The sequence below is a fragment of the Aptenodytes patagonicus genome, chromosome 1, assembly GCF_965638725.1.
Source record: "Aptenodytes patagonicus chromosome 1, bAptPat1.pri.cur, whole genome shotgun sequence".
Classification (NCBI taxonomy): domain Eukaryota; kingdom Metazoa; phylum Chordata; class Aves; order Sphenisciformes; family Spheniscidae; genus Aptenodytes; species Aptenodytes patagonicus.
In genome coordinates, this window is record NC_134949.1 from 43,053,005 (window position 1) to 43,197,183 (window position 144,179).

Here is a 144,179-nt window from a genome sequence, read left to right on the forward strand (position 1 = left end):
GACGGACTCGGGTGAGGTGACCTTGTTTTGTGGTGGTTGTAACTTCTCTCGTTCTCTTCCCTTCTTTTCTGCGAAGGGGTGAGATAGAGATTGCAGATGAGGTAGGAAGCCCTGCACACGCCTGGCGGGCGATCGCCAGGAGATGGCAAATTCTAATGCAGAAAGTGATGCTTCCTTTCTCTCAGTATTGCAAGTTGCACACTCAAAAAAACCTAGTATGCTGGGTTTAAAACGGTGGCCTTGGCTTAACTCTTCTTAATCAGTGTTTATCTCCTCCTGGAAATCTCTGTAAGAACAGTATCTAGGGTCCTAGAGAACCAGATAAGCCTGGAGTAAGTAGCTGGTTTCTTAAACAAACTTGGACCCAGGAAGCAATGTGGGGAATGAGAGCAAGGGACGGGGGATTTTCACTGCTGTCCCCCAAGAAATGAAAAAAGTGACCAGCGATAAAATGGCTTGCTGAACTTGTTTAGATCTCACCCTATGGGAACTGCAGGGCAGGTGGGATGAACTGTCAAGCTTAGTTTTGCCAATAACGTGCAGAATGTTATTGCTCCTTCCAGAGTTGATATAATATCAACTGGAGAACTTTCTTGGGTGGATAAAAACCAAGAAATGCTCACTGTGGCTGAGAATGCCGGCAGGCTGGGAGAGCCCTCTCCAGCTAGCTGCCGAGCTCCGTGTTTGACTGCAGGTGAGATAATAAAGGAAGGAAAAGGCAAGAGTGATGGGGAATTAGGGAAGAGATGCTCAAGAGACTGATGCCAGCAAGAGTTTGACAGTGCTGTACACATCAGGAGAACAGCTCTGCAAGCCCAGTCCGGCTGCTTGGAACAGAGACATGCCGTCAAAGGTATCTCTGCAAGTGAAATAGGTGGGAAAGCTGGGAGAAGTAAAATAGCCCTCTCCAATTCACAAACACTGTTTTCCTTTCTTAAAATATGAATTGGATATTTTTTAAGCCACTTGCTATTTTGTCCTCCCTCTGGTCCCCAGCCTCATTAGCTTCTTTGCTGTGTTCCCTCCTGCCGTCTGTCCTGACTCAGCAGGCAGAAAAGCAGCTCTTATGGAGTGACTGACACAAGGCTGTTAGCGGTGCCATTTGGAAAAGTCTAGCAGGGTGGTGGTGGGATGCAATAATAAAACAGTGCAGAGTAGCAGAAGGAAAGAATCAAGGCTACTAGACTCTTGTCTAGATTGGTTTTGATACCCACACCAGCGAGCGAGCCTTCATTCCTGAGCCAGGTGGTGTGGACTGGCTTGTGCCCATACACTGCAAGGCTGGGGTTTGTGATCTGGATGGGACAGGCTGCTCGTTCCTGCTAGGCGCAAGTCCCCACCACCACCACGGTGCAATAGTTTGCCGTAGCCCTTTGCTCTGTCTTGCCCTTGACCTCTTCAGCAGATGCTGTGCTTGTGTCTTGCCTGACTCGTGCACGTCATGCAATCAGACCAGCACGCACTGTGTAGGGAACAAGCCGAATGCCCAGGTCAGTGACTGCTCAACTCTCAGCTGCCACTGCAGTTCATGCTGTTGCTCAATAGTGATGATACTGAGGCCTGACACTGGCCATTTTCATCCCCTGAGGTGGAGCCAGGTAGATCTGTGCGGGTACAAACCATCCTGTGGGATGGATGGAGTTGCTTAATATACAGGGAAAGCATGAGATGTTTGCACCACTCCCATTCTCTGGATTTAAGCCATAACCCAGGCTATCTTGTCAAGAGAAGGGCTTGGAATTGGGAAACTGGTATCAGCTGGTTAGACTACATCCTTCAGCAGCTTGGGATAACTGGTGGAGAGTAGAGAGAACCATGTTTAAGTCCTTGTGCCAGGAACTGAATTACTCTCCAGAATCAGTGAGTTTTCTTGTCAGCACCCAGGCCCAAGAGGAGAAGGGCTGCTTTGTGAAGCCATGCAAATATCGGCTCTTATCAGCTGTTGAAAAGCAATTTTGGAGCCAACAGGTTTGCTGTAGGCACAGAAGAGTAAAGTCTCCGGAAGCCCTGCTACAGGTCCTCTGCCCCTGCATGATCAGTGTCTGCCATGTTCCCGGTGAAATGTATACCAGAACAGAAAGGATTCCTCAGCTGTAAAGGGCCATGATAACTGTTGAGATAGAAACATGATGCCTACATAGAAATGAGTGCCCAGAAGCTCACGTCCTTAGCAGAAACGATTGGTTAGGAGTTTGGTTCATTTTATTAAGGTTTTCCTTGTCTATATGTACTAAGGCAAAAGAGCCAAGCTGAAAGTCTTGAGAATGAAAAGCACCATATAAATATTAAACACTGTATTTATATATTTATATTTTGTATATTGTATTTGTATTTATGTATTTATAAGCCCTGTGTTTATCTTTTAATATTAAGGCACTGCATAAATGTAAATATTAAGCTATTTCCAAAGCTCATACAGATACTTTTTCATGCTACAAAGAAAGTTGCAAAGTGATGTTTTCTTAAAGCTTTCTTTTTTTTTTTTTTCAATCTCTGTTAAAAATATCTGGCTTCATTTTTGTATTCTTAATTTTGTTAGCAAAAACATCAGTGTGGGAACAATGACGGTTTTGCACTGCATCTGCATCTGCTTTCCTCAGGAGTAGTCTCTGCTGCTAACCTGAACTCTAGCAGCTACCCAGGGCCTCAAAGTGCTACATCAGCAGTTGGAGCACTGCTGAGACAGGTTGTCCTGGTTTTGGCAGGGATAGAGTTGATTTTCTTCCTAGTAGCTGGTACAGTGCTGTGTTTTGGATTTAGGATGAGAACAAAGTTGATAACACACCAATGTTTCAGTTGTTGCTAAGCAGTGCTTACACTAGTCAAGGACTTTTCAGCTTCCCATGCCCTGCCAGCGAGAAGCTGGGAGGGGGCACAGCCGGGACAGCTGACCCAAACTGGCCAAAGGGATATTCCATACCATGTGACGTCATATAAAGCTGGGGGAAGAAGAAGGAAGGGGGACACATTCAGAGTGATGGCGTTTGTCTTCCCAAGTAACCATTACGCGTGATGGAGCCCTGCTTTCCTGGAGATGGCTGAACACCTGCCTGCCCATGGGAAGTAGTGAATGAATTCCTTGTTTTGCTTTGCTTGCGCATGTGGCTTTTGCTTTACCTATTAAACTGTCTTTACCTCAACCCACGAGTTTTCTCACTTTTACCCTTCTGATTCTCTCCCCCATCCCTCTGCAGGGGAGTGAGCGAGCGGCTGGGTGGTGCTCAGTTGCCGGCTGAGGTTAAACCACGACACAGGTGATGCAGGATCAAGACAGCTCCACTCACTGCATCACTGGGGACTTCTCTGGTTTTGTAAAGACCACGGGGCCTAAGATGACATTGAAAGTTCTTCACACTAGCACAGTAACATAGAAAGGCTACAGTCACCCAGAGGCTTTGAAAAGCTTGACTCTGAGGCTGGGGGTGAGGGTAGTCAGGCACTGCAACAGGCTGTCCTCAGAGGTTATGGACTCTCCATCCTTGGAGATGTTCAAAGCTTGATGGGACTCCAAGCAATCTGCTCTAGCCATACCTTCTTTGAGCAGGCAACTGGACTAGGTGACCTCCAGCGGTCCCTTCCAGCTTGAATTATTCTATGATTTTATGATATTGGCAGAAAGTCCCTCTCTACTGGGTCATCTTGAACATATATAGAGATTTAGATTATTTGTAGATAGCTAATAAAAGATGCTTTTACTGCCTTATTTGTTGGAAATACAGTTGGTTTCTTGTAACTGTAACTCTCAACAACCCATCTATTTTGTCTGGCCCCACTGAGGAGCTTATAGAGGTGTCTGAGAAACAGTATCTGTATGTATTGTTTAATTTAAACCCTGTGTTGCAGATCCTCTGCAGGATGGTGCTAGCTTTTCCAATTTTCTCTTTACCAGGGCATGCAAGTGTTTATGTCCTAGTCTATCTAACACAAGCAAAACAGCAAATGAGTTTCTGAAGAAATTCTTGGCATTTCAACAACAGTAGTCACACTGGAAATGCTTCAGAGCATACAGAGCAAAATCATTTGGAGTCCAAGACCATTATGAGAATCAATGACACAGCTTTGAAAGCATGTCACTTTTTTGGACTTGCATATTCTTTATATCAGTTTCAGTAAACTATTTCCAATTCCCTTAAATACATGAAAGAGTAAGATATTTGTGGTGCATTACTTCAGTGGGGTTACATCTAGGATAATGGTGTCCACCTTTCACTGTCAGCTGGGGAATATCTCAAATCAAGACCCCAATTAAGTATACAGTATTCATGAGCTATGTCTGTGTTATTTACAGGATTGCACTTCATTAATAAACACAATTCCGTTTGCATGGTTAATGACAATCAACATAATTACCATAACCTGGGTAGACAATTGCTTCTGAGTTATAATGAAACGTTTTACGAAAAAAAAATTTGCTCCAAGACTTGAGATAATAGCTTTAATGGAACATTACTCTTCCCTGCCCCCCCCCCCCCCCCCCAGCCTCCAGCAAGTACTTTTAAGGCAATTCACCTCAAATGTGCAATTTAGAAGATCATCATTAGCAAAGTGGAGGACTGGAAGGCTAGGATTGATTCAGATGCTACCTTTAATACACCCAGGTGTCTCTGGCTCATCCTTACGACAGTAGCCAAAGCATTATCAAAATACAGAGAAGTGTATGTGTGTTTTTGTGTGTGTATTAAATGTGTGTGTACAAACTTATATATGTGTGTATGGATGTACACCTACACACACCAGGCTTATGTGTGCAACAGCATGACCAAATCCCTGTGTTCTATCTCATTTAAAAAAGAAAAAAGTAAATTATTTGGTAAAGTTATTACTAAAGGTCCTTCAGTATCACTGTAAGGGACATCTGATAGCTGCAGCCTGGTTTTTGACAGCAAAACCAAAGGGAAATTACTGGCTATTTCATGCAGATACACGGTCATGATAAGATTTAGATAGCATAAAATGGTGTAGCCCCATCGATATGAAAGGCACTTCCTTTCTTTGGTCATGGTTTTGTACTGCCGAAGGAAGGCAGCAGCAACATAATCCCCTCACCCAGCAATTCCCCCGCGTACGGGGACTTCACCACCGGGCAGCTTGACCCCGGGGCTGCCCTGTGTTCACCCAGGTTCTTCTCTCTCTCTCTGCTTATAGAATCATAGAATCATAGAATCATTAAGGTTGGAAAAGACCTCTAAGATCATTGAGTCCAACCGTCGACCCAACACCACCACCCACTAAACTATGTCCCTAAGTGCCTCATCCACATGTCTTTTAAATACCTCCAGGGATGGGGACTCCACCACTTCCCTGGGCAGCCTGTTCCAATGTTTCACCACTCTTTCAGTAAAGAGATTTTTCCTCACGTCCAATCTAAACCTCCCCTGGCGCAACTTGAGGCCATTTCCTCTCGTCCTGTCGCTTGTTACTTGGGAGAAGAGACCGACACCCACCTCGCTACAACCTCCTTTCAGGTAGTTGTAGAGAGCGATGAGGTCTCCCCTCAGCCTCCTTTTCTCCAGACTAAACAACCCCAGTCCCCTCAGCCGCTCCTCATAAGACTTGTTCTCCAGACCCCTCACCAGCCTCATTGCCCTTCTCTGGACACGCTCCAGAGAAGTGCTTATGCGTCTCACGGATCTGTTTCACTCATCCAATTTTGCCAAAACTATTCATGGGATTTAACTTTAATTGCTAAGTTATTTCCCAAACTGTGTACAAACAGACACATTTAATTTTAGATACTGACATCCAAAGTTTACTCAACCTTTTCATTGCTTGTTTCACTTTACAAAACAAATAATCTTTCCTGAAACCCATTTCCCTTCCTTCCCCCGCAAAAATTAATCTTCATGCTCCCCTAATTGTTCCTTGTTGCAAGGAAGTAACCCTTAACCTCCAAGACCTCCAGGACTAGTATTAAGCAGTAAACCAATGCCAAACATAAAAGTTCTAGGCACCTTTTTTTAATTATTTTATGGAAATTGAGGCTAGATTCCCCCTTTTGCTTTAGTCAGCGTAGGGCTTTTTTGAGCATGATTCATGGTATGTTTTCAGAATATATCATGAATGACAAGCTCAAATCTTTCATCTCTTGTTTGTACACAGTTACTACAGCTTGTCAATAAGCAATTTGGATTTTGCCCAATTCTGGCAATGAAATGCTGAAACTTCTTGTTTAAGAAAGAAATATTTACCCTGTATGAATAACAGTATATTAATTACATATGGATTCTGAGCATGCTCGTTTTGATTACATTAATTTTCTTCCACAGATCAAGGACTTTTTTTCTCATCTAGATATCATACATCTATTATAATTTCTTTTTTATTGAGTCACTACCGAACAAAGCTATCTTTTGAGTTTATTGTTCAGTAATACTTTGTAAGTGTTTTCATTTCCCCTTTGCTTGAACATATGCAGTGGGAACAAAGTTAATGATCTTTCTTAATTTTCTTCTCAGATCGCTCAGGATGTTCATCGTGAGGTCATGCAAGAGAGGAAGAGTATATTCTACTTTGGGCAAGTTTTTACTGTGGCCAGTCCATGAAGAGATACAGAGAAAAAAAACCCAACCAACCCAAAACAAGAAAAAAGCAGGATTTCAGTTTGGAGAAAGAGAGGTCTAATGTAGAGAGACAGGTTTGGGAATAATTAGCATAGAGACAATATTCAAAACATGCTTTCATACACCATTGCTCAAACTGGATGTGCAAGCAGAAAAAGGGTAGGAGCCTAAGGAAAAAAAAATGCACAATGCACAGTTTAGGTGTCGGAAACAAGGTAGCGGCATCAACTGTGCCATTTGCCTGGGATTTAATGTCTCTGGTTTCTCAGCAGAGCTAATTAGCGGAGCACGCACCGTCAGGAAGGGAGCTGTGCTCCGTTCAGCTGATTCCAAGTCAGCACCGATACATCGCGTTCCACTGTGCTTTATAGACACAAGGGAGACGTCTGAAGAAATATCTGAGGGATTCCCTTAGGGAGTCTCTGGCTGAAAGCAAATGATAAAAAAGATGATGCTCTACCAAAGGAGAAAATGAAGGAACAATCTGGAAGGAAGGCAGAGCACCTACATGGAACAAAATCACAGAATCCCTCCACAGGATTTTGAAAACAAGATTATGTTTAGCAGCTCTGATGGGTGGTACTTGTTGATTAGTGCCAGATACAAATATCTAACGTCTGTGTATTCCAGTTCAGCGGAGAACAGGAAGAGAAACAGGCTGAAAAGTGTTAGCTCTGAGGGTAAAACATGCAGCTGTCTCATTTGCTTAGTAGCTAGTCGATGCTGAAAAAGCTTGAGTGACCAAGATGAATATCCATGGAGGAACAAGGGTCTGTCAGGAAGGTTGGTGACATGGAGGTTTGTGACCTGAATAGAATCGAGTGACACTAAACCCGAGGAAGAAAAAAGAGATTGATAGGGTGGTATTGGCAGTCTCAACCCCCTGTATTGGAGGGAACAAGGCAAACAAAAGCCACCAAAATTAGGAGTATGGAAGTCAAACTGGATGGTTCTCCCAACTGATGAGGAAGAAGCACTTCAAGCAAGATACAGCTTTTCCAGTCTGATTAAGCACCCTTTGGGAGGAAAACTAAAGGAACGATGACACCAGTCCTGTAAATAAATAGGAGTAGAGACTTGGATACTGCTTTCTTAACTGCTGCTTTTGCACCAGGAGGTGCTGGTTCGTTATGGTCATGGTACAAAAGGCACTCAGACTCTGACAAGTACTGTTTAAAATGCTATTTATCAGCGTCAACATTATAGAGAAAAAGAGGGTAGTACATATAATCTTATGTCCTTTCAGATGCTGGTAACGCTGAACTGTACAGCTTCAGACAGGCCTCCAGCTCCCATCCACGGAGGAGTTACACCACTTTTTTTTTTGTTAATTTGAGCTCTTACAGGATTTTCTTAAAAGAAAACAACTCTATTCATCATTTCTACTGCTAGATAGAAAGGATGTTCACACGAGAACTTGTGGCTGCAGTTTTAGATAAAGGCAAGGGCATGCAGGTGGTGTAATCGCAGGTGCCGAGTGGGAGCTGCCTGCAGGCTCCTCCGTTATGATCAACCACCTAAGTTTACCCTGCGGCCAAGGGATCTGCGCAACACAGCACGGGCCAGAAGACCATGCTGTAGTGCAGCACGCCTGCTCGGGTTAACTGCTGTGTGGGTCACTCACACCTCGATGTATAATGGTCTTCTGGTCGCGAACACAGTGTCTGCTTGCCGCATCTGATTTATCTAACTCCATAGCTAGGTTTAGCATTTCTGTTGCCATGTCTTTATATAATTCGGCAACTTTTACGAGCAAATCAGATAAAATGTAACCACAAATAAAAAGTAATGCCGTTGCATGTTAAATAGAGCGGGTATTTGCCTAAGTCAAGCTTACAGTTCACTCGGCAGAATGATGTGTTCGGCACTTGTGGAGGAAGAACTTTAACTGAACCATAAAGGTTAGAGAGGTTAAACCTCTGAAACATGGTTGCTGGCAGGTTTGGATGCTTCTCTCTGGAGACCCTTTAATAAAAAACCTCATTTATTGGTCTAGTCGTGCAGCGACAGCCATAAATATGCCAAGTGAAATGCAAGCTAATTAGAAAGCACTTATTCTAGTCCTCCAGAGTGTATTAAGATGGAGAGTTTCACTTTCAGGCTACAACTTACTCCTTTCATATTCAGTCCCATTCTTTTCCTGTTGCATCACCAAGGTTTTCTTCTTCATTCAGTGACAAGTAAGTACATCTAGCAAGTTTTTCAATGTAGATTTCTTTCTGTGGTTCTTCTGAGTAGAAAAAGTCATTGTCTAGGGGGGAGTCAGTCACAAAAGCCCTTGAGGAAGTGTGGCGTCAGCTTCTTTGTCCATCCCATCAATTATCCCTTGCTCCCCTTCCCCTAAGCAAACATACACGGCTCTTTAAAACTCAGAACTGGTGGAACTGGGCTACCTCCAACTGGGGCTATGGGATTTATTAGATCCAGAACCAGTATTAAGTATCTGCTGGTGCTATACACTGCTCCCCAGTGGGATAACATAGCACTGACTCCCCTATTGCTATGTTAAGTCTACTCAGTAAATTTGCTTGGTGAATTTGCTGAAGCAAATAATCTAAAGAGACCAAGTAGTACATTTATTTAATGACAAGCAAGTTACCTGAAGATAGGATGGTGAAATTGTTCAAAACTGAACAAACAGAGAAAGTTAAATGAAATTACAATATATCTTGACATTCTTTGACATTTTTGAGGTAAAAAATGAACTTCTCAAGTCCTTATAATAAAACCAACCTCTTCTACAGCATTATCCTTGCCTGTGGTTCAATTACTGGAGTGATACTTCACCTTTGGTTGTGACTGCAACTTAAGTCTAAGATAGACTTGCTTGAGCTATTCCTTACAAGTGAAAATATTGGCTCCATTGAAGAGGGCTGGCATTTCACTGCAGGTGCAGGTGGAAGATGGATTGTTTGTGCACTGATCCTATTTCTCTTTATCTATACTTACAACTGTCGTGGTTTAACCTCAGTCGGCAACTGAGCACCACACAGCCGCTCGCTCACTCCCCCCCGCCCCCGGTGGGATGGGGGAGAGAATTGGAAGAGCACAAGTAAGAAAAACTCGTGGGTTGAGATAAAAACAGTTTAATAATTGAAATAAAATGATAATAATAATATGATAATAATAATAATACACAAAACAAGTGATGCACAGTACAATTGCTCACCACCTGCCGACCGATGCCCAGCCAGTCCCCGAGCAGCGGCCCTCCCGGCCAGCTTTCCCCAGTTTATGTACTGAGCATGACGTCACATGGTATGGAATGTCCCTTTGGGCAGTTTGGGTCAGCTGTCCTGGCTGTGCCCCCTCCCAGCTTCTTGTGCACCTCCAGCCTTCTCGGTCAGTAGAGCATGGGAAGCTGAAAAGTCCTTGGCTAGTGTAAGCATTACCTAGCAACAACTAAAACATCGGTGAGTTATCAACTTTGTTCTCATCCTAAATCCAAACATTGTACCAGCTACTAGGAAGGAAATTAACTCTATCCCTGCCGAAACCAGGACAACAACCAATGACCTCATCTCTCTTGGCCTTATTTGAACACCACCAGTTAGGGAAGCAGAAAGTAGCCTAGAATCAGGCTGGACTGTTTGAGTCTTAAACGTTCATATTTTCAAATTTGGGGAACTGGAGAGGGACTCCGACCTTTTAGCTACTGTCAATGGTTATCTGGCTAGAATTTGGATGGAGTTGGAGCTAGAGCTGTTGGAGAGAGGGTGTTGCCAGCAAGAGAGGAGAGTAGCCTTTGAGCTGGACGGTCTTTGGACTGGGTTTTGGGTGAACACCGGGATGGGCTACTTGGATGGATTTAAGTGCCAGACTGGCAGGGTATGATGGCCTAAGGTATGATGGTGGAGGTTAAGTTTATTATTTCATTTTTACACATGGAAGGCCAAAGGCTGTGGCTGTACATGGAAGGAGAGGGCAAACTAGGCCTGGGCTGGCTTCATTTCACTGGGTTTATGTACAGCACTGCCTCGGTTGGCTGGGGCTGGTATGCAAGGTTTTGATACCTGACGTTAGAAAACTCCTGGGTAGAGTTGGTATACTTTACTGTTAAAAATAGGTTGCAGAGGGCTCTGGTAGGAAGTTTCCCTGCCCCAAAATGACCAGTAATGTGATGGGAGAAGGGATACAGGCCCTGGGTCAGGCATAGGGATGGTGCAGTAGTCTCTGCGTTGATCATGAGACCAGGCCAGGATTTTGGGACCAATGCCCAAACTTCCCACTCTCTTGCCAGGCTTCTGGGAGTGCTGCAGCTCTGGGGTCTGGCCTTGAGCAGGAAAGCAGGGGACAAATGAGGGAAAGCAATATCTTGTATATGTCACTAAATTTTTGCTCCTTATTCCTGATATCCTCTATTATAGGGGATATTTGGCAATTGCACAGCCAGGGATGGGCAGAGAGAAAGGTCTGTGGATCCGCTTTCTCTGACACATAGTAGATTGGCCACAATTAGAGCTAGGTCAGGACCACAGTCTGACAGACTTCTCAGGTTGCTGGCTGCCATATCTTGCTCACATTCGCAGGGCTAAACTAATTGCCAGATTTGGGGTTTATTTGAGGATTAAGTTTTTCCTTCGTGTCAAATTGGCAGAGGCTGAGCAGCTTTTGCTTTCCTGCAGGGCATGGTGCAGGGTCCATCTGCCAGAAATTCTCCAGGGATGTTTCAGCTAATGGCAGTGCTGCGCTTCTCTTCTGTTCTCGTTAAAGTGATGCCATGATGTAATTTTTGAGGCTTTTTGCCTTTTGTACTAATGGTCTTGCAATTGTTGCATGGTCTCAGAGACTGCTTTATGGTACGAGGTACAGGTGGGGGTGCAGGTACTCTGAGGATCCATCTGAGCCTCATGTCGATGCCATCACAGTGTGATCTCAGGGAGTTGAATTCAATGACCCAGAGGCTCCTTTCCAGTCCCACCTTCTGCCTCACCCCCTGTGAGCTCAGACAACTCATGTGTCCCCCTTTCTGTCTCATTTTCCTGTTTCTCTGCTGCTCTTCAATTTTCTTTTCTTTAGATATATGTTTCTCTATCTGCTTATGAGACTACTTTACAGTCTAAACAGAATATTTTGAAAATAAGTGAATATGGTCAATGATACCATCCTTTGAAACTATACCATTCTGAGAATTCTCACTCATATCTTTCAGTTCCTGCATTAGCTTTGGAGCCAGTATTTCCACAAACTAGTGGAATTGGAGATGAATGCTTCATATAGCTTGGAAGTTGCGTTTATATGTTTTCAGATGAAACACGGCATTGTTTCAAACATAAATCACTTGAAGGCAGCAGCCATTTAAATTGGGTCAGAACCAGTGAATCAATGCAAGCAGAGAGGATGTTAGTGAAAACAATGAGATTTTTATCTTCAAAGTCTCATGAACCACTGAGCCTAGAAGACAAAGTGCTGTACATCTTTGCAAGGCGGGACTGGGTGATTAGCTTTCTAGTGGCACGTAACATTGATTTCTGTTCTTGCTGATCCTGAGTCATCAATAGTCAATGGCTTTTCCAATCAGGCCAACACGCAGGCCTTTTTCTGGACAGGACAGGATGTTTTCTGCATCTCAAGTGTCTTGAACCACTTACTGGATATCATCCAGCCCTGGTGAAATAAGGACTAGCCAGAAGGAGTAAACAGAACTTTAAATAAAAAGGTTTTGTTCTCCTAGTGTGGGAGAGTAAGAAATGCAGACATAGCTATATAAGAGGAATTGTCTACATGAGGCTTTCTTTTCAAAGGCTTACATGGGGAGTGTAAAGCTCCTCTTAAACATGCACTTCTCAGGCAATGGCACTAATGGCACACTGTGCACACAGTCTTCAGTTTTAATAGCAGCTGCTTGGGTGAAAAAGAGGTTCTGTTGCCTGATTTTCTAATCCCGTCTGCATTGTTTTTGGAAACATCCTTTCTGTGCAAAGCCCTAGGGAAGAAAGTAAATTCTTTTCCATTTTTGAGTGCCTGGGATTTGTGAGCACTAGAAACGGGCCAAAGCCTTGATGCTATTCTTGATATTTCAAAGTCAGCTAAGCTAAAAGTCAAATACTGCTTAATCACGGAGAAAGAAAAGATTATGGCTAGTATTCCACTCCAGGCACATGAGACCCCATTGCTTCCTTGTTCCCTTGCCCCAGCCCATAGGCTGTATACATTCTGTGGGAGAAGATTTAGTACAACTCAAAAATTAAAGAGCAGCGCCTTTATGATTAACAAACACTTGATGAAAAAGAAAAATTTCTTTCAAGAGATGAGTAAGAAATGCCCCTATTCTTTTCCCAGCCACTCTTCTTTCGCTCCTTTAGTACCCTCCTTTCTCTATCTTTTACTGCCTGTTTTAACGGTTTCTTTGTCTGTCATTTTCTCTCTTTTCTCCAAAGCTTTACTGACTCATACTCTTTCCTTGCTATTCAAGGGTCTTTTTCTGGTTTCTCATACGCCCCCCACCCCCTGTAGTCCACCCCTTCATTTTGCACCTTGTCTTAGTCTGTTCCTCTTTTTGTTTCTCAGCCTATTTATTGAGACTGCTGCCAACTTAAGACAGGGCTACTGGCAGAGGACAGGACCTGGCTTGGCTCCATAGATGAGCTCTTCAAGGACCGAACAATTTGGGAAGTCAGTAGGCTTCAGTAATCTGCACTACGCCCTTGGAGACAGTGTTGAGGTTCATTAGTGTCTAATGCAATAAGCACAAACACAGAGTGATAACGTGTCACTGGAGCAAAAGGGAAGACCAGATTCAGATCTCAGAGCATTGACTGATGGAAGTCTTAAGTAATTCCATTGATATTCATGGAATCATACTGGCTACATCAGTGCTTGCAAAGATAGATACCCACTGCTCCTTTCTCGCAGGAGATGGCCCCTGCAAATACAGGACCTGATTCACAGCTATTCTTGCTGAAGTTTTGCATCAGCAGAACTTCACTGATCTCAGTGGAGATAGGCCAAGTTTAGGGATATAAAGGAGACCAGAGATATAGGGATATAAAGGAGTAGTGAACCTAGGCCATATATTTTCTCCGAGTGCTTTCGGAAGTCTTTAGTTGTGTTTTGAGAGTCTCTGCATTTCCATTCAAATTCAATTATTCATGTTCAACAGAACCTGCTCTGGCACTATTGTGCTTTAAAAACTGGAAACTCCTCCAAGGTATAGTACACAAAAAATAAAACCCGCTATTGTCCTTGAAGGGAACACTACAAGGCTGCTGGTTCTGTTCTTTCAAGCAGACTGGTAGGTTTTTGTCCTATTGTGTCAGTTCATGGTTGCTGAATGTATTCTAAAACATCTCAATTACTTTCTATTTTACGGACATTTTATTACCTCTATAATCTCATGCCTCGTATCCTCAGAGTGTCCTCAGTGCTCTGCCATTGCTAAACAATTATCAGAAGGATGTATTTTCTCCCTGATGGATTCTAAGCTTTTCTTCCAGAGGCTAGATTTTATTGCAGATTTTATGTCAGGACAGTAAAGGCTCATTGTTTCTTCTTAATTTTTCCCACTAGAAGTCAAAAACATAAATACAGAAAGAAGAGCTGGAGTGATAACCCAGGCGAGAGAGAGCGAGCAGTTTTTGAAGTCCAACATTCTCATAAAAATTCATGTTCCTGCTGACCTCCTTCTTGTTGATTCATGGCAGATGATAAACAGAACACCTATCTCTTTTTTCCTCTGCTATGATGCATCAGACAGGCCAGGCTCATCTCTTACACAGCCTCTTCACTGCAGAAGAACAGGCTACAGGACGGCAGATAGTTTTGCAAGCTTTCATATTTTGGCTGTTCTTTCTGCCCATGCCTATTACCTTGTCCTCTTCATATACTGAAAAGCGTCACCCACCTTAGGTGGTCTTAACCCCACAAAATATCACAAATGAAAAAGCATGTTAATGCTGTCCCCAGAACAAGATACTTCAGACCTGTCCATTGTGCTCTGCATTTTCCACAGCAAAAACCCACAAGAACATATTCCCAGCTTTCAAATAAAGGTGTCAAATTCATTAATTAGCTTTCTAATTAATATTGAGTCTAACCTTCCATTCCAGCCTTCACTTTCTGTTCTTAAGACTGTATTTGAAAATGGGGATCCTGAAAATATGGCAGGAAAAAGTTTTCCTTCCTCCAGTCATCGCAGTAGCAGTGTCACAGGTACATGAGACTTCTTAGGAGCATTGCACATGATATATTTCATTCATATAGTGGGTATTTTCAAATAGATATTTTAAGGAATACATGTATTAATGAATTAAATGGACAGCATGTGAAGGAATCGGGCTAGACTTCTCAATTTCAGTATTTGGGAGATGTCCTACCAGCTGGCGGCTATGAAGTAGCCAACTTGCCAAGACTGCAGACTGCTGACGTACTTTGGGATCAAAGGAGAAGATGGAGAACCTGGAAGACAACAACAGTTTGAGAAATTAAATGGCAAGACCATCACAATAGACTTTCTTAACATAATTCCAGTGGGTCCTTACTCAAGCATGTAAGAGGGTAGCATTAAGTTTTTCATTAAAAGGCTAATCACGACAATGATTTTTCTGATTTTGGTGAAAAAATGTTGGTTTTATGTCTGCAAAAGTCCCACAATTTGAAGCTATTGCTACCAAGTTTATTTTATTGATTGATTCTGTCATTCTGAACGCCTTCTTCCCTGTGCATTTGACAAGCACGTGAAATACCACTACTAAACAAATGCACGTGAATTCAAGCCAGCATCCTTTTGCACAAATGTATTATCTTCAGAAGCACCTACGTTCTTTTGGAGCCAGGGCAATTTTTAAAAATGGCACTCAGAGGAGTGAGAGGGTGGAGTGATATCCCTCCCCAGGGGAGCGCCACGGGCAGTAGCCTCTGTTGGGGTGACTCACACACTCTCCCATCCTAACACAGTGCCCATTGAGCTGATGTCTGCATGGTGCAACACCTTTCACAGGCAGGATGTAGGGTCCTTCCCACCAGCCAGAGAAACTGGCTTTTATCTACTTGGGGTGCATGGGAGAAGATGGGCCAGCTCCTCCATTAACCATCTATCTCCCCAGTAAAACGCTGAGAGGCTTCATTCTTGCCAGGTAACAAATTTGAGAAGGAGATAAATTTTCATGGTCAATAGTAAAATATTTCATGTTTCCAATTCACTGGGGTTTTTTTCCACCCAGTTTCTTGCAAGGGTTGGCAACTGCCTACTTCCCAACTCTGGTAGCTGCCTGCATGTAGGAAAACCCGTGTCTTGGTAAGAAAGAAGCTCACAACCATATGTTTGAAGTGCTCAGGTCTGATGAGAGCTAGCCTTCAGCTCTAGATGACCACAGGTATGTTGTGGGTCTTCCAGTATCGCTTCTTTTAAAGAGTAACACAGTTGCAGCTAGCTCCATTCGCTGTATTTTGCATGTCTCCTCTGCCTTCTGTCTGGATCTACCCAGGGTTTAAGATAAGAACCGAACATTTGCAAAGGGCAAACTATGGGCACTGAGTGAGTTTCCAACCAAACAGCACAGTGCTTATACAACGTGGCTTGCTATGAGTTGTGCTTCTGTGTGGCGACTCTGCATTTAAGTGTCTGAAGTCCCTTCATTTTCTCCTTTATACTGAAGACCTGTTTTGATTTGTTGTCTCTCTCCTGTAAAACCAATACTGTAAAAGTCCTTGGAGCTTGGTTCTGACGTGCATCTCTGACCACGTGCGCAGCTGGCTCTGCGTGGTCCCGTCCCTGAGCTGGTTTTGCATGAACCGGCTCTGCTAATCCCGGAGCTGGGAGCCTCAGGGTATTATCCAGCTTGCATCTGCAGAAGTGCCGCTCGGTTGCTCCTTCTGCCACTCAAACAACACAGCGGCTCCGTGCCGCACCAGAGGGATGCTCGAGCTCAGGTCAGCTCATGCCGGGGCTCTCTGCGCTCTGCTCCATCCCGCAGAGCACCACCTGTGCCTTCTTGCCACAGTAACGGATGGAGAAGCTTTTAGGCATTTTTGTTGGGTTTGGTTCTCTTTTTTTTTCCTTTATCATTGTGTGAGAGTGTGAGAGGCAGAACCCAACTTTGTGATGACTGATAATTGTCTGCAGAAGGTGCAGATTATCATTTAGACTGTGTGTATCTATTTTTTGGTCTGCTTCAGTAGACTACCTTGGGCAGGAATGGTAGGACAATATTTGCCATACAATGTGAGGGAAAAGGAATCATGAAGTGAGAAGAGAGGATTTTATAGTTCTATTCAGTAAATCAGGGCCCTGAGGGCACCACCAGCCCTGACTGTCCCTGACCACTCCTCTGCGCTTCCCCCACCTTGCCCACAGCCCAGGACCCCATGTCAGCCCCCCCAGGCCGTCAGCCCCTGCCCCAGCGATGCCACAGCAGGGTCGGTCTCGAGCTCCCCACAGCTCTGCCCTTCCTGTCCCGTTGCCATCCCCAGGGAGGTCCCCGATGCCAGGGCTGGGCTGCCCAGTTGTCCCCCGGTGCCCCCCGGCTGTCCTGCTCCCCTGGCCCACCAGGTGCCCAGGCGGCAGCAGCTCTGCTCCTTTGCCTGGAGCTGTGGGGCACGGTGCTAGGAAGAATTACTGGGTTAAAAACTGAGAACGCCAGAGGTGGGCTGTCAGGAAAAATTAAGACATTCATAAGAAACTAAGCATATGGCTACTAGGTCTGTATCACGTTTCATTTCACCTTCACGGAATTACCCCCTCTCCCTCTGAGACTGGCAGGGACTGGGTTAGTGTTACACAGGGGAGCTCACATCTACGCAACAGCCAGAATATTCTCAGTTGCAATATGCTGACCTGCAACTTCGCAGATGAAATTGATTCTTTTTGCTGTCAGCCCCCTCCTTCTCTATTAAAATTCAATTTTATGGTGCAGCATTCCCTATGGACATGTTTTGTCATTTGTTTCCAAGACATGCTGGAAGCACGTATGTGCTTCTAGTAAATGCTGAAACCTAAGAGAAATAGCTTATAAATTAGCAGCAGCAGGCTACAGTATAATAAACTGCTTCCTTTTTTGTTACCATATAACATGTGACCATTTGTACCAGTTTTAAAGCCCAGCTATATTCTCATCTATTCTGTGTGCCGAATCTTTTAGTTCCACTGTACTAAAGTGTGAGCGAGCCTTTTTTTCTTTTTTTTCTAGGACCGCTAAAAGCGTCAGCAGTAAATGAAGCCCAAGGTGACCAAAGTCCTGATCCTGCAATTTCCCAAGTGTTGCCACTTCCCATTACCATCAAGATGTGCGGTTAGAGCACTGTGAAATCTCTCAAGTTGTGGCACTTTTGAGAACAGGGGCTGAAAGAGTCTTGAACTTTGCAGCAATTCAAGGGAAGTCTGTCTCATCAAGCTGTAGGAATCATTGATGCTAATTTGACTGTGCTACCTCAGCATATGAAGGGAGGTAACACAGTCATTGCATTGAAAATATCTTAGGATCGAGAGACTTTTTTTTTTTCAGAAAAGAATCATGAAAGAGGGTTAAATCATCTGCCTGTTTCTGGAATTATCTACATTCCCCACGTTTTGTAATGTTTCTGATCAGGCATGGTTTTTGATTTTCATCTGCAAGCTCAGAAAGGCAGACTTGGAATCATGCATCTATAGATTTCCACCCTCTCCTAACCCAGATCTTTGCACAGCAGATTAGAGCTGTGTAACAGGGCTGTCAGCTTTAATGTGACAGCTCAGTTCTCCTGCGTTTATTCTAAAAATGATGCCACTGGTTCATTTCCTACAGCTCCTAGACTTGATTATACTGGCTATACACCTCCTGTACATTTTGAAGTCTTTAGTGATTCCCAAGCACACCATCTAAATGTACAACTTTCTGAACCCCAGTTTTCTTTTTTTAAAAGAATTAAAATTTAATCATGCAGCATGATGTTTAACATTTTGTACTGAATATTAACGATGCATGTTTGCAGTTCAGATTGGCCATTTTCATCTAAGCCTCCTGAATGTTTGCTGTATTTTGCTTACTTTTTAATTATTATTTTAAAGCCTAATTGTGAGGATTATTTCTTCATTTAGTAGCTTCAGTATTCTGGCAGTCATTATATGAATCTCATGAAGGAAATCCAACCCTAAAACCTTGTTCATTTTTTCCCCAACTGTACCAATGAGTCAGTAAAAGAGATTGCTGCTTCCTACGTATCCTTGCTTAGTCAAGGACAGATAACTGTTGGTGCTACCACCCTTTCCCCTTCAAGCACAGCCTAGTTTATATCAGCACCTATGCAAAGAGTACTTGCCTGTGTGTAATGATTATTAATTCATCATAAATTCAGCAAAAACCCAAATAAGATGGTAATTTGTGCAACATTTTCCATCACAATTTCAAAAGCTTATCATGAGTGGCGTTGGCTTAAATTGTCTGTCCTTAATTCCAATAATAAATCTAAAATACCTGCATAGCATGATTAAATACTTCAAACAGCCAATTGTTTTCTACAAAAAAACCCATAGAGAAATAAAACATCTCCCACGAAAAGCAAATGGTCAGCCCTGAAGTGGTTAGGCAGTTGGACTAGATGATAGTTGTAGGTCCCTTCCAGCTGAACTATTCTATTCTATTCTATTCTATTCTATTCTATTCTATTCTATTCTATTCTATTCCATTCCATTCCATTCCATTCCATTCCATTCTAAATATCAGAAGCTTTCTGGTTTTAACCTTTCATTTTCTTTCTTACTGCTTTTGATAAAAGTTTCCTTGTATATTTTGTTCCTGTGCTATTCCTTTTTTCTCCTCTTGCACAAACGCAAACAACCTCTCATGCTCAATGGACGGGCAGGTCCACCTCTGGCAATATGCTGTCCCTGACAATGGTCTCTAGATACCCACTATCGTGACGGTAATGACTACAGCTCCTGAAGAGGATTATAACACAAAGTATTCTATGATCATCCTATTTATAAGAGTGCCTTATTATTGTATGTTTGGGTATCACTTTAATCACTGAAAATTATTTGAGTCCAGCTAACAAATTTTTGTTTATAAAGGTGAAGAGTGTTAATCTATCATGCTCCTCTGAGCTTGATTCAGAACTGAGCAGGGAAAATATTTACTTCATTTAATATAAAGTACCAAAAAATAATTCGTTTACTGGCTTTCATCCAAAGCTGGTAACTTAAACTCCTAACTGCGATTTTTTCCTTATTTTATCATTCAGCCCACTTCAACCTCAATTCCTGAGGAGGCAATATTTCCATAAAAAGACACCACAGTTGAATATTTATTGCTTCATTCTCATTAAAACCTTTTTAAAGTAGTGGAATAGCTATTAATTTTATTTTATTGGTTTGTTATTGGTTTTCCGTTTGGCAGTGAGCTCCTACCTCAGCAGCTGCCTGTGCTTCAAAAATCCATTCTTTGGACATGTTCTGCACCTTCTCCAGAGGCAGCTGGAATAATCAGCCCAACGGATGCAAAGAGAGGTCTGGGAGAACAAATGGACAATGAAAAACAAAAATAGGAAGAAAAAAGTTCATAAAGTGTAATCCAGTCCTCAGTTTCGAGTCTGTTCATCTTCCCTTACGAGTATCGAGCATGATCCAGCATCAGCTGTTGCGCAGGGCTGCATCACAGCAGTCCCAGGTTTGCCCCAAAGAATGAGCTCAGGCAGACGTGTTAGCAGAACAAAAAGTGGTGTGTGTGGCACGTTCCTGGATATGGCAATGAAAGAGCTCTAGGGGAAAACTCGAAAGAGACTAACAGACTCAGCTAAGCTAAAAAATATTTTAGTAGACCTAGTAGATATATTCAGTGTAAGTAGAGAGAACATTAAGTAATAGCAACTTTGACTGCGATGAACAAAGAAAGGAGAGATGGTGCTTTGGCATTAAAGATAGCAGCAAAGCCATCCATGAGTATGATATGGTATCAAGATCAGATATTCAAAACACGATGAGTGGGAAATAGAAGCGCACCATCTTAAAGGAAAAAAAGTGGGCATAAAAAGTCAAGTTAGATAAAACCACTCGTTTTCTGTACTTTTAATTCTATGAAGCAGTGCAGAATTTGTCAGCACGTGGAATTGCATCAGCAAAGGTAATCACCTAGGGAAATAATATGATTGCTTTATGTCATTGAAGGGCTATACGTATTTGCTGCTAGTAAGATTACTTAGGCAGAAAAGAAATACTCAATAAAATGATGGAACCACCAAAAACCTAAAAGCAAGGGTGCTATGCTTAATAGCAGCCTACATTTAGTGCTCACCTCTCTGACTGTGTTCAAATACTAAATTTGAATTAAAATTAAATAAAATAAATAAATAAATAAATAAATTAAATTAAATTCCATTAAAAAACTATATGAAAGAACAGAAAGTGACTGAAAGAAGCTATCCAGAAAGAGATGTTGTATTCACTGGCTGAATTTCTTACTGTTGTGAAATCCCAACATTAATTAAGCCATTTAGGATTCCACAAGCACAACTTTTTTTTTAAAATACATGTTTAGCATCTTGCAGTTTGTCACTGTTTTCTATATATGCTTATTTCATCAGCATTATATTTTAATAACTTTATGGGAAAAGCTCCCTGCATGTAATTTAATGTAAAGGTTTGGGGTCCAATTACACTTTGGAAAAATACCTGTAGAAAAGGCTCCCTTTAAATGAAATAGGTGACATCTTTCACCACTGCAAGGGCATCTCCAGCTTCCAATAGCCAAATGGAGAGTTTGTTCACCCTAGGAAAGTGAGTGTGAAATAGCATGAATATTTTATTTTTCTGATGCTTCTTATCAGACATCATCCGTGGGCCTCTTTTAAGACTAGCAGCCTCCTGGAGTGTTTCCAAGGGAGCAAGAGGCTGTGTAGAGAAAGAGCAGACTTCCTTGGACAGATTCGTCCTGTTCCATACTAATAGTCCTGCAAAATACCTGTCATCTGCAGACCAGTAGACAGTATTATGGCTTGCTACCCCATCAGAAGAAGCTTGCACCCCCCACCCCCCCACCCCCGATTTACTCAGGAGGACTGGGGAAGAAGGCGGCTTTCCCTTTTAGTACCCCTGTCCATGCTGTGTACACTCCAAATTACAGTGGTTGAGGGAGCACCCAGACATCGGACAATAGTTCAGCTGGGATTTCTCCACCATTTTTTCCCCGGTTCTAGGAGGATCGCTGGTACTGTACGGTATCTAAAACTGCCTGGCATGATATACAGCAGTATTTGAGAAATAGTGAAGGATGGTACAAATATACACCGTGTCTGACATTTCACAACAATGTAAGTCAAGATGACCACCACCGAAATTCAGAAACGCATCACTATAAGACTGGTGTAAAAGAGCACCGTCAGGCGCTCTGACGTGACCCACAGAAACAAACTGCCTAATGCAGCCACCGTGGCTATTCCTCTTCACCGGCTGTGCAGAGAAGAGGACACAGCCTGACTGTGCTCAGTAGTGAGGCAAATCACATCACCCACTGCTCTCTTGCACTAACAGCGCTGACTGACGTGCGGTGGCACGTTACAGTCACACAGTCAAGTTGCTGCTGTCCCCAGCCATCCTGGCTGACAGATGCTGCCACCTCCGAGTAAGGACACCCGATCCCCTCATGAATCCTCTCCTGAACCGCCATGGCTTTCAGCCCAGGATGCTGAAGACTCGCGTTGCCTTAGAAGAGAGGGCTGAAGCCTGCAGCCGTTCGGGATCTGACCCACAGCGAGATCTGACGGCTCTGCCTTCCAGGATAGCGACCCCTCTCAAGAGGGTGAGGCAAACGGTTGGGAGCAAAACCAGGTTTAGTCACTCAGGTTTTATTCATGTCCACACAACTGTCAGAGCCCTGAAATATTATCACAGAAGCAGCGACTGCAGCTGCAGGAGGCACTGTATTGACCAAATTCACTATCTTTGATTTCTGGTATCAATGCTGCATATTTAATATTCTCCTAATGTGCTTGCTTTGAGAGCATTTTCAGCTGGATTATATTTTTAAAGACAAATTCCATGGAGCTGTTTGGGCAGAATGACGCAAAATAAACTGTCCCCATTTTCCCACCACCTGTGGCTTTCACTGAGGAGAAACGACTTGGATTGTCCTCATAAAAACTGGTTCTAATCTGACTTTAGGTATCACCCCCTGCCCAGCATAGGGGAAGAGCCTTTTGTCATCAGTTTAAATATGTTTCTCTAAGTTGTTAAACTGTGCATTTTGGGGCATCCCAGCCTATCTTAACCATAAGAAGGTATGAAAGGAAACCCAGTAATGGTGCCATGATCCCGTCTCAGCTACAGTCATATACAATAAAGACACCTCTCTTCAAATAGAAAAATGGTCATACCAACGTAGTTTTTTCTCCACAGTTTTGTTCACATTGGATGGAAAAAGGTCATTTGTGAACCTCTCCCCATTACTGAAGGCGGCTCACTAGTTTCACCTGAATTTTCCCTCTGGTTGTTTCCTGATATGCTGAGAGAAGATCTAGTGAGTAAGTTTCTAAAAATGCTGAGGGCCTACGGCATGGGATTAAAATTAAATTACTGAAGCAAGTTTCGCTGTTGCTGCTAGGCTTGCCTTCCAATAGCCAAACCAGAAATGGGAGACGTTGATGGAAGTGCAGTATACGAGGTGTGCTGTCATAGCTTAGGGAGTGAGCTTCAACCAGGCAGATGTTAGGACAATGAAAAGATGCTGGCCCCCACAAAGAAGAAAAACCTACACAGCTGGTAAAGGAGGGTATGTTTCTGAGCCCAGTGCATACTTAAACACTCAGGAATATGGTAATGCTGCAGTAGTCTGCCCCATGCAGAAACATGTTGTGGAAATGCTTCCAAGAACCCGTGGCAGGAACAGACTGGAAGGGAGGCCTCCTGGGGGGTTTCAGTCGCCCAAACTCACAGGCTTTCCGTCACCCAAACTGGTCCAAACTGTGTGAGAACCGGGCGCTCTCCATCTAGGAGTGAATGCAGAGAGAAAGCATAGGCTTGGATAAACCCAAGCAGAATGACACAGTTTATATGCTCATTTTGGTATACGTATTTAGATGGGATGGGTGTCATTTCCCATACAGAAAACACAAGGCTCAAACAGTAACGTGACTAGAAAATGCAGTGTAGATAGCAAATAATAAAGGTAATTACTCATAGCCCCTCTGCAAACATACTCAGAGAACAGGAACATGATATGGCTTCCCCAGATATTTTAGCCCCTGACAGTGAAGCTAGTTTTTTGGGTGACTGTGCAAGGGAAAATTTCAGAGACGCCTCAGTATGGTGCCAAATCCAACTCACGATGTATTAATTAGAATAGGATTAATGAAAACTATGTATGAAAAGTGAAGGACAAACACAGCTCTTCTGAAGATATTCATTCTTGTAGGGTTAGGTAGGGTATTTTTGACTCAGCACCTATTTTTGTACTAAGACATTCCAATATTTTCACTTTAAGTTTTGGCCTGCCATGAGAGCAAATACTTAGCTTTAATTACAATGTTTAGTTGCCGAGGTAAACATTGTTTACTCGCACTTTTCGTTGTTTTAAGTAGTAACACCAGAATACAAAACTACTACTAAGACATGTATGTTAAATGTTTTTTATTTCACTGTCACATTTCACAGTTTAGTGGAAGACAGGAGCTAAAATAGCTGCACAGTCATCCCTAGTACTGAACCATGTGTATGGATGTGTATTCTATAAATACGACTTGTCTCTGCCAAAGGGTTTTTTTTTCCCAATAGTTTGTTAGAAAAGGTAAAATTCATGCTGCAGAATAGAGAATCGTAAGACTTTGTGCTACTTACTTCCCAGTTAAGCTGTGTTTTGGTTTACCTGAAAATTAAAAGGTGTCCAGACCTTGTGACCTTTTTCACGGTGGTTAACATAAAGCAAAACAAAGGCAAGAAAATCTGTGTGTCTGTGGTATTGGTGAATTGTGTTTTCCTTTTGTCAGACTAGAATCTAAAATAATTTTCTAGTGCATGCGGTATTTAGCCAGTATTATAGACCTGTCCCTATTGCATGCCTAGTAAGTAGCACTGGATAAAACCTCTTTGGTCAATATGGAAAAAGCTTCACGGATCAGCTACTGACCATTCAATGCAACCATGCAGAAGAGCATTTTGTGCCATTGATCAACAATAATTCCTGGCATTTACAAGGCATCTTTAATCTGAAAGCCTTAAATTGCTCGGCAACGATAATAAATTCTCAGAGTACCCCTCCGAATTAGATGACATAGTATTTGATTTACAAATGAGCAAAGCAAAACACAGAGGAGTAAGAGAATTGTTCAAGGTCAGATAGTGAATTTTTGCCAGAGCCCAGAAAAACATCTAACCTTACAGCCTTTTAGATTTGTGGAAAATAGGTGTAAACTTTGTTACCGAAGCAGACTGTGAGGTTTGTATCTGCTGCTCGCTTACTCTGCACAGATGTTAACCTGTCTGTAATGACAACGTAAGACAGTGAAGAACCATGTTTCCAAGCAATCGTGTTACAGATTAGGAGAGGACAGGGAACGCTTCAAGCGTGGAAAACTTGTTTAACTTCTGAATCAGTGCTAGCTTGTGAATGAAGAGCTCTAATGCAGACACCTTAGCACGCTCCCGTGTTCTAGTTCTGCTGTTACCTGGTGGCAAAAGGGACGCTCAGTTCTGAAGGAGGATATAATAGGCTGCACACGAACTATATACACAGATGAGACCTCAAGTTTAATGGCAAAAATTCTCTGTACAGATGTCTCCGAGAACAGAACTGGTTTCAAAATGTGTAGACCTGTGAAGAACAGGATATAAATACCTAGACAGATGTCAGGGTATGCATTTACAATCCAGTTCAGAGCCATGGGATGGAGACTTTAGACTTGCAAGGAAGAATAATCTGCATAGTAAAAATACTATAAAGATTTTTGGTTATCACCCTTACTTTTATTATAAATACGAGTGAAGAACTGTTGTGATTGATAGGATTTCTATTTCTGAGGTTTGTGGGGGATTGAAAACCCTCTTCTTCAGGCAAATCAGATTGCAAATTATATCTAAGCCCTGGCACATTTAATAATATACACAGTTAAAAAAAGATCCTCTCCTGTATACTCTGTGTCTTGTTCTGCTCTTTTAGCACTTCAGTACCTTATGGTTTCAAGTCTGTGCTTCTAGACCTGTTTCACACCCCCAGTTTCTAAATCCTATGTCATTCTTCCTCTTGACCATTTTAAATTTAAATATATTTATAGAGCAAAAAGATATTTATGGTTTAACATTTTAATAATGCTGTAGTCAGATTTTATTAAAGCTTCTCTGTTACATTTCGTATGAGATAGATAGGAAAGAGTAATGAAGAGAATACCATTGTGGGGTTTTAGGCTTATGAGCTTAATGTATTACAACAAAATGTATTACCTAAAGGTCCCTTTCTCACAAAGGCAAATGAGAGCATCATAGATACGACAATATAAAGCAGCAGTCAAACCAGCGATAACATTCTGTAATCGCAAAAACATTTTTTTATAAAAATGTAATTCATAAAAAAAAGTTTGAAATAAAGAGCTTTAGGATTCCTACTCTTGGCTGCATGCGTATGACACAGCTTGTAAGAACAGAAATGACAAACTAAACAGACCAAACCTATTTTCCCGCGCAATGTAATTTGCCCCCCGAATCCGCAGCAGATAGCTTGGCCATCTGGACGGTGTGTGTGACAGGATGCGAGAAATCACCGGTTCAGCGGGGTACAAATGGTTGGAAGGAATCCCTTCCAGACGTCCTCGGAACTGTTAGGGGGCTTCAAACATTCCTGCAGCTGAGAGCGAAAACCTTACAAAAACTCTCTTGATTTCTCCCCATGCTCTCTTTGCTACCTAGTAGGCACGAAGAGAACTTCCACAGAAAACTGGACAGACATTGCTTAGTCTGGAACCAAACCAACATTAAATGTACTGCGCAGCTCTCCTTTTGCTCTCATTCCAAATTGTAACAAACTTAATTAAGCTGAAGTATCTCCCAAAACCTAAATTATACTAAATATTCATTTCAGGAGCGCTGATACCGATATCTCCAAAAAGTAAGATGCTCCTCCAGACAACAAAGTTGCTAGCAAAAAATTTGCTTTCTCTTCGGTTGGCGGCTGCCTGCCTCAGAGCAGCCGCCCTCGGGCCCCGAGAAGCCTGCAGGTCCCGGGCCCCGGCCGGCTGTGGGGAGGCAGGTGGGCAAGCGGGCAGAGAATCAGAGAGCCCTCCCCTGCAGATCTGGCAAAACGGCCCTGAGCCTGCCGGGGAGAGGAGGGCGGCCGCCCTGCCGAGCCAGCTATCCGCCAGCTGCGGCCCTCTGCTTTGAAATCCGCCCGCAGACTCACCCCCAGGCGGCTGCCGGGGCTCCGAGGCCCGTTAGCGCCCGCTGCGCCGCCGGCCGGCGCTCCCAGCGGAGGCGGCTCCCCGGCGCCGCCCTCGCCGAAGCCGCCGGGGAGCGACCGGCCTCCAGCAGCGGGCGGCGGAGGCGCTGACGGGGCGGCCGGGAGCGGAGGAGGCGGGCTCCTCCCCGGGTGCCCTCAGCGGGGCCCGAGCCGCCCCAGGGCTGCGCGCCCTCCCTTCGCCGGGGGCGCCGGGGGGCGGTGCGCGAGCGCGGGGCGGTGGGGGGGAGGCGCGGCGGGAGCGCGCGCATTACCCGGCATGCAGCGGGCGGCGGGCTCGCACCAAGATGGCGGCGCCTCTGGAGGAGTATGAGAAAGAAGCGGGTTGCGTCCCCATCCTGCACCCGGAGGTGAGGGCACCCCACCGGGCGGCGGCGGCGCGCGGGCTCGGGGCGCGTCCGGGCGGCGCCCCGCCGCGGAAGGGGGGGCGGGCGGGCGGGCGAGGTGAGGTGGGCGAGCGAGCGGGCGGGCGGGCGGGGTGCGCGGAGGGCGGGAGGCGCGCCGGCGCTGCCGGCCTGGGTGTGCGCGGCGGCGGCGGCAGCAGCAGCAGCGGGCTGGGGTGGGCAGGGCTGGGCCGAGCCGAGCCGAGGCGCGGCAGGGAGGCGGCCAGGCGGGAGGAGGATGCGGGTGCCGGTGGCGCGGAGGAGGGCAGGGTCCGCCGCGGGCAGTCCCCGGCGGCGGCGGTCCCGCCCGGCACCGGGCCGGGGGGTGAGGCGGGCGGCAGGGGCCCGCCTGCCCCCTCGGCCCGCCGCGACCCAGCCGCTCCTCCGCAGGCAGAGCCGCTCCAGAGCGGTGCCGCGGCACCAGCGTCCCTGAGCAGCGGCGCTCGGTGCCCGGCCGGGCTCGGCGTCCGCCCCCGCCGTCCCGGGCGTCTGCGGCCCGGCAGCCCGGGGGGAAGCGGTTCGGGGGAGGAGGAATAAATGTTTGTTTCCTCTTGCGTTTTGGTGGCACTGGCCTGCGGGTCGCCTGCAGGTCGGGCCTGGTCCGATCTAGCCCGGCGCTCCCTGGGTGGCGTGGGGTTTATTTTGAAAGCAAGCGGTCTGTCTTTTCCAATGTGTTGGCCGGGCGGTGGGAGGAATGTGTACAGGTAACATGTAGAGGTCGTTTCGTGTCATATTTTTACCCTTCTTTTGTGCCACCCACCTTTGTCAACAGCATGAGTGCATTCTTGAGGACTAGTATGATTGTTTTGAAATGTATTTCAAACAGTTTAGAGAACCTTTTACGTGTGGACTTGTCGCCTGATACATTAAGGATTGTAAGAATTGATTTTTCAGCCTACGAGAAAGATTAGTGCATATGCCAGGCTCCAGTTTTTGCTAAACAGATGGTACTCTTTTTCTTTAAACGACATCTTAAAGACACTTTTAGTTTTCTTGATGACTGAAGAGGCCACATATAGGCCCCTATATGTGATTGTGTATCCTACCTGCTCTTCTCTACCTCTCCAAACTGTGCTCGCTTACGACTTTAAAATAGACCTGTCTGTTCTGAAGGTTAAGTAGCAAAGCGATGCACCCCGAATAAGTGTCTTGATTTTTTTTTTTTTGTTATTTTTTTTTGGTTTTTTAAGTGATGTGCGAAGACTGATGCTACATGTTTCTTCAGACTAGCTGGAGAAGTACCCTCATTTGCAGTGTCTGATGTTTTTAAGAAGTGACAGAAGTTTTCAGTAACTATCCAGACTGTTGGATGTTGATGTTCTTTGAAAGAAAATGTTCTTAACTTGTGGAAACTTTTAGATGGGCAGTCTAAAACTGTAAAATGGAATAAAAAGCATCTACAGGCTGTTAGAAAACCATTGCGTGTTAAAGATTGAAGATTACTATTTGTTAAATTAACTTTGAGTAACTAAATTGAGACATTTTTGTTCATTATATAGTAAATTGGTGATTTTCACTAGTTAAGCAATCTGGTAGAATTTTATACTGTTCCTTTGGTGTGTAAAGTTGAGTATGTGTACAAAAGATGAGGAAAGAAGTTAATATATATTGTGTGCTGTAACACCAACCTGAATCTTTTGATATGCAATAAATACCACTTGTCTAACTAGTCCTGAGGGTTTTTTATTTGATTTTTCTGGAAATGCTGAGTATCTGACTATACCTTATTTACAGGGTAGTATTTACATGGGTTTCAGTGTGTATTCCCTTAGTCCTTAAAATCCCTTTGTGCAGATAAGCTTTAAAAGAGAAGGATGTTTTTAATGTTGGTGGTGAAGACTGGCTGTTAAAAGAGCATTTCTGGAGTGTCTGTTAAAAGCTTGAGGATTCTGTACTGGAGCAGAGCTGTATTGTGACAATACAATCTGTGACAGACCTGCCCACTGAACAATGTAGTGCATCTGTGTTCAGTCATTTTTGAAGGTCAGGGGCCTTAATACTCAATGATTTCCCCTCTTTAAGAAAATAGCACCATATTCTTATGTAAGTAGTAATGTTGGAGCATATAATCAGTTCTTACATTTGTATACATACATGAAACTGATGGGTTTTTTTATACGACTGTCAAATTCTTTCCTGGTTTCTTATGTTTCATGCTACTGTTATCTGTTACGCATCTCTTTCAGATATTTTTTTCCGTGCTTTTTTTTTTAATCAGACTTTTGCTTCTTACTGTCTTTTTGTTTTGACTAATTTGAATTACTTTCAAAGTTTTTTGAGGGGCATTTTTGGAAGTGTTTGTTTTTATATGGGCTCTATGGCTTTGCATTTTGCCATGAGATACTGTGAACACAGTATGAATGTTGTAGGAAAGATGGTCTTGGGAATAGTGAAAAATTACTTAAATGCTGGAGTGCTGGAAGAGCTATTTATTTATTTATTTGTGAAAGGCTCAGCTTACAGTGATTCAAGTAATTTTGGTAAGAAGAGGTAGAAACTGCTGAAAATGTGAATGCTCTAAGAAATTGATGATGGGACTGCTTTTGGTGGCTTTTGTGTGGTATCCTGCTGACTGAGTTCATGGGCCTCCCTCCCTCCCACAGGAAAGCAAGCTGAACTTGTGTAATAGACTCTTGTTTCGAAGGATATTTATTCTTTCTTCTTATCACAAGTTCAGTTTAGTATGACAGTGTACATACCGCTGTTTTCTATTAGCTTTGTTGTAAGATGGAACAGCAAAGCATATAAATACCATTTGGTGGTGAAGTACAACAAATAACATCAATTGCTCACGTAGTACTCACAGAATGATCTTACAGTATATGATAAATGGATGGAGAACTGCTGGCTAACTGATACACCTTGGAAAGAGTTGCTAGAGAGAATTATTCCTGAACGTTATTGTTCCTGAAAGTCTTAGAGGAGTTAATCTACTAGACTCGAGACTTTTTTTCATGAAAGGTTTGGAAGTAATTAATAATACTTGCAGGAGAACAAGATGGATAGGTACTAAGCAGGGAGGGCAGAACAACTGTACAAAAACATCCAGAATTCATGTGAAGTTATGCTAGTAAAACAAAGTGCACCATAGTGCAGCCATATTCAAAGTGATGCATTGAAGATAAGCAACATAGGTATGGGGTTGTATCCTGAAATTTATTGACTGGTGGGATATGTAAATATGAACAAGCAGTTCAGCAGAAGCTCCCAGTATAATGCTTTGATTAAAAAAATGCGTACTATATTCCTTGATTTATTTTTTTTAAAGGTGGTTTACTGGTTAAGAACAAGGAGATGATTTTTGGCTGAGCATGTGGTAATACTAATGATGAAGTTTTGTCTTTAAAAGTCATTGTTAAACAATGAAGAGTGTGGAAAAGAGTTAAGAATTATTTTAGTAATGCCTTATGGTGAAAGGCTTGAAAAAACCCTGTTCACATTATCAGAAATAGTGAGAAGCACCTTTTTTGCTCCTTGTAAACACTTTCTTACTGAGATGCAGTGCTTTATTCAGTTTATACTTAACAAGATCCAGTGCCTGGAAAGTGAAGCTGAATGGGATCAAATTGAAAGGCACAAGTGGTAAACGGTGAGGGTGAGTAATCATTGTGATGAAGAAAAGAGGTCAATGGTGGATTATCCAGCTCTTGATGTTTTCAGCTTGAGTTTGGATGTCTTTCTAGAGACCAAATGCAAGCTTTTGAATTCCACACATGGATAACTGGGTGGTGTTTCAAATCCATGAATATAGAGGAGTGTAGATTCTGTTGGGGTGACTCCGATTCTGTGAGCGATGTACCACCTCTTTCATATACATGAATTCTTCAGCCGGATTGTGAAGTGCATGGATGACCAGAGAGAGGGAGTCCTGTGGGTGTAGATCTCAGGGTGGACATGGTGTTGGCTGCCCTGCAGTGTGATATGGTAGCTCCATTATGAGAGATGCAGAGCAGCCTAGGATGGCACAGTAACACTGGACTGTGTAGTCCCTGCTGGTTTATTTCCTTCTCCCAGTGTTCTGGTGACAGTTACAATAGCAAGCTCTGCTTCTATTTATACAGTGTAGCCCTAGTATGAGAATGTTATTCGTACTGTTTGTACTTGTTATCCTTTGACCAAATGATTTTAATAAGCCTTCTGACTTTAAATTCCTTGGATCTTCTAAACGAGAACAACTTCCTGACTGTTCTGTGGTAGGTGATGATGGGCTTGGATGTTTTATTTTGAAATCCAAGACTGGGGGGGGAATCTTTAGGAAATGCATTTTGTTTGTATTGCTCCTTTTTGTTTGGAAAATATTCTTGGTGTGTGGCCTAATATGGCCTGAACTGCCAAAGGTATTCCAGCTGTTCAGGGCTGCATCTCTTCCTAAATGGTAAGAACCATTACTGGGGGGGAAGATCTGTTTTGTTACTGCTATGTAGTGCATTCACTAGTGTCATTAAGTTGTGTGGGATATGTTTGAGAGATGGAAGTTATTGGTTATTACAGATCTCTCTTGGTGAAAAGTGTTGGCTGTGGAAGTTGGTTGTTTGGGTTTTGGGTGGTTTTTTTTTTTGCTTGGGGTGTGTGTTTGTTTGTTTGTTTTTTTCCTTACTCTAAAGTCAGCGAAAAATCTTCCAGCAAAGTTTGAAGAAAATTCTAAGAGTCATGGGCTCTGGCAGCAATTACCCCAGCTGGAAACCTTCATTTCTATCTTTGTTTCTCTCCTTGTGGTTCAATTTGTAACTACCTAGAAAGTTAGAAGCACGATATCTCCTTGTATTCCTTGATGGTGGTGTGAAGAAAATGGGTAAACTTATTGTAGATAGCTTTAGCTCCAATTTCTTCTGTTTAAAATATCGGTGAAAAGCCCGATTTTACAGTCTGACTCTATTCCCTGTGGAATTCTGTTGATATTGTCGGGGATTTATTGGGCTGCAGATTGTTCTCAATTGTCCTGTAAAGGTACAGGACTTAGTCTGTAGTTTAGTCACGATCACTGTAGGGACTAAGCTTACATTTGTGAGCTCATTCAAAGATCAGTTATTGTTTATTGTATTACTTAAAAAGGAAGATGGAACCATGAAGTCTTAGACAAATTAGCATGCTTAATATTGAGGGTTGAGTCTTGCTTCGTGGATCGTAGTTAGCTTTATAGTTTGAGGCCAGAGGGGACTGCAGATCTAATCCAGCCTTCTAATGCAGGCATTGAGGGTTTTTTAATGAACTAATTCTTTTTATAGCCAGGATACTACTTATAAAGTAAAAAAGAAAATAAACAAAATCCTACAGTAACAGATGATACTGTATAGCTGGGAAAGTTGCCCCCAAATTTAATTAGTCTGTTTAAGACTTAAACCTGTTTCTAGTCTAAATTTAATTTGTTTCTGTTCATTACATCTTGAGAGATATCTATCCAAATATAGGTCTGCCTGTATTTATTTAATATGCTGAATGATTATCAGATCCCTACACTGGTGTTATGGTCTGCAGTCCTACTGACTCTCTTGAGTCTCTCATTAAGATGTGTTCCTTCATTCTTTCAGTGTTTTCATGGCATTGCTCTGAGTGCAATAGCTGTTGTAGTAGAGAACTTTAGAACAGAGCACTATTCTAGCAGTCACACCAGGGCCAGTTGCAGTAGTAAAGCAACTTCCACATTCTTACTCGGCATTCCCCAGTTGTATAGACTGTTGTACTGGTCTTGTTGGGAACTGCATCACGCTGGAAGCTTGTGTCCAGATGATTACCCACTTCCAGGTCTTCTCAGTGCTTTCTGGATAGTTTCCAGGATGGGTCTTCATTTTAGATATGATTTGGCTTTTGTTGGTATTTAAAAAACCTTATTCTGGCCTGTCCCAATCTTCCCCAAGTAATATAAGCTACGTTGTATCAGGAACAGAGAATATTGTTTATCCCCCTTTCTCCCCCTGTTATAAAACTTACCTCTAACTGTTGTTTACTCCTAGGTTGCAGACAACCATGAAATAGGGTGGGGTCAAAATACAAGCTCTGTAGGATGCTTAGTGTCCTCTCAATAGTATTTTCATATTGACAGTCCCCTGAGGTTTTAAAAATGTGAGCTCCTGAAAAGAGCAAGAGGGTTTCTTTTGGCCAGCATAGTCCTTAACTAGGACAGTATGTGTAATAGTCACAAAATGAATCATACAAATAAAGATTGTTCATCTCTAGTTTTTGATACATGCAAGATAGACCACATTAACTTTCTTTATATTCTAATTTCTTAATCAAAATATCAGACAATACTAAATCAAACACTTTGGACATTAACTGGTGTCCTGGTTTTGGCTGGGATAGAGTTCATTCTCTTCCTAGTAGCTGGTACAGTGCTGTGTTTCGGATTTAGGGTGAGAACAAAGTTGATAACGCACTGATGTTTTTGCTAGGTAATGCTTACACTAGCCAAGGACTTTTCAGCTTCCCATGCTCTACCGACCGAGAAGGCTGGAGGTGCACAAGAAGCTGGGAGGGGGCACAGCCAGGACAGCTGACCCAAACTGCCCAAAGGGACATTCCATACCATGTGATGTCATGCTCAGTACATAAACTGGGGAAAGCTGGCTGGGGGAGGGGTGACCGCTGCTCGGGGACTGGCTGGGCATCAGTCGGCAGGTGGTGAGCAATTGCACTGTGCAGCACTTGCTTTGTATATTCTTATTATTATTACTATTAGTAGTATTTTACTTCAATTATTAAACTGTTCAACTGTTTTTTATCTCAACCCATGAGTTTTCTCACTTTTACTCTTCCAATTCTCTCCCCCCTCCCACCGGGGGGGCGGGGAGTGAGTGAGCGGCTGTGTGGTGCTCAGTTGCTGACTGAGGTTAAACCACGACAACTGTGTTTGACCATTACTACTTCTTTATCAACTGAAAGTGCTGGGTTTATTTTTCTGTGAAGCCATGGTACTTAGCATTACTAGTCTTTGCTTTTTTGTTAATTCTATATCAAACCTAGAAAAGCCAGCAATAGCTTAATGGTAACCATTTATAACCCATGTTATCTTTTATGCAGATCACTGGAGTTTCTTCAGGCTTAATGAAAAACAGTATTTACATATTTTGAACTATATGGTTGACCTAAACAACCATACTTTAAAGTACTTTAAAGAAGTTTAATAATAATTGTTGTTATATTAGAAAGCATTTATCATGGCAACAGGACATGATTTAAATTTTTTTGCTTTTTCCTCAGCTGTTTTTGTTCTGCACTTACAGGACACTTTCAAATTTTGTGGTTTTATTGACAGTTCTATCATTCTTATGTTGTAATCTTGACAACTTTTGTCCATTTCTTTTGTTGTTAGGATCCTGCTTGCCCTTCTAGGGATAGGGAAGTCTTGTATCCTTTTGCTTGCCTTTCAGTTTACCGTATTTTTCTAATTTGTCACACTCATTGTCAGTGCTTCTCTTGCCATTTTTACAAGATTTTTTTTGTTTTACAGTTGTTCTCACTTCCCTTGTAAGCTATGCAGTTTTTCACCACTCTGAGCTTTTTCTCAGTGGTAACATTGTGGCTTCTCGGGCATCTAGTAAAACACTTAAATTAGATTTCAACTATTTACAGTTTTTCTTCTACATATTTTCTTCTGATTTGGGCAGTAATTGATTTTTAACTTTCTGAAACAGGCCCTCTTAAAGCATCAGTGATAAATGTCTGGTTTGACCTGAATTTGTGTTGACTCAGTTTGCCTTTACTTGTTAAGCACAGACTTTATTTCTCTCAGGTTTCACAGAATTTTAGTTTTTCAACAGCATTTGTTTCACTGAGTTTACCTGTTTGCTCAGGAAAGCAATGAGACATTATAAATGTGGAAGAGGGTTACATTTTAACTTTGTAGAATCCAGTTAATGGAATTAAGGAGGAAAATGTTTGTTTGCTGTTTGTTTGAAAACTGGATGATATTGCCATTGATACTGACATGTTTAGATGTGAGCAGCCTTAGTAATTGATATTTCAGCATGCACGCTGTCCTGTGCTGCTTTTTAAAGACAGTATGAGATAAAGATTTGACTTTCATAGCATCCTTGTAGTTGAGAGAAACACTGGGGTCTGTTACAGATGAGACTGTAGGACAAAGGCAAAAGCTTTTTCTGAAGTCAGAGGGAGTCTGGCTGAATTGAACCCTCAGGCCTGTCATGCCCAGTATGTGGTGTAACATTAGACTACAATTTGTCTTGTGCAATTTTGAAATCTAGTAATTTCTTCCTATACTTGTAGGATGCCCTGAGGTCTTTAGAAGTGTTTCCTTGATTGTCTCTGTAAGGGGGAAGGTGCCAAAAATGCAGGGTAGTGGGAATGCTGCGGTCAGAGCTGGGAATGCTGCGGTCAGAGCTGGGAACGCTGCTCAAGACCAGGGGAAGATGAAGATGACTCAAGAAGGAGGGAGCGCAGTAGCTCTCCCTAGTAGAGAAGGAGGACATCAGTGTGCTTTGAAAACACTTGTGTTGTTGGCTTTGAAGGATGTGGTTTCGCGATTGAGTTTAAGCTGGTCTAAAGCCATGGTGGAACCCAGACACAGTCCCTTACCCTTCCTGGGATTAGCTCTTGCAATTGTGTGGCCAGTAGGTGAATTGGGATACTTCTTGCTTTGTGAGTCTGCGACCTGATCTAACTGAAACCATTACTGTGCTGTTGTGAGAACTGGTAAGAGATAATGGAGAATGTGCAGCCAGGACTGAGTGTGACCATGCCTTCTGATGGCAGGTCAGTTTTAGCTTGACTTAAGCTGATTGTGAAACCTACCTTTAAACACTTCTAGCTGCATGCATCTGCCAGTGGTGCTTGTCTGGTCCCAGGATGAGCCAGTACAGGGAAGTAAATCAGTAGAAAATGCATTCAATTAAAAAAAATTTGTGAATAACTTTCTGCCAGTTCACTAAACATACTCATTGTAGGATCAAGTGCACTGTAGTACTGACAGAAGGTAGAGGGTGAGCTGGTGTGACCAGTTTGGAAGGTTAAGAGTCAGATAGAATGGGACTGTTCTTAACTGTCAGACCACAGATTTACTAAGCTGTCTCTCATATGCTGCAGAAAATTGACTATCAGCATGACTAGAAGCACCTTTCATGCACTTCCTAGTTGTGGTAGATGAACCAGCCTGTGTTTATCATAAGTGGAAATGAGAGTTTGCTTAGTTGACTATTGATTTGAAGCTCCATTTGCCGGTTCAGAGCTGTGATGGGAATGGTGAATTGAAGTTTTCTGTGAGGACTGAGTGCAACTTGTACTGACTTTCTTTTTTTCTGTATCTGCTAAGGAGAAAAGAGGGTCCATAGCTAAACTGGCTGCTCATTCTGTCATGTGCATTTGCCAGTGCTCTAATTCTTGATTTAACTTTTGCACTGTTCCTCAGAGACAAGTTAGCTATAAACTCACTAAGCAGCATAATTTACATTTGAGTGTAGCTTTGGCAAATACTTGCTGGATAAAGCAGAACCTCTAGTTTACTTTTTTTTTGAATATGTGATGTTACCAGGTTTGAAAACTGAATGAAGAATCTTGATCTCTGAAAAAGAGTTTTCAGAATATTCTTTTCTGGGAATTATAAAAAGAGGAGTGTTTTTCCTCAAAGTAGCTGAGGATCAGGATTGAGCTGGATACATACTTAGGTGCATTTTTCAAGTTTAGCATTTTAAAAGAGTGAAATGCATAATTGGTTGTAAGTTACACTCATGATGACTGACTGCTAATGCTAGGTCTCTCAGGGATTTTTTTTTTTAAGTTGAGAGGTCTGCAAGGTTATGTACTCTGAGACCTAGACCTGTTTAAATCACTTGGAAAAAAAAAAACAGTTTTATTTCTGTTGAAATCCTGAGGTTTTTGGCTGAGAACACAATGCAACACTCCTTGAAAAGAAAGCCAAAAAAGATGTATGCACATGTTAATGTAAGTTGCTGACTAAAACAAAACTTTAAAGTAAGCTTTAAACGATAGTATTTTAAGCTTTTAATTTTTTTAACCTTTACAAACACTATAAACACAGCTGTTTTACATAACACTTGCTGGTGACACTACGCATGCAAATACAAGGCCTCTGAACAGCCTACTTGTGAAGCTTTTACTTCCTGAAGTATAACACTGTTCAAATTAGGAGCATCTGTAAGTAAATGACTAGAAAGCAATCCATTGGTTGTGGATGCTTGCTTTGAAGAAACAAAACTTACTCGTTACCAGCTGTGTCTTAAATCACATGATCTCTGACCTCTGCATAGAGTGGTTGGATGAAGGGCTCTAGTTGAGCATCTCTAACTCGTTGTTATATAAAAAATTAGATCTACGTTGAAGAGTATGTGGATTATTCTGTGTGATGGCTGACTGTTGCTTGTGGGTGGAACTGTATCAGCAAAAGGACTACTTTATCGTCTTTGAGATGAGGCTTTTCTCAATCTATTTTGCCGCTTTTTAAAGAAAGCATTGTCAGCTTAAACTGTAACTTGCTTTCAAAAAAAATAATTATAGTATTAGGTACAGATTTTTTTTCTATTCTGTATGTATTCTAAAACCAGCTTCTCCAGGGATTTTCTTAAATGCATCTTTTCTATTGGTGTGTCAAGAAACCGTGCAAATAGGCTAAAAATTTAGGAGGGAAACCAAACAGACTTCACAGGATGCTGTCAGATGTGAAAAGTAATAGAAAACAGTGACAGAATTGGCATTGAATGGAAAGGGTTTTTTGTCACGTCATACTCATTTTGTGTAGTTTAATACTATAAAAGGGGCAGGGAGAATCCCAGTGTAAATTGTAAGGGTCAAAGTAAGGCGAGTCTGATAGTATATATTTGCAAGCCAAACACTGAACTGTTTTTTGATATATAATATGACCAGTTAAGATTAAAAAAGAAAAGTGATATTGCACACTTTCTTCATGGAGAATGTAGTCTGGTTTAGATGGAAGTTTTCTACCATGTATTAGCTAAACTGAAGGTGTATATGCATCATCCGAGTTCAGACAGCCTAACAGCTCATAGCTGCTGAACGCTCTGCCTCCTCAGACTGATGAACCTATACAGCCCTGCAGAATTCTTCTTTTTTTTTTTTTTTTTTTTTTTTTTCCCCTGGCTAGGACTTCATGAGAATATGAAAAGGATCAAACTGCTTCTGCTTGATGACAGTCAACAGTTAGAGTAGCTGTTACTGGTTTCACCCTACATCTTACTGCTGTTTCTAGGCAAAGAAAAAGCTACTCTTCTTGTGCCTGTAAAGAATTAAATGCGATTCTCTCTAAAATTAAGACACAGAGGCTAAAGTGATCGTTTCTGTGACTTTGTGTTGCAGAATTAGGTGAAGGGGTACAGGCAGGGAAGTTATCATGGACTTTAGAAGAGGAACTTCCATTAAAAATTTTAAAATAAATACCAGTAGTATCTCTTTTTTTTAGGAATGCAATGAATTGATTTGCTTGTACTTACATTGTGAGCATTTTTCTATTAATATTAGTGCATGAGTGGCTAGTATTTGTGTATATAAACTGATGTGGTTGTTTGTAATATGCAAATTACTATAAATAAATTTGTATAGACTCTTGCACTTTTTTAAAAGTAGGAGGAAAACTGGGGAAGATTACTACAAAGCACTATGTTCTAACAAATGAACAGAGAAATTGAACACACAAACACAGGTGAAGGAATTCTTTACTATTAACCTCCAATAGTCCCTGTTAAATATAACACACATACATGAGGATTATTTTATTATTTAGCTTTCCTGAAATAGTATGCCTAGTTGCAGTCACTCCCAATTTTATCATGATTCTTTCAACTGCAGCCAGATATGGAAGTAGTTTAGTCATCAATAAAAAAATAATATTATGATTTCTTCTGTTTTCATTAAGAAACAAAGGCAACAGTATGCAATATTTTATGGAAGGTAATACTTTTTATTTCCACATTTTTATTTTAGAACTTGTTAGTATTTTCTCTTTAAGTGTGAATTATCTTGGTCACCATTCAGAATTTGACTGTCTGACTTTGATCATGGTATCGCTTCCTTGCAGCAATGTTGCATAATGTTAAAGGAAAAGCAGTCCTAGCCATCTGTTAATGCCTACCAGAGCCACGCGTAGCAGCTGTAAGCAGCAGTATTTTCCTCCCTTCCTTATGTCCAAGCAGGCATATTGACCTGTTCATATGCTCCTGCTATATATAATTGCGAATTATGAAATTGCTATCTCGGAATAATTCAGTCTTGGTCATCTTATTCTTTCATGCGTAACTACTTAATTTTTTTTCTGTGAATACTGTTCTCAGAATTCTCCTTAAGCTTATTTCATTTTGGCTTTTTTATTGGAAAAGATTAAAAGATTTGAATACTGAGGGGAAATGAGCATGACTTTACTTGCGCATTTGGTTATGAGGAGAACTGATTGTGAATGCCGGTATTGTTAGTGCTCATTTTTGGGAGCTGTGCTTACTTTTTTCCCCCTCTCTGCCGCACTTCTTCCTCTTTTTCCTTTGGCGTTATTTTTCATATTTTGCTTTATCTTCTGTTTCCCCATCTTACTGGTTCTGTTTTCCAGATGAGGTTCCCTTTTCTCCTCTAGCGTGTTGTGTTCTTTTTTTTTCTCAAAACACTTTTTTTTTTTAGCCTTATTCTCACTCTTCCAAGTTTTTTCCTACCCTGCATTACTTATGCATCTGTGCAAGCAATCTGCACATTTTGTGACTAATGAGTAATGACAAACTAGTCACAGATGCATATGAGTGATTAGGGCACTGTCAAAGGATAGTCACTGAAGTAGAAAGTTCATCTAGAAAGAGTGACCCTTAGGCAGTAATTGGGGAACCAAATTTTATTTTTCTAAATAAGTAAAAACTGTCCCTCTCGCAGCCTTCTAAGCCAACCAATTCTACCAGTTTCTAGAAGTAGCATCATTTTCTTCATCCTGTCAGCCTGACTTTCTTGAATATTTAAAAGCTGGAGTGTGTTGTTACATGATTATTTAGCCAAATTAACAATTGGCAGTTGCCAAAATGTTTCTGCTACCTTCTTTTTACTTGCTTTCCCTCTACCAGTGGCTCTAGAGCCTGTCTTTTCACAGGAGAAACAGACTGAACTTGCTGTCCCAGTGAAAGAATCAGGTTTTTCTGCTTCTTGTTTAATTTTTTTCCCCCCCTCTAATGAATTGAGTGGGCTCACTGCTACCACAGCTCCGAGTACCAAAGCTAGCTTGAGTTAGGCAGCAGGAACACGGAGCCAAGAGCAGTGGGGGAGAGTGGGCAGAGAAATGACCTTTCTCTTTTAGCAATGGTAAACTGCTAATTTGGCTCAAGTCATGCTTGGAAATGGCTCCTTGAAGCAGGATGAAGTAAGTAGAGATTTAGTGTTTGCAACCTGCTTATTGTAAATCAGTGAAATCAGGCTTCTGCTCTGTTACCTTCTGCTTAGTATTCCTGACTTTCAGCTGGGGAAGAGCCATTGTCGGTAGAGATCAAAATATCAAAAAATAAATGCGTTTGGATTTCAGTTAGTTTTTCATCTTTGAATTAGCTGTTAGTGGTTTTTAACAGTGGATCATCACTGTAAAATTAAATTTTCCTGGAATAAATATTTTCATCATAAAAGGAAAAATATTTTAACACTTAAGAATATTGTTGAAGCCACTTGTGAATGTGGTATATGTTCTAGGCTCAAGGTGTTATGTTGTTACTTTATTATCAATCTGTCATATGTTTTAAAAAAATCATAGTAGTTTCAAGAATTTTAACTATTTTCCTAAAATTTGTGTGAGGGCGTATGAATTTAGAGTAGATTCATTCTTTCGTATTTTAGGTGAGAACTTAAAAGCCAAATGGTGACAGTGAAACTGACAACACAAAAAGTTCTGTGAAAGGCATGATGTAAACATGATATAAATCATTATTTTTCACTTTTTTATGCTTATTCCTGTTCCTTTAATAATGATGGGCAAGTAATCTAGATCAATATAGGATTTTCTCTTCTGTCCAACAGGTTGGAGGAAGTAATCTGTATTTTGTGCGTTTTAATCTTCTGTTAAACTCCAAAAATAGATGCTGTCTGAATGTCGTACTTACGATTTCTTTCTAGCTTAGCTGCTGATGCAGAATGACTAACATTGGGCAAACTGACCCCTGATGTAACATCACTGTAGTTGGTCCTGCCGGGGCTGAACAGGATGTGCGATGCCTGGGCACAGGCAGCTTTGTTCAGGTAGCCTTCTGCTGACTTAAAGCCATGCCTGCACGTTTTATGGCAGCATTTGACGGTTGTGGCTGCGTTGAAGCCATTATATTTGGTAGCAATGCATATAGAGAGATTGTGTTTAATATCCCCATTTTTTTAAATAGCAGTCTTTTAAATTACTATGCTAAATATTTAAAAATATAAAACTTGCCCAAGAAGGTCGTGGAAAGGTTAAGTGTTTGCTAGTTCTTAAGCTTTGGCATGATTTTGGTCTAAGCCATGTCTTTTACATAGCTTATAACGGGTGAATATGTGCAAGCATGTATGGGCTTATGAAGAGTTTTGGTGTCCATACAAGTTTTAAGTGACTTGAGTTGAAATCCTTGCATATTTAGGCTTAGCTTTCTCACTTTTGATGTTGGGTTGTCTTACTTCTGAGTCCTTGTTGCAAACTCTGTAATAGTTTAAATATACTGTTGCAGTCCTTGAGATGGAGGAATTATTTACCATAATGGCATTTGAAGATCTTGTCTACTTTCAGATTATGTTTGCAGCAATGTAGTGTAGTCAAATGAAACAATCACCATACCTGGTTTTTCTGACTCTTACTTTCCAAATTACTACAGAGACACATGGCAGAACTTTACCACTGGCTGGATAGATACAAAGAAGAATTTGTTTACTCTTTTTTTCATTTGAGCATGTCCTGGTTTCGGCTGGGTTAGAGTTAATTTTCTTCCTAGTAGCTGGTACAGTGCTGTGTTTTGGATTTAGGATGAGAACAAAGTTGATAATGCACCCATGTTTTAGTTGTTGCTAAGTAGTGCTTACACTAGTCAAGGACTCTTCAGCTTCCCGTGCTCTACTGACCGAGAAGGCTGGAGGTGCACAAGAAGCTGGGAGGGGGCACAGCCAGGACAGCTGACCCAAACTGGCCAGAGGGATATTCCATACCATGTGACATCATGCTCAGTACATAAACTGGGGAAAGTTGGCCGGGGGGGCTGCTGCTCGGGGACTGGCTGGGCACTGGTCGGCGGGTGTTGAGCAATTGCACTGTGCATCACTTGCTTTGTTTATTATTATTATTATTATTATTATTATTATTATTATTATTATTATTATTATTATTTATTTCAATTATTAAACTGTTTTTATCTCAACCCACGAGTTTTCTCACTTTTACCCTTCCAATCCTCTCCCCCATCCTACCAGGGGGGAGTGAGCGAGTGGCTGTGTGGTGCTCAGTTGCCGACGGAGGTTAAACCATGACAGAGCAACAGATGCTTCAGAAAACATTTATTTGTCTGTATTGTAGTATTAGAAATTATGGTTTTCAATTACAGAACTTTTTTCTTTAAAAAGGACATAATTTGAAGTTCCTTGTGAGTTTTAAGAATGTGCTTTTGGGTTTCGGTGCTGTGCATTGAATAACTAAGGAGAGCTTTGCACTTCAGTTCGAAGTGACTGTATTGATAGGACCAAATACATGTCAGGCACAATGTTGTACTAGTTTGGCTGAAGTTGTTTGAAAACTGATTCTTTCTGTGTTTTTTTTTTCCATTGGTGTATATATGGCCTTTGTGAAAGCAGAGGTAGCTAGCAGTTGAGTTCTGTTGACTAGATACTGGTGTATCACAAGCCATGACATCTGGGAAGGTTAACTGTGTTGAATACAACAATTTTAGTTTTCTGCTAAGTCAATGTTTAATCAAACTAGTAGGCTTCATAAGCAGAGACATAAATAACCAAATTGTTCTCTGAAATGCCTGAGGCTGGTAGGGACTGCAAAATCAAAAGCTGAAGGTTCAAGGAAAGTGTTTGTTAGCTGTGTTTGGTAGACTCTGAGATAACACCTTGAGCAGATATCTGGTTTGGATTCACTTGTTGTAGGTCTTACAATGGTCTCCTACTTCAGGCTATCAGTTGTTTTCCTGTTGACTGGTAACTTGCCCAGCTAAAACAGTGTAGACCCGTATTAGATCCTCTTAATGTTAGTCTTTCATTATTTATAAATCATTCCTTCTAGAATAACTAGGAGAAATTACTTTTCTGCATTTTATAGTACTGTGCCCTAGCCCTGCACAGGACTCTTCAGAACCCTGAAAAAAATTCTTTAGGAATTAAGAGACTCTCTTCTGTTCCTAGCTGCTGCCTTGCCTCTCTTATATTTTGCCTTGTCAGCCAAGTAAAGTGTATCACAGCGTTGTTTGCAGTGACTTGGTCCAAATTGCCTATCACCGGGTGAAGAGGTATTACTGTGATTCACAAAGTCCAGGTTCTCTTTTTATCTTGATTCCTGGCAGCTTGTTGACTTAGGAATCCAAAAGTTACTCTGCAGATCACAGTCATAAACTAGGCAATTAGAATGCCAAATAAGAGTTATATCCTGTAGAAAGGCACTGATAGTAGCCAGCATGCTACTAGGAGCCAATATGCAACTGTCAAGTTGCATAGATAATACTGAGAGATCAATTTTGACTCCAAGCTTGGGAATCTGTGTCCAGGCTGCAGAGAACTGACTGTATTGGGTGAGGATTCAGATTTGATACGCTTTCCTGGAATTTGTCTTCAATGACTTACTTCCAAAATGAGCAGTATTTGCATCTTCTTTTCAGGCACATTAAAGTCATCCTTTTTCCTACAGCTCACACTGTGGTTATAAGACACTATTGTATGATGTTGGAGGCTGTGATGTTCATATACCTTTCAGGATTTTAGGGGTTGTTTCAACTGTTCTCAAATGTAAAATACAAACTCAGCTCTTAGTAAATTGGGAAACATAGGGTTCACTGTAAGTCTATATTTGTTGTGAGTCTTTATATTAAACAAATGGATTGTAACTGCTAATATGTGTACTGGGAGCAAAGAGGAAGAGAATTGTTTCTTGCTTACTCATTTTGTGTCAGGCAGTCATATTTGCCATCACCTGAAATCTAACTTTTTAATCACTTCGGCTATTTTGCATTACTATAACAAAATTTGAAAGTTTCAGCATAAAAAAAGTAGTTCAGAGATGCTATCAGTACAAGAGGAGATTAAAAATTATTTTTTCTTAAAAGTTAAGGATACTGTTATTACCTTCAAGTCCTTAGTAAAAGTAGTAGCTAAGCTATAGGAGGGGCTAAGGAATATCACTTTTTTTAATTTACATGGTTAATAATTAATACTTAAGATTTTGCTGTATTCCCATAAACCCTTTTTGTGAAAGCATTAGTATCGTAAGGCTGTGGTTTCATGGTCGCTTTAGGCTGATACATATTTACACTGCTTGTAAATGGGCAGCTCTCTTGACTGGCTAGTGCAGGCTCAAGGGAACAGAAGCCTGGTTTGTGTGCTTGAAGTGGTCAGGAGAATGCAGCTTAAGAGAAATAGTGTTCCCTGGTAAATCAACATCTGCCTGAAAAATAACCCAAGCTTCTCAGTTTGCTTTTAATAATTGTTAGGCAACAAGAAGAGAGAATTTTTCTCCTTCCAGCAGCTGTGGAAGGCTAAGAAATACATTGAACTACTATCTCCTCATCAGGGTGCTCCAGGACAGTGAATTTCTTTTGGTCTGGCCTCTGCTACTTGACTTAGCCTTTAGCTTTTCAGGGTCTGAGCATTCCAATTTGATATGTAAAATCCTACTGCAATTGTGTGGTGTAATAATTGGTGAACAGAGATGGTATAAATCCTGCTTTTTTTCTAATATGATGGAAAAGAGAAAATCATGTGGCACAAAATAATGAATTTAGCCTTCTCTTATATTCTACTTTTTTTTTAATTATAATGTCCTCTGGTTATGTTTTTCAGCATCTTTACTCCAGATAACACTGTGGCTTATCTAGTAGCTGGGAAAAAAAAGGTTTGGTTAAGCTGTTGCCTTCTTCAAATACAAAGTGAAGCTATGTTTCTGGATAGTAAGAGAATTAGTTGTCACGTGTGATTTGGATGACAGCAGATGCCCTGTTACACTTTTAGGTTGTGTCTCCTCTAGAGGTGGCCACAGAGCAGCCTTCCTGCTGGGCTGGCAATGCTTAACTGGTTAATCTAGTTAATTTTTCAGGCTTAGGAAAAAAAAAAAATGAATGCCACAAAATAACATTGTGGTTATTTTAGATGTACTCTGCTGATCATTTAGGTACTGCGTGAAATTGAAAAATTTATTTTTCTGAAGAAAAGTCTAAGCATAAGAATAAATCTACTTTGAAATGAAGACTTTTGCTGTGCTAGTTCTTAGTGTCACTATGTTCTGGTTTTAAAGCTCTAAACACTTGAATTTCTTGAAAAGTTTTTTGATGTATAAAATGTCATAAATGTTCTAACTATATAAATTACTATATTAATTTAGTATAATTTAGTACTACAAAATGTACTTAATGCATTAGAGTTTCTCTTAATTTGTGGTTTTTTTCCCTGTCTGAAATAGGTACATTGTATGTAAGAAATACAAACATGCTCTACTGAAGTTACTCGGTTTTGAAATTAATACTGAGAGTTTTTGGATTTGCAACTAGACTACCTTCTCAGTAGTTTACTCTGAGGTTATAAGTGGTATAAGTTTTTAGACTTCTGCTTAAGTGTCACTTCAGTGTTGAAATCTGGAAATAGATATTTAAAACGTGGTTTTCAGATTTAAGTCTTCTTTTTATCTCTCTGAGAGATACATAATGCATGTAATAATTTTAGGATAGAAGTACCTTTAAAATAACTTTAATGAGAAAAACTTGTAATGACGGATTTGATTACCCAGCATCCAGTCATCGGGAAGGCATTGTGTTTATACTGCCAAGATGAGTAAGTTCCAGATTGAAGAGAGTCAGAGGGCAGAGTTGACTTGTCTGCATGCAAGCTCGGTATTTAAACTCCCATTGCAGTCAGTAGAGAGCTGGTTAATGTTGTCGCAGGAAGCTAGAAAACACTTTGGCTGACTAGCCACGACTAGACACAGTAAGAAGTTACTAATGCTTCTCATTGTGACCAACAGCTCCTTTTGCAGAAATTATTGCACAGCTGAGAGAATGTGATACATGGGAGACGTGCTCATCTTGGCAATAGGAAGACTTCCTAGTCCTAATATGTCTCTTAGTCACTGAAGCTAGCAGGGCGACGTTTGCCTCTTGGGAGAGAAGGTGGTAGGGATTTGTGACTCCAAATCCTTGTTAAAGTTAGGTGTATTACCCTGAGTCAAGAAAACCATGATGTATCTTTATTTCAAAAAAATAAAAATCTATCTAGTATAATAATGAAAAAGATCACTCATTCTAATAACTAAGTGGAAGTTGGAACCTTAATTAAACATCTTTCATAAGGTGTTTAAAAGTATTTCCAGGTATAGATTAAAGAAACAAAATTTCTGCTCATGGAACTATATGTTAGGGAAAACTAAGTAAAATTAAATAACGCATTTTAATAAAATCAATTGAAATGCATTTTCAGAGCTTTCAGGGAGCTTGCTTGTCTTTTTGCTTCACTGTTCCAGTTCTCACACTTTTCTATGTAGCTATGCTGAATTGCACAGTTGATACACAGAGGCAATCAGCTATAGTATTTGTAATAAATGGAAAATTGTCTAGAAGCTGTATAAAACTAATCAATTTCAACTTGCTGAGCTGACTTTCACATGCATGCGGTTTGTAAAGAAAAATGGTATGTTGCTGCCCTTGTGATCTGTCAACACAATGTTCCACCAAGAGAAGCATTAAGGGTTGAAGTGTTGCCCTTCATCCAAAGAATTAAGTTTGTAGGGAGCTGTATCTGGTGAAGAACATGTCATGATCATGCCATTTATTTCTGAGACCCATGGGTTAAACATACGTTGATCACCTCTGAAGCTGGGATTGGAGTTGAAGAATCAATAAAGTATTAATAGGTTCTAGTCATTGGTACTAGTCGTTCCCAATTATTTATTTTCCAGAAAGTATTTGACTATGCTATTTGAAATATAACATTTATTTGTAGTAGCAGAGTGAGACACTGTCAGTTTATGGCCAGTAGCTTTCTTTAGCTATGCTATGTTGCATTTATAAAAACAAACAAATAATTGTGGTTACTTTTTGTTAGTGTTCTAAAAAAATACCCCAGCATGGGATTTGGCAGACCTCTGCTATTACAGGTGGTGTCTTCTGGAAGGCGTTTGAAATCTATACTAGAGAAATACAGTGGCCTGCTTTGCAAAATGCAGAAATGTGGCCAGTCGGCTTACCACCCTCAGATTTAGGTAGCTTTATAGTTTATTGAACTGGGTACGGTTTTTAGTTTTGCTTATAGGAATTTTTTTGTTTCCTGAGAAGCTTTAGTAATGCTGATTTTGGTGTTCTAACAGCAAGTTTGTCTTTTTTTTAGGAAATAAAGCCTCAAAGCCATTACAACCATGGATACAGTGAATCTCTTGGACGGAAAAGCCACATTGATGATTACAGCACTTGGGACATTGTCAAAGCCACACAGTAAGTTTATTTCTGAGTGTTAGATTTGTCTGTGTCTGTATTAGTTAAAAAACAGTAAAATGGATTTTTTTATTTGCATAAAGTAGAAGGTGAACTGCATTTGTAGATACAGTAGTGGAAGATTTCAGAAGTGAACTCTACAAAATTACTGTTGAGACAAATTTACGAGCATTGTATGAAAATACATGGGAGGAATTATGGTAAGTTGTAAATATAGGTGGTTGCTGGACAGATTGTTAGAAGAGAAAGTATGGTTTTCTTCCTGTTGGTACTATTTATTTTCTGTAGGTGATGATTAAGAGGTAAGTGGGCAACACTGATACACAAACATGAGGGTTTCCTTGATTTGTTGGCATCATTTATAGGTTAGAAGGAATGTGTCTCTGTGTAACTTCCTTCACTGTCTCTCATTCTGCAGTTTCAGCGCTCCTATGAAACTGTGTTTATTGCTGAGAAAGGGTTGTAGAAGTAAACTGTGTGCAAATTTAATAATTGCATTCTTAATGCAGATGAATTATACAAGTTTGTCTTCTACACAGTTCTGTAGTACATACTAACAAGACTTCCTGAAGAATTGTCATGACACTACTTTTTAGCTTGCTATTGTTTACCATTCAGAAACCACCACCACTGTCACCTTTCATCAGTGAGCTGAGATGGTAGTTTTGTAAGATTTTTATTTTTCTTGTATCGTTAATTTGAATGCTTAAACTATTATGTATCTTGCTGAGCTATTTGTCTTTTTCTTTTTGAAAGAAAGTTTTTCTTTCCTCTTTTTCCTAAAAGGCATCTCCTCCAACTGAGAGCGGCTTTGCCGCTCTGCATGTGACACAGGCCCCATTTAGGTTTAGGAACTATGTACTTCCCTTCACTTCTTGTTTTGAGTTCTGAGGAGTTTAACTTTCTGAAATAGATGTTGACTGACCCTGCAATTGTTGCTCTAAATACTTTAATAGTAATACTACAACCTATAATCCTCGTATTAGGGGATTTTTGGAAATGAAAATATTGGCATAGTGTCAAACTAGCTGCTTCTTAAAAGCATGGAAATATGACAGCAGAAGTGGTTTTGCAAGTTACTTGTTTCCATTCTTGTATGCTCATTGCATGTTTGAAACCCGAAAACACATTTGTTCCCGTTAGCCCTCAAATTTAGGCTGATCTATGCTTTCAGCTGAGTTATAATTATTTCCCGGTCTCCTCAAACAAGAATCAAAAGGGATGTGAGTTACCTGTTACGTGCCCTCACAGTCATGGTGAGACGTGATTTACAGAGAGGATGACAACTCACCAAAGAGGACTATAGTTTCGTATCATAGCCCTAATTGTTAGTATCACAGGGAAGGGGGGCTGTCAGCATGGGTGTATGATCAAGTTGTGGTATCCAGACAGCACTTCCCTGACTTGGGGGAGAACTCACCTCTTATTTTAAAGAATTTACTAGGATTTGAAGGCCATGATATATAAAACAGCTGTCTTAAAGGGAAAAATCTCTGAAGTTTCAGGCAGAAAATAAACCCACCAAATATCATAAGGCTTGTAATAAAATAAATAATGCTGCTGATATATTAATTCATTGTTATTAAAAAGATGAACAGTTCCTATTAAAATGATGCAGTTATTTACTTTTGTAGAAATATAACCTCTCTCATACGTATGAAAAATAGGTGATCTTATCTTCTACCACTTGTCCTCAAAAATCAATATTCACTTAGATTAAAATATTTGCTGATTTTGATTACTTTTTAGTTCAATGCTAATATAAGAAAGATGCCACAAAAGGCTTTGTAAAAAAGGGCCACTCATCTATCCCCGAGAACTCCCCTCCCGAAGCAGTTCAGTAAGTTCAAGCAAAACGTAGCCAAATAGAATAAGAATTATTTTCAGTCTCTTAGTTTGGGTGGGTTTTTTTTTCCCCAGGTCCAGACATGTAGCATTCAGCATGGGATTGGCAGCGCAGTTACTCTTTTTTTTTTTTCAGAACACTTCAAAACTTCCCCAAATGAATATAACAGGTTTTTTAGTGTGATACAGTCAAATGGTAGCCGGGGTGCTTAGCATTAGTTAAATGAAATTCTGTTGGTCTTGAGAATGGTCTAATAGCTAATTATAATAATGAAGTTGTGTATCTTCCTCTTTTTAACAAAAAAAAAAGTCAAACCGATCTGTCAGCCAAAATGATTTGGCATTTCATGTAAGGCCACTTAAATTGTAGGCCTCTTGACAGGTGCATTTCACCATAGCATAAATTGTTTGCTATTAAATTTGTAATAATCCAAGTAGGAAGCAGGTAGTCATGTCATATAAGTTGCTAGTCAGTCATTTAATTTTTTTCATAATCCTTGTTGTTCTTACAGTATTCGATGTGCTACATTATTAAAAGTTTCTCCTGTGAAAGTAACTAGTTATATTATTGTTGCAACATACATGAAAATGGGGGACATAGTTCCTTAAACCTTAAAGATGATGATGAAAAATGGGATGAAAAGATTTAAAACTCATCTATATTCATATATGCTGTTTGACTGTAGAATTCTATTTTGAGATGTTGAGTTTATTGGCACTTGATTACAGAGAAATAAAACAATGTTAGTAAAATAATGCATTTGCTTTTATGTTTTTCAACAAGGGAAAATAAGAGCTCGCAAGCTCCACACGCTTTTCCAGAAGTATTTGTTGTTTCATATCTTGTTGAACTGTTCATGTGCTTTACCTTCTTGGTCTGTAGATTGGATACTCATTAAATTAACATGCTCATACACTATGAGCTACAAATCTAATGACCTCTTACAATCAAATTAAGACTTTGTATAGAAAAGAGCGGTTCAGCTTATGTTCTCGTTGCAAAGAGTTTATCAGTATTTGTATTTTTCCCCCATTATGTTCCTGATAAATTCTCCCACAGATGTGGGGGCCAAGGCATACTTTATACCAAAAATAGTGTTTCTCTCTGTTTATTTTGCAGAAACTCGTGCCGGAGTAAAAATCACGGTGTTTGGCTTTAATATCTATTGATATAAAGGGCACTTTTCACTGGCTTTGTTATAAACATATCCAAGGGCATCTAGGTAGCATTAAAAGTAGTAGTGTCTTAGCCCTTCGTCTTGCAGATGTTACAATATGTGTGTAATCTCCTGGCATCTTGTATTCGGTTATAGCAAAATTCAGTTTGGTTCATATAAATTTTCCACTTTCTGAAAGCAGAAGCAGGCCACTCATACCTATTTGAAAATCTGTTTTCAAAGCAGTAGTAAAAAAATCATCCATTCCTGCATTTGCTATTGCATTGGAGGAACATTACATGCTAATACTTAATAAGTACTTCACTTATAACTGCATAGAAAGTCTTCGAATTTCTTTTGCCTCTACAAAATCGGAGGGTGGGTTGTGTACTCTTTTCGTTCCTCTGTGATATCATTCAGTGCTCTTGCTGGAGCTGCAAGGGAATGGAGTCTTGTAAAAAAAAAAAAAAAAAAAAAAAAAAGAAAAAGAAAAAAGTCATAAGTGATTTAAAAGTTAAATTTAATGGAGATACGTTGGGTATGTTTATTTCTCTCTCTTCTGGCACCAGTAGCCCTGCGTCATCCAAGGCTGGAGTCATAACTTTGAATATAATGTCTTGGGAAGGGCGCTGTGTTAATATAATAACTTGAAGTTGCTGCCTTTGTTTTGTTTTAAATCTTTTAAGCCATGAAACTAAGGAAAAGTAGCTAATGCTCACAGGTAGAGAAGTATATGATGGGTTATGACTAGGAGAACAAAATCTGAGACACATTAATCCTTGTGTCGTGATTTTCAGTTCTGTTGAGAGTGAATAGGCACCTTCTGCTTGTAGTGAACTTGAGCAAATTCCAGCTATGCTGAAAGTATGTTAAATAACCATTATGAACAGGGGTATTAAACATTAATGATATTAACAAGTGCTTTTGTGACTTCTGGAAGATTGATTCCTTGTCCTCAAGTGTTATGATTTCATTAGTGCAAGATTAACTTTTCTGGTAGTTTTTATTCACTGAGATCATTCAAAATGAAGTTGTGTGTGTTGTGAAATAGTGAGGCACAAAATATGAAATATGCTGAATCTTGCTCAGGGGAAAAAAAATGTTGGATACACTTGAGAACATGCATTTTCCCCCACTATTTCTCATCATTCATAGGGTAACTGATAAGAAAAAAAATAGGATACATATGGAATAATTCAAATCGGTGAGGGTTGGCCAAAGTGACAATTACTCCTGGCTTTTTTTCAGCTATTCACAGGAGAGGATGGGCAGACCGTGACACAGGTACACATACCTTATGCCTGGTCATTTGTGCCCATGGAGTTTGATTATATTGCTGAAAGTGAAATGTATCTGAAGTTCATATAAAATCGTGGGATTTCTTTAACCACACTACTAATATAGCCACAACTGTCTGGACAAATTTGAGGCTTTGGAACATAGGCAAGAACTGAATTTCTCCTGTCTCTCAACATCACTGTTAACAGCTCATTAAGCAGCTCTTGAGTTATCCCTTTGGTGTTGGAAACAAAACTGTCTTACTGTTTTAACACAAAAAACATGAGAAGGTATGAAAGGCTTTGTTAGTATTTAACCACCATCATTCATGGGAATGAGACTTCAAAAGATAAGAAAGATCATTTTTCTACTAATTGCATTTCCAGTTAAAACAGCTTTGATTGGAGTTACAATGATAGCAAGATGAGGGAGTGAGCTCCTGGCTTACCTACTGTTTGTTGGCATGGTGATGTGCTCACTTGAAGAGAGATTCCTTCCTAGTATTGTGGCCAAATTTTATGTTAATCATGCAGCAAAGCTGGCAGTGTCGATTTCCAAGAGTCGATGTGCTTGCAGACAAAAGATTAAAAAATGGATTACATATTTAAAATGCAAAAGGCTTCTAGAATACTATTTTTGAAAGTATTAAATTCAGAATATCTTTAACCTACCGTGACAAATAAAATGTTACAGGTTAGTTACCGAAATGGCTTAGAGACAGTGATAGTGAAATGAGCTTGCGCAGTGGTATTTTTGCCCTGGAAGAACTAGTTCCATTTCTTTCAGAACAAGGCAAGTTCAATAGTATGCTTTAATTATACTCCATATTGATGTTTTACAGCGTCACCCTCTAGAATTCACCCAGACGCTGAAAATGTGTTAGGTTTAACACATCAGTCTCTTGTGACGATTTGAGTCTTTTCCTCCAGTCCTCTTTCTTGAAGAGTGTAGAACCCTTTATAACAACATTATGAGCACGATTATGCTGTCTGAAATAGGTGACTTTCTCATTTTGAAATCTAACAGTGCGTCATCAACCTTTGGAGAAGGCAAGGTGAAGTCAGCTGCAGCAAATTGATGGAAGAAGACTGTAGGTTGTATGTGAGAGAAGAACGCTGCGTTTCTAGGACAGAGCTCAGAAAACCATGACTGCCTCAGATTCAGTGTTTTGTTTAATTGTAGAGAGCCTGCTGTTTCCAGGAAGGGGAACAAATTGTTGTAAATTCCTAACCTTTTTGTGCCAGGCAGATTTTGTCTGTCTAGATCCTTAAGTCCTCTTGTGACAATTTAATAAATTGGAGAGTTATTAAATTATACCTTGTGTGTTACATCTTTTGTAATCAGTTATGATTGAGTTCAAGATACCAAAATAAATTGCTAGGAACAGACAAACTGATGGTGACTTAAAAAAATTGCTGTATACCTCATTCTCAGTTTAACTTTTGGAAAGCATTTTGTTTTCCTGGGAAGGCTCTTCTGATGTATTGCAGAACTTCATGATTTGTTTTGTGGCCAAGTGGTAGGAAGTACCTGTGACTTGCAGTTTGCCTTCCAGTGGGGAGGAGGAGAAGTCTGCGATGCTAAGCCCGGAGAAGGAATCCATTCCTACAACTCCTTGTTGTGCCTGAACCTATGCGGTAGTCTTTGCCCAGGGCCTCACAGCAGTGTATGGGTGAATTCTAGAGGGTGGTATTTGTAAACATCAGTGGAACATAATTAAAGCATCTGATCAGGGCTTCTGCAGGGGCATTGGCGACAGCGTTCTGCCTCAACAGGCTGCAGAGTTGATTCGCATGCTTGCCACAGCTGTCCTTCATTTTCATATCTCTTGAGCAAAGTTCTTCAGAAAGCACCGTCACATTTTCTGTAAGACTGGAGATTTGCTTTAAATAAGATAAACCCCAAAGAACAAACACCCCCCTGCCCCCCCCCCCCCTCCAAGACTGTGACAGTGCTGCTTGGTCTAACAAAAACTTGACTAGGTATCAGAGGTTACTTTCAAGGAGGTTCACTTTGTATTGTGTAGTTAACTTGATAGGACACTCATCTAAATCATTTGTACAGTTTACCATAGCTGACCAACAGTAATGTCGTGGTTTAACCCCGATTGGCAACTGAGCCCCACGCAGCTGCTCGCTCGCTCCCCCTCCAGTGGGATGGGGAAATGAATCGGAAGGATGAAAGTGAGAAAATTCATGGGTTGAGATAAAGACAGTTTAATAGGGAAAACAAAAGCTGTACACACAAGCAAAACAAGGAATTCATTCACTACTTCCCATCGGCAGGCAGGTGTTCAGCCATCTCCAGGAAAGCAGGGCTCCATCATGTGTAATGGTTACTTCGGAAGACAAATAGTATCACTCCAAATGTTCCCCTTCCTCCTCCTTCCCCCAGCTTTTATTGCTGAGCACAGTGTCAAGTGAAATGGGACATTGCTTTGGTCAGTTGGGGTCAGCTCTCCCAGCTGTGTCCCCTCCCAACTTCTCATGCACCCCCAGCCTGCTCGCTGGCGGGGCAGCATGAGAAACAGAAAAGGCCTTGGTGCTGTGTAAGCACTGCTCAGCAATAGCTAAAATATTGGTGTGTTACCAATGCTGTTTTGGTCACAAATCTAAAACATAGCCTCATAGGAGCTACTGTGGAGAAAATTAACTCGATCCCAGCCAAAACCAGTACGTGTAAGGAAAATCTTAATCCGTTGCATGAAAGGTTTACATGATTGCCTCTTACACTTTATAGAAGTTAGCATTCTTGTGGTCATGTTCTTTGTATCTTTCCAATAACTTAGAATATTTTATTAATATAATTCCTGCTTGTTGTGTAATACTACTTATTTAAGCAGGATGAGAGTCAGCAAAACTTAGCCTTAGGTAGTACAGTTTTTTTTAGCTGGTGACTGTTAAACCTGATAGCAGGGCTGTAGGTCAATAACTTCTTATATTATGGTTTCAGTTAGTTGTTTAAGTGAAGGCAGCAGACTTGTCTACAGTAGGAAGGGTTATCATAACAGCTGACTAGAGTAGAACAGCTTGTCAACAAAAGGGTGTTTTGCTATTCTATGTGAATCACTTTCCAGGTTACCTCCAGATGTTGTAATATGCTAGTGTGATATTGTACTGCAGTAAGATCAGAGTTTGCTGTCTTGCTTTCAGAAGTCCTTTTTTCCCCCACCTCTTCTACTGTCTCTTCTCACTCCTCGGTCTTGGCTGACCTGCCTTTGGTAGTCCTAACCCGTTTCAGTGGTCCTTTCAGCCGGGGTAGGGAAAGTCAGGAATGGTACGTGTTAAGCCATTTGAAGAGGCAGTCGTCAGGCCACACTGCTGATCTAGACTGGGATTTGGGAGATAGTGCACCTCAAGATTGGCCAGACTTAGAACCTTATCAGTTTTCCTGGTAGTTATGTGTGTCTGAGTATGTGTATCTTGTCTAGCTGGTTGCATATTTTTAAGTCTTCGTAAACCAAACCTCTTCTCTCCCCTCCTCCTCCACCCCCCCTCAACTGATTAAAAACAAAGCTTTGTCATCAAAATTATTCATGACTGCTGCTTTTTTACTCAGCTTGAGGGACCAAATTTTACAGGCTTGTTGCCAGTTGGTATGTACTGCACGCAGTAGTCTTTGGTCTGATCTTTTGTAATGTTTGGAAAGATTATAGGTATGACAGCAATTTCTAGCATTTTTTCATAATTTCTAGTGCAGCTTTCCTAAGAAATTGAAAGCGACATGATCTAAGTAGGCTGTTATGTCTAGTACTTCTTTTTTGATAGTGTCCAACTAATTTACGTGTGATAGGACGAGAGGAAATGGCCTCAAGTTGCGCCAGGGGAGGTTTAGATTGGATGTAAGGAAAAATTTCTTTACTGAAAGAGTGGTTAAACATTGGAAGAGGCTGCCCAGGGAAGTGGTTGAGTCCCCATCCCTGGGGGTATTTAAAAGACGTTTAGATGAGGTGCTTAGGGACATGGTTTAGTGGGCATGGTGGTGTTGGGTTGACAGTTGGACTCGATGATCTTAAAGGTCTTTTCCAACCTTTATGATTCTATGACTCAAGCCTATGATAGGCTTGGAAAGCATTCCTGAGGTTTGTTGATTTATTTGAGGCTTCACTATGGGAGCGCTGTCCAGATTGAGAATCCATTCAGATACGTGAAAGAAAAAGTAAGAATGGTAACTACCCTGGAAAAAAGGTCTCGGCATCAGTTATGCAAGCCGATCAAGTGGAGCAAAGGAGCCTTAAGTTGGCTAAGGCTGTCTCTTCTGCAGAAAGTAGAACATAGAAGCAGCATAAGGAAAACTTACTTAAATTCCAACTTTGAGAGGCTGTTAACATTCTGTTCTAGCAGAAGTTGGATGTCACGAGGCATTGATCTTGATTTCAGGGTTTGCCCACACATCAGTCTCCTCCTCGAGACTTGAGAAATCCCTGTGGGTTGTACAGACATTGAAATATAATCTTTATTTGCCTTTCTGCATTTCTTTTATTGCCACTAAAAATAGGTGGTAAAACAGTGTAAACATCAAGACAAACATTATTTAATGTTGGAGTTAGTCCTACATTAGATGCCTAAGTGGTGTTTATGCTTCCTGAATTGTTTCAAAATGTATGTAGAATTTTTTTTCAAATGAAGATACCTTGCATTTAATAGTCATCTTTAATGAAAGAATTAATTTTGTATTAAAGTATAGAATTTTGAAGTGGTATAAAAAAGTAGATGGTACTAACTTATATCAGACAAATTGCTATTTGTTTGTTATCCGAGAAGAAAAATGGGAAATGTTTGAGCTCTGTTAGTGTTTGTAATTGATCTGATGATTTTGCTATCAGAATTTTAGGAAGATACTGTCAGATCAACTGACTAAGCTCTTTTGGTCTTCAAGAGATGGAATGGAAGGAGAACAGAGGTGGGAGAAACAAATGTAGTGGAGTCCCTGGGAAAAGAAGAGTTTTATTTATACTTGGTTTAATACTTACCTATATTTTGCCTTGCTTTAATGTATATTTTGCTGTGGAGACAAGTTTTCTGTAAAATCTTGACTTGGTTAATATAAGTTCTGCCAGTGGAAACTTGTGTTGCAAGAGATCTGTAATCATACAGAAAGAGAAAGTAAAGTTTCTGCTTCGTTTTGTCTTTTGTTGAAGCATTTGTATTGTGACCATAAGTATGTTGTTTGCCAAATGCATTTTTATCCAAGGTAACAACTTTGAAAAAATCTTATTTTCTTCTTAAAGGTATGGAATATATGAACGATGTAGAGAGTTGGTGGAAGCAGGTTATGATGTACGACAACCAGACAAAGAAAACGTAACGCTTCTCCACTGGGCTGCAATCAACAACAGGATAGATCTGGTGAAGTATGTATTACACCTTAACTTAAACATAAACCAATCATGTCCTTAAAAATGTTGATTTCTTTTTTTAAGTTGTTAAATAATCTTCCCTTAAAAACTCAATTTTTGGTCTTGAAATTTGGGGGCGGGGGGAGTAGTCAAAAGACCTAATTTGCATTTTGGCAGCAATGTTTTGATGATACAGTTAACAGAAATAAAACCTATTAAATGTCCAGAAGTCAAGCTGAGACGCTTCTCAGATGAGATAAACCTGTGGAACAGCTGTTCAGCTGCATATGCAATTTCTTTATACTATGGTATACTTGTTGAAATACCAAATTTCTTTTTTGAGGAGGGGAAATTTGATGCTAGATGGTAGTGAATGTTTTTCAATAAGCACGATTAATATGATGCAAGGGGCAATTTCTACTTCATTCAGCATTTCAAGAAGTTCTAACTTAAATAACTTCTTTTCATTTTAAAAACACAGCTGTTACAACAGGTAACATTGCAGCACCTCTCAAGTAATAACAGTCTTCAATAGTGGGAGCTATGGGATTGGGGGTATTTTCTTTTCAGTTTATAAAATCTGGCACATAATATTTGAGACTATGTTTTAAAACCTATTCTTATCTTTCAGAACATGGAGAGCTTAAATTCTGAAGGGATAATTCTTAGTACTTGTTGTTTTGCAAATCATGAGTGTGTATAGAACATGCGTTGTGGGTTTTTTTTTTTTCACTACCAGTAACAAAATGATGAATTAAATACGTGCCATTAAATCTAAATACACAAAATATTATTGAATCAGCAGGTTTCTAGAATATTTGACATAAACTGCACATCTTCAAGCAGTCCAGTTTTCAATTGGCGTAAACAGCACATCTTCAATCAGTCCACTCTTCAAAACAGTTCTTATGAATGAATGTGTACTTAGGCATAAAAACAAATGCAAAGTATCTTCATTTACGCACGTTCTCTCCATGTATGTCCAGCACCAGCACCTTCATCAAACCAGGTTTTGAGTTTCTAGAAGATCTCAGGTTCACGTTTCTCATCTTGCTTTTAAAGGACTTTCTATGTCCTGATGCAGTTCTCTTAAAAGAAGGTTAAATAGATAAAGATAGGTAAATAGACAAAGATTTAGATCTGATGAGAAGGACCTTGGGGTCCTGGTGAACAGGAGGCTGACTGTGAACCAGCAATGCAGCCTTGCAGCAAAAAAAGTCAATGGTATACTGGGCCTCATTAAGAAAAACATTTCCAGCATGCTGAGGGAGGTGATCCTTCCGCTCTACTCAACTGTTGAAGCTGAATATGTGTGTGAAGTTGTGGGTTCCCCTTTGCGAGAAAGATATGGACTTACTGGGGCGAGTCCAGTACAGGGATGCAAAGATGATTAAGGGACTGAAACATCTGACATGAGGAGAGGCTGCATGAGCTTGGACTTCTTAGCTTAGAGAAGAGAAGGCTTATCTTGTCAATGTATATAAGATCCTCACGGAGGATCTTATCAATGTATATAAGTACCTGGGATACCTGGTAATGTAATACCTGGAATCTTATCAATGTATAAAAATATCTGATGGGAGGGAGTAAAGGAGGCAGAGCTAGACTTTTCTCAGTACTGCCCAGGGGCAAGATAAGAGGCAGAGGGCACAAATTAAAACACACATGAAATTCCATCTGAACATCAGGAAACACGTATTTTACTGTGCGGGTGACTGCACATTGGCACAGGTTGCCCAGAGAGCTTGTGAACTCTCCATCCTTGGAGACATTCAGAACGCAACTGGACGTAATCCTAGACAATATGATCTAGATGCTTTGATCAGGGATGGTTAGACTAGATGATCTCCAAAGGTCCCTTCCAAACTAAACAATTCTGTGAAATAATTCAGTGTTTCTGAAAGAATTTTTTTTATTATATGCAGTAGATAGCACAACAGGTTTTATGTCTTTATTGTGGATTATTAGCATTATTTGTTTGTGGATCCAAATATGGTGGATATTTAGCATTTAGTGTTGTATTTTACCTTTTATTTCCCCTCCAAGCGTGTTGCTAACAATTTCCTGCTATAGCAATTATATTGGACATAGAGGTGGTTCAAAATCAAAATGTCAGATTTGGGTAGATGGAAGTCTGTGCTTAAATCTCTTATCTGATTTCCAGTTAGGTCTTTATTATATGATAGGGAGATCTCTCCACCTGCATTTGAGTGCTGGAAACTTGTTCTGAGAATTTTAATTCAACATAACTTTAATTGTACCAGCCATATCTCTTTCAAGTTATTTTAGTATGAGCCCTGACAATTGAACGTTCTTAAATCTAATGTGTCTAATTCTTCCTTTTTCCTCAACAATATGCCAAAGCTCTTGTCCCTTCTTGATGCATCTCTACCACTGTGACGAACTGCATTGCATTTTCTTCCTGCTGTGTACTAGAGTGCATGTGACTACTAACGTGTTTAACTGCACGTGAAATTCATTCCTCCTGATGCAGTTCTTACGTTCCAAGTTCCTCTGTCTTTAGGGGGTCTTGATTTATTTTAGTTTATATCACCCAGCATATCGTGCGCTCTCTCACGCTGTCTTTTGTGAGGCGCTGGATTACTCTATTTCCTTAGAATGAAATTATTCTGAGTTTTTCTTTTTGTTTGATCCTATCACATCTTTCCCCAAGTCTCCACTATTTGTGCCCATTATGTGCAATGGATAATTCCATTAAATATGTTGGCTAGTGAGCTTGGTATCACAGAGAGAGTGTCGAAGTGTAAGTGGTCTGCTCTCATGATACCAGATCTCAGTGTCTTGCTTACTGGGTATTGACTATATAAGGTCTTTCCAATGAAGTAGCTTAGCAGCTCGTCTGTGGAGAGTGCAGGCTTAGAATTAGACTTCTCTTGGTTTTAGTATTTCCTCATCCTGTCTCTTGTGAGACGAGATTCGGCGTAGATACTGGTGAAGCCCATTGATATTTTATAAGGAAAACTACAGAACCTTTTCTTATTTCTGCAGGACTGGGGATAAGCGTCAGACATCCACAAAGTAATTCTCTTTTCATCATGACACTGACCTATTGGTCTGTCTTCAACTCAGTTTTGTAAAAATGCAAAAATTGGCCTTTTGTCTCTACAGTTACTTACTGACTGCATTTCCCTGTTCCCTGTGTCAAACTTTCTCCAGACAAGGATTTCTCTTCTACTTTTCTTCCTTCTAGCAACAGTGACTGCATGCACTTTGATTCCACAATCACTGAATGCAAGCTGGGTCAGCTTTCAAATGCCTGGCAAAGATTTGGTGACCCTAATGTGATCAGTGGAAGTATTTTCTTCTTAAGGCAACCTCTTACCAGATCTGCTTGCTTTGAATGTAAGTAGATTGCTTAAATAGGACTTGCACACCTGGCATCTTCTAGCATGGAGGCTTAGATGACTCGCTGAGAGTGGAATCGTCCAGTTCCTCCTTTCTCCAGGGACATTCTCACCAAGCACAGAATTGCTTCTGCAAGATCTACCTAGACAAGGAGATTAAGTTCTCAGCCTGGTTTCGCGGAAAAATCTCACCGTTTATGTGTACTGAAACTGAAATGCAGCGATAAATCTCAACTTAGTCTAAGAACACCCTTAAGGAAACATAAAATGTTATTTCAGTGAGCCATCTGGCAGGAGATCGCCGCCTTGTCTTTTCCCAGTTGTCAAACTGCAAGTTCTTCCTTCTAAATAAAACGTAGTAACCAGTAAGCAGTACTGCTGCTCAGTAGAATCTGAACATATTCTGTGTTCCTGCAGGGACTAGTGTTTGAATGAAGACAATCTGTTTAATGTTCACCTCCCCATGAGTGGCTGTCACATCAGCGAGGTGGATCCAAGCTTTGACTGTGAATTTCTCTGTGCTGTCTTTTATCTAGACAAGATTTCCTTGGGAACTCCTTCTCAAGGTGGACTAAATAGCTTCTCAGTGTCTTCTTCAAATATGTTCTTTGGTAGTTGGGACTTAGCTTCAAAATAACAAAATTACGTTGTCCCTTTACCTTATATACGCCTTGTGTAGGTGAAAAGATGGGACCAAGACTTTCATAAAATCTTTGGTGCTTCTCATTGTGAAATCCAAAAGCTTAACTTCAGCAGAGAGATGTTGCAATTTTGTTCTTTTGGTGTTGGAGACCAGTGGAGTGGATTGTCCTGTGTCAATCAGAGCAGGTCTTGTTAGTCCTACAAACTCTAGTTTGTATGACTTCGGTAGGTCTGCTGAAGTATTTCATTGTGTCTGATGGCTCTAAAGCAACTGTATAAAAGGACTTTTCCTTTAGATGTTTTTAGTGTGGACATGGTTAGCATTTTTCAGTTTCTGTTCCTAAAGGTAACTTCTGGGCTGTTTTTGAAGCTTCACTCTGTGAAGCACTAAAGAAAAAGAAGGTAGGTAGTTAGAGTAATGCTTTTCAAATTGTTCTGTTTGTTGCCCTTCTTCTTGCCGTGTCTTGAAACACGTAGAGGAAATTGAGGTGCCAGAAACTCAGTGCTGAGGATTTGAAGGACAGTTTGTGTGGGCGGGAGAGCAGGATTCATATATGCCTGACAGGTATTCAAAAGCGAAAAGTCTGCAGGCAGAGATACTTGAAATGTACAAGCACTTAGGAATCTATAGCTAGATAGTACTTTTCAAAGGTCTGTTAGTAATGAGGGGTTTTTTCCATTGGTTTGTACAGGAGTGAATGAAGAACTAGAAGCCTTGTGGGAAGGCCTCTTTCTTAAAAACATTAATTTCTTTGTGAGGTGTGCATTTTCTTTCACAAAGGAAAGGTAATATAGTCAGTTTAGTGTCCCATGTAAAACAGCAAGGAAAACAGTTCACAGAAACAGTAGAAATGACTATGAATATGAATTGCTGCAGTTAAATATGGGTAACTTGTTTTGTTCCTACAGGTAGCTTGTCTTTTTATAAATGTTTTTGAGGGAAAAATAATTTCTAGCCCATCATTTAGAAGTATTTTTTAAATACTCAGATGTTTTTGTCCTTTGATTAATAACAATTGAGAAGTATGCAAAAATCTTAGTACTTGGCTAAGCACGTAACTTAAGCGTGAACTCTTGGAACAATGACTTCAGCAGGGCCGTTCCAGTGATGATACGTGCTGCAAGTTGAATTCTATATAATTTTGTCATTTTAGCCAAAATTCTCTGAATATGCTAGTCTTCTAGCAGCATATTCTTTTACCATTTATTCAGAATTCTTTTTAATGCAGCAACCCCTAAATATTTTAGAAGAGTCCCTTTTACTAAATACTTCTGTGGTAGGACAGTTTGTACTAATATATATACACCAATTATTCTGTTTTACCTTAGAACCAAACTAGGAAGTAGCAGCATGTTTAAAACACAGTAGGAAGCATCCTTACTCTCCCAACCCACATCAAAAAGGCAAAAAATTGAATGTATGTGCATGACCTCTTAAAAGGAAAGTTATGTGAAGGCAAGGAAAGGTTCTGATCTTCCAGTCTGTAACTGCCTGTTTCGCATAACATCAAGCATGCTTACTGTGTGTCCTATTTAACCAAGACAAGCAATAATGTTTACTATTTTTGTTATTCCAGATACTATATATCAAAAGGTGCTATCGTTGATCAGCTTGGAGGAGATTTAAACTCTACCCCACTTCACTGGGCAACAAGGTGGGGAAAAGTCTTCTGGAATTTTCTTTTCCAGTGTTTTTTCTTAACTTGGAATCTGCTACTGATTGATTTATGAAATTGCTGTATTTTCTGGGAGTACTTTGCACAAAACTTAATTCAGTCATTGATAACTAGGCACACTGTGAATGTGGTATGTTTGAGCTAGAGGAGCTTTCAGCATATAATTCAGTTTTTGTCATATCTCTCTCTGATGTAGAGGAAGACGATTGCTATGATAGACTCTAATTTTACTTTTTTCCCTGTAGTCACCTTGGTTTACTCTTACTTTGGAGATCTTATTTTTGTCAGTCTTCCAAAGTTCAGCAACACTTGTTGGGGAGCAACAGCAGATGGGGTTTGGGCTGAGTTTGTGTGACATTGTCCTTGCAGTGTTCTATTACGTGTGTGGATTTTTTTTTTAGATGCGCTTAAAATCAGATTTATGATGTAGAAGATGGTCCGAGAATGATGAATGGCTGGGAAAATTGAAGACAGCCTTCGAGTAGTAGCTGCTCCTTCAGACAACCGCCTAGAAATAGGCAGGAAAGGAACACTGTCCATATTAATATTTTTAACTGTAGACTGCAAAAGGAGACATACAAAATTAGATTCTAGAACATTTAATGTATCAAAATAATTTGTTTACTAAAGAGGAGGACTTGCTTGCTAGCCTCTGTTAAAAATTTTAGCTTGTATATTTCTCTGTGTTACAGATCACACTCTATGTTCTGTGTTAATAGTGCAAAAGCTTGATTAAATTTCCTGGTGTTCATAGCTGTGATCTGTGGCTCTGTGAAGCATTGTCCGAAGCTGCTTCTGACATTGAAAAGGTCTTTTTGCTCATGTCAGAAGTTGTGTGCTGACGGTTAGGCACAATATCAACAAGAAGGATATGCCTATGCTCATGATGCCAAAAAGATGCTTAAGCTTTTAATGTAGTGTGGAGGAAGTGTAGGCCTTCGGTTTTCCTTTTTTTTTTCCTTCCTATTTTTATTTCACTGCTGTTTTTAATAGTAGAAAGATAAACCATATGCCCCACAAAAAATGAGAGTATGTAGCCAGTTTGATATCTCTTAAAATAGCAGGTTTTGTATGTGGATTGGAAGAAGTCACAGTAGAGTAGATTTCTAAACTAATAACTTGAGGTTTTTTTGTTGACTGGCCTTTTGGTATACAACACACTTAAGCCAGTTGCATGTGATGCATGCATTGGCTGCATAGAATTTGCAAATGTGAATGAGTTTGCTTACTCAGTTGCAGAATCAGATCATGACAATTTTTGTTTTCAAAGTATGAGTCAAAATGCAGAAGCTCTGGTAGTGTACTTAACTGCTAAACATATTTCTTGTATTAAAATATTAATAGTTTTTATGTATATAGTTATTAAGTTGTTTGTTTTCTGTGTTTTGTTACGTTTAGACAGGGTCACTTATCCATGGTTGTACAGCTGATGAAATATGGGGCAGATCCGTCGCTAATTGATGGAGAAGGATGTAGCTGTATTCATTTGGCTGCTCAGTTTGGACATACTTCGATTGTTGCTTACCTGATAGCGAAGGGACAGGTAAAATTTAAGTAATATCATATTTAAATAGATTCTACTCAAAATTACAATAGAAAAACAATTGAAACCTATACCTGTCATTCAGGAAATGCAAAATATTTGCCTGACTAAACATAAAAATAATTCAGTGTCTTTTATTGTAGACTACAGTATTGATGTGCCACCTGCTAACTTAATTTCCTCTAACAGTACTCTGAGTACTTTGACTTTAATTCATACCTGTCTAGTGTAGTATGTGGAAATTCTAGCAGTTTATTCTTTTACCATTCTTTATTTCTAATGAATTTAATCTTTAAATGTTAACAGTGACAATGATAGCAACTATTTTAGAATTCTTCAAAGAATCATCAGTTTATACACGGGTAAAGTAGTTGTCATAGGTCATCTCTTTTTTTTTTTTTTTTTTTTACACCTCAGTCCACAACTTTTATTTATTGCTGTTACTAATTGCATGCATGTGTAAATAAAAAAAAACCCAACAAACCCCAAAACCTTCTTGCTAGCTTCTTATATTACTGCTAGGTCTGTAAAGTGTGTGTATAGCATGTGTATTCATTACTGTTCTCACTGTCTCCCATTCTTCATCCTGTATGCTCAAAAACATGTTCACCTTTTTGCTACTCACCCTGCATTATAATTTGTAGATTTACTCACCCACAGATATGTGCCTGAAGCACAAATTTGATTTGCTTTGTAAACCATATAGAAAGGTCAAAGTGCTCCTCTCTTTTTACAGTCTTGCTAATGCTGTTCACGCTTCTGCTTATTCTTTCAAATAGCAAGTGAGATACGATCCAGTGAGTCAGGTAGAATATGATTATGAAATCAGTGGGTTTGGTCTGTGTAAAACAAATACAAAATTTGCTGCAGAAAATGATTTGTGCCTATACACGTAAAAAAATAAACTATTGCTTCATGCAGTATTCAGTTTGTATCTGAGAACTGTTTGGTAAAACAGTATTTAGTGTATGATAGAGAGTAAGCTAGGCACAAGAAGAGGCTGATCATATATAATCGCTATTTTGTAAGAGATAATGATTGGAGAGAAATGCTTTTTCATCAGGAACAAGTTTGTATTTTGTTCACAAATCATGTATAATTGTATGTGGGGTTTATGTTACCAGAAAAATCTTGCAGATGTTATACGTGTGAACTTGTTTAAAGCATAGCGTTAATGAAGTATAAACGGCCTTTAAAGTGTTATACTGTGATTATGAAATCTCCCTGTAAATGTTTGTTTGTCCTCATGTTTATATACAGACTTGTCCTATTTATCTGAGCATATAATACTTCAGTCCAAAAGAAGCTCTGTGTGTTTACATGTGTACATACATAAAGGCACAAAACTTGCTTTAAAATTTAAAACCTATTATCTTGGAAACAGCTCTCCTTATCAATAGTTTTTAAAAGGATAATTCTTATTAAATCCTCCAGATGTTATCAAGTATGATTTTGATGTCCTTTCCATGCTCTGTTTGAATTAATTTTAACAGTAATTTTTCAAAGCACTTCAAAAGATTCAACTTTAAAATGTTTACTATGTTTAAAATATAGTAATAACAATCCCTATACTCATAGTTCTCTAACTGTACTACTTACAATTACAGAAACTACATGGTTTCTGTAGAAGCTATGGGAAATACATGATTCTACTTTTTATTCTCCTTTAATAAGTACATGTCAGGTCATTAATTCCGGTTTTGGTTTTTTTTTTCATCTTCTTTGTGATGCCACGATTTAGGTTTGGAAACTTGAACTGCTTTTGCTTATGTGGGCTTACCCTATATACCACTTGCAAATTTTTTTTTTCCTTTTGCCTTTATAGAGACCAGGTTCTCTTATATCCAAAGAGTAGGCTTGCCCTTGTTCTGAACCGAATTGTAGTACCTGTGTGGTGAATGTCAACTAAATAAATGTCAAAATAAAGGTCAGTGTAGGCTGTTGTGCTTTGCTAGTTCTGATCGTGATGCCTTTGTGGACCTGCATGATCAGAGGAGAGCCAGCTTTCATAACTGTGTAGAGAACTGACAGGTGGATTAAGAAGTTGCTCCTAATTGCTTCTTGTCCCTTTTTGATACAGAGCTGGAAACCAGCTTCAGTGTTGCTGCTTCACTCTCTTTCTGGGCTGCAGCAGCCAATGGTAAAATTTTCGATCTGAGGCTCGAGTCCAGTCCTCTATCTTCTGGAGTGTAGTGCAGGGGAAGAACTCTTGGTCAGGTGCCCTCTGGCCTTGGTTGGAAGTGAACCCACTTTCATGTCAGCAAGTACTACTCAGCTAAGAGGCAGCAGTGGCTGATAGCTGGTGCTTTTTTTTATTTAGTCGTGTCTCTTACTGAATTTTGAGACACTAATACCTGGCCGTGTCATAATTTGCTCATGTTGTTTGTGCCAGTAGGTTGCCTGGGTCAAAATCAAGCCTGGGGCAAGTACAGGATATAAATATAATCAGATAGCAAGTAGCAGAATCTGTAGTACAGTTCAGGTTTAGGTAAGATCATTATTTAAAAAAATGCAAGAAAGAAAACCTGAAAAGAGCTTGAAGGCACTTAAAAATATTCAAAACTGATGCTTGTACTACTTGACTGCTTGACACTGTGCTTACGCTGCTTAAAATGCCAAAGGCATATCAGGGCCTAGCATATGCAAACATGTCACCCCAGAATAAGTGAAGATATGGATATGGTATGTCGGATGGTTGAATAATGTGTTCTCGTCTTGTGGCATGTGTGAGATAACTTTCCTCAATCACAGATAACGAGCGACTATAAAGTTGCTAGTAGGGTAAAATCATGTTGTAAGAAATATTCTGGAGCTAAAATTATAGTTTAACTATTTCTATAACTATAAACTATTATATTCATAGTTTAACTATCACTTATTCATGAAGTATGTATGTTTTTTTTTATTCTTAGAGTTGCAATTTTATGTGTTAACTACTGTCAGGAGCTGCATAGAGCCTTCTTCTGAGCTATGGCCTAGGAGTAGTTGGCATCTAGGTTGGGAGATGCCAGTGTGGTACCAGCAGCCTTGGTTACTTTGGTGCTGCAGTCTGTGGGCAGTGCTCCTAGGCACTGTTACCTCTGTTGGCACTGAGGGTCGTTCTCTCCACTGGGCTCAGGCTAGAGCCCAGTGTAAGACACTGAACCAAGTGTTTATTCCCTAGACCCAACCTGCAGCACGTTACTTATAGAACTGTAAGTCCAGTCGTGTTTCTTTCTCATGATTGTCAAAACTTGACTCTGCACGTGATGGACTAGAGTGTTCAGAACAGAGCTTTTGTTCTTTGAAAGAACAAGGTAGGTTCAGTTTTGTGTGTTACCTTGCTTGATGAGCCACCTGTCTGTCTGTACTTGGGTCATTCCACAAAAATCCTTCAAAATCTCTGCTTCTTCTGAATAACTAGCACGTCTTTCCTAAATTAGGAAATTTTTCAGCCTTATATCTCCCTCATAAATCTTCTTTACTGTATGCTTTTAAATATGTCATCTCTTCAGAAGCCTGTTTCCCTTTCCCTGGGCAACAGGCCATGTGAAAGGGATCTTTTCCTTATGGAGAATAGGATTCTGAACAAGGGCTATGAGGGTCTGTGTTTTGGGAAATAACCAGTAATGGTTCTAAAGAGGATCACATTCCTGGTCCCTTTCTGTGCAATTTAATGCACTTCTAAGTGGAATCTCTTGATGCTTTTTGTGCTTTTGAAAAGGCCGTATTGTATCACAGTACTGGTTTGACCATTGCTTGATACATGTCCTGATAAGCCTAAATGCTGCTCTGATCTCTAGCTGCTATTCAGAATCCTACCTTGTCAGCTATATTGCTTTCAGAAAGTAGTGCTAAGCAGCAGAATAGTTGCTACAGCTCCTTTCCGTGCAGGAAGCTCTTTCTCCCCTATATTTTTGCCTCTCCAAAAGCTTTTTGTGGAATCTTGTATTAGTATCCTAGGATTAACTCTGGTTATCTTTGCATATGCACAGTTGTTCTCTTTCAGATCGAGAGTTGTTCTGTTTCAGAAACAAGTGAAAAATTTGTCAGTTGTGGTCCATGGATTTCACGCCTGAAATACATACAGAGGGCAGCAGTATGTGCGATTTTTGATCATCGCATTATTGTTGAAATCTTCAGTTCTTGCAGTGCTCGTACTGTTGTCCTAACAGCATAGATAATGCTCATGGAGAGGTGTATCAGATTGACCTGTTGCTGAGAGTTAAACAAGAAATTAATGCTAAAATGCCTGTTGGTACACACCAGAACAGAAGAACAGTCTCCTAATATGTACCTGCTGCTGAAGGTTTACATTTTTGCCTCAGCCCTTTGGTAAAAAGCAGCAACAGAGCTTCCTTTCTGAAATGTCCCACTTGTTGTGTGGTTGTGGTAATGATCTGGCAAAATAACAAAGAATTTTTGGTGAGAGGTTTGTTAGAGCATGCATGTGCTATCCACAACTACGTCATCTTTGTTCCATCTTACAACAGTATGCAAGTCAATCTTAGTGGCTTTGCCTCTTGTTAAAGTTCCTTTGAAAAGGGATCTGCCTCAGCCCACGTTGTAGCTTAATATGAGTAATAGCTGCAGCCTGCCTAGGTAATTTATGTGCAGGGAATAGTCTGGAGCTCATGGCTTTTTTTTTCTTTTTCCTTTTAGCTGAGTGTCACCTAGTGTGCAAAGTGTAGTTTCGATTTGTCAGGTGGAATCACTGAAGGAATCGTTTTACTTACGTCCAGGCAATCAAGGTCCCTGCTGTTGGTCACGAAGAATTGCTTTTCTATATGAAATCTATAGATGAAAGAGTGATTGTTCACGTTACAGTAATTTGTACAATCTTCAAAATATGTAGTTCACACAGTGTGACCTGTGAATCAGTCATGCTTCTCAAGGATGAATGACCTTGAGGTTAGGCTACGGTTCTAATTTCCTTCACGATCTCAACAACAGGAGGTTAAAGGGAGTAGCAATGGTTGCGCGGTCCTAGTAGGCTGAAAAGGATCTAATCTATACAAGCACTGTGGGCAAATAGACTTGGATCCCAGTCTCAATGCATGTAACTCTTTTCTGAACAAACAATACAATAAAGTAATGGTTCTCTTTCCTCTCCATCAACTGTTTTTTTAAATTTCTGAATTTTTTTAATTAAGCAGCAGAGTAAAAACTCAGAAATATGAAGTTATCTGCAGGCTAGGGACGTTTTAAAAGCAATTACTTGGAAGAACTAAATTGGATTTTCTGGAAAACTTCTGCCTGGGTCAGGCTAGCAGCCCCGTGAACGGGGATCCCAGGGTGCTGGGCATTTGGCAGACTACTGGAGCAGAGAAGAAGGTTCTGGGGATGATAGAAAGCAACATCATCCACTTTCTGGGTTTCTGTCAGTAGTTTCTGTAGCAAAAGACTTCAATGAAACACTTTCAACCTGATTTTCCTAGTAAGAACTGAGGGGAGTAGCATAGGAAATATTGCCATAGCTCTGTTGCCTCTAAGGAAAACTGTTCAGGTCTTGCATTAAGTTAGCTTAGAGGAATTTTGTTAGTGGTGGTCTGTGGAACTTGTCCAAATGTGCTTGAGAGTCTAATCTGCCTCAATGTATTTAGGAATTACCAACTTCCATGTTAGTGAGGCAGGGATCTGTAACAGGAAAAAATGCTGTAGGTATTAGATCCTTTCTGATGGATCTAAGAGAATTGTCTGGACGGTGCTGTTTAGTCGTTCTGTGGCTATGTTCTGTTAAATGTAATAATGTGGTGTTTCTTTTTTTATTTTTAGCCATCAGTTTAGTCACCACTTGGTTATAGATCAGTTTTATTTCTGGGTAGCTTGTTTTTATTAATGGCTTTTGTTTAAACTTAAAAATTTTCTGGTGTCCATTAACTTGATCCGGATATGTAAATACCTTTGGAACTGAGTGAACTAAGGAAAATTGCTTTGCAAGTGGAAAAATAGATGCAGCTAGCATTCAGTAGGATGTAGGATTCAGGCCATGGTATTTATGTTAATTTATCAAGTCATTTATTAAATATTGGTGCATCATTTTAGTTTTCTCCTGCTTTTGAGTGTAATAGTACACCATCTATATGTATCTTTTATGTTGAAGATTAATAGTGAGATAGAAATGACTAGTCTTACACAGCATGACTGTTCCTTAGTTTCCAAAATAGATTGGAATGGTTATATTTTTGCAATGGTGGTGTTAATATCTGTTTTCATTTTTTAAATACTATTTTATTATGTACTAAAAGCTTGCCAGTTTTTCCTCAATTCAGTTGGTTAGTCTTAAAATACTGCTTCTCATTGCAAACCTTGTATCTACTGGATCTTGAGCATGCTTACTTATCTCACCAGCTATTTTTTTCTTTTCCTTTTTTAGGATGTAGATATGATGGATCAAAATGGAATGACACCTTTAATGTGGGCAGCTTACAGAACACATAGGTAATATCTCACGGCAGTTTTGACTTTCTCTTGATGTTAACTAAGTGGCATATAGTAGTGACTGGTTTTGATTTTTTGGCAAGGTTTTTTTTTTTGTTTAACTAGTCAATGTTCTTTCCACAATTGCCTCTTTATCTTTCTTCATTTGTGATTGTTGTGAGTTAACCCCAGTAGGCAGCTCAGCCCCATGCAGCCACTTGCTCACTCCCCCCGGTGGGATGGGGGGAGAATCGGAAGGGTGAAAGTGAGAAAACTCATGGGTTGAGATAAAGACAGTTTAATAGATAAAGCAAAAGCCGTGCACGCAAGCAAAGCAAAATAAAGGAATTCATTCACTACTTCCCATCAGCAGGCAGATGTTTAGCCATTTCCAGGAAAGCAGGGCTCCATCACGCGTAACGGTTACTTGGGAAGGCAGACACCATAACTCCAAATGTCCCCCCTTCCTTCTTCTTCCCCCAGCTTTATATGCTGAGCACAACGTTACATGGTATGGAATTTCCTTTTGGTCAGTTGGGGTCAGGTGTCCCAGCTGTGTCCCCTCTCAGCTTCTTGTGCACCTCCAGCCTAATCGCTGGCAGGGCAGCATGAGAAATAGAAAAGGCCTTGATGCTGTGTAAGCACTGCTCAGCAATAGCTAGAACATGGGTGTGTTATCAACACCGTTTTGGTCACAAATCCAAAACACAGCACCATCGGAGCTACTATGAAGAAGATTAACTTGATCCCAGCCAAAACAAGTACAATTACCTATTCAAGAGAGAGGGTATTATGTAGAAGTATTCACTAATATGAACTTTTAGTTTACAAAGTAAATCTTCCTGTGGAGATGATTGGAAAAAGTTGGTGTAAAATAACAGTCCTCCAAAAAGCAAATTTGTCTGAATTAGGCCCTTCCGAGCAGGAATCTATCTCCATCGATTGTTGAGAGGAGCATAGGCTAGCTTTTATGAATACCTACCATTACCAACATTATCATCTTATTTTATTTTCATCTTTTGGAATGTGAAGTGGAAATATAACATGTTTTGAACTTTATATGCTTGGCAGATGACAACCAATCATGTGCATGCTTTTACAAATCTGTTAATACTGTTAGGTTTGGTAAATGTGAAAACAGAATTGTATAACAAATGTGTTTCATGACATCCCAGAACAAGCTGTCTTACTGAGCTCCTTTAAAAGTCAACAGAATTTGGTTGCTCTTTGGTGGGAAGGGAATTTGAGCCATTCATAATCATCAGCAAAAAATGTCACTTTGCTATTATGTAGTGTACCTGATCAACGTTCTTTATAGAAATTGAACTCATTAACAATAAGTTGGTGTGTATTTGAGTTCATCTTCTGTAGATCTAACAGGAATTTTCTTTTCTAGTGTGGATCCAACCCGATTACTACTTACATTTAATGTTTCTGTTAATCTTGGAGACAAATATCACAAAAACACAGCATTGCACTGGGCTGTGCTAGCAGGAAATACTACAGTTATTAGTCTTCTGTTAGAAGCTGGAGCTAATGTTGATGCTCAAAATATAAAGGTAAACACTTGGTCTGTTTTTATTGTAAGTGGTTGGAGGCAGAAATAACAGCCTATGATAAATCTCAAGAATAGATTATTATTGCGGGTATGGTGGAATCATGAAGATGGAGCAAAAGCCATGCCACTAATGTTTAGTTTGGGAATTAGTTTTTCCTAACAGTGATGCATAACCACTAAATCTGCATCTTCAAAAGTACTCACGTAAATAATTTACCAACCGTTATGTGCAAATATATGGGAGTGGGGTGTGCAATTAGACTGCATGCGTGAAGACCCATGCATTTGGATGCAAAATTGGAAATGTGACTGAATGTCTTCTAGTGAAGTTCTGGGGTGACTGTTTGTTGGAGTGAGATGTGAGACATCTCTGTCCTCTTCTGGAGAGATGATAAATGTGCTAGTATATCTCCCCGTGGCAGTAAGGAAGTTGGGGGCCTAAAAATACCAGTACGAGTAAAATAAGAAAATGGGCTCTTTTTTGCATTGGAACTTTAAGTTGCCTGATTACTCTACCAGAACCTCTTAATAGTGAAGCTAGATTCAGCACTAACAGAGCCCATCCCTAGCGTATGTTAGACCAGCCAAGCAGCTGTTAGAATTTATGCCATAGACTTGGAGTCTATAAGAGCTTCTCCAGCAGTGGAAGGTGCACCTATAGAACATGTTTTTGTCCATTGCCTCCAGACTATTCTGTATATCAAATTAGATGCACTTCACCACCTAAGCTGTTTCTTCTGTGGTGTCAGAGAAGAATTTGCTTTTAGAAGAAGAATACTCAATTTCTCTTCAAATATTTGTATTTTCCACTTAATGAGTGTTACAGACGGAGTGGTTACACTGGAAAATACAGCTGTAAATTTACATTTATAAAATATTAAATACTTAATTAAATTCATTTGACCTTTCACCATTTTCCCTACTGATTAAGATGACCAGGGCCTATTTTGCTTGGCCACAAGTGATAGAAATATGCTAAAAAAATATGTATACACATCCATTTTCCTGAACAGCATGGAACAGTCTTCTTAAGGGTACAGTCAAATTTTGTTAGTAGCTTTCTAGAATATCAGAAATACTGATGATCATGAATGAAAACTCATTAGAAAAATTACATGGCTTTTCATGTGTTTAAAACAAATCAGCTAGCCTCTTGCATATACTGATGTGAACTATAATAATTATTCCTGGTCTGTAAGGTCAGTCGTGTGGATGAATTATGCTTCTAGTCTCGCTTCTCGTAAACTGTTGAAAAGCTTTTTTCTATGCCACCTAATGGTAAAAATTAAGGTATTTTTGTGGAAAAAAAAAATCAGTGTGTCATACCTTGCTTCCCTTGGCAGTCTCACTAGTGTGATTAGAGTTTTAAAGTCATCACCTTACCTACATTTCTGGACTCTTATGAAATCCATAATAAAAATTCATGTGTTTTTGGCCAATTGAAAAAGTATCTGCTAGCCTAAAGCAGTTCATGGTCTCTCCTACTTTATTGACAGACAGCAGCAGTCAGTAGAAAAACAGATTTCTGAACCTGCTGGATCATGCTATCTTTCCAGTCATGCCAGAAGATGTGTGCCTGGTTTCATTAACCACTGCCTGCTTTCTGCGGTGGAGTCTAGGTTTCTTGCATGCCTTCCCAGCTTTCCAGGATCTTCAGAGGATCAAAATCATTCTAGCAGTGGCAGTTTTGCCATCCTGCCAGTGGCTTTATAACAGATGCTGATTTGGGTGATATAAACATATAGGAAACATAAGAATTTGGTTTATTTTTATAGGTATATAGAAACTCAGTTTTGTGCTTCTCCTCTGACTATTCAGCAAAAATGTTTTCTTTGAGCCAAAAACCAGTTGTTAAGAGTCTGGTTCATGTTTCCCCAGAAATAAAAGGAATCATGAAAAGCTCCTTTCTGATGCAGTCACTTCCAGATTTCTGCAGCACTATTTAGTGAAGTCCTTTTCTCAGGTAGCCCATGGAATTGACCAAGAATGGTGGTAAGACAGCTAAGGTTAAAGAAATACATTGGCTGAAAGCCATTCATCTTTTTCAAATTATGAAGCGGCTGAAATATTAGGTGCGAGCTTTGACCTTTTGTTATCAGCTCTAGGCAGTCTGTGTTAGAAAGGCGCATGCTGCTGGCCACCTAGGTTTGGAACAAATTGGAACCAGTCATCTCAGTAAGGTGCTTTTTTTTTACTTTGCATGACAGTTTGAGAAGTATATGAACAATAGCACTCTTAGTCTAGAATAAAGCTTGATACAAGCAGTGGGTTTGTCCTGTTTGTGTTATTTATCCTTCTTATATTATACTGTACAAGAAAATAATATTTTTCTTTTGGTAGTAAGATACTTCCTTTTTCCTTTTTGAGAACTGGATTACAGTCGGAGTTGGAAGCTGCTTTTCAGTAGTCAAAGTAGAGCGGTTTTTTTGTTTGGTTGGTTTGTTGTTAAGGAAATTATCTGCCACACCAGTAGACAGATTGGGCAGATGAGGACAGGATGTCACAGGGAGTCAGCTTGTCACTGGGGATCAAGGGGAAACCTGTAAATTTTATTTAAATATAAGCAGAAGCTCCTTTATTACTAGAGAGTGATAGAGAACTAAAAGAGCTTTTATGGTTTAAGGAAGATTTTTTTTAATCTGTTAATGAGTCATTGAATGGACTTTAGATGTAGTTTCTTGATTATGCAGTGTATCTGTAGGCTTGTCTGTGGAAGTCTACATGTAAAGTTCCCTATGGTAATGACTCTTCAGATTATTCTTTCTGTCTAAACACTTTAAAGATATACTATTGAAGCCTTATCGCTTGCTGGCAAACTATGTGTTACTAGGCTAAGTTCCCCGACTTGCAAGTCAGCCATCCACCACCCCTGTGAATACAAGGAAAATATTAAAATGGCCAGATGATGAGAAGCATAGTCAAAGACTTCTGTAAAGCTCCCTCAATCTTTTTATCTAGGCAGTTCCTAGGTGTCTCATGGCCCTCTAGTGGAAGGGATGCTCAGCTGGACCCCAAGGCAACTTCAGGATTTACTTGGGAGATCAACTCCCAGAGGGGATTGCTTGTCCACAGGTAATCTTTACAGTCTGGATATATAAGGTGATATTAAAACAACAGCATCTCTGGAGTTTTCCAGATATTAGCAATTCAAAGTGCTATTAAATTTGTGATGAAGTAGGCACCGTAGTTTGATTTCAGGCATTTCTGTTGAGGATGGAGTTAACTTAATCTGTTTCTTCAACATCTGGCTAAATAACTTTGAAGCCAAGTTAAGTCAAAAGGTTATTCTTTTTTGACTGATTTTGCTAGTTAAACTTCTCGCACAGGAGGAGTGCAAGATCCTGTTAAGTAGCAAAAAGCTTCACCTCATAATCTGTAGTCTGTGATATTTACTCTCCTTTTAGAGATTTGGAGCAAGATTTCAAAGGCAAAAATGACAGCTAAGTACTCAACTCCCATTGTCTTTCTATGGGATATAGGTAGCTAACTGTACTTTTTAATCTTTGAAATCTCTTCTGTCTATAGTAATTATTGCCCTTTCTGGGTAATTTCAGTTTCTGGTACCTGTCTCACTTTTTTTTTAGGAGGGGGCCGAGCGATGGAGGATTCAGCCATTTTTCAAGCCTCCATGAATGGTTTGTTTAGGAGGGGAGTTAACTCCAGTAGAAGAGAGGAGGAATCAAATGCAAAACTGAAGCTGGAGGTACCTGCAATTGGTTGTCTCTTGCCTCCTCTATAATTTTAGACCCAGTCAATAACTTTCATTTAGCTCTCTTCCTAAATGTTTAAAAAGCAATAAAATCAAGTCAGTTTGGTAGGCACCTTTGGCCCCTGTATCTCTCTCTGTGTTTCTTGCTTTGTCTGTCAGTCCTCTCTGAAAGTAGGGAAAGAGCAAGTATGGACCATTGCTGGCTTAGCACCCAAAGTACATGAAGCACAAGCTAAGCATAAAAGCTCAGAGTTTTGGAATAAGTTGGACATGAGCAATCAGTTTCTTCTTTCCCGTTTTCTTCCTAGGACTTCAGTAACTGAGATGAATATAAGAACATTAAGCTTGTGGAAAAAATTCCTTATAGAAACATTCCATGATATCGGTAACTTCACTCTGCCAAAAAGGCAGAGAATTAACTCAGAAGTCAGGCTTTAGACTGGGAGAGTTTCCATGATCCAGTGTGTCACGAGTTCTTATTCTTTGCTTGATTTCTGCTGCCTGTCAATAGCTAAGGGGGAAGCACAGTCTTTCATTTACAGACCAGTGGACTGTGTGTAGAACAGTGAAACATAAATGTGTTATGCCAAAGTCAACAATTATTGCTATGTCAGGACATATATATTGTCAGGATCACACATTTAATATTCTACTTTTCCACACATGTATAGTTATGAGAGGGTGAAAAAGACCAAAAGGAATGAATGATGTTTGGTGTCAAGTAAGCTGCAGAGCAAAAAGTATGTCAGAATGTAGCTTAAACTGATTTAAAATGTATTCTCTTTACCTGCCAATCTTCTGTTTCAAAAGTGCTCTGAATGCATTTATTTTTAAATTGGATGTTTCCCACTTTCATACTCCTGGCAGGGAGAATCACCACTTGATCTAGCAAAACAGAGGAAAAACGTTTGGATGATCAATCACCTACAGGAAGCAAGACAGGCAAAGGGATATGACAGTCCATCCTTTCTGAGAAAACTAAAAGCTGATAAGGTAAGAAGTAGTACAACACTTAGGTAAATCAATATTACTACTGCTGTTGGTTTGGGGGGTGTGTGTTTAAGGTAAGCAGTTCAGTACTGTGGTTTCCCCACATTTCGGTTTTAGGAAAGATCTTTTTGTTATGACAAAAGTAATTGCAAAAGAAAAAAAAAAGCTTTATTCAGGGCAGGAGGAAAGAAGACTCTAAGCCTCCACCCAGTTACCTTTAGGTTTTTGTGCTAACTAAATGTTAGGAAAGTACCAAGTGGTCTGGTATTGTTGGGGATAGCCAGGACTTTCACAAAGCTGACTCTCAAGTATCTAAGGAAAGAAGCATTTTAGATATCCTGAACTCTGATTTCCTCTCTAATTATGTAGTGATTTGTGTTGAATGAAAGAAGCAGTCAATCTTGGCAGTATAATGAATCTCTGATGTGGAGGCCTTTTTCTTCTCAGGTTATTATTTAATACTGCAGATAGGAGGAGGCAAGAAATGAGGGTATAAAGGGTAACATACTACTCTAGCATGAAGAACTGTCTGCCTGCCAGTATAGTTTGACAACTTATATAGAGTTAATATTTTCTTACCAGGTAGAGTGTTGTGCTGGGTATTAAGTATTGCTATCACTGATTTGTTACAGCTTCTTGATTTAAAGATACATTGCATCTTGATGATTAAAGCCCTGGGTACAGCCTGTGCTTTAACCCTGTGGTAATATAATAATGCAGTGATTATTGACTTTGAGTTGTGCATTGCACTGTGTGTACATGTGCATTGTGACTGTGCTTTGAAGATCTGGAAAGAGTTCAGTGCCTTCATCAGGAATTGTACCCACATAGTATAAGACAAAAAAGGTCCTATCTTTCTTCATAGACACTTCAGTATGACTTTTATCTATTACTTACATAACTGCAGTCTTTAAAGTTCTCTGAGATTACCATGTATTGTGTAGTAGTTTATACACTTTGACAGATTCTTAAAAAAGAACTACTATTGCCTTTATTCTGGATTAACAGCAAAGTCTCTAGAAGACAGTTCTTCGAAAATAAATAAAATTACTGATTCGTTATAAAATTTTAGGAAGATTTTTTTTCTTGCACATTCATTGGAGATATGTAAATATAGGAAATGAGAAAAATTTATGAAGATTCCTCCCCCTCTGTCAAGCGTCCTGAAAACTAATTTAAGTTTTTGTGACTGTCCTATTTCATATAGAATATTATTATACAATCTGTTCCTGAAAATAGAGTTACTTACTGATATTTGTTTCTATATAGGAATTCCGTCAGAAGGTGATGCTGGGAACTCCTTTCCTAGTTATTTGGCTGGTTGGGTTTATAGCAGACCTAGACATTGATTCTTGGCTCATTAAAGGGCTGATGTATGGTGGCGTTTGGGCTATGGTGCAGTTTCTTTCAAAGTAAGTGTTTTACCAGGACACTGTCTGTTTAGTGTGCACACAAGTGTTTTGCTGGCATCTTTATTGGATAAATAATCTTAAATTTCTATTTTTTGTGTGTTTCTTCAATGTGCAACATTAATTTTTTGTTGGAGTTTTTTTATTGCTATTTCTGGGAAAGATCTTGTGTGACTTCAGTTCTTGTAATGCTCTGTTGTCTTGCAAATAGCCATGGAATTACCTTGGGTGAATACCACTGAGCTAATAGAAGCTAACAGCAGAACAGAAATTCAGTCATTATCCAGAGGAGGGTGCTAAATGTCTGTCTACAAAGAGTTATCAGCATGAATTTTGCAGAAAGCAGTCAAGGGGAAAGTTATGAGAAAGGAATAGAAAAAAGATATGCGCAAGTGTGCTGTTAAAACCTATTTTTTCAGAATTTAAATACCCAAAGGTATCTAAAGAGATTTATAGAGAGAAATGAAGTCAGAGTCAGATTTTGTAGCTTCTGTTGTTGTGGAAAGGGGTGACTAAAGAAAAAGGCTGCTTTCTAATTATGTCTTTAATTTGTTACCTGATCATAAAGAATTTTAGTTGTGTTTGTGATTACTTTAAATATCTGTAAATGCACCTACACGTACACGTGTGCACATACACATGCAGGCATGCTCCAATGGATTTTCAAGATCTGTAGGCTACTTCATCTGTCCGTTGCTTTTCGTTGTCATGTGTGGCATGTATAGAAGAACTTCCTATATCTTCATACTTACGAGCATTTCTGCTTTTCTGGCACTGTCTGTCATGTTTATTAGAACCACTTGCTTCTCCTTCCTTTCTGTTTAAAGAGAAAAAGAAAATATATCTGTTCCTTAAACCAAGTTCATAGAATTTTAGTGAACTTAGTACACTGGGAGGGAGGTGGGGGGTCATCAAGCTTTTGCCTCTGCAGGATCTTGGAGATGATCTGTTCAGTCTTTTTGTCACCTCTGAGGCTGTGCAATTTGCTGACCTCCTCCCACAAATTATTTGGCAATGCAAATCCTCAACCATGCCTCCTGCAGGAAGCAAGGACAAGATTTCTTCAAGTTTCTCAAGAGCTACGTTTTGTCAAGTTTTATATTTTTGACCCACCTAACACATATTCAGGATTAACATTCTTACTTTCTCTTATCCTTTGCTTAATGTTTAGTATAAGTACTTTTAAAAGTGTTTTTCACAAAGCCCAGGTTTGAATGAAACTTTTGCTATTATTCTAGTAGTATTTCCTTTCCCTGCTGAATTTTAGCTAATTTGCTTAGCTGTGTTTTTCCTCCCTACTCCTTTCACACAGAAAAAAAATGCACAGAAATTGCTGAAAGATTACTGCTGAGTAACTACTGTGTGTCCAAATGTATATTCACTTATTACTCACCATCTTAGCTCATCTTCCTCATTGGATTTTCTCAAAAGACCTAAGAAACTTCCATTTGAGAAGAGGCAGTTACTGAAAGGAGTAAAGAAGTGAAATGGAAACTACTCTGTGCACACATTTGTCTGTGGCAGCCCTGAGGGCACCACCAGGACAAAAAGTGAAATGCATCAATGTAAGGATGTTTAGGCAGATGATGGAAGAAGTTTTATTTCAAGGAGGTTAGTAGTTTAGAGTGCGACTTTTGATATGTTTAGCAATTTTTTCTTGAATATGGAGTAACCTAGTCACTCACCTAGTTTGTCTCAACTATATTCAACTTTATTCAGAATAGTCTTTAAAATGCAAGAGTATAAGAAGGTGAAAATAATTCTGACGGCTTAATTTTTCTTTTTTTAATTAAAGTAGCAGTATTCTATCTTAGAACTTGGCAAATCTAGTGATATGGGAAATGAATTAATCTGGGGTTTTTTTGGACTTTCTTTTGCCAACTGTAACAGAAGCAAAAGATTCAAGAATCTGAAATATTTCAAGTATGTAGGCTGATAACACCAAGGTCTCTTAAACTTTTTTTTTTTACTGAAGTAATTTTAACATGTAATTTTCACTGTATGGATTTCCAATATAACTTTAGCACTGAAATCTCATAAGTAAATGTAGTTTGCAACCACTATCCGCGTAGGCTAGGAATCTCACAGGTTTCTAACTGCTTTCACAGTGTAGTTTTAGCATGAGTATTTACTCATTCTACCTTTCTTGTCCAGTTCTTGACATTCACTTCAAAAGTAAATGTATAAATTTTAATTAACTAACTTTCAGTCATGACCCTTCATCTGGACAGGTTGAAAATGGGAATTTCTCATGAACTTTGAAGGTAAAAGTGAAGAAAATGTTTTTATGGCGTGTTTTGCAATATCCTATATAGTACATATTTTAATGGGAAGTGTTTTTCAGAAGCAGTAGCTTAGGATTTACATTTTATATGTTGAAACTTATCATGTGACATTGCTACTACTTTACAGGTCATTCTTTGATCACTCCATGCACAGTGCACTGCCTCTTGGAATATACTTGGCAACGAAATTCTGGATGTACATAACGTGGTTCTTCTGGTTTTGGAATGATATCCTTTTTTGTGTACAGTAATAAGTAATATTTTTTTCATGTTAGTAGTATGAGGTAATACCTAGATATATCCTGCATATAAGAGTAAGTAAACTAGGTAAAACTTCAAAATAGCTATCTCCATTAAACATTGCTTTCTATATTGATGGTAATTATTTTATCGCTTTAAAAATGTGCACGCTATTGCTTTGCTTCAGTAAGTGAAAGATTTTCCGCAAAATTGGCTTACAGTAGTCTGCAAAATTTCCTGTGCTTTACCAGTTTCCTAAGTGGGGGAAATGTAAGCAACTCTAAAAAATATGCTCTGGCTGTGAGGTAACAAGGTGTAAGTGACTGCATTTTTAGACACTGCTTTTCTGAAAAAGCAGTAGGTAATTTCATGGTATATATCAATTCCAGTGGAATTAGCTTTATAGTTAGTTCTTCCTAAAGATTTTGCAAATTCCATTTCATACAAACTTTAGATACATTTGTTAACTGTGTTTTCAGTCTTTGAAGTTGTAGATTATACAACACTAGATTATAGCGATTCAGCATATTCCCATCTCTTTATGTTTTTGACTGTCTGCCTAGATATGAACTTTTCATACTCACAGGGGTAGAAATTGATTCAGAGTTCACTGAAGAATGTCAGTTACCTTAAGAAAATAGATTCAAATTTTTAAAGAACTTTCTTGGGTATTGTAATTACAATAACCAAGAAAACAAAATGGAGATTTAATGTTTTATTAAATGTTTAATACAGTTCTTATAGTTGAAGTGAACTTAATATTTATGATGGATGTTGGCTTGACTTTTCTAGAAACTGGTTTTCTTTTCATCCTCAAAGGAATTACCATGAAATAGGATAGTAGCAGTACAACCCTTTTATCATCTTGTTAATACGTTCTCCGACCTTAGCTAAATGAGCCTCACATTTTTGGGTTGAGAACAGAGAGGAGACCCTGCTTCCATGCTGCCTTTGGCTTCCATGCTGACAGCGTTTGCAGAGGTGCTGCTGTGAATAATAGCAGTCCCATGTGACTGGAGATGACTGCTATTTCACGTTTAAAAAACCTAAAAATGAAAATCTAGTAGCTGTTAAGTAAAAAAAAAAAAATTCCATCAATATTGGCACGAGTATCTCTTGAAATAGTTATTTAGAAATGCTGGTCCTACTACCAGTCTCCCTGTCTGGCCTGATTTTCTGTTTTTACTCAAATTTACTAGTAACTGCAGAATGAGGAAAGCGAGTACAAAATGAATATGAAAAACATTTTTAAAAGCAGTAGTTAAAAATGGAGATATACTTTTCCAGTTTTTATGGAATGGAGTAGAACTCTCTAAATATGTCATGCCTCTAGACTGAAGTTGCTTTTCTGTTCTTTTTGTTAAGAAAAACCTGACTTTTGGCAAACAGTAAAATACAAGTTTCTGAGGCAGTCACAATAACTACACCCTCTCACTTCTGAATCTCAGCTCTCCATACCTTGTAGGTTTTCTTTAGAAAATCATGTTTGCTAATGCTACTACATGTTTTGGGCTGCAAACATTGAGCTACTGTGAAATACTTTCTTGTGCTAACTTAGCATCGGCTCGAACCAAATCTAAGAATGTGTGCAACTTTGATTTAAAGTTCTTGACCGTATTAAAATGGCTGCACAGCCAACACAACTTGATGATGGCCTCTATCTTGATGTAGAAAGCTGTTTCTTAAGGTGGGCAAATTGTGAGATTTTTATCCTGAAACTCATATTTTCTTCATATTTGTATGAATCTTGCCTAGATTTTTATTTCTGTTAGCCATTCTGATTAATGTAACTTGAAGTTTGGGTGGTTTTTTGTCACAGAATAATGTTCATTGTCCATTAGAAGTAGTAACCATAGACAAATAATTACCCTAATAATGTCTGACTTCAGAATGTCAATAAAATACTGTACTGCTTCTGTAATTTAAGGTAGGTGCCTCAAAAACTTTGCAACAGTCTTTTTGTACACAGAAGTAGTAGTCTAAAACTTCAGTTACTTTCATTAGAGCTCACACAGTTCTCTGACAAGCAGTTTTAGAGACTTAGTGCTTGAGGCCATCTTCCTTTAATTGGTGATTTTTAATTGGAAGTCTTTGTAATAAGATTCCAAATTCATTATTCTTCTTCTGGAAAATTGCCCTGTAGCTTTATTGGAAAAAAGAAATTGTATGCTTGCTCTATTTTTATAGCATGAGGCACAGCGTTGTGGTTGGAGAAAGGATTCTTTATTTTTACAGCTTTGTATGATTACTTACAGCAGACCAGAGTACTACTGTATACTCTGTAATGTTCTAGTGATAAAACCTGTCGTGGTAGTTTTCATGAATTCTGACCATCTTTTGCTCAGGAAAGACGTTTCTAACCTTAAACAACTATCACGAATTGCCTTACTGAAACTTTATATTGTAAATAATATGAAGGTCTTAATTGCTGCAAGTGTTACTTTAATATCCAGGTGTTTGGTAAGAATTTTCTTTTCTTGTAGATATGTTGAAGGTGTCTGGAAGATCATCTGGTCTTCTGGGTTTAATCCTAATGAGACAGAAAAGGGCAGTCGAAACAATGTATCATAAAGAATAAACAAAACCAAAGATTAGCAGTGTGTTTTCTTGAATTTCATGGTGGTCACATGAAAAATAAGTCTATAAATTCTAATTCATGTGTCTTCTAAAAGACCAATCTTGAAAGTAAATTCAAACAGTTTAGATGAATCTAGTGTACTGAATTTTTGTAAACGTTTCCATTCTATTGGATTTTTCTCAGCAGCTTCTGTATCTGGTATATTTGTTAAAATAGAAATCCTATTCTTGCTGGGAATGAGGAAGTTATGATCTGTGTATTTATGGATATATGAGTCTATGGTCCTATGCTTCCCTGCCACTGTTTTGCTGCTGTTTTGTTGCTTCCCTTTAACTGTATTTTGCCCATAACAAAGGATGTCTTGCTCTGTTAGTGTAGTCTAATCTTCTACTGTTTGCAGAGTGGGGGGGAATACCCTCAAAAATCCTACCCACTAAATCACTATATTTTAATTTAGTTATATTTTTAAAGGGAAAAAAAAGGATTTAAAAGTACACTTTTAATAATGTGAGACTAGAATTTCATATTTCATTCTTTTTCGTTAGCATTTATAGGTAGAACGTCCTCTTGTGTCCTGTAAAAGTTCAGGACGCATGTACCAAGTTCATATCTCAGTTGTTCACCCAGTCTTTTCAGTTCCAGCTGAACAAATAGTGCCTGTCATGTCAGAATGTTCTTATACTGCTCTGTTTTTCTACGATGTTAGGGTTTGCTGTAACCGAAAGTATTGACCTTTTTGTTTTGTTTTGTTCAACCACTTCCATTCGGCGCAAATGGGAGCGTGCAATTTTCATTACTTCAGCTTTTTTGGTATAGCATACTACTTGCAATGCTGAGATAATGAGAATTTATAATTTTTAAAATAATTTATTGTTGACTAATACTGTATTGATTATCTTATTTCAAATATACTTCATGTATTGATGGGCTTTAGGTGAAAGGAAACAACCACTGCACACTTTTTCAATTAGGGATCATTTTAAAAACTGGGTGTAAGAGAATTCATGATGATTTTCATGCTTTCACAAAGCTGTTACAATAGCATAGTGTTTTAAAAACTGTAACAAGCCAATTGGTACAGTTAAGCATTTAAAACAAAAAACCCCATTCATATTACCAAAATTAGCTTCAGGAAAACAGCAAAAAGCCTTGTATGCATAAAGAAAGAAGGCAGCAGCCATGTTTCTAGAGGAACCAAAGACCCCAAAAAACCAAACCCCAGGCCCAGCTATCCAGAACTTCTGTTCCTGTGTCTAAATACTTTTTTGAAATTAAAAAAAAAAAAAAAAAAAAAATCTGGGGTGGGGGGAGATGGCAGTGAACGAATTGTTTTTGCAAGCTAAGGGATTTTTTTTATGTTAGATAGAAGATGGAGGTAGAGAGCTTTTGCAGAGCTTCAGTTGATTAAAAATGGATTTTGTCTAATAAATGCCTAGTCAAATAAGGCTTCTTGTGTAGCTATCTGCTGTTATCTACCTGGACTCTTGGATCCAGATGTACAGCTGTTATGAATTGGCAGGTTCATTAGCACGTATTGATCTCTGACAGCTTACACTGGCTGCAGATTTTTCTCTTTAGGAGAAAAGGACTTTATTACTGGATTTGTAGTTAGTGGAAGGGAGCATCTTGGTATATAATGGGCATTTTGGCTTGGTTTCAGACTCTTGTATGACATGTAGCTGTGATAGCAGGAAGCTGCATGTGTTTGGGCCCTTTTAAATAGGCTGCAGTTCAGGATGAAAAATTAGCTCATCTCATGTTTACCCCACTCATGAGTTGTGGGGTGCTTGTTGGGTTTTAATTTTCTTTTTATTGAGATGGTCTTTTTGATTCCAGGTGGCTTCCTGGAATAATTTTCAGCCTGTTGTACTTGTTCTAATAATTAAAGGATATTGATTAGGACTAAAAGTAGGAGGTGTTTCATGGGTGTTTCTGCTTTGTCTCTCACAGTGAAAACTGGGGAAACCTCATAAAAGACAGCAAATTGGTGACAGGGCAGAAGGTGAATGCCTGCTATATCATGCATTTTGCAGCCCTTAATAATACGGTAATGTATTTTTCCTTGCGTAGTTGTAAATGAGGATGTTAGGACAAAATGAGGTGCTCTCTCTGGAGAACCGATTCCCTACTCTGTAGCTAATGCAAATCTTGCATTTTTCTTGCATATGGAGAGTTTTGAGAGATGTCTGTGATGCAAGTTGCTAAGATCTCTTTGGAAGTAAACTTCAGAGGGGAGTTCACCATAATTTTAGATAACCCTAGTGTGGGCATCCATATCTAAGTTAGTTGTTTAAGCTCTCTTCATAGCCATTGGAGAAAAATAGCCACTTGTAGGGCACTGCTTCTCTGACTTAAATATGTTGATACTGAACATAGGTTGGACATGGCTTTTTCCTTTCTGTTGCGTATGAAGGCATATTGAGTCATTTAAGGTAGGTGAGTTGTTGCCAGATGCCAGAAATATCCTGGAGAAGATAATTGTAATTTTCCTTTCTCGTTTAAAGTCTGGTTGGTTTTCATCCCTTCTCCCCAGTTTTGCTTAAAATTTAGGAGAAGTGGGGTTTTGAAGACACTAATGAAAAATACTGCTGACTCTGTCTTTCTCCATTTATAGCTGAATAGAGGTCATCTATACTTTACTTTCTCATGTAGTCTCTTGACATCTTCCATCCTCAGCACAGAAGTACCTTACCTGCCACCATTTACACTGTCAGCATTGCACTCATCTGACACCACCGTGATAAAAGGAAAGGCAAAACTTAGACTCTGTGGGGAGTCTCTTATGCTCTCCCTGTATTTTATGGAGTAAAATGGGGGAGAGGTAAGTTCAGCAAAATTCTGCGTACTGAATTCCTACTCATGTGGCTTGGATCCATGGACAGCTTCTTTATCACACAGGTTGTCCAAATTTTAGTCAGTAAAAAAAAATTCCAAAACTTTAAGGTTATAAAAACCCTTTTAATGGGTAAAAAATAAATTGTCTTTCCCCCTATCTTCTTTAATAGTCTAGACATGACATATGATAATTAGGAATGGGTCATATAATTTTTTTCAATTGTATATTTATTGTTTGTAACAGACCTCTGATTAAGATATTTTTAATAAAAAAAATTTTCACTGTTGTGGCAAAATCCCCGTGATACTTTTAGTATTCTAAGGAAAATGTAATTTTCTCTAGCTATACAAATAAGTTGAACCAGCTTATTCATGGCAGCAGGTAATTTTAGAAGAAACAACTTGTTAGAGGAAAGATTAATTAGCCTTTAGTGAGTTAATACTAACATTCTACTATATAAGGTACATAATTAAAATTTTAACCTAACTTGCCAATATTTTTTAATTAGAAATTCACAGCCAATTCCTTCCCCCAACAGAAGAAAAACAAAAGTTATTCGGGATACGTGTCACATGAACAATGAGGATTTCTTAGCATTTCAGAAGTCAAAAAGAGGCCTTACTTGTATTTATTCTTATTTCATGGTTCTTTCACATCAAAAGAGTAGTGTAGAAGGATTTGAGATACTGTTATTCTATAGAAATTCTGTTTTTTTCATTTAATATTTGCTTGTATGTCTACCATGTAGATTTGCTTATCAATGGTTTACGTAATTTTTTTCTTAATACCGCTTAATGCCCTCAATAAACACTTTTTCCAAGAATAGAGTCAAACAGAATAGAATATACTTGTAGATATATAGTAGAATATATTAGAGCATCTATTCTAACTTCAAAATCCAATTTTTTCAAAGCATGCAAAACATGTTTTAGAATTTTTACTGTCTTTAGAGTATTACCTACCAATTCAGTACAGATTGCCACATAATGCCAGTTTTTAAGTCTTATATGCAGGGTTTTGTAATGCAAACACACAATATATTAAACTTTACTTACAGTAGAAATTCTAATGACTACCGAAGTAGAGAGAAATATTCATCCAAGTTACTCAGAATATAGTGTAATTTGGGTGCGTAGTGATCTGTGACTGAGCAATACATGTCCTTTTTGCCTGGATAGTACTGTAGAGGCTTCTGCCACCACAGCTTTGTCAAATATGGCATCTCCTTGCAGTTACGACTGACAGCTGACAGGTATCTTTAGTCGGGTTGGTCAAGTCTTTTGTCGGTTTATTGGAGTAAATAATTTTCCACCTTTTGTGGAAGAGGCACGTCTGAAGTATTTTGTTTTTCAACATCGTTGCTAAGAAATATTTCAATTCTGTGAAGAAACGTCAAGTGTTGTAAGACTAGGCATGTTATATGGCAAGTCATTCATCACAGGAAATATATTTTAAAACTAATGGTTATTTTCTGTCTTTATATGGTAATTGATTTTATAAACACTTCCAGAGAATACTAAATCCTGTGGTTTTGTAAGTATTAGATGTATTAGTATGTTAAAAATAACTTTCATTGATGTAAAATATGGGTATCGCCTTATAATAGGACCAGGTTTCAGACAGTACCTTTCTTGGAGATAAGTGGTGTTGAGACGTGACTGCCACACAGCAGTGGTCGTTGCAGCACAATTCCTTCTATGGCTAGAAACAGTCCTTCCTATGATCTAACGGGAATGTCCAGCCACTGAAGACATAGGCAGTCAAATGACTGTCTTATAAATAGAACTCTGAAATGTTTATTGTGAAAACAGGAAATACTTTTAAGAAGATAAATTTAACGGAATTTAATTTATTTAAAAGGGAAAATAATTACAAAAACTGAAGTATCGTTATTCGTTCTTTAGAAGGGTAAGTGCTTTAGAAATGCCTCATGGAGAACAGCATTTTAAAAAGTAAGTTTTCAAGTTTTTAAGCAATAGGAAATACTGAGTACCAAGCTAGTTCTTACAGCAATGCTGAATTTTGTTAATTCAGAAGACAGTGACTCAAGGGTATTCGTAAAAACTAGATTTATTTAAATTTTATTTCAGAATTATCAGTGGGTATTTTCAAGGGGAAATTTGATTTTAAACTTTAGATTCCTTGACTTCAAACACATCTCAGTTTTTTCTTTATACATCTTCCATTCCTCGCTAATAGCGTTGCACTTTTCTACAATTTTGGAAAATCCTGGAAATCTGATCCAGGAATCATCAAAGCCACGGAAGAACAAAAGAAAAAGGTATGGGATATGTGAAACTTGATCTTCAGCAGCCTGCCACCAGTTGGTCAGAGTAGTTTTGCTGTTCAGTACGTGAAATCTCAATGAATTGTTGTATAACGAAGTCTAAAATTTTGAAAAGTTTTCCTTTCACTTGTCATCCAGGTTTCTTTTTTTAACATTTGGAATATATGTTCAAGTGCTTACTGGTCCACAGTTACGTTTAGGTCATTTTGAGTAACAAAATTGCAACTTAGATTTTCAAGATAAAAAAGTTGAAAAAGCAGTTGGGTGAAAATGCAAATGTGAAATTTCAGAATTTTTCCGTGCTGAAACAAATGACCCATTGTGAGATAAGTGTTAGTTAATTTGATTCTAAAAAAAATTCCAGACTTCAAAGCACCTCTAGTTTTCCTTAACTTTGTGTCTAAAAGTATTAGACTGACTGAGGATAAAAATAACCAAACCCCAGGCAGTCTGGGATGGATTTCTTTTTTTTAATTTTGGTGATGATCTAATGATATCTTTCTAAGACTTTATAACACTATTGTTAGCATTTCTAATTTTTTGTTGTTGTTGAAGTACATTGTCCTCAGCAGCCAAACTCAGCATTGAATATTGCAAAGTCGTATAAGCAGCAGAAACATTTTGTTTGTTTTGTTTTGGGCAAGTTTCCTAGAAGCTCACATCCCACCAAAAGTGAGTTTTGTGCTTCTACTTCACGCTCATTTGTGAAAACACCTATGTGGATTGAAATCTGACGCTTGGAATTATGGCCTTGTGTAGTGATAAATACTATAGCCTTTAAAAGATGGTTGTGATAGCCTAAGTGATTTTTATTTTTTCCAGTAGATTATTACTGAGTTGATAGTCAATGTGCAGATCTACTTTTGCAAATTCCCTGTTATTGCAAATTTGCCAAAGTAAGTTCCAGACTAAATTCTCTTTCTTCAACTGGACTAAATAGAAGAGTTGGCAACTGCACTTTGGTTTGGATTCAGCGAATTGCATAAATATGCAATTCATTTGATCTGTTTGCTTAAGTAGTTAAGTGTGATTACAAAAGCCTTGCTGAACTCGATAGGAATTGTAAAATGCAACTTCTTCAGTCAGATGCATACGGCTATGAATGTTTTGGATGTCTTACATTGCAGCTAACCAAATTGTGAAATGATCTATTATCAGGGGCATAAACCACTGTAGGGTGCGTGTCTTACCTTTGTGCAGTGTACTGCTTTCGCATGTTTTTGTAATTTGTCTCCAAATGTTTTAGGTTGAGTTAGCCTTTAGCTTTGGAATAAGCAACCAAAAAGGTTCTTGTAGTTGCAGATGACCAAGTTAAGTATGTTTGGAAGTATGTAGTAAGCAACAATTTCAGATGTTTATTCTTCCGATATGTCATGCCCTTTCTTCTGTGTTACAAAATAACCCGAGTCACTCTTAACATAAGTAAATAAATAATAAATAATTCCAAATTTTCAAAATCAAATATTAATAGTTCAAAAGCACAGAAAATAGACCCAATGTTTGTAAACCACAAAAATGTGGCTCTAACTTGAGTACTCCTGGGTGCCTATGCTATAATTTCTAAGGAGACTTATTTAAGTGGTTTATCAGCTCTTGTTCAGCTCTGTTTTCCTGAGCTTTGGGGTCTTGCTTGTGGACAGTACTGAACTCCAGTGCTGAGCATCACAGCATGTACATTTCCTTTGTTCATCCTTTCATTAGTCTGTAGTGTAGTGTATACTCCCACAGAAATTGTCCAAAATATATTAAGGTATCAAAAACTACATCAAAAGCATTGAAATCATGGTAGATATGTCTTGTTGGGTTTTTTTTTCCTTCTGTTCATCTGGTTTATTTAGAAAAGTTACTCTTGTGAGGGAGGCTCTTTAATTTCAAGTCCTGTAGTGGGAAATGCTGTTGGAGCAGTGAGGGATGGTGGAGGGGGATGAGAAAGGGATGTAGAGTACTGAAGTTGGCAAGGTGCAAGAGGGACATGGAAGGGCTTGTGAATGGCAGTGGTAGGCTGGAGAAGGGATCTCAAGGGTTGCAGTGGTGGAGGCAAGAATACTGGGCCAATAGCAAATGGAAATACAACAAGCGAGGAGGAAAAATAGTCCAACTTTCAGAGCTTAGAAGTGTTAGAAAACTGTAAAGATTGTTCCTTATTTACCTGAGATCAGCAGGGAAAGCATTAAGACACTGATTTACGCCTGGACTGTTGACTGTAGCTTTTACTGGTTACTTTGAGGAAAAGTTTCCATAGATTTTTTTCCTAACCAGTTATTAAGAGTAGTATTTTGGAGGAAAACTTCTGCGGCTTCAGTCAAGATACCCACCTTAGTGGTCATCATCTAATTAAGGAAGTTATCTTTATATTACTATGGTGAGAAAATAGTTGTAAGGACTATTTTATTGCTTCTGTAGTTAGAAACCACCTTGGTGCATAAGATATACATGGTTTGAAAGGGACCAGTAGATTAATCTATTTGCCATTAGGCTATTTATGCTGAGGTAATTCCTTGTGGTTCAAGGAAGGCTATTCTGGCAAAAGATGTTTTCAGGATATTTTCCAGACATTGCAAATGTCACTTAAGTCTCATGCAGCACACATTTCAGCTGCTGAATTTTAAAACTTGTTGGAAACCATTTAATGGAATACTAGGTTCTGACAATGAAGTGGGTACTGAAGGAGTGTACAAAATAAAAAGAGCTATCTTTAGTGTGAAGGTATAGGCATGCTTTAACTGATACCTACTTCTGTGTATCACTTGATCCGTAAGTATAGCGTTATATGTAAGAGGAGATTTGGTTTGCATTATTTATTTTCTTTCTTGAAGCTTCAACGTCTGAGGAAAGAGGTGAATATAGATTTAAAGGTTTTGATGGGATACCTCTGGAGGGAAAGTTCGTGGTTTTAGACTGGCTGATCCTGCTACCTAGTTTTATTTGTGTTCTTGTTTAGAAATTCAGCTGCATTAATTTTGACAACAGGTTAGTCAAACTGTTGCAAACTGGTGGATGTATCAAAATTAAGATAAGCTTGCTTTTTCTCTAATTAAACCTAGATAGAGTAGGGATAAGTATAAGCTAGAATTAATTTAGAAGCAAATGTGCATATTGGTTTAACAAAGTAGGTTTAAAATCAGTTTCAGCTGAATTTAAGTTGTTCCTGTGTGTGGAAAGTACCTGAAATGAATAGAGTTCATAACCCTGGGTCTGAGAAGCAGCTATTACAATGGTTGTCAGCATTTGTTTATATGCTAAATTCTAATTTTTTTTTTTTCCTCTTTTTTCTTCAGACAATAGTAGAACTTGCAGAGACAGGAAGCCTGGACCTCAGTATATTCTGCAGTACCTGCTTGGTAGTGTATTTTTTAATCAATTGCAGCACTGATTTGTTTTTTGGTTTTTGGGGGTTTTTTTAATGCTAGGCCAAAATGAGATGTTCCTATACTGAACACATTTTTGGCCTTAATAATGCAATTTCAAGGGCAGGATTTATTTGTAATCTTTAATTTAAGTATTGTTTTCAATAAATAATATATCCATACACAAAAAAAACCCCTGCAACAATAAGAGGAAAAAAAGATGATCACTGTGGAAATAACTTGCCAGTGTCAAAATCCAAGTATCCAATATATCTACCAAGATGGTTGGTTATACACCTAACAAGTTATGAAAATCACAGGTGACATTCCACCACCTCTGTAACTCACAGTAAAATTATGTGGTGCTTCTGGTAAAATATTGTGTATATCTCAATTTGGCAGTAATCGGCGGGGGAGGGGAGGGAATCTTAATTTTTGTAAAGTTTGTCAAATTGCAAGCAAATACTTTTCTTGGACTGGTTAATACTTAGTTTCACCACAGAAAATTTAAAAGGAAATAACTGCTTAAGGAAAAAAAAAAGTAACCATAGTAAATGTAATATGTTTCTTTTTTAGAAAGTTAACTAATAAATATAAAATTATCAGGGTTATCAGTGTTACACTATAATGCTCTGACCTATGTAGAACATGAATGATGTTAATATTCCCAAAATCGAATCTGGAAAATTATGTATAGATGTGGCACCTTAAAAATTACGTGTGTGTGTATATATGTACATATCTCAGAACTCTTAATATCAGGGGTTTTTAATTGCCGTTTTAGTTTTCTTTGAGAACAGTACCTTTTAAAAAAAAATGTTGGGAGTAATTTAGCATTTTAAGTTCCACCGAGTTCCACTTGTTGAGTCATATTCTTGTCTTTAGAAAATAAGCTGGAAGAGTTTACGTTAGAGCTCAGTTATGAATGATACTGACAGAATCGTGGAACACAAACGCATTCTGTATTTTCATTGTTAAAAAGCTGAAATGAAACTGGTTGCTATACAAAGCCCAATAGCTGGAGGGGATAGGAGAAATTTGTATGGGGGAAAAAGAATCCTTTATGTAACAAAAATAGTGTGAAAATCATTTCAGTGAGGTGGTATAGATGTGTTTGTTAAATAGTGTATAGATTAAGCTTAATAGCTAAGATTGCTTTAAAAATTAGCATCGTTTGAAGTTTTCTAAGGGGTTAACAATAGAAAAATCAATTTACATTTAAACTGAGGGGGTTTTTATATATATATAAAAAATATGTCAGGGTTTTTTGCTATTCTAAACAAATGTTAATAACCATTACAGATACGGAAGCCAGTGAGGTCCAAACACTGTGGTGTATGCAATCGATGTATAGCGAAGTTTGATCACCACTGCCCGTGGGTGGGTAACTGTGTAGGTGAGTAATTTGCTAAAATACAAGGTTGTCTTAACAGATGAAGAAGGGAAGATCGACCCTGGGTGTTGTGCAGGGTTTTGTCTGTTCTCATTTCACGGTGAAAGTGACTTGGCTGCTGCCAAAGTCTGAAAAAAACTGTTGAGGATTTTTGGTAGAAGGAAAAACCTCTTCAATATTGAGCTTAATTTTTTTTTTCTACATGCAATTCTCTGCATTATTCTCATTTGTATTGTCTGTTATCTACCCTTCCTCAAAATTGTTCTGTGTCTAATTCAGTTTCCTATCTATACATTTTTATTACATAAACTCTAGTAATTAAAAGATGCAAAGCTTAACTGCTTTTTAATGTTTGCAGAAAAGGCACGTACCGATTTCACAACTGACTATTATCCATTACATAAGATAAAAATTTTCATCTTTACCAATAATTTTCAGTAATTTAATGGGAAAGTATACGTGTTCAAAAATGTCATGATTTATAGTAGTTAGATAGAGAATGACTTCCTGTTGAGGTATTTTCTTTTTGATCCCCCAGGTAGTCATTTATTCTCCCCAGTGATGATGAAAGGAGCAGATATAGAACAGGAATAAAGTCTCTAAATACTATTATTCCCTGTCATACTTCTTGAGAAACTTACTTGAAAGCCATTACTATGCAGGGAGTACTGAAGACTTCACAGCTAGGAAATGAGTGCAGCTTGCTTCACTGGTTTACTTTTTTAGGACACAAGCAGGGGTAACTTTAATCTTAGGGAGGAATTAGGACCTGGATTCATTGACAGCTGACAGCCAATAAATGCTTCATTGTAGTCCTTCCAAATATATATAATAATGGATAGTCACACTAGTTTGGTCTTACGATCAAGAGTAAAATAGTCAATGCTGGCATTTGAATTGTAATAGAACATCACTGAAGTATCATTGAGATGGACTTATATCACTCCCTTCTATTTTGTATTTCCTACTGGTGTTACTACCTGAGCTACTTTTGATTTATGTTTTAGATGTTTTACAATGAAGGACTAAGAAATTTTTAATTAAAACAGGCAGGGAGGCATGGGCTCAGGTTTTGGAGAGTGTTTAGTGACAGTTTGTTTTGCAAGAGTGTTGAGGAGTACTTGTCAATGGGACAGAAAGATCCAGTATTTTAATCAGTAACTGGAAAAGTATAAAAAATAGATGGGGGGGAAAGACCTTAGTTTGTGTGTAATAAGAGAGTATGTGAGTAATGGGATTAAGTTAGGTGGAGGAAGTGGTTTTTGAAAAACAATGGTGATGGAAAAGCAGAATCGTCTTTACTCGTGGTCTTGTACAGATTGGGATAACTGGAGGTAAAAGTAAACATTAGGACGCTTGAAAGTAGGCTGGGAAAAAAGCATTAGAAATCACACTATGGGAACAGCCCTGACCTGGAGGGAGTGGTGGTCTAAATGACCTTATATGGCTTTTCTGTCTCTCAGATTGGTACATGGTGACTCTGAGCATACGATTACAAAACAGAATCCATTCTTAAAACAGCATTCATGGTATGTTCGCCAAAAAGGGAAACATGAATCACGCCTTTCTGGAAAGGTGGAATTTGGAGATGTTTTATGTAGTGTTCCTTTGAATGTGTTAGAAGGGTAAGAATTTTACTAAAGATAGGACTGAGAAATATTGTACGAGTGTGTACAGACGCTCTAACATAAATCCTTTGGGGATAAAACTTGCCACATAAAGAGATTGAGAGAGAATATTTTTACGACTCTGAAGAGGTTGACAAAAAGTGCAGACTATTTGAAAAATAAATAAATTGGCACTTGGGGCAAATTATTTTCCTCATAGCCGCAAAATTTTAGTTACAATTACAGTGAGCGAGTCTCTCTAAAGGTGATTATACCTGTCTTTTTAATGGAGTATCAAAATGGCATGATGTTTTTTACAGTGGGTTGTTTGAAGATGAAAAATAAGAGATCTTATTAAACTTGTAGTTACATTTCAAACACAAACTGCAGACTTGCAGCAGAAAATCAGTTTTCAAGTAATAGCATGAAAGGAGCTAGAGCCAAATTTTAAACCATTGTGTCACATGGGTTATGCTGACGTTGTACTGAATTATTGTTCTGATAGCAGTGACTCAGATGGTAGGTCTTGTGTATATGAGAAATTATTTTACGGTTTAGAATAATGATCACTTTTCCCCCCCAATAAAGATTCTTCTCCAAGGAGCTAAAAGTAGGAAAAATTAAGAAATTAACAAACCATCTAAATCATGCAATATGACTCCATCAGTAAAAAATCGGTTATCTTTATTATATGTTATTACTTATATATAGTATAAGCACAACCATATAAAAGAAATTAGCAACAATTCTTACAGCATTGTTTTAACTGTGGAGGATAACTGGCTGTGTTCCTGCCAGCCCAGGGTGAAACTGTAGAGAATAGTGCTGTGTTTTGCCCAGTCTTATTTAAGATACAGAAGAAAGGCAGTTTCTCTGCTTTCTTTTTCCAAAGTCTTTTTTTTTAACTGTGACCAAGATCGTACCTGTCTCATTTATAGTTTTAAATGCTACACGTATGTTTTTACCAAATACAGACGGATTTCCTGTTAAGCAGAATTTGGTGTAGTATCATTGAGGATGCTGCTGAAAGGAGCATCTCATCAGATGCCTCTCAGATGAACCTCTAGGTCACTGTTTCACTTCGATTTTTTTAAAAAGATGTCTTTTATGAAACTTAACAGTTCTGAAATTTAGAATGCAAATGAAAATGATACCTTAGGGACATTCCCAACACTGTTTCTCATACGCTTTTAGGTGATTGAAGGCAATGTTACAACATATTCTGTGTCTTGGGACTTGTTTGATTTTTCAAGGAAATGTGTTTAGTCTAGCTTGTGTTGTATGTGTATTTTTCCTCATCTCTTATTTATATAGTCTTTCAGTTCACTTGATAAAAGCACTTGATTATTTTCTGCCTCCAGAGGATGCTCTTGTTTTAGCAGGCAAAACATTTGACATAATGAAGAAGTAAATGCTGTGCTGGTAGATGATGACAGCCAAATCTTTTGTAGCCCATTATCATCTCTGTGGGTTTAGTTTACAGCCTAGAGCTGTTGGAAGGTTGCAACGGTGGACATATTTTACAAACAGAAGGAAGGCTGAGTACTTCAGAATTATGATGTACTCACATAAGAGGCACCTTTTTAACTCTATTAATGTTAAAAATAGATCAGTCTTTTAGTAATTGAATTTTCTTGCATTTAAATTCTGTCTTAAACAGAATGGGTTTTATCCTATCCGTTATTTTAGCCAGGTCGTTAGGCCTCGTCTGTTCAGTTACATGTATTTGTTTTACAAGTTCTATTAGATATTTTATTTTTAGCTAGCTTCATCAAGCAGGCTTAAACCTAAGTTGTGAGTTAGCTTATTATCACGGGAGGTTGTATATTTATTCATATTTCTATTTCTTTTGAGAAAGTGAACTCTGCAGTCTTGACAATTTTTTAATGGAATTTTAAAAATATTTATTGATGTGTAATTCCTGGCTGTTCAGGGCTCTGCAACAGCTGTTACCAACATTGTTCTAAATATTGTCTATTATTTTTAAAAAATTATTTAAAATTAAATTTATATAAAATTATATAAAATAATTTAAAATTAAAATTTAAAATTATTTAAATTTAAATAATAAAAATTATTTTAAAATTATTAAAAAGCAATAATTTTATTAGCTCATGAAGAGGTTACAAATGAAATGCATTTGTGTGAATTGCAGCTGTAATGTGACAAAAATTGAAGAAAATAAAATATTGCTTTGTTGTCTCAGAAGTAAGAAAAAAAAATATAAGTAAACCAGCTAATTTCACTGTCTTGAAGTTATATTGGCTTAATATTGGAGGGTAATGTTTCTGTGTATGGTAAGAAGCAGTACTTCTAAGCAAGCAATTAAATTTTCTGATGTAGTGTTGTCTGTCTTCTGAAAGTGTTGTAATTTGATCCTTGTTGTTGTGCAACTTCAGGAGCAGGGAACCATCGCTATTTTATGGGATACCTGTTCTTCCTGCTTTTTATGATCTGCTGGATGATTTATGGATGTATCTCTTGTGAGTAAATGTGGTTTTTTTGCTTTTTTTTTTAATTGCTTATAAATATTTTGTTTATCTCCTGGTGTGAACTTTTACAGATTTCTGCCTTATCAGAGTTTTGGATATTTTTATTCTGGAATTGAACTGCATATTAATAATTGACTGTATTGGATATTTTGAGTTAGAAGGTGATGTTTTTCTTGTCCTAGATTTTTTTTCTTCATCACAGCCAAGTATGTGCATATGTCATGTATTCAAGGAGTTGGGAAAGGAAGAGAGAGCAAGTAAAACTATTTTGGCACGTTGTCATTTTCTTATTTAATTTAATACATTCTAATGTGGGCATTATGTTGATGTGCAATAAAGATATCTTAAATCTTCTGTATGGTTTTTGACGCTTTGGTTTTTCTCTAGACTGGGGTTTCCACTGTGAGACAAGTTATGCAAAGGATGGATTTTGGACCTATATTACACAGATTGCTACCTGTTCTCCGTGGATGTTTTGGATGTTTCTAAACAGTGTTTTTCACTTCATGTGGGTGGCTGTGTTACTCATGTGTCAGATGTATCAGGTATGGAAGAGCACTTCATTTGTAATACTGAGTCTTGGGAGTGACATATGAATATAAAATAGTTCTGTCATTTAAATTTTAATGTTCGTTATGCAAGACCAAGTGTTCAGTCTTTCAGCCACACTGGAGGAGGCAGGCATGTGTTGTCTCTGGATATTGGGCATCATTCACTTCTCATTCACTTGTGGGTTTTGTTTTTTTTTTTCAAGAGGTTAAAATACCTACCTCCCACTTTCCATTCTCAGAATGACAAAAAGGCAAAACAGGCCAGAGAAAGGCAATAAGGACTAATAGAGGATAAGATCTGTGGGTCGAACTTGGAATAATGCAGTATGTCATTAGCAGAAAGAGGGTGGTAACTTCAAAGGGGATGCAATAATTTCTTACACTGCTTCAGTGTGATTTGTGATCACATTACTGTAATCTGACCAAACCCAAGTTTTTCTTTATCCTTTTCAAGGAAAGACAAGTCATACTGAAAGCCTTTCAGTATGACTTAAAAGTCTTTCAGTATGACTTGTCATTAACGAACCGTGAGACTTACCAATTTAATCTTTCCAGAGATCGTGGAAATAAATTTCCTGAAAAGCTTTACCTACACCTTAGCGGAATATTTTTAAGTTTTGTCCTCCTTTCTCTACAATATTGATCATTTGCAACATACATCAATTTCAAAATCTTGTATCTGTGAGCGAGAGCCTTTCAGTCTTTTAGAGGTCTTTCCTGCCCAAGACAAATGAGCAGAGGAACTACGTGTATTTTAGGTGTCTTTCAAAGCAGTCTAACCCACCAGACTTCTATAGCAGAATAAGCATGTAGCTTGCCGGAGAGCCTTCCATCATACTTATATCACGATCCATTAAGTTCCCCACTGAGGATTCCTGTTAATACGATCTGTGTACAGATGAATCTTTGAATTATGCCACGTGGAAAAAATGTATCTCATAGTATTTTGTATCATTAGTGTAATTAAGCAAAATAATTCTAGCATTTGACTTTTTCACTAATCCTGGAAAAATGGAAACCAAACTCACAGTCATATTACTAAATTTCCTAAGAGTTTTACTCACAGAAAACTTAGGATTGTTCTTGACAAATCTCTTTGGAGTTTGCTATAATGATGGAATTGATAAAGATATTCTCTAATTTGCTTCTTTTGGCTTGCAACTGCACAGTCCCTCCTCTTGCTGTTTGGTGTTGTTTTTTTTTCTCTCTCTCCACCATCAAGTTTGGACTTGTCCTTGTTATTGAACTGGCCAGGGTTATTGCCAAAACACTACCTACTATCTTAGAAAAATAATTTAAAACCTTTACTTCCTACTTCATAAGTTGGCCATTGAGAGCCCATTTATGTACGTAGACATAAAACTTCACTGCGTTTCACGGAGGCGAAGAAAATGCTTGAGATACTAAGTACATCCAAATTGAGGCAAGCCAGCCCAAACTTAACTTTCTCAATGTTCTTGCTTTTGTAACATGCAGCAGAGCTGACTTTTTATATTTCACTAGGAATGACAAGACTTTATCTTCCTGTAGTATAAGGCTGCTAAGGGAGTTCTCACATTTTTGTTTCCAATTACATCGCATTACAGCATACGCTGGTTTTACATAAGATACCCTTTTAGGCTAATGCAGTTGGAAAGCTGTTAGAGAAAATCATAGCCTTTGGGCCAAATGATTCTGTAAAAAGGAAAATACACAAGCAACAACAACGAAAAACCCCACTCTTTTTCTGGTCATCTTTTTGTCTTGTGGACAGAAAAGTTATGTTGCTGCAACAAATTTATAAATGGGGAAGAATATATTACTGGAGCTATAACCAGAATGTCAAGAGGAAAAGAAAGTGGTTCAAGTGCTGTGTAAAGTAACTCCTGAATCTATTATTTACAGTACATTTCAGCTGACAATACAGTAAAGGCATCTCTTTATTATGAACTGAGAAGTCGCAGTTTATTCAGTGATCGTGATTTATTTCTGCACTTTAGAAATGCAACTTTTTGCGCAATCTGGTACAGCTGTTGTATGGTGTTTTATGTTGCGACCTCATAATTTCCCCAGACAAAAATTCCTTCAAAAGAAGGAATATAAAACAGTAAATTTGATCCTCCTTTTTCAGTCTGGCTTATGCAGGGCTTGTTTGCATGTTTTCACATGAGCTAAATTGCTTGCTCTTTTTCCTGTCTTCAGATATCTTGCTTAGGTATTACTACAAATGAAAGAATGAATGCAAGAAGATACAAGCACTTTAAAGTTACAACCACATCTATTGAAAGCCCATTCAAGTAAGTTTTAAAGTGTAAACATATTTCTTATTTGTGTAGCCTTGCATGTGTTTGAATTGTGCAGCTTGTTGAAACAGAACATAGCTAAATACTCTTAAAGTATTTTCACTTCTTGGAATGCTGACTCTGTCAGCTATTTTTACGGTAACACATTCTATCCAGTTATAAAGGAAGTGATAAACGTTTTGTAGTGCCTCTAGACAGGGATGCTTAAACACAGAAAATAATGCTTTCCAGCGGTGGTCATATTTTGCTGTGGAGTTTATGGGGATATAATATCTTCTTTATAAATCAGATGCCCAAACCAGAGGTAGTTGCTTATTGCATGGTGTCGATGTTGACCTGGATCTTCACTTCCACACCGGGCACTTTCTCCTGATTGATATTTAATGTGCTGTTGAATTTGCTCTGTGCAGTAGCTCCCCTTGCTCTCTTTACTGTGAGAAAAGAGGCAGCACTTCCTTGCTGCTCAGGAGGAAGAGCATGGGCAAAGCTATTGGTGGGGAAGGGAGCAGGGTGTCCCAGGAACTGAAGTGGGTGTTGCATGGGTGAGACGTGGGCTTTTGGGTATCAGTATGTAAAGGGTAGGTTGGGATTCTGGTTTCTGTAGTGATGAGGGTGCAAGCTGAGAAGAGGGGCTTGGGGATGATACAGCACTGGGATGGGAATATGGCGGCATGGAGCAGCTTATGGAGCCAAAGCAGGAAATAAGTGAAGGCATGAGGCTGGAATATTGGTGGGTTGAGGGCACATTACAGAAGGAGCAGTGACAGGACAGAAGCATGTCTCATCCTGCTGTATATGCTGTGCCTCCTGTGGGAGCGGCTGCTCTTTCAAGAGACACCCAGGGGAACAGAAGATAGAGGTTCTTGTCGCAGTTTGATTTTGTGCTACAAGAAAAGTTTGTGTCATCTTTTTTTTTAATATCCTTCCGTACAGAATTTCTAGTGAGAAATAGACAAGCATGTCTGTATGGTTGCAGTCTTCCCACAGATGAGTTGTAACAAAAACATAATTATTTTGCTTGAAGAACATAGGGCGGTGCACAGAATAGGAAAGAAATGCTCGTTTTATCCTCAAATTAATGTCACATTCACAAACCATTTTCACTGAAATAGCTGCTATTATAAAAATGACTCCTGAAAATAACACCAGATGTCTAAAATAGCTGACTTGGCATCACCTGTCAGGTGATGCATTGACTTCAAGTAGTTGTCATCTCCTTGTTGCTTAGACCTGTTCTTGCATATATCATAACACGAGCTTCTCTTCCAGAAAACCGTGATCTGTTCAGTCCATGTGTAATTAAGTTAAAAAAACCCCAACACATCGGAATTTTGATGAAGGTTTCTTAAATATTTGACAATTAATTGATTCAGCAGCAGAAAGCACTCGAATAGTTCATTTAATTCAGATAATGCTTGCTTAATTTTGTGTTGTCTAGGGACTTAATTGATCTTAGACCTGCAGCTGGTGAACCAGTATGTATGGCAGAAATAGATATTAATAAAAATGGAAATTATTCTAGGAAGACGTTCACTTCATACTGTTTTGTCTTGCATCCATCTGTACAATGCATCTTTCCTCTTAGAAAGGGGTATGAATTACCACGCTATGCTACATGATGGTGCACTGCCAATAACATGTTACATTTCTCCATACAGTTTTGGTAGATAGCGAAAAGAAGTTAGTGTCTTGGTTGTGTCTAAGGATCAAACATTCACCAGTCTGGTGACTACTTATTTCAGAACTTGCTCGTCAGCAAGCACTAAGATAATTTTTAAGTGAATTGGTTTTCTACAGTTAGGAACTTAAAGGGTGAAGAATCGAATTTGTAGGTAGACAAAAAATGTTGTACTTTGTTAGATGAGCTATGATATTGCTTACTAACGTGTTTCTGTTTTGTTTTTAGCCATGGATGTATAAGGAACATTATAGACTTCTTTGAATTCAGATGCTGTGGTCTTTTTCGGCCTGTTATCGTGGACTGGACGAGGCAGTATACAATAGAATACGACCAAACTTCAGGATCAGGCTACCAGCTAGTGTAGCACCACCTTCATCCTGTGAGCATATCATATCTGAGTGGTGCCTGAAAAATTTTCTCTCTCTCTCTCGAATCCGCATCCCTTGAAGAGTAGCATGCTATGTGTAGGGCTGATGATGAATCTTAAGGTACCTTCTCTTCGTCAGAATTTTATTAACAAAAGTAAAAATGGACAGAATAAACTGCCAAACCTGATAAGGAAGAGGAGGAAGATCAAAAAGGGATTTTAACAGTTCTTAACATGAGAATTATTCGCGACACCATATTCACAGTATGTGTTGTTGGGTTTTTTATTTAAGGTCTTTCACAATGGAGCATGAGATTATTGAAGTATTGACATAAGTAGTTACGTTGTGCGGAGCAGAAAAATTTATTTCCCAGTATGAATAATTCCACTGAAACAAGAATCTAGAATATAAAACTAAATTTCATGCTGCAGCGTTCACTGATCGCTATGTTGTAGTTCCTGTAATGTGATTTTTTTAATACAGATTTTCTGTGGTATCATGTACATTGAAAAAATGTGCTTTTCAATACTGTTATAAACATCATGTGGTGGGAATCCCCTGTAACGTGTTCAGTTATAGCAGTAGGGCACGTCATATAATGTTGAGAAAAAATACGTTGCCCACGTTTTTTGGTGATTGTTTTTGCCACCAGTTAGTGGTACAACGAAATACTTGTAATAACCCTGTTCTGAGATTATATAGTCTGAAATAAACAGTTGTGCAAATAAGGAAAGCTCTTCTGTCAAAGTTAAAGCCCTGCTTAAATGCATGATACACCTGTAAAACTAGATTCTATATAATGTTCAGGAAAAAAGTGGAAAAAATTCATTATCTTTGAAGTAATTGTATAAGCAACTTACAAACTAGTAATGTTTCAATATTAGGTTTGGTCCTCATAGGGTACAGCGTAGTGTAATTGGAGACATGTTGGAAGAGAAATTGCATGGGGGAAACCACTGATGTGAAAGCAAAAATCTCAATTATAAAAAGACAAGATAGTTTCAAATTGAATGCAACTGCAGAGGAAGAACCCAAAGTTGTCTGAAATGCTTATTTTGTTTGGATGTAAAATACTGGAAACCAAACTGTAAAAAAAAAAAATTAAGAAAATCCCCATAATAGCACGCGCACACAGAAAATGTAACGCGGCGTTCTGAAGAAGATGGTGTATTGGCACGTGGGAATCACCCTTAATTTCTTTTTTTAAGTTCTCATGCTACAGATATGTTTGGAAGGTAAGGAATGATCTGAAATTGCATTCCGAAGGGGCTTTCCTTGAATGTGATGCACTGATTTTTGTTATGGTGTTTTCATATACTCATAGTGAATTGTTCACTGCTTCCTTAACTATTGTTTACAGAGAGACTGAGAATCAGGTTAGTTCTCTTCTAAGTGCTGTAGCAACCCAGTGGTTCGAGAAACCTGTGAGGTGAGTTTGGGGAGGGACCTGAAAGCAGATGTCTGAGACCAGTGTAAAGAATGTGTATCTGTATATAAATAATTTATCAAACAGTTTTCTCTCTGTGAGTGTGTGTTTAGTGTATTTAAAGCTGCTCATTTTCTTTTTATTCAACCAAAAAAGTGTAGGAAGATATCTAATGAGCTTTTAGTGATGTTCAATATTGCTGTTAATAGGCATTATGCCCTGCAAATTCACTGCATGTTTGATGCTTGGCAAAATTAGCGTTTTCTGTAATATGCAGATTACAGGTAATAAAGCAATCTAGTGGTATTCCCGGCCCTTGCCTTAGTAAGAGGAGCAGTGAAACTGTAAATAGTTGATGTTCAGTATTTGCAAGTAAACATTTTTTCTGTAGTTGTTCATTGATCTCAAGACACACATTTAGTTTGCAAGTACCAGATATCAGGATTTACAGAAGTGCAGCATTAGAGTCCTTGAATGTTTAATACTGGAAAAATCAACGTTGTCTTGGACACAGTTTTAATGGGAGAGGTTTGGGTGTAGGGGCGGCAAGAAGCTTTTACTATTTTTGTCAGACAAAATTTGTAATCCTAATGAAGACACATTCTATTTCAGTGAAAACAGTTGACACCGGTTATTCATATTTTTTTCTAATCAGAAAAAAACATAAAGACTTTAGAGTGTTGCTTATTTCAGTCACCAGTAATGTTCTGCGTATTTGGGTTGTTGTTGGGTTTTTTTTTTTCCACATTTCTGTTGGGGGTCGGTTGACTTGAAGAACTTCAATCCACTTTATTAAATATCGCCTAGCACCAGAAGAGCAGTTCAGTACGTGATACAAGTTTTGGTTTTAGTTGCCCAGTAGCATTAACTGCCATGAATTGTGTCATGCAGTCCACGTCAAAAATGTTTGCAAAAGAGGAGGTGATCTTTGGTAATACATGGTGAATAATACGTGGTGAATTCCGCACTATTTACTTGTTAATAGCTCTCTGGTGGCAGTTTTGTTGAGACCTGCAGAATTTGAGCAATAGTAAGTAGTTGTGAAAATTAACTTGCATATGTGGATTTGGGATGTATGAAGTTTCCAGTGCAAAATGTAACTTGTCTTGAGTAATACTGAATCTTTTGATGTGAAATCATAAAATCAAGCAGGGGGGAGCCAACTATGCAGCATTTTTCTGTCCAGTTATCAAACTTACAATTCACTTCTTGAACCAAAACTGCATTGCTTCTGAAACTTTAACAAAGCTGATCCAGACCAACAGCAGATCAGACCAACTTAATCTGACATAGGTAGAATAAATGGGAATTTTGTCTTGGCCCTAAACATGTGCTGTTTCTTTGCAGGTTTCTGTATTCTTTGATGTCCACCAGATTTTTTTTCAATTAATGTGTAAAACAGCATCACTACATTTTAAGCTATGGATTTTTTTGTATGTTCTTTATTTATAACTGTGCCAAGTATTATTTTAATACTGTCAAGATCTTGATGTATTACATTGTGAACAAAAAACTCTGTAAAATGTTTAATAAATTAGCTCTCCTTACATAAATTAAATCTGTTAAATTTTGTAAGTTATTAATCAAATAAATATTGACTCTTAGATGCAGTGTTTGTCTTGACTTGGGATGTGATTTCACACAGCGTTGTTTCTGCCCAACTTCAGAAGCCGTACCATGAGAAAGTAGCTGCTATCTTGCGTCTTACTTTAGTGTAGTCTTTCTGGAAAGATTTACGGGTGTCTTAAAGATAGCATGCACCCAATTCTGTGCTGATGTGAAATCTTGTGAACTACTACACCGGGTTTTGGTGAAGTACACCTTTGTACTACCAATTGGAGTTACCATTCACTAATTAGATACCCCTTTCTTTTGAACAAAGCATGCTGGCAAGGTAATGTTTCTTAAGGGAGAATTCCTTCTAGGGAACGTTTTGGGTGGCCGAATGTACGTATTTAATGACATTTGAGGTATTCTAAGGGTAACGGAGACATCCACGTAGGGCTAGTAGGTATGACCAAAATGTGTGCTTCTAGGTGGCACTTGCAGGAGACAGAATACCTTGACTCTTCTGGTCCTTGCTGAAGGTTAGATTTTGAGTAGAAACAAGGTAACCATCCAAGCTGGAATTTAATTGGGATATTTGTAATCAGCAATGCATATTAAAGTATAAGGCTAGGACTTAAGAGCACACCTAATGGGGAGAAAAAACTCTCTGTGTTTTCTGCTGGGTGTGGGTTCAATATTGACATTAATTGAGAATTGTTGCTGCTGTTCTCCCCTTCCCCAAGCAATGGTTCTGGTGAGGCTGGGCCCAAGCTCGCCTCTGCCGACCACCCTTTGACTTGTCTGGTAAAGATCAGGGAAGGTGCTTTCTTTTGTAAAAAAGACATTCTGCGCAGATCTCCATCAGCGATTTGCAGTGCTCCATCAGAGCAGTTGCTGCTCGTGGGAGGTATGGGTGGGCTCCTGACGACTTGAAAGCTGGTTACTTGGTTTGTTTTATTTGGGAAGAAGCCTGCCCTCTGCACCCTCATTATGGCTTGATTAGAGTTCACTCCCTCGCATCTCCCATGAGCTGCCTTTAAGTAAAATCGGATATTTTTGCTATGAAACCAATGTTTACTTGTGAACGCTTGCATTTGGATTTTATCCACCTTAGGCTACTGAATGGAGATCAGTAAAAGTTGCACCTACTAAGTCCAGGTTGAATTTATTTGCAGTATCTTAGAAACTTAGTGCCGTATCATATAAACTTAGTGCCATATGCACATTGCCTCCAATCCTACATACTACTTCAGATCTCCAGATCATGAAGTCAAAGCACTTTTGAGAACCAATCCTTCCTGGAATTAGGGCTCCAAACTGAGACTAACTCAAAGCATTGCTCCAGCCTGGGCTGAGCTTTTATTCATCAGCGCTTTGCTGCAGCCGAAAAGTTGACAGTAACCAAGTGAAAGCACTTCAGTGTAGGGCACTCATTTCTCTTGACAAACATATTGTCTTTATGGTTACAAGTTTTCTTTTTTCCTTCATTTCTTTGTTTTTCTGTCGTTAAATAAGTTGTTTGGATGTAGAGCAGTGTGGAGCTGTTAGTTACCGCTATGACTCCCTCCAGGAAATGAAAGGAAAGCCCTTGATTTTTAGCAGTTTAAATCACTTCTGATCGCTGCTTCTGCTCATTTTTCTAAGAATCGAAAGCTCTTTTTTACAGGTTAATGAACAATGTTAGACGCCCATTTTTGTCAGCATAAATCGTGCCTGCCAGCTGTGCTAATGTGGCAGGTTTAAATCAACTACAGGAGCTACATCAACTAATGGGGAGCAGTTTCATCTGCTCAGTAGCGTGTCGAGCATTATTTTGCTTTCTGTCTATCGAACGGTGCCGCTCAGCATTTTATAATGCTGTTCCTGAGAAGAGGAAGCACTTTCATCAGGTAACGAGGCTATGGAAAGGGGATGTTGTAGTTATCTTCATGTCCTCGGCTGCTGGGGCCTGAATACCGCTTCTAAGTTAGAGCTGTCCTTGCTCAGGTTGGAAGAGTCGGAGGGGATCAACCCTTCCTGCACACGTGTCAAGTTGGCAAAGGAGAAAAGTACTTTTTTTATATTATATATATATATTTTTTTTTTAGGAGAAAAGTACTAGGATCATCAGTATGAGTAGCAGGACCAAAGGTCACTACCCAGGTTTCCTGGGCTGTGCTGTTTCTTTCTGTCTCGCTCCCACCTGAAATATGTGCTGCTTCTGCCTTACTGTTGTCTTTTTCAGTTGTAATCTTTCCCTCTCTCTGAACTGCACAAGCTCTTGGCTCACATTTTGAGCCGGCTGTCTGTTCTTCCTCATATCCACATTGTTCCTCTGTAACCTGTATAAAATGCTCTTTGTGTGTTATTTTGACTAGTACGTATTTTTCTAATTAGGCTTTTGGCTTACACTGCTTCGCTGCCTCAGACCGCAGTCGTAGATGTTACTTGAAACTGCCTGAGACCACGCTGACACATTTGCTTACTATTTTATTGTAGCATTCCCAGTCCTGAATGTGTCTCCATAAATTCACTCTGTGAAGGTTTGTTTTTTTTTTTTCCCAAAAAAGTATCAGCCTGCTCTGAACTCAAGAGTTTCAAATCTCATCTTTTCTTTAACTAACTTCTGTTGGGCATGATGAGAGTTGAAACCGAATCTCCCCCTCCACCCCAGAACACCACGTGGGTCGTAGCCACTGGGACGGAGCTCATGCCTCCCCACAGGTGTGGCTGGCCTCTAGCGAAGCCCTTGCTGTGCAATAGCATGCCCTTCACTGGAAGGGATGGAAAAACACTCCTCCAACTGCCTGGTACCTGCTGAGGCTCAGGCATGCTCTCCTGAGGCACAGTTTGCGCTTTTAAGAGGCATTGATGCCCACATTTCATGTGCCTCCTTACTGTAGGCAACAGGAAGCCATTAGCTTTGCAAAAGGAGCTTGGCAGAGGAGCCTGAGCACACCAGTGAAGGTCTGTTTCAGGTGCTCAAGAAACTTAGGACTAGATTTAAAAAAAAAAAAAATAGTAAAAATTGCGAAGCTGCTCATACTAAATGTTGGTTACTTGCAGAAAAATAAGGCAAGTTGCCTTAAACTGGGTGATTTTTGCACAGTTGTTTTAAGTGCCTCATTCTCACATGAGGCCTTTGTGGTGGGCTGGTCCTGGGTCTCCTGTTGAGGAGGTGACTGCCATTTGCTTCGCAAGAAGTGCAATTGCAGGTGCTATCAGCTCAGGCCTTGCAGGCTTGTGTTGGGAGCTGCTCCAGCCCCTAAAGGAAGCCAAGCTCTTCTGTGAGCTTTCCACTCAAGATCTGGCTAAGGCAAAAGTAATTGTCTCCTAATTGTAGACCTTTATTAGCAGCAGTTCCTAAAGAGTTACGTTAGCAGGGCCAAGGCCCCTGACTACTACGGCTTTCACCCAACTGGTGTGTTTGCACAGAGTAGATCTACACTGCATTTGATGTGTTTAACTGCTATTACTCCTTGCCCATCAACTTGAGGTCAAGTCACGTTTTTCTACCAGAGTGTTTAAAGACAGAATTTTATTCTGCTCTGTTGTTGCGCTGCAGCTACCTTGTCAGATGCCGTCCTCAAAGGGCTGAAATCTTCCACCATCTTCAGGGAACTAAGGGTCCTAGCACAAGGTCAAAAGCTGCTTTTAAACCTGAGTTTCATGTGGTAGTCCAGAGCTTGCTCAGCTGCTGAGTAGGGATGGTATTAATCTGCAGCTGTCTTCGTAGAGTACTCTTTCTGCACAGTAAGTCTTGTGTGTGATAACACCTCAATACCAAAGCAGGTGCTATCCCACAAAATATTACGGTGAAAAAGGTTTGTTTTCCATTCGCTAGAGACTCTACGGCAGAGACAGGCACCCATTCAGGCACACAGCTCCTTATAATCTATCACTTTCAGAGCCGTGTCACTGCACAGAGCAGTAGATTAGGATTCCCTACTTCCGTGCAGTGAGCAGCTAGTTGCCTTGCACATGCACATAACGGCGCGATACCGGAGGACAGTCTTTCACCTCTGAAGGCGATGACCGGTGCTATGTATGCCCAGCTTTCAGTCACGTTGGGCTTTCAGTGAAGGTCTGCACCAAGTCTATAGCATCGTATCTCCACCCCTCAAGTACCCCAACAACACTCCCCGTACTTACTTTTATTGCTCAGAGCATGTAACGCTTGGCTTTAGGATATATCAACAAGCAAAGCTTTATTGAATTGATATTCAGTATTAAAAGTGTTACAGTGTGATACACAAAGCAAGGAAAAAAAGCAGTGCTTTTTTTAAAAAAAAAAAAATCATCTGCTGAACGTATGCCCAAGCACTACAGTAACTAGTATCTGTTTCACAGTAGTTAGTTAGTAACATTTAGGAAACTCTCTTGTTTCTTGTAGCAGGATCTCAGCAGAGCCCTAAGGGATTTGAGCCCTGCCTCCTCACTGGGCGTGAACGAGGGCACCAGCTCCCTGGCCATACCCAAATCCCTTGGGGCCAAAGTTCTTCGCGTAACAACCTGCAAGAGAGACGAACGTGCAGTCGCTGAGGCTTCTGGCTCGTTAATTAAGAACAGCACTGTCTAGGCTAAGCCCCTCAGCCGCTTCCCCTCAGTCACCAGAACAACCCCGTCGGAAGCAAGGCTTAAAACCATTTTGTTAAGTTGCCTAACTGCCGTGACCGAACTCAACAGCCGTGGCTGTTCGGTCCGTGTAGCTCCCAACCTACTCTGTGAAAGCAATTCATACATTGGTTCTGTGGCTAGGTATCTGTTAAGACATATGTTGTCATCAAGCCGCTGTGTGGATCAAGTTTATTTCCATGATACCAGGCAAGAAGGCACGGCTGGATGCTTACTAGCTTCTGTCCTTACTCTGATCTGCTCTCGGACCCAGGCAGAGGGCACGGGCTGCTGCTGCATTTCTCAGTATGTAATGTTTTGCTTGATGCAGATGTAAGCTACATCAGCAGCTTCAGTAATATTTATTTTGTTTCTCAGCTCTATTCCTATGACTTTTAGAGCACTTCCATCTTGACAGCAGCCTGAAAGTTTCTTATACCAGGAATAAATTCAGCACCTGCCCTTTTAACACATTACCTTGAACCATAAACAAGTGATCTTTGTTTCTTTCCTCACCTTTACAATAGATTTCTCCCTCTTTTTCAGTTAGGGTTGTAGATTCTAGGCTTTTTCCACACTTGGCACATCGGAAGCAGTTTTTGTGCCACGGCTGGGGGGGGGGGGAGAAAAAAAAAAAGATAGTTTAAATTCATAGAATGCCTGAGTTAGTTAAAAAAAAAAAAAAAAAGGCATTAACTGGAGATGCCTGCATCAGTATTGTTTATAGATGACTGGTGCAATAAAAAACAGTTCAAGTGCACCAGTAGCAGGCAAGAGCGTCTGCATTCCTGTGAGTGGCCCAAAGCCCCAGATTCCACACAGCGTCCTGCTCAAGGCAGCATTTTGAAAGGTTTGGGCTTGCTCTAATCAATTCAGGGCAGATCTTCGCCCTCTGTAGTGAGTCAGACAGCTGGCAGACTGACGCATAGTTTTACATGGTATTTTCAGAGAACATCCCCTTTCCGCTGGAACATTCGGCCTCCATCATAAGCTGCACACCACAAGACTGTTCCCTCTTCTGGGGGGACAGCGCTCCTGTAGCCTGCTTCAAGTCTCTGGCACGAGACGATACTGAAGCTTCACCTCTGAAATCCAAGGCGAGCACTCATCACCCTGCATTTCAAGTGCTTTTTGTTCAATTAAGTTGCTTGATTTGACTATTTCCAATGCTAAGAAATGCAATTTTAAGGTAAGCCTGCCCCACAGTTTGTTCCCTACTGGAACGCACGTAGCATACCTTGCTCACTTTAAAGTCCATGTAGCAGGTACAAAACGGCACGTGCAGTTCCTTACCTTTCCAGCTCCTATTACTTTCTCTGCCGCATAAACAGAATCGCCACACCTGGAGCATTTCTCTGCCCCTCCGAACTTCTGAGCGAACTTTGAAGTGTTTGGATTTGTTGTGGGTCGGTGGGGAGAGGGCGTGCTGAAAGAAACGGGACATTTGTTGTCTTCACTCTTTTACTAAATGAGCTCTTGCTCTTCTTAACAACACTAACAGAGCAGCATCCGACACACAGTACAGAATACAGTACTTTTGCAAAACTGGAGAAGTAAGTTACCAGCAAGGCTATCCAATTACACCTGGGGGGCGGGGAACCAAACCCAAAAAACACACCAGGAAGAGAAAGGCCATGCTCCAAAGGATAAAAAGGACCTACTGTAAAAGCTAGTTTTCTGAGGAGCCTTCACCTTTTCACTTCTCTAGAAATGCTGAATTCTGTACGAGGACGTGGATTTATCAGACAGTAAGCTACAAGTAATTCTGTTAAATTCCTGTTCACTGATCATAATCTGGAACCTGAACTGATCACTGAACCTGGCTGGAGAGCATACGTCAGATAAACGTCAAGCAGTAATTTGGGAACTTGCATGAAGCAAGTTGTGAGGCATTCCTCAGCTTCTTTCCACACGCTCTACGTTACAGCAAGAACTTAATCAGACTAGGAATGTTTACTATTTAATAGGCCTTTTGGTTTTGGCTATAATTAAGCACAAATGGTTCTTCATTTGCCAGTTAAAAATTCATTATTCTTGTAGCCCCAGATTCTCAGCTCTCCGAATCCATCCCTGCCAGAACCTGTTGAACATTTGCATTTGCAGCTTATTTAGGGGAGCGACTCGAGACCCACAGTCACCTCTGCGGGCTCGCGCAGAGCCATCAGCACCTCCGTAATCCAGTCCCCTATGGCTCATGCATAGGGTTAGTGCATCTTTACCTGCACTAACTCCTGCCCTTACGGTGCCTGCTCACATAGTCACCAGTGGAAGCTTTGTGCACTGCAGGTTAAACGCCCTGCATTCGGTTATACTGGGGTATTTTGCAGCATTTCTATTCCAGACAACATGAACTAAACAAAATCCAGCCTGAAAGACTCCTCTGAAAACAGTACTGAAGGACAAGGGTCACACACCCCCCAGCTCAGTTCACTCACCTCTCAGGCTTGATGCCTAGTCTCTCTCCCCTGTCCATGTTCAGCGTGCCTGCCCCTTGGCCATATCCGTAACCTTTCGGGCCATACTTTTTCCCATAGCAAGATTTGCAGTAAACTTCAGCATCATGAATCGCTACAGTTGTGCTGTCCAAGTTTTTCCGGCAGACCACTGGAGGGGGGAAAAAAAGAAAAAAAAAAAAGTTAAACTGCCTTAAGGGACCGTTTCCATCAGCACACGTAGTAAGCCAAAAATCAAGTGAGAAGTGATGTTATGGCTTTCCTTGTCCACAGTTCTTCTAGGTTGTGGGACCACCAGAGATTAGTGGGAGCAGGTTGTCGTTTGAATTAGTGAATTATGCTTAGCCCTATACAGGGCTCTATTCCCTCCCACCTCTTCATGACCGTGACATTTAAAGCCTGGAAACTTGCTGTGGTTTGATGAATGAGGCTGCTCAGAAACCCAGATAGTGCAGTCAGCAGTTTCCCTTTACGGATGCCATACAGCACGAAGCAAAAGTCTGTCAGTGCAGAAGAGGCCCTGTCCTGCCCTTTTGGCCAGGGTGGGGCTGGGAAAAAAAAAAACCTTCAAGGTTTTCCCCCTGCCTCGGTACTGGTTTGGGGCAGAGTTGGGACTGTTTCACAGCTGTCACCGGAGGGGCTGTGCTTTTCTGGCATTCCTACATTGTCCTTCAGCACAATGCAAGCACTCTGCTCAAGGTTACAGCAGAAGGCAGAACTATTTCCTTCTTAAACCTTCTTTTGTATCCCAACTGGCACGCTCTTTCCATCTGCAACAGCATTATGACTGTGATAAAGAATTTGGGGAGGAAAAAAAAAGAAAGAAAAAGCCTTATGAATTTTTTGTTTAAAAAGAATTTTAAGGTCTTCAAAATACAGGGTGACCTTTGCTTATGGCATTCACTAGCTCCAAGGCTCTTTTTATAAGACACAAATATCCAATAAGTAAATCAACTAATGCATGTTTGTTAAGTCTACAGACCTTAACCCCAACAGAACTATGCACTAAGGAAAAGCAAATACTCAGACACACTAGAGCCATTGTTTGACTGTAAGTTCCAGGTTTCTTTTAATAGAAACTCCCATAAAAGGCTGAAAATGAGGCAGCCAAGACATCTAATCTTTTTTTTGTGACTGCTATAGAGGTAAGGGAAAGGAGTGCAGGTGCACCGAGGCTCACATGCCAGCACAGCGCGCGGACGTTTTGCTGCAGACTAACAGCAAACTAGTTTGAGAGGGCCAGTTGTAACTGTGGCTTACATGAAGAGGGCTAAAGCATAGCTCTGCCCATAGGTATTAAACACCAGCAAGCAGGACAAAACAGTACCTCATGTTTGTAACAAGGTAAAATTCTCCGATTCAGACAGACAGGCTGTCTGTTTGCAAAGTAGGAGCCTCCGATTCACAGCGACCCTTTGTTCCCTTCATCTAAGCAGAGGTCTTTTCAGCAGAGAAAGCGATTTTCAATGCCTCGCCGGGCTTGTTGGTTGGACTGGAAAATAATGCTTTGGACTCCTTTCATCTGAAATAAACCACACGCCCCTGTGCCAAGAAAGTCTAGGCTTTTGGCTGTGCTAAAGCATCGACAACTCAGCTGTGCTCAGGCACGCTGCTGTCCCGGTCTGCGCAGGACCTCAGGGCGGGGGTTCGATAACTGTTCCTTCAGCTGCTGCCGGCCCCGGGTTCACCGGGAGAAGTCCAGCTGAGCTCAGATCAGTGCAAACAGGGGTCTGCCACTGGGCTTTCTCCTCTGCATGAGCAACGCTTAAGCCAGGTTTCCATCCTAAAGATCCCTTAGACTCCTGAGGAGATGGCTGGGAGGGGGGCAAACGGAGGAGAAAAGCATGATGTGCTCTGCTTTGGGGGGCACATCCCACCCTCCCACGCTGGACAGGTAGGATAATATCTTTCCAGGAGACAAGCTCTCCCTTTGGCACCGCCAGGCCCAGGAAGCATGTGGGGAAGCAGGAGTCAAGCCCAACTCGTGATGGACAAAGACATCTCTGGCCGCTGCCATCCCCTGTGCATCACGGGTGCCAGCTGAGCCTGGGACGTCTCCTGTGGACCAGCACCTTGCTGTTGTGACCCCCCAGCTATGCCAGGAGAGGTTTTGCAGGGGAGCAGGAGGGAAATACTTACTGCAGAGGAAGCAGCACCGGTGGAAGCTCCTCCCGTCGCACTGCACCTCCTCGGCATGGTAGACAGTGCGGCCACAGGCACCGCATTTGTTGCCGCCTCCCCAGTTCGGCATGGTGGCTCTGCGTGTCCAGCCAGGCAGGAGGGGAGAAGGGGAAAGGTTTGTTAACCACGGTGTCCTCCACCACCCCAGCTCGAGGACAGTTGGGGTTACAGGCTCCTTTAAACCAGGTCTGCGAAGTTTGTATATCAGAGCACAAGCCTGTGATTTCGCCAACTGTTTAAAAACGTGACCTTCCACTGTGTGAAAAGTTTTTGTGATCAGATCAACTTCTCAGCCCTTCAGATCCCAGACCAGACTTAAAGGCTTAGGCGGGCTCTCTACAGCTATTTGTAAAAGCAGATGGACTGGCAAGGGGAACAGAGGCCACTACTGCTGAACAGCAAGGAAAACAGAGACACAGTCTCCACAAGACGTGTCCTCCTGTCCCTTCCCGGGGTTTTGAAAGTTACATAAATTGGATATGCATAAATTACAGCTTCATGCACAAGGGCTTTACTGTACCTTGAGTGAACGCCCCCCCAGATGGATATAATTTCAGTTTCTACGCTTCATTAACACTGGGCCTCTCGTCTGACGGAAGCAAACCAATTGTGCCAACAACGGCATTTTGTTTTACTGCAGGGCCTGTCATTTGGGATGCAGTGCAAGCCAAAGCTCACCTCACCGGAGAACCACTTATTAGGGCTGTAGGGACATTCTGAACTCCTTTGAGATCACGCCTGCACTTCAAAGAAGTTTAAAGGGGATTATTTTGTGGGGACTCCACCGCTATTACATGAACTGCACTTTTACCAGGCAGGTATACGAACCAAACCCAACTGCTCAAAGAGCCACAGCTGCTTTAAAATAAAGTAAAACTCCCTCTCATGCATCACTTGCAATGGACACTCAGAAGGCTAGCGGGGAGGGACAGGCACGGTCACCCATCATGTCAAACTACAGCCTTGGGAACAGTCTCCTACATTAAGCCAGAAGCAGCAACCGTCCCACCTCAAGCTGAGCTGCCCCCTCCCCAGCTCCCCTGCGCTCGTGCCATCACCACCAGCAGTTCCCACCCAGCTCGACTGGGAGCTCCTCCTGCTCCTCCCATTAACCGTCCTGGGTTAAAGCACCAAAGCAGAGCACTGCTCGCCACCTTCGGCTTTTCTAGGGCTTTCCTCCTCCCACCACCACCACGAGCTAACATAGCAGTGTTTGTTGAAGGCTCATCTCCCAGTCATCACTGAACTGCCCTTGACTCGTGACTGACTTAATGACTCGGTTAATGCTGGTTTGCTCCCCTGCAGCTCACCACCAAAGGACCACCTCTTGTAAGCATGGAGGCCAACAGCAGCCAGAGAGAGGGTTATCGATTCAGTGAGTCTAACCCCAGTGGAGCTGCTAAGGCCTCAACAGCCTCCCTGCTCCATACTGACCCTTGTTTCAGACAGGGTTTCTGGGCAAGGACCATGGGTTTGCCCACTGGAAGCCCAGAGGGCACCGCCTGCCACCCTACCCCACCGGCAGCACCATTCCCTCCCAGCAGGCTCCCCACAGCAGCACTGCGGTACGGGTCAGCAATCAGGGAGGGAAGGAAGAAATGAATTTGTCGGGAGCTTCTGATTTCTCTCGGCACAACTCACCTTCAGTTACCCTTAGAAGCTCTCCTATGTCAGCCAGACAGAGCAAAGAGACACATGACAGCATCCCCGCACAACGCCCACAACCCGCTGCCTTCAGCCAGCTTTGCCGTTCATCCCTCTGAACCAGAAGCAGAGGACTATCCATCTCTAGTTGTCCCCCTGGCCAACAGAGAGGAACTGGAAGCGCCACCATGACACAGGGAGCCAGAGAAGAGCACTTTGCTTCAAGATCCCCTTTCTCTAAGGGGCTCTCACCGACACGTGGGAGAGACTTCAGTGCAGAGTAAGGGGTCTCGTGGGCACCTGGCTGCTGCCTCGCGCTCCCCAGGCAAGGTAGAGCAGACTTGCAAATCACATCACCGAGCAGCGGTTTTGGCTAAGCCTGAATTAAGTGACCCATCTTGCTAGTGCTGCTAAAATAAGCCTCCTGCCCAAGCAGCCTGACCAGTAGTTCAGCAGTTTTAGGGATGCAGGGAAGGCTGAGTGGTTCCCAAGTAAGACATGCTGCCAAGTAGCTGCTACAAGACCTTTGTCCAAGACAAGCAGACAGCCATTCATGGCATGTGGGAAAATAAGATTAGTTTATTAACCTAAATTGGGGCATCTTAGGTACATTCCTAAGCAAAGGCTTAGGAAACTTCCTCGGAGTGGCTGAGCAGTGCCATTTGCACACTGACACTAATTACTGAGAAATCCCTTTGTTTAATACTTCCACAGCATTAGCACCATTACTGCTCCATGGTTTAGCACTAATACCCTGACTGAGCTCATAAAATTAGTTTTATGACATTTCCCACTTTGCCTTTGTCATTCTTGGCACAACTGTAGAGTCTAAAAATTAAGATTCCATTTCTTTTATTCAAGTGCTTGGCTGTGCTACCGCACAGCAGCTGACATCAATCATGGCAAAGAGCATCCTTAGTTAAAGGGAATATAGGCTGCACAAAGCTTTGGAAAAGGAATGCATGGATGGGGGGGGAGAGAAAAAAAAAAAAGGAGACGAGATTCCTTTCCACTTTGTACACTTTCCAAAATGTAAACGGTACTTGGTACAAGAACTACTTCTGTCTTTTCCTCTCACCATCCCCACACTCATGTTCTTTTGTGCATTTACATGAGTCTAAATTATTTTAATCATTTTGTTAGCAAACAATTATTTAGTTTCCATGCACACTAGAGCTGAGGACCTGGATCAGGTTTCCAGCTTTGTCCCAGATTTCCCATGTAATATTGTGCAACACGGGGTGCAACTCCACCCCTTCTTCCCAAGGGAGACTAAGTATCAGACGATCTGGCAACCACTAGCTGACTCAAATCTTCTGATAAGGGCTCTGGGAATTCATTAAATGAAAAGCAAAAAGGAACTGAAGTCAGTACTTCAAGGTGACCTTGGTCTCTTCCACAGAAGATATTTCCATTTATCCTCCCCATAATGTTCCCATGACGGCTTGCGTGGGAAGAACGGCAATATTTCTTCAATTACCCAACAGCAAGGTCTACCCTGAGGCAGACGGTGCCCAGAAGGCACCTAAGGGGAAAAGGGCTGATGACTTGAAGAAGCTCTGCAAGTAGGACAGCGTACAAGCCTGTCCTCCTGCCCACGAGCCGCTCTCTTAGCGCCACCCTGGAGCTTCATGCTGCCCAGGTCTCCTTTGAGAGCTCCACAGGGAGCAGATTCAGACTTCTAATCCTGCGTTAAGCCCTTCCCTGCTCCCTCAAGACTTTTTGGCTAGTTCAGGCAGGCCTTCAGGGAGCTCAAGAGCAGTAATTAAACATCCAGATGATCTCACTACCAGTACCAACAATTTTGACGTTCGATTGCAGGTTTGTTGGCAGCTACGGTCCTCTAATAAGAACGTCCCGACTTCTGCTAAGCATGTGCCCGGTCAAGAGGAGAGCACGTTATTCAGCTAGCGTTCTCCAAAACGCCAGTGACAAGCCACGGCAACTGCAAAGTCCTTTCCAACCCATTTGTTAACAGCAGGTTTAAATGCAAGAAACCTAAACCAGCCCCAGGACAGACGCTGAGGAATTTCAGGCTATCCAGTTATCCTGGATTGCTTTTTCAGCGACCCGTTGGGGAAGCCAAGTGTGTCGCGGCTCCGTTGGACACAGCCAGCCGAGCAGCGCTAGGGAAACCACAGCTCCGTGCGCTCCTCTCGCCGAAGCCGGGTTGCTCCGCTGCCGCCCACGCACAGCCCGGCAGCTTGCTCCGGCCGAGGGGTCGAGCACCAGTCCCTGCACAAGCGGCCGGGGGCCGTGGTAGCGGGGCATCCCCCGGCCCCCCAGCCCTCCTCCCACCCCACCACCGGGGGCGCCGCCCCGGCACCCCCATGCAGCCCCGCAGCCCTCACGGGCGTGGCGGGACGGGCCCGACGGGCGCAGCTTCGGGCGGCGGCGGCAGCGACCACCGCGCCCCGCGCCCCATCCCGCACCGCGGGACCGCGATCGGCTGCGCGGAGGGTCTGCCGGCGCCCCTTCCCGCGGAGCCGCCCCGTCCCGTCCCGTCCCGTCCCGTCCCGTCTCGTCCCGGTCCGGTCCGGTCCGCACCTGCGCCCCCGCCCGCTGCCGGGCCCGGCACTCACCGCGGGGCTCGTCTCGTCTCGGCGCGTCTCAGCCCGGCGCGGCCCCGCGGCGGCTTAAAGGGCCGGGGCGGAGCCATGGCGGGCCCGGCCCAGCCCCGGCCGGTCCCGCTCCCGCCGCGCAGCCCCGGCCCTGCCGGCCGGCAGGGCTCTCACCCCCACCCGTGGGGCCTGCCCCCGTCCCTGCTGGAGTCGGACCACGGCCCCGCTGTGTGCCCAGAGCCCCCCTGTCCGTGGAGCGCTGTGACGGTCGCCGGGGCGTCCAAGTGCGAGAGGAAGAGGCAAGGGAGTGAAGGGTGTGACCCTGCTATAGCCACCCCGAGAGGCGGGAAGGCAACGGGAGGTGTCCCGACTGCAGTCTCAGATAGGACCCCAACCTGTGTTTTTACGCATTTTTAGGATTTTTCTTTAAATTCTAATCTTCTTCACCGTCCACGTGAGGTCCACGCAGGCACCGTGATCGTGTTTCACCAGGAACGTGGGGGAAGGTGCGTGGGGCTCAGAGGTACGTTTCTGAGAAAGCGGGCTGGGGCGGGAGCTGGTGCCCTGCGGGACTCTGCGGGCACCCCGGGGGGAGGAGTCGGCACCGCGGCTCCCCGCTGAACCATTGCTCCGGCGTGGATTAATTAGGGAGGACTTCAATAGCGTTCACAGCAATTAGGCCTGTCCGCAGCAGCCAGTTCGTGCTGTAGAAAACGGCTCAGTGCTCGAGCCGCTTTTTAAAAGCGGCCCCTTCTGCCGGGTCCGCAGGGCCGTCACGCCCCGGCTGGTTCGGTGCAGGTTTATGCACAGAGCTCCCTGTGTTTGGAGGGAGATGCAGGTTTATCTCCTCCTTTTTATTAATCAAATACCAAATCAGCTACTCGTTACCCGTACGAGTGCCAGGTTGCTCCGTTTCAGCACAGGAACGACTTCACGCTCGCCAGAAGCGGAGCCCAGTGAGCTGGGCGGAGGCAGCTCCTCACAAAACCTCCGGCGCAAGCCCCGTACGGCGGAATGGCTGGCTGCAGGTCGGCTGCGAAATAGGTCCCACGGGAGCGTTAGCGCAAGCGGCTGGGTAGCGTGCAACCCGCCTTGTCCAGCGGCCGGTATATGGGCCAAACTGCCTGTACCACGAGATTAAAAATGACCTCCGCGTCAGGCATGCAAATGAGAAAAATGAGCTATCCTCTCCCCTTAAAATGTGCTTCCAGCGTGTGCCACGACTCGCTGAGATTTTTTCCTTCCCATTTATGATTTTCTTTTTTCATTCGCAGTGAATTGTGAATGACCAGATTGTCTGCGATTTATGCACATCTCGGAGCCCTGCTCCGTAAGCAAAGCCAGTATCGGTTCCTGAGGAACAAGGTGGCATTCGCTGTGAGCAAGACCAAGAGTCTGACCTCAAACGTCATAGCAAAAATTTTAGTCTAGGTTTTGAGGGAAGGGAGCACAACGAGAAGCAGAAGTATTAGCAACTGATGTTTCACGACTTGGAGGTTCCATGAAGGGAGAGGATCTCTCCAAGTCAGACAAATGAGAGGCGTATGAGTCAGAGCAGGCTGACTCCATTTATTGCGTGAAATGCCTGTGCTCTCTTGTCCAACCTGTCCTGCTCCCAGCCCAGCTGGAACTACGTGTGATGATGCTAAGTTATTTACCATGTCTCCTCAGGTAGCCTCCAAAGCTATTAGATTTTCCCTTTTGATAACATTCCCTACAGACTGTAAAAAATAAACAGCAGAGATCCCAAGGAGAAGAGGGTAGCATGCAGTTCTAGCAAGGTCTGACTGTACGCAAAGAAAGGAAATTCTCACAGTGACTAAGGGGCCACACTGGTGCGAAATAAAACACTCTTCAGTGGTGAGGCACTGCTAAGTGAGCTAGAAGAGAGCCTGGCATTCAAGAATTAATCTTCTCATGTCTAATATTTAGTCAGTCTGTCAGAAGCAGAGTAACTATGAGGGGCAGATGTCAATATGTCGATAAGTCCATTACTATAGGAACAACATTAAGGAATACATTACTATGACACTCGGGAATGAAACCTTGTAATGAAGGAAAATAAAAACAAGAATGAAAACTTCTACCACATACTTTATTTCTCTTGATAATGACTATTTCTATCAATACATTTTATAAATATACTTACAGGTATGCATATGTATATTTATTATCTATAAATACATACTTATTTTATATATAGATATAAATGTAGATATTCTGTGTCCTCAGCAGATCGCTGCTTCTCTGTCTCTGTCTTTCCTGAGGGCATAGTTCGGAATTTTTTAAAGATAAAGCCTGCATCCAACCCTGCCGCATTCCTCCTGGATGTCCTGCACTCCTTCACCCTGTTACCCTGCGCATCGCACTCATTGCCTGAGCAGCCCCGTTGCCCCCATCACCCTCCTCACCATCCTCCCGACATGACCCCATCCTTCCCCGCCTTCCTGCCTAACACCTGTCATAAATTCCTCTTTCCGACTCACTCGCCCGAAATCTCAGATGTCGCCCCTTCTCGCTGGCCCGGGGAAGAGCTCCTGCCTAACCACCATGCCAGGTCCCTGCGGGCAGTGGGACTTCTGCAGCCTGCCAGCTTTTTGTCTGGCTTCTGCCATTTTGAGCTCAGCAGCTTATAATTAGGACAGTTTATTTCTGCGAAACAACATTCTAGTGTTGTTTCAGCTCCGGTTCATTTCCCCTGCTGATTCGACAGCTCTGTGAGCGGGGAGGTGTGCCTCTGTTTTCTTCTGCTTCCTTGGCCATGGGAAAGCCCACAGGCTGTACACAAAACCAGTTCCCCCTTCACTTGTAAAATTGACCCAAAGCACGTTTATTACCCCAGAACAAAATTCTCAAGGTTTTAGCTATGCCATAATTTTATGTAAAAGTTGTTTTGCGTGTTTCGGGGAGCTGAGTAAATCATCAGCTTGTCTGACCTAGTTACTTCTCAAAAGACTTGTCACACATCAGTGTCCTCAGGCCTTTTACATCCACTAAATACCTTCCACTCACCTGGGATTATCTTATCCTCGTTTGATCTTGTGAGCATGGTCCCACATGTCTGTTTACGGCAGAGTTAATCTGCTTGCTCTGCTGGTAATCCTTGCTATTATTTCATGAAAATTTATTCTAGATAGTCCAGATTTTACTTTGCAGGGGGTTTAGTCATGTTCTGACATCATTTTTGTCAGACCTAGTTTTATCCAAATACTGCTACTACTGATAGAGCTCCCTTAATTATGTTCTTGACAGAGTATAATTTAGCTAATTTTCCTATTACGAAAGATTGTTTAAAGCTAGCATTAGAGCTTATCATTTACCAAGCTGCGAGGTCAGCCACCTCACAGTGGTTCCCGTGGTGCCTTGGTTAATTTCTCACTGGCCAACTGCCAGACTTGCCCCTAGTAAAAGGAATTTTCAAGTGCGCGCTAGGCAATATCAGCTAGTGAAAAATTAATTCATGCCCAGAGTTACCCAGATTTGCCCTATCCTAGAAGGGCATATGTGTTTAGCCAATTTCCTTATCTAAATATGCATGCATCTCAATGGTGCTATGCATTTATTCCACCATAAATATAACAATGATAAACCAACGAAGTTTGCACGAATTAATGAAAATACAGCGGACAATTCTAGAGTTTACCAGAGCTGTGGGTTTTTTTGAATCAGCTCTTTAAATCCAAAGTACAGGCCTCGGAGACATTCAGTATGAGAAATCTGTGCTTTCTAGGCTTATTGTTTATCATTGGTCATATTTATAAATTATTTTACTTCTCGGAAATTTTAATTCTAGGATAAAATTAGTTACAAAATCCTCATTTGCCTAGTGATTATAAGAAATAGCTATTTGGGTGTCCAATAAACAACATGATCTAAGCTAGCATAATTTTACTACCTCTAAGTATTTTCATCTTTGTTGACCTACATCTTTATACCAGTGATGCTTCTCAATATAGAAAACGATAGTCAGATTCGTGACCCTATTCAAAATCTATCCAGATCTTCCTTTTTATAGAGCATTCATTTTTTTAATACTATACCTCATGATATTTGATTCCTACAATATAAGGACTGATACTGAAGGGTTCTCTGCTATCAAGAGTTTAAAAACTAAGAAATGAAGAAAATTTAAACTTTTAATTTAAAGAATTTGCTTTGTTCTAAGTCATGGCCAAGGGAGATATGTGTGCTTCACGCAGGTCCTCAAAGGTATTAGGCTTTTGCAGCATCCCAGATGTTTCCCACACTGAGGAATTCTTGGTCCCACCTTAAGCACTAAAGCATCTAATATTATTCACAAAAAGGGTTGCAGAGGGAGACCAAGCATCACCTGGATAAGTCATTGCTTAGGTTAGCTCTACCGTATATCCCAATATGATCTGTAGTGATATGAGGTCAGTAAATCACCCAGATGACTTCTGAGCAGCGTAGCATGGTTATGCAGACGTGCAAGGAGAGCGCCGCGCTTTGCCACGGTCCAGCCTTCATCCCTAGGGATGGCCACGACCCCGTGCTCGGGGTCTGGGCGGATGGGGGAGGTGAGCACCGCTCGCTATTAGGGATGCTGAGCGATCTCTCCTCACTGCTGAGGTAGTTCCCCTTCTCCGGAGGTTAGGGCTAGAAGGGTCCTGCCTGGGAATAGCTCAGAGCCATTTTCCCACCCTCACCAGCTCAGACGTCCGGCAGAGGGGTGCGGAGGAGGCAGGGTGCTGGGCATTGACTACACGCCTGCTGCGATGCCCGCAAGCATTTGGTCCCCTCCCCTCGCTGTGAGTTCAGGTTATTTCTCCCAGTATAACAATGCCATGGGGAGAGGCTGAGAGGGAGCCATCTGCCTTATCCAATGGCCTCCTGACAGTCAGGGCTGTCTCCCACCGCATGGCAGGCTGGTTTTCATGTGGCCAAGGCCAATGCTGCAAATAACAAGTTGGGAGGTGGAGACATGCAAGCCCTCTCATGCCTGGTGTGCCCCAAACGTGCCTCAGTGGGGCCAAGGGGCAGACCAATATCTGTCTTCCAGGGTCCCACTTCCCTGTGGCCTTTGCTTTAAGGGCTCCGAGCAGAAATGGAGGCATCTGTGGAGCTGCCTGCTATTGAAAGTATGGTTGCTGGTGGAATTTTAAGGAGACCGAGCAGTGGGTTTTGACTCAGAGGCTCTCAGATCCCTCTCCAGCTCAGCAAAGCTTTCTGGACCCAGTGTGTTCCCTGTCCCCCAGGGAGATGGATCTGGAATCCTGCAGAGAGCTCCCATTCGATCCCAAGGTCTTGCACGCAACGCTTCAGCCTGATGTGAGGTTTATCTAAACCCCACAAAGATGAAAGAAACACACGGTTTGCATCTAATCCTAAATACATTTAGCGAGGTAAAGCACAGTGTAGGCTGCCGGTGCTGATGTTATCAGGCGACGGCACTGTAAAAACCCAGCAAACATTGAAGTTATTATATTCAAGTTCTGAGGTTTTGAACGGAGGTTTCTGAAAAGCCTAGCAAAACATGAGCTCTCTTTCAGGTGCCAGCTCAGCAGAATACTAATACCTGGACTAGTAATGATGTCACCTCCCTGGCAGGAGGCATAATTTAGGTTGAAAGTATTGATTTCTTTAATAAAGCTCAATTTATTCACCGTACACTCACAAGGCCAGATTATCCCTCACGTCGTGCCATGGAAAAACCTGCAGGCAACAGCTTCAGTAATCTCAGCCATGTACAAGCTCTGTTGCTGATTGACAGGATTTCATTAGCGCAGGACAAAATTTGAGGACCCACACAGCTTGTTCCAATAATACTGTTACTGATTTTTGAGGAGGGCAAGGAAATGTGTTTAATATTAGATAGCAGGCACAGAGGGGATAGCAAGGTGAAATGGTCTGACTCTGCCATTTTCGGAAAGCTTCCCAGCTCCATCAGGCTGCTAAGGGAGTTGCTGGGAAGACATTACCCTGATAGCAGATGGCAGCCTCGATAAATCCACAATATGAAAAAGCAGTGGTTGGGCTGAAAAAAGAGCCCATGTGATTTTTTTTTCCCCATCAGCCCCTTTCCCAGTAATGACTAGGACCCTAAACCCTTCTCCACCACCTCGGCACTGCTGCATGTAGCTTCTTGTCCTGATAAGAAGACGAAGCTCAAAGGTGAGCCGTGCCGGGGCAGGATGGTGATCATGCTGTTCCCTGCCGGCCTGGCAAGGAGCACGGCTTCAGGCTCCATTACATCACCTGCGAGCAACCTTCGGCAGAGCCACTGGCAGTCGGGGGCCAGAGCTCCCTGCTAGCTGTTGTGAGAAAGAAGAGGGTGGATGGTTTCCAAGTTGCATCGTGTTGCCGTTGCATGAAGTTTCCTGCATCCTTACATCAAAGGAAAAGCATTTCGGACTCCACAGAAACAGCTGGAGGGTGGTCAGCAGAAAACCCAGCAACATGCCGCTGCCTGCTGGAAACCATTGCTACAAAACATGTCTCTGGAGTCCCTCCCCCTGGCAGCACAACATGCTAAGATGCAATGATGCCTCACCTTTCCCAGGCTAGGAACGTCAGACCTAGGGAAAGGGAGTGGAAGTTTTGGCAGGAAACCTACCCAGCCTCAAGGGGAATAAGCTATTGAGTGCGGTTGGGCTGTAGCTTCTAGCATGTCTCCTCGCAACCAGTAGTGTTTTAATTACCCTGACTGTCTGCAGAGGGGCTTGGTGGGACTGCATACTGTTCCTGTTCTCATCTGAACAAAAAATGAGCATCGGACTCCTGCTTTGCAGTTGGCTGTAATGGCAATGACAAACACATGTCACTGTGGAGTGTATGAGCATGCTATGAAGTCTCTTTTTTCCAGCAGTAGAAAAGGAAAGGATAGGTATACACCTCATCCGACGTTGAGTCTCCTGGTGGGAGAAAGACAGCGCTCTCCATAAACATGATTATGCTTCATTAACAGCCCGTTGATGGGGAATAGGTGGCACTGGGCATCACCTTAGTGGTGCTTCTAAGACTGGATGTGGCAGCAGCAACAAGAGCCAGCCATAAGCTACAGCCCACCTCTGTTTCCTTTGCCTGGAAACTAAGCGTCTGCAGCAGGCTCTGCCCACCAAGGCAAGGGGGGCCATTTCCATTAGCTCTGGATGGACCTGTTCCTGTCTCTGACATATCCCTGGTATGCAGGATTCGTGGCAGCAGCTGTGTGATACAACAGTATCACCTCTCATCTGCATTTTCCTACGTGTTTTAGGAAGGACTGAAGCTGAACTGCTCACCTCAGCACCGTCTGAGGAGGAAAGAATACCTCATGAATTAAATCAGCTGATGCTGATTATTAATTAATACACTTATCATCACTGGTTGCAGTATTTTAATTACCTCTATCACTAAATAACTGTACCATGGAAATGCTGATTATGAGCAGGGGTTTCAGCAATGAGAGCGTGTCAAGACTGAGTGCTTGGAGATGTCTCTGTGCTTGTGTTAACATAAAGGCCATCTTAATGCACAGTGAACACCCGATGTGAGATGCCAAGCAGAAACTGCTCATCTGGGATGCTGCCTTCCACCAGCAGCAGAGATAGGCATCAGCCAGCATTGGCACTGGCACTGGTGCTCCCCTGATCCCTTGGCCCCACCGTGCTTTCCTACTCCCATCCCCGTCCATGCTCCGTCCCTCTCGTTGGCCATAGCATTAATCAGGGTGCACAACGGTTCCCAGTTAAAACTAACTGCAAAAATCATTTATAGTGGCAATGCTGGCTTTGGCTGACTGTATAACTACATCATCAGCAACAAATCTTTGTAAGGCACTCTGCTTTTCTGTGGTTTCTTTGGATAACAATTTATGACCTCCTTCCACGCACTCTGAGTGAAAACAAGCTGCACTTAAGAAGATCACGTTGGCTAGCTATTGCACATCACACAGTCTTGGCAATGATCCCTTTTTCTTGGCACAAACACAGAAGCACTAGGAAGCTACGGAGTGTCAGAGCCTCTTCTGCATGGTGCTGATGGTCAGCTTTCAGCGCTTGGCTTATTAATTGTCTTTAATGCTGCATTCAAATTATGATGGCCATGGTCACGTAACGCACACTCTGTAACAGCGCGCACACTGTCCTGCTAAGATAGAGGAGCGCCTGTAAAATACAGATCTCTCTTGCGGAGAAATACAGGTGTAAAAAAAGCAGTGCAAGAGCCAAAAGGATTCCTACAAATATTTTATCACTCGGAAAGGAAGATCCAGCTTTAACAAAAGTGAAATTCCACGGTCAGGAAAAAGCCCAAACAAGTTACAATATTTTCCTTAATTGGATTACAGATGTCACCTTTGGAAAACATTTAAAAATCAATTATTCTTTTCTCTTTGTTGTGCTGTCAGTTTGTTTTTTACACTTCATTGAGCAAGGCAATGAAACGAGGCTGCTGTGCTTCTTATTGATTCCGCTTTGTGTTCAAAGTCAGTTTATCTTTCTAGATGTTGGGCAACAGTAAACTCCGTTTTCTAGAACAGATGACATAGCTATCCGCACCAACTTTAAAACAGAGCAAATTGCCACTGTCTACCAGAGGGTCATTTCTGGTCTTCCTTGGGATGTAGGTTCTTCCATTTCTGGTCTTCCTTGGGGTGTAGGTTCTTCCGTAATTAAAAGATACCTTGCACCATAAAAAGAGATAGCGTGTATGGAGGTCAGAAAGACAGCCTGCTTATCCCAAAAGTTAGAATAGGAGAAGACATATGAACAGAGCTTGAAGGGGAGGTGGTTGAGATTTATTGTCTAAAAGGTAGGGATTAAACAAGGGTTTAAAAAAAAGGTTCTGGAGATTGTTTTGTAGGCATAAATGGGGAGATGTGACAGGCAGAAGAGAAAGCTTGAAGTCCAGAGCGAGAAAAGGAAGAAAAGAGAGCAAGGGAAATGTATAAATGTGTAAATGGGGGAAAAAAGATGAGTGATAATAAGGGAAACTGGAACAGAGATAAGTAGGAAGACAATATGCAAGGTCCCAGTGGAAAAGGTCTCTGGATGAGGACAAAGAACCAACATTTAATGCTGTTTGAGACATGAAGACTGAACAAGGGAGACAGACAGTCATCAGCTTGAAAGAGGTTTTAGTATTAGGTTAAAAAAAATTATTTTAAAATTCAGAGGTTTATTAACTCCAAACTGGCTACTAGATGCAGAAATATGTGTATTTTCTGTATTCCTTGCAAGTCATGGTACTGCTTGTACAGTAAGATTTATCTTTGATTTTTTTTTTGTCCTAAGATTTTTTTCCTGTAGCAGTCCAGATGTTCAAAAGCTTTAATAAACAATACATTAATTGACATTTTAGGAGTTAATGGTGATTTTTCCTTACCACCAAAAGGCTTATTCCCCTAACTCAAAATAATTTGTATTTTTTTTTCAGAGACAGAATTTCAAGTCAGAAATTTATATAGCCATATGTATCTGTACGTATATATGTATATGTAAGTATACGCATCGCCATAGTGATGTCTGGGTCATTTCTGATCCGTGGTTACACACTTTATTATTTACTCTCTATTATTTGTTCTGCACATTTCAGCTCGGTGCAAGTACACACCATCAGTTCAACATAAACCACCTAAAGCTTCCCACTCTCGACTGAAAAACCATCAATTAGCATGTTGTACCCTGCAGTTTAACACTACGCTTTGTGTGCACCTAACAGCCTCGGTGACGCGGTTCGGAGTGGGAGGAGCAGCAGAAGGGTCTTTTGTAGTTTCTCTCTCTTAGGGGCTGGTGTACGTTGTGCTGGAGCAGCTGCGGCCACCGGCCGTTGTGCTAGTGGGGCTCTGATGGTGCTGCAAAAACCTCCTAAGAGTAGGCGAGCCCCTCGTCTAGCCAGGGCTGAGGCCAAATCAAGAACCCATTCATGACAGCTGAAAGAGGCCCATGGATTTCAGTAAGGTCTGGACGGGCTTTCGCTCCTTTTCCTTGGCTGCCTTCCCCCACCTGTAAAGCGAGGATGACAGCAGCCGACGGTGGGCGAGCTGAGTGGGGGCAATGAGTTTTAACTGCTTAGTGCCATATCACGATCACAGCTGGTTGCAACTATAATCCTCTCACTAATTAAAGGTCAACATACTAGTCTGAAGTTGAAATGCTAGGCGTTACTGTTATGGTGCTGGTCTTTTAGCAAGCAGCCTTCTGTCTGTGTCTCCTTCACCATGCGTGGTTTCAGCCTTGTTCCTGCAGTGAGCCACAACATCGGTATTTCCAGCAGCAAATTCTCAGCACGGCTGGGGCCAAACCCCACAGAAACAGCAATGGAGCAAAAGTGCACCAAGCGCTGAAAAATTTCAGGAGGTATTGCAGCATTAAAAAGACTTCATATTAATTTTGCATTGCAAAATCTAACCTTTGTGTTCGCTTTACATCAGAAATAAGAGAGTTCTGTTTCCAGCTTGTGGCTATTTGGTGGGAGTTAAGCCTTTTAAAGGCTCCTTGTCATTGTACGTGTTCTTCTAAAACCAGCTTTTAATGTCCTAAGAATAAATACATGGGCCTGAAATTCACAACTAAAATTTGTTTTGATTTATTTACATGTAATTGTTGTCATGCAACCAGATACCATTTTCAATTCAGTGTTACGTTCCCAGCAAAAAGGTTAACAAAAATCAAAAGTAATTAGCTCTTCTAAAAAGCAGTCATTTTATGAAAAACAGAAGAGGAAATATATTTTTATTGCAAAAGACATAAGGTAAAATAAAACCGCTTTGCAGTTAGTACAATTTTTACTGTTTGATGGTACTTCCTATGGTCTTCTCTAAAAACTTGAGAAGGGAATGGGGCGATTCCATTGCCTGCGGTGCATTTGGAGTCTGGTGCCAAAACCAATAGGGAAATCAGCTGAGAGATGAAGATTTAACCATTGGGTGACATGGTTGCTGATAATTGTACATTCAGGATAATGAACACTGGTAGTTTCCATCAGCCTGTGGCTGTTTTGCATTCAGGGAGGACTTGCGAATTCAGGGCACACAGCAGAAGACCTCTCCTGCACAAATTGCCTCCTCTCTCACCGCACTCGGGTTGCTCTTACTCATTTAGTATTTCAGGAAAATGTTCTCAAAGTGCTGGTGTGCTTCAGGAGTACAGCTCTCGTTTGGAGGGATGACAAGCAGGCTGATTAGACACCAGATCAGTTTTCGGTCATGCGGATCAGACACCAAATCCCATTAACCGTAGGGCACCTGGACACCTCAGAGGCTTGGAGGTGTCGGAGATTTCTACCAGTTTCTTTCCTTGCTTCCAGCCCACTAGTTCACAGCCAGGCAAGAAGTGCACGGTTGGCGGGGCATTCGGCCAGACATTTTCTAGCCCGTTCGCCCACGTTTTAGTAGCCCAGGAGTGGGATTGTATGTGTTCAAGCAAACTCTATGTCGGCTCAGTGAGGCTTTTGCCACAACCCTCCACAGAGTGTGGAGACCCTGCACTTGTGTGTGGATGTCTGTGGGGGCTCAGCACACCATTAGGACCTTGTTGTTTGAAATGAGCTTTTATAACTGGGGAAACGATGGGTTGCCTGGTCCAGCAAGTGGAGACCATTGACAGCTTGGCTGCCATCAGGGCACTGCTCTTGTTGCTCCAGACTTGTACAACCAACCAAAGTCCTTCTCGAATGAGGAAAGTCAGTCGTTCTTGGAGTTGTTTATTTTAGCTACTGTAACTTCATATGATATTCAAATCTGTGTGAATGTAATCCTTTCCTGGTGTTTTCTACGCTAATCACCTCAGTAATGTGTTTGGAAGTGGTTTCTAGGGGTTACTCGCTTGCTTATATAAACACTTCCTGATACTCATTTTGCTTTCATTGCCTCTCCGCTCCTCCTGGTCTTGCTGTATGGAAAATGTAGGACATACCATGTTGCCTATCCTTTATTTTCCCCTTTGCCTGGCAGTTTTTTCGCTACCTCCACCCCAAAGTCTTCGTCTGGCTTATTTTACTCTTCCTCGCCTGCGAGTGGCCCACGAGTCGGTACAGAATGCACACACGTGCGCAGACACATGCACACACATATACACATGTATACACGAACATATTGTTTTCATGTGTACTGAGAGGACAACATGGTTTACATCATCCCACATCTATCTATTGACCTTTTCAAATAACTCATGTCAAGTTTCAGTGTTATTTTAGTTTGTCTTGGCAGCACGTTTGCAGTTGAATTTATATAGTATTTTATAGTTTGATTCTTTTCTCCCTAGTTCAACTATACTTCAGGGAAGAAATGCTGGAAAAATAAATAAATATGAAAGAAAATTATTGTGCAATATACCACTCTAGTGTTAGAATTTCACTGTGTTATAAATAATTTCATGTATAGATGAGGAACAGACTTTTGATTTACTACTGTCTGTCTGAATTAGTCATATATGGTAAAGTTCTGTAAAGGGGTCATATTTGACCGAAGGTGTCTGTTATTGTTGGCATTAAGTGATATGCTTTCCAGAACTGCTAGACTACTCATGGCACTGGACCAATTTGTTATTTTGGGAGTAGATAAAGTCTTTGTTTAGCCTTCTGGCACTCAGTGTAGCTCTTAAAAATGGTTTTCTTTGTTTTGCTTTAGGTTTTCTGTTGCTGTTAAATCTGCTCCATTCTATGGGGTTTTGTCACAGGAGACAAGGGGCCTGAGTATTAGGTGTACTCTTTTTTGGATGTCTTCCCAGAAGGCTTAATTTCGGGTGGGTGGGAGGGGGACATGTGCAGATAATGTACAATATTGTACTTGTACATTGCAGTGTCAGCACTTCTGCTTTTGTCTAAGACCAGCAGCTGTCACTGTTGCTGATGTTCACTAGATGTCAGATAGGATTTTCATATTATACCATAGCACCTGGAGAAGTTGAATCATATCTTTTTTCCACGTGTAAGTGTTACCTCATTGTGTACAGTCTATAGGTAAACAACTTAGAGTCAAATCCCACAGAGGACTTGGACAGTTAAAGGAGAAGCGTGTTTATACCTGACTGCAAAGCTTCCTCAGTTCCTGATTTTAAGGTTGCTGGACCTACACGTTTATGCAGACCCAGAGCTGCCCCAGCTCTGGCATGGATGTCACCTCAGGGTGGTGAGGATGCCTGAGGCCAGCTGGGATCCTAAGCAAAATGTTCCTGCCCCACAGCCATTGCCGTGCTTAGTACACAGGCAGGATTGTTCTTGAAGAACTACCATTGCCAGCTTCCCTGAAGGCAACTTGTGGTGCTATTGTGTGTGATAACCTTGCAATTAGAGCCGTCGGCAAGAGGCTGGGAAACCTGGATTTAGTTCTCTTTCCAGGCAGAGAGGACGGTCTCGGAGGACTGTCCCCCTTGCAGGGCTCCAAGCTGCCCTGTGAGAGTGGGGCTGGCAGCTGCAGGTGCAGAAGAGGGGGAGAGCTGTTGGGGTGAGGGTTTATCCACCCTGCTCTTCCTTATGCCCAGGGCTGTTTCAGTTCATTACTCAGGGACTGCTCCCTGTAAGAGCACCCTAGCAGTTATCCAGGTGGACAGGGAGCCCAGGGCTTCCCCATCAGAGGCGTCCGGCCCCAGGGCAGTATGAGCACACAGCTCCTCCCTGCTCCTCCATCCGCTCTCCTCCATAAACTTGCTTTGCAGGACCAGGAGTGCCCCAGCCTGGGCTGGCCCGTTTTCTTGGGTACTGACCAGAAAAGTGGGGATTTGTGCCCTAGGAGTCCTGAGCAAGGGCTCTGACCAGTTGCTGTCTCAGCTGTTACCCATCCATCTCTTCCAGCTGTGGTTTGAAAGAAAAGCAGTCACCCTGCTCCATTTTCGAAGGCCATGTGTTGGGTGCAAAGGAAGGGAGGTCCCTGCGGCCAGCCCACAGCCGGGGTCCCAAGGGGATAGGCTGAAGGCTGCCTTTTGCCTCTCGGTTTCCTCTCTGCAGTAACCCACCGAGTGCGTGAGCTGAGCAGGGTTCTGCCCGCTCTGTGTTTGCCGAGGCACCCGTGCGCATTACATAGGCAGCCTAACTGCCGAGCCGTAGGGGTCTGAGCATCCTCTCCAGTCCCAGGCCTGTGGGCTTGGTCCCAGCTGAGGTTTTCATCCTGTTACGCAGCTGGGACAGACTCTTGTGCAGCTCAGGAGGTCGCTGGGCTCCACTGATTCACAGTCTGGAGCAGTTTGCTGGATTTGGGCTCTGTACTTACAGTATTTTTACTGAAGACATTCCCAAGAATATTTTTAATGCAATTAGGGCTGCATTAAGCTCCCTGGTAAAATGCACACTTAAAGACATACCTTAAGTCCCATCAGCTTGAATTAATCTTAAGGAGGTTCCCTAAATACCACTTAGTAGCTTTGCAGAACAGGGCCATGACCTCAGGACCTGATTTTGCTGTCCCTGCTCAGGCATCGGAGTCGGTGGGATGAACAGGCTGGTATTGCCACACCGTAGCTCAGGTCTTGAAGCAGAGTGAGGATTTCAGGCTTTGATTCTCCGTGGAAGACATGACTACCCGTTTGGATGTATAGCACAGAAATGACACTGTGCTGCCTTTCTGTACTCTCCTGCCACGGCCTGTTTTCTAGGCGGTTCAGCAGAGGTGGCAGACTTAGAACATTCATGCATTTGAGGCTCATAAAATATCTTGCAAACCTCAGCCTTTTGAACTGAAGCACTTCCATGTTTTCTCAAAGCACTTTTTAAAACAGCAATCGATGATAATGTCTCCAGGAATCCAGTTTTCCAGGAGACGGCTCCTCATTCATCTTAAGTACCAAGTTACGCTGCAAAAGGCCCAACTCAGCAAACACAAACCCATGAATTTACCTTAAGTCCCAAGGGAGCCTCGCTGAGTACAATTCTGGCTTGCGTTAGCATGTGTTTGAAGAGTCTGAACACAGAGACCTGATGCTGGAAATATTTATGACAGTTTGACAGCATTCATTTGGAAATGTGACTCCAGCAGCACGTGGATCCTGCTCTAGCCCCCAGGCGAGCAGCAAGTGGGTGTCACTGGTGCCCTGTGCTGCAGGTGCTCTGATAACAGAAGTTTAAATGACTTTTAGAGGTATGAGAAAGAGAGCGAGCTCCAGATTTCTGCTGTGGATGAAATTATGTTTCAGCAAAAGGTAGATTTTTATCCAACATGTGTCCAGTCTGTACAATTTAGATGGCTAAATATCAGCCCACAGTGTTGCTTAAAATGCTGTACTACTTAGTCCTTCATCAGTGGTTGCTTGAGGCTTGGGCATCTGGGTCTCCTGACAACTCAGCTGAAGGAGCTGATGTGGATAGTGCTGTGGCACAGGTACCTGCAGTACCCCCATGTCCCTGTTCTTCTGAGGCATGGGCTCCTGACCACCTTGGGGGGGCCTGAGAGGGAGGACATACTCCACCATCCTCATATATAACTCCTTGATCCTGGAGTCAAGGCTCTGAAATCTCAGAGATGTCATTTGGTTTGTTTATAATTCAAGTGAAGTGACAGGACCGGGAGTGTTGGATGGGAAGAAGGGAGGTCATGCAAAGAGTGCAGCACTTAGCTCATGGGGGCAGGCTAGTGAGCAGCATATCGACGAGGGTTTGAAAGGTACATGCATATGCTATTCCTGGCCAGATCCTGAAGTCCTCACGCTGCTGTTTGCTCAAACAGGCTGTTAACATCAGAGGGTTTGTCCGTACGAGGGGAGGTGTATACAGAATGAGAGCATCGGTATTTGATGTCTCATAGTGAGGGAGGGAGCTGTAAAGCTTTACAAAAGAATACGTTTTAAAAAACATTTTGAAGGGCAAAAGGGGGGTGAGGAGTTGGACAGGAAGACAGGTCTCTTGCTCTATAGCTAGAATGGGTTTTAACACAGAAGAGCATTGCGGGTACAAGAAGGCTCAGCTTCTTTTTGATTCAGTGTTTTGGCCAACTCATCGCTTTGCTTGGTTTTGGCTGAGTGGCTGTAGTGGCTTGTTTCCATGGTCATCGTTGGCTCATCAGTTTTACTCAATCCTTCAGCATTTTCAAAGGGCCCAATTAAGGCCATTTCCTTGAACTTCATCATTAGGGACAGTGCGCAGTTGGTGCACTCCGGTTACATGCCAATGTAAATGGTGCAGCCATCCCACGTTTGGGGACTTGTAGAACAGCTTCCTTTTGCAGAACTGGGATTTCTCCTGTCTGTAGAAGAAAAGTTTGCTATCTGACTTGAATTTCCCCAGGCCTAGAATGATACCCAAGAGAAAACTGGAACCCGTGTTTCTTTTATCTTAAATAGATCTTCACAAAGATCTGCCACAAAGGGGGCTTTGAATTACTGGGAGCAGGGGCAAACGGCGTCCCACCGGGAGCACTCCATAGTGCATGGGAACATTCTGTAATGCATAGGATTTGGGTCTTAATTTGAGGTTTAGCCAAAAGAAAGGTGTCAAAATATTGATCTTTCCAAATTGTCTGCAGCATGTGTTAGAGCTGGCTGCTGAGATTTTACTTCAGTCTGCATCAGGATTGCTGATACAAGTCACTAATATAAATATTACTAAAAGGTTCATTTTTCTCCTTTAGCGTGGCTGCTAGTGCTCTGGAGTTTTCAGTTTCATATTTTTTTCCTGAATATTGCTTACGAAAAATACACATTAGGTGGGTTGCCTTTTTGGCTAGGTGCATGTATATATTTTATGGTGTGGTCAGTGATGTTTATTGAACAAAGCTACAGCCTGGGTCAAAGTCATGCCAAATTGCAAGTGTGCATTCTTTATGCCTTTTAACAGAAAAGTAATGTTGATGGAATATAGCTACTGTCCTACAATACCTGGCAATGGATGCATTCTCCTACTTGAAGATTTCTTAGCATCTTATTTTTGTGGTGAAATGAAACATATTACATTTTTCAGATTGGATGAGAGGTATATGGACACTTTCATCTTTGCACTGGATATAAACATTTCTCCTCCAGAAGTTAGAATCAAAGAGCAGAAATGATGCTTCATCATTGCTTTGTTTCTTAATGAAAAAAACAAGTTATTTTCTCTTGTCCTGGGCTCTGGCAGACCTGAAATGCAGGAATGATGGATGTGGTAATGGCTGGTTTTCAGTGTAACAGATTCCTTCTCTCTTTTTTCCTTTTTTCAGCTCACCTATTTGTTTCAAATATACCTACCCATTTCCCTAAGTACTTGTAACTAGGTTTAATTGCAAATACTGAAAAATTCTCTATGTTTTCAGATAGCAGCGTAGGTAGGAATGGGAATTCAGATCGGCTCAAGTTAAGCTGTACAAGCAATAACTATACTTCTGCTACAGCAAATCATTTCCAATGTTTTAAACAAATAAGCAACCAAAGCGATAAATGCCATCCTTTTACAATTTTTCTCAGAGAAGAATATTAAAAAAAAACTTGATACATTTATTTTCAATTCAGTACTCGTCTGGGTTCAGTTCTGAGTTATGAAGAAGCTGGATCCTACTTGTATCTCTGCTACCCATTTCAGCAAGTCACCTCAGCCAAGGCACTGGGGGTTATCTCACGCTGGTACGTTGATATATGCCCAGGACCACATGTTCCTTCCCCGCATGCTGTGCACGAACACCCTGTGGTGAATAAGCACCAGTCCAAGCATTCCCATCAGATGCAATCATTGACAGAATGGCCTTGGGATGAGGCAATGAACTTGGGCTTCCCTTTGCATCCGTGAAACAAGCTTTTGGCTTTGGAAACTTGAATAAGAAGCTGATTCACCAGTAGATTTCCGTGTTGAATAAATGAATGCAGGAGGGAAGGGAAAGGAAGCACAACAGCAGACGCAGGTAAGGGGTTTATAGCCCAGAAGGAGCAATGAAAGTTTTAGGATGTGGAGATTTTTCCCCACTGCAGTGTTATGACCCTCATATATTGTGAAGGGGAAGATGATTACACCGTAGCTGTGTTACTATAATGTTATAAAATGGATGGGATGGTATCTTTCAAGGAGACTATCAAATGATTCAGTAGCATGGATAACCAGCCACCGATTTCTCTGCATGACAAGACCAAGTCATAATAACAGCTTGGGAATAATGATGCTATACTTTTCCATTAAAGAAAGTTTTATTTCTGGAACCTTGACAGATTTTTAAAGCAACGTAGACTTTTCTTACCACTGAAGCCCACATCTTTATTACAAAGGCAAACTGTTCTCTCCGAAGGCACATCATGCTTGTTGTAACAGTACTCTCCCACAGATGATGAACACTTAGGACATATTTTCCCATGTGAATCATCCATTCATTTGAAAATAAATTCTCTTATTAAACAAAATGCAACCATGCAACATTTTGTATGTTTGTATTGCATCTCTCCTTTTCATTAGACTGTTAACATTTTATTGCTGTTTCAAATAATTTTCTGATGATTGCATCATTTTTCCTCCTTATCCCCCCATTTTCTTTTCAACATAAAATAAAGCAGTTTTCATCCTCACTTTGTTGCAAGCACACCTAAATAAAATAAATGACCAAGAACGGATCCTGCAGCGGGATGAATGCAAATAGGTCTGTAGTGCTCCTTGAAACCAGTGGTCACACATCTGCACATAAAGTTGCCTGTCTGCATTTCTCTGCTGGATAAAGCCTTTAAAGAGAAACAAAGCCATCACTACAATCCCTGACACTGATCACTGAAGAAAACAGTGTCTCCGCAATTTTTTATACTTTCCTTCAAAACTAGAAGATTACGAGGGAGCATGAAAATCATATGTTGTTGTTGTAAGGCTGGCACTCTGGGTGAGTATCCGTCACCAGATGCTGAGTCTTGCCACTGGTGATACAGCTTTTCATGGGTATTATCTGTCCATTTCACAGCCCCAGATAAAAGGTAAAGAAGATCCCAAGTTCCAGGAGTGATTAGTTTTGATAATTGTTCTGCTGCTTGCTTTGTGCAATTTACTTCTATAAATACACACTGGGGGAATCATTTGTCTAGTGTACCATGGCACAATAATTTCCTATATTATTTCATCCAATTGCTGCAGGAACTCATTTGAGCAATTGTTAATTAATCATTAACAATCATTAACTTCGGGTAGCAATGATTGCTAATCAAGATTTCCATGCTGCATTTTTAATCTCTGAAGTTCCATCATTAATCAAATTAGTAACATTTTTTGTTATTTGAGGAAGAGAAACAGTATGCATCCCATCCATTCAAAGGAACTGTTAGTAACATCTTTGCCTTTAAAATCATTACATGCCTTCACTCTGGCTGTTGTAAAAGTCAGAGGCTTTTTTGCTGCATAAATTACTTGAAAATATTTTGCAGTTTAAATTAACAATGCTTCCCCATTGTTCATGCTACTGACAATTGTGCTATTAGGAACAACCATGAAAGTAGTGACACCACTATTTCCCCCATGGTTAATCATCTTTGCCTCATACCTCATAGCTTTGGAAAAAAAACCCTAGCTACTTGTAATACTTGTAATGCTACCTTTTTCTCAATGACATAGCTAATAATAATCTATTTTTCTATTAGTGTACCCTTATGGCCCATCAGCACCATGGCTGTAGATGAGGTAGATGTTGCTGCATCAAGACTTTGTGCAGCTCTGCAATAGAGGAACATTTAATTCTAATTTTTTCTCACACTGCATTGACTTTGCGGTATCCCCTTGGAAAGAAGAGAGTGGCACAGCCCATGGATGGAAACCTTCCCTTAGGAAGAAAGGCCAGCCAGGTGTTTCTGCTCTCCTTCCTCCACACCTTTACCAGCCGTCGTTGATAGCAACAGTGGTAGGAAGGAAGGGGCAAGGGTGGAGTGGAGCTGCAGCTGGGCTCCACTGCACCTCCAGCGAGGACCTTCACCCTCTGTGGCTTGGCCAGGCTGCACCAGCCAGCCTGCGTACTTCCAGTCCCACGTGGGACTTCAGGTGACCACATAGGAGAAATTGGACATGGGAAGTCAAAGATTTCCCCTTTCTGAGGAGCGATGGAGAAGCAGCCCAGAAACTGCCGTGTTTACAGCGGGATGTTTGCAATCACTGGGAGGACAAGGCTGACAGCGTCCCTAAACTCCCTGGCTCAGCTCCAGCACCCTGGCCTCAGGCAAGCAACACCCATGTGTGTGCCTTCACTCTGGCCAGAAAGAAGGGAATAATAATTAACTCACAGGCCTGCGAAGTGCCTGAACAAGAAAAGAGCAGCATATTTGAACAGCACCTCCATCCAGCTGAGCCTGCCTCTGTGATGCTGGAGCGAGCTGCAGGACCGTGCCATGCCGGGACTGCACTTATCAGGATGTGACCCACCAGCCTCGCGAGGGAGAGATTAGCTGCTCCTATCGCTGCATTTGCCGACATAAACTGCTCACACGCTCACCTCACTGGGAGCTATAAAGATTAAGGTTGGCAAAGTCCCTTGATGGTGAAAATGCTATTGAATGGCACTAACATTTTATCACTGCTGCTTGCCGCACAATTACTTGCTATTACATTTATTATTAAAACACGTTTCCCATAGAGCTGCAGATTGCGAGGCCATGAATAGTATCAGGCTGAAATCAGGGTGATCTTATTTCCAGGAATTCCAGAGGAATGAACAACAATTTGCCACTAATTGCAAAGAAGCTTTGATAAAAACTCTGAACAGATTCCCAACAGCGCATATTTTCCAGAGCCCGCCTGGTAATTTTCAGTAAAACCCAAGAACAATATGACCATTAACTCTTATGTTAAATGTCATCCAGATTTGTTCATATCATTCTTCACTGCACTGCATCTTTTCTATGCGTGTTTTCATAATTTATGGTGTGTGGCCACATTCGGGCTCGCTCAGTGATACATCCATGGAAAAACATTAGGTGAAGTTCAAATGAAGCCCACAGAGGATGGGTGATTACCTTTCCCATTTGACTCTTCTTTAAAAAGTACAAAAGTTATCCTCTAGCTCGTGGCTTCATTTGCAGACAGACTGCATCCACCCAAAACCCTTCCCAGTTAAAGGTTTAAACGTGTGCAGTGGATATTTGCTTGAAACGGACAAGGTCATGAGCGGTGATAGCGTTTGGATTGCACGGTGACCCGCGCAGTGGTGGCTTGTGGCAAGGCCTGCAGCACTGCACTGTGCTGCAGTGTGTGCGGCGTGTGCGCCGCTTCCTCAGTGAGACTGCTGGAGAAGGAGAAAGCGACGTCTGCCCCTGACTGCAGCTGGGAATTGGGCAGGACCTCTGCCCGTGCCCTGGCAAGGTCCGTTGCTGCGTTAGGAGGTTATCAGTAGATCCACTGGAGTCTGTGGAGACTTCCACTGACCTACCGAGATTTTTGAATTAGACTCTCTTTGTGCTAGAGCATGCTAAATAACGCGGTATGCTTGCTGAAAAAAATTACCTTTTCATGCTTGGCTAGTGCTGCTCATGTTGTTTGATGGCTGTGAATGTTCAGAAAGTTACAAGCTATTATGAGGCTACTGAAAGCTTCCCAACTGTAACAATGCTGTTTCATTATTGTGAGCACTTATACAAGGTACAGGTTGGTTTTGCTTAAATTTGTTGCCATTTAAAGTTCCAATACCAGCAATCAATACCAGATGTTTTAAGTTACCAGCCAAACAAGAAGACTGGTGGATGGTTGAAACAATTTGTAATACCTCATGGGAAAGTTATTTGTTCAAATTATTCAGCAAATATTGCAAATTCACAGACAATTAGAAAATCTTTTGAATATTTTGTCATCATGAAAGATCTATGTCTATACAGAATATTATTTTAAATTAACATTTCAACTGGCTCATGTTTAATTTATCCTGTGTAGCTGGCCTGGTTTTGTCCTATTGACAGAGGATGTAATAAATGTATGAATGTGCTCTGATTCCCCAATTCCCTATTTAATAAAATATATTAAAAAATTAAGAACAAGCTTTAAGGCACGTCTCACTGTGTGGTTAGTTCTCTGAAGAAGATTAGCAGATGTTATGGCATCCCAGTCCTAGCTGTGCTGGGATCTCGGCTGCCAGTTGCTGAAAGGCTGGGATCTCCCCTCACATACACATAAGTCATTAAAAAATATAATTGTTGGTATTTTAAGTTGCCTAAATTAGGAGATGTCTTGATGTTGCCTAAATTGGGAGATGTGCATGATATTCATTAGGCCAAATCCATTGCTGACATAAAGCCACAGAAAAAATGATATAAATGCAACTAACTCTGATGATCTAGAAAGGCCTTTGGTACAAGACTTCTTATTTCAAAATAAAAATATCAGCTATTATCTTTTTGTGTTTAAATGCCAAAGGATAGTGCAAATGAGATTCTTTGCATCAAACGTTGTACTTGCAAACAATCTAGGTAAGGTTTCTTTTCTGTGCTCTGCTTTAATGTGTCCTCTCCACCTCATGACTCCAGTGTGGCCACCACTCTGTCCAGCAATATGTCAGACTGAAGGTACAAAAAAGAAATTTTGAATGTTTAAGACTCTTTCTAATCATTTAAACACACTCTGATTTGAAATGCTGAACATCATTGTCAGATACTGATGTATTTTTTCTCAAAAATAAGCTGCATCTTGTTATGCGATGAAGCCTCCTCGAGAACTTTTCTATGGGAGAAAATGGCTTGTACCCAAGCAAAGCATTGACACTTTGCTGGGACGTGTTGGCCTAATTTTTCTATGGACGAGAATGTGACCAGGTATAGCAGCAGGCTGTACCAAGAGAGGACAGCATCCTCTTCCTGGGGACAGCAGTTTTCCCCCTGCGTTAAGTTACAGAAGCTGGTTTGCGGGCTAGAGTGAAAAGCCAGGGTGTCTCTCTGGTTTCTGAAAGCTTCTGCCCAGACGGCACTGTGCAGTTGCACATTCAGTGATAACTCAAGTTTCTTAAAATACCTGAAAATCTGGTGTGGACGCTCTCCGCATACTTGATCACGGATGTGTAGCTTACCCATGGGACCAGCCAAGCTGGAGACCGAATGAAAACTGGTGCAAATGTTAGTAACTGGGTTTTTTTAATAGAAAATCCATTATAGATGCAATTCCAGGGTCAGGCACAAAGTAAAGACAGCACAGGTAGGACTGTCAGACAAGCTCTGGCAAATCTGTTGGGCTGAGAGGGACAGAGCATGTGCATCAGCTTCCCCCGTTCGCATTGCAGCCTGTTAGTAGACTCTGCCACTGAGGACAAGCGTTCAGTGAGGTACTTACTGAACTGGAGCGGTCAAAGTGCAATTACATATTGGTATTTATCAACTTTAGTCTAATAATAGGAAAAAAGCAACCAAACAAACCTCCATTATAAAAACCACAATTAAACAAAAACCTGTTTTTCATCCAGACAAATTCCAAATCTACATCTGAATTCTCCTATAGACAGAAAGCGAGGAACCCAGAAAATGCTTATACTTTCAAATATTTATGCTAAAAAACATGGATAGCTATAGTGTCTTCATTTTTGCTAATTTATGTCCTTTTGTGTAATAAGATATTTTTAAATTACTCCCTTCTGTCAACTTTATAGAAGAGCTATAATTTCTTTTCTCCCTCCCTCGCTGTGCTTTGCAAAGTCACATTACACTGCAACATTTAAAGCATGGCTAGAATTTGACAGTACTTCATACAAAATGTACTTTTCAAGAACAGAAATAATGAATGCCCAGGAAATTGCTATTTTTTCTGTTATTGTCCATTAAATCCCTGGAAAGGGAAAAAATACACTGCAGAGTTGCTAAAAGATCCACCAGCCCAATCTGTTTTTTAAACACAGAGGAAACTTCAGGATACAGTGCTGTGATTCCCGCAAGTAGGAAATTTTGAAACTAAGAAAATTTTGTTTGGAAACCACTATTATAATTTGCAACTATATTTATACTTTGCCTTCTATTCTGCAAATAAGTTTTCCGTATTTTTGTCCTAGTATTAGGTGTTCCATTTCAGGCCAGACAGATGTTGTAAGGCCAAGACCTCAGTTGTCATTAGACTTATGAATCAGTTTTGCTACAGTAAGGAGCTCTAAAAGAAGTTAAGCAATCTGATATTCCTGCTATAGGAAACAAATATTCTTCCATATACTCAAAAGCATTTTTTTTTTGTTGTTTAATGATAATATTCTGTTCTTTTCCTGATTTACATATTTTGGCCCTTCAGAATACCCTTCATCTTCCAATTAGTTTCCCCATTACATGTATAATTAAAGACAAATCAGATTATGGTGATTAGCATATATTATAAACCGTTTTACTAATTTCTGAGGGTGTATTCCTACAAGGGATAACATAGAAATTAGAAGGCTAAGTAGGCCAAAATTACCTTTGCTAATGAATCTAAGCAGTAGTTAAATCCTCTAACAAAAGAGACATTTTTGTGCTTTGGAGGTTGAAGGTGTGATTCTCGGGAACCGACATTAGCAATAAATCCGTGGAGTTTCAGGAAGATTCATGTACGGCTCAGCTCCAAAACACCTGAACTAATTATCTGAAAATCTGCTGTCACTGGGTCTAACTGTGGTTGCTTAAGACATTCATAATATTGTAGAAGTCTGAGGGGAGAAGAAATACCTCTGTGTGAAGTACAGCTCTTCCCATGGGTCTTGGGGCTCATGGGGACAAAGAAGGAGGTTTGAGGACCAAATGCCAAATTTTGCATGCTATGTGAGGGGTGCAGGTATGGTCAGGCAAGAACGGCGGCACCCCGCCAGCGGGGTCGGTGAAGGCAGGGTGTGTGGCCACGCGCTTGCCCCTAGCAAAGAGATTTAGTGCTGCAGTGGATGAGGAGTTGACGCAGGGTCATGGCCAAAGCATCAAAGGCAGAAGCCCGCAGTGGAGGAGTGCCAACACTTCTATCTGTCCATGTTGTAAGTGCAGTGGTACCACTCCCTTATTCAACAAGAAAGTATACTGAATTCAGGAGCAGCTGTAACAGAAGAAAGCATCTCTAGGTGTTGAAGCACAAGCCCAGGGCTCAGGATACCCAAGGCGATTTGCAGCCACAGAGTGGGTATGCAGCCTTTGAGGGTTGCTTAGTCCCAAACCTTTACGTGCATTTGAATTCTTGACTCTCCCTTGAATTAGGAACCAAAATACCTCTGAGGGCTTCAATCTCAATATCCCTGTCCTGGAATCCCTTATCTGTAAAAGGGAAAAAATAGTACTTTCTACTTCA

General features: G+C 40.7%; 2 protein-coding genes across 3 annotated transcripts; one reads left to right on the plus strand and one right to left on the minus strand.

Moving 5' to 3' along the window:
• The first annotated feature begins 27,165 nt into the window (after positions 1-27,165).
• Positions 27,166-105,753, plus strand: ZDHHC17 (zDHHC palmitoyltransferase 17). The gene is made up of 17 exons (XM_076333325.1): positions 27,166-27,255; positions 47,764-47,867; positions 57,378-57,500; positions 63,070-63,147; positions 64,567-64,711; positions 71,067-71,131; positions 72,507-72,669; positions 77,245-77,370; positions 78,637-78,779; positions 81,189-81,289; positions 88,872-88,996; positions 92,281-92,343; positions 93,652-93,745; positions 97,749-97,832; positions 98,229-98,386; positions 100,574-100,668; positions 102,581-105,753. The coding sequence occupies exons 1-17, from the start codon at positions 27,193-27,195 to the stop codon at positions 102,717-102,719; spliced, it is 1,869 nt and encodes a 622-aa protein (XP_076189440.1). The 5' UTR covers positions 27,166-27,192; the 3' UTR covers positions 102,720-105,753.
• A 4,105-nt stretch (positions 105,754-109,858) lies between these two features.
• CSRP2 (cysteine and glycine rich protein 2) lies at positions 109,859-119,230 on the minus strand. Of its 2 annotated transcripts, none has more exons than XM_076333338.1 (6): positions 119,151-119,230; positions 114,883-115,001; positions 112,726-112,894; positions 111,584-111,716; positions 110,807-110,900; positions 109,859-110,188 (listed from the first exon to the last, which is right to left on the minus strand). In XM_076333338.1, exons 1-6 carry the CDS (start codon positions 119,225-119,227, stop codon positions 110,112-110,114), a joined length of 669 nt encoding a protein of 222 aa, XP_076189453.1. In that variant the 5' UTR covers positions 119,228-119,230; the 3' UTR covers positions 109,859-110,111. The 2 variants fall into 2 exon arrangements, with proteins under 2 accessions (XP_076189453.1, XP_076189463.1); XM_076333348.1 differs by having other exon boundaries at positions 119,116-119,160.
• Positions 119,231-144,179: the final 24,949 nt, after the last annotated feature.

What these genes read in the sequence shown, in the direction of transcription:
- ZDHHC17 (XM_076333325.1), top strand. Translation starts at nt 27,193, where the DNA reads ATGGCGGCGCCTCTGGAGGAGTATGAGAAAGAAGCGGGTTGCGTCCCC. An exon ending in ACCTGATAGCGAAGGGACAG is followed by an intron (nt 64,712 to 71,066) that starts GTAAAATTTAAG and finishes TTCCTTTTTTAG; the next exon opens with GATGTAGATATGATGGATCA. An exon ending in GATTTATGGATGTATCTCTT is followed by an intron (nt 97,833 to 98,228) that starts GTGAGTAAATGT and finishes GTTTTTCTCTAG; the next exon opens with ACTGGGGTTTCCACTGTGAG.
- CSRP2 (XM_076333338.1), bottom strand. Translation starts at nt 119,227, where the DNA reads ATGGCTCCGCCCCGGCCCTTTAAGCCGCCGCGGGGCCGCGCCGGGCTG. An exon ending in CCGGTGCTGCTTCCTCTGCA is followed by an intron (nt 112,895 to 114,882) that starts GTAAGTATTTCC and finishes TCCCCCCTCCAG; the next exon opens with TGGTCTGCCGGAAAAACTTG. An exon ending in AAGTAATAGGAGCTGGAAAG is followed by an intron (nt 110,901 to 111,583) that starts GTAAGGAACTGC and finishes CCCCCCCCCCAG; the next exon opens with CCGTGGCACAAAAACTGCTT.